The following is a 144,179-nucleotide window of genomic DNA, read 5'->3' on the forward strand; positions in this document are numbered from 1 at the left end:
GCGGCTGCTGACGTGGATGCCACCGCCACCGTGGAGTCCACCTGGCTGCCACGATGGCTACCACATCAGCAGTTGACCATGGCTGACAAAAAAATAAGAAGACGCCAAGTGGCGTCTTCTTATTGGCCCATGCTATTTTTTAGACAAGCATGAAAGTTCATGCTATTTTTTATACTCTTCTCGACTCTCACTACCACTAGCCAGCGTTTTAGAAAGCTCACCTTCAGGCAGGAAGACTCGCGCGTCGTCCCGGACAACCCAGATAAACGGCTGGCCGCAGGCCCGCAACCCCTCGGCCATCTCCACCACCTCCGCGGCAGACAAAATAACAATGCTGCCGAACGCGGCGTAAACCACCGAGCCAGGGTCCCGGCCATCGAGCCAGCTCTCGCAGTCCGCGGCCTTCCACAGGTCCCCCCGCACGGACCCGGTCCGTGCCGGCGGCTCGACCAGCGGCCCAACCGGTATAACCCTTATGTGGCCGGCGATCCCGGCTATGGCCTCACTCTCCATCTCCTCGCAGCTGTTCGCGAACACCCAATCCGCGTCCTCGACGTTGCTGAACTGGGCCAAGATCGCCGTCGTGAGAGAGGGGAATGGGTTGCCCGGCATGAGGAAAGAAGGAACATCTTGCGGGTCCAGAACTGGCACTCCGGGGAGTTCTACGGTGAGGTCTGGCTTGCTCTCGGAGGGAAATTCGACGAGGTTTCGGTGGTAGTGGAAGTAAGCGGAGAAGACGGCCACAGACTGCACCCAGAGGACTGCCCTGGGAATCCCCATCTCGCCCGCGACGTCCATCACCCAAGGGATAAAAGGGTTGCTCACAACGCAGGAAACGGGGCGGCCTAGCTCGGCCTGGCGACGCAATAACGCGGCTATTTCCGCTGAGGCCACTTCCTTCAGCTGAGGCATGTACAAGTCGAGGTCGTAGCGGCGCGGGTCGCCGACCTCCCAGCCGTCCGAGAAGAACTCGAAGCGAATACGACCGCTGCCGATCGCCGTGAAGACGCCGTCGGCGGCGGCGGCCGCGGCGGTGTCGCCCTCGGCGGAGGATCGGATCGCGGCGCGAATCCGGTGGCCAGCGTCGGCGGGGCAAGAGAAGGTCACGTCAGCGCCCTTGGAAGCCACCGTCTTGGCGAAGCGGATGAACGGGTTGAGGTGGCCTTGGCCGGTGAAACTGACGAAGAGGATGTGAGCGGTGGGCTTTTCCATTGCCTCCCAATTTGGAAGAGAGCAATTTTTGTGAAGAGGAAGCGTGGTACGGTGGAAGCGAGTTTTGGGAAGCTTTTAAGGCGATGGAATTGGGACGACGTGGGTGAGTCTTGGCCATTCGGCTAACCAAACTCCGGGGCCAGACGGGGCTTTAGATTTGCTCAGGATGAGACTGGTGGAAGAATGTAAGGACAAAGAGGAGGTGATGGGTCAACGGGCGTTACCGGCCGTCCGTGGGAGAATCTAGGGTTCTGCCTCGTCCACGCTCGCCCCCATGGGCCACAACCGGGTTGCACGTTAGATCTCTTGCGGTACACTCCTCCCTGGTTGAGACTTAAATGTTTTTATCTTTGACTCAGAGAAGAGCGTCTCTCTCCGCGTCGTCTCTGTCAAGGGCTACTTTCCAAGTTGGTCATTTTCAGCACGAAGTTTATCATCTTTTACTCAACGCGCCATAATTGTTTAATGGGTGAACATAAATAATTTCGACCTTGGAATTTTCCAAGTAAAAAATTGTCAGATTTCCTCGGGTGCGTATGTCCTGAGTTGCAGAGCAGACGACGTTGGAGGGGAGCAAAATACCGTGCTGCGCCAGCAAGATCACAAGCATTAGTTACTTGTTTTTATAAGTCCTATGGCTGTTCGGAATAAAAGATGTTTGTCCGGTGTTAGACTCCCATCGACGTCGAAGAATATTTTTATCCTCATTTCTTTCGACGGCTGTGATCGTCGTTAAAAAGCAAGTGTTTGGAAAATTATGCCATGTGTTGTTACGGAACGTTGCTGACCCCAGGTCTGTCTTAGGTTTTCTCATCCTTGCGTTGGCTCCTGATATTGTTGGAATTTTCCCGATACTCTTGGAACTTTTTGTTGCATTGCGCTTTTCTTCCCGCTATTCTTGGAATGTTTTTCCATGCATCCTTGACACCGAAGAATTATGAGAGTAAAATAATTTCAAAAATATCAATAAAGCTCCGAAACTAACACCATTTAGGACCCTTTGGATAGCTGCATGTAAAGGACATATGAGTGAATCCCTCCTAACAAGGATAAAGATTAATGGGAATGAGACGATAGACCTATTTCTCCTTCATTTTGATTCTATGAAGAAACGTGATCTGAGATCTCACTGAGAAATTGGGTCTCAAATCACTGTCCAACAATCCATTCATAAACTCAATAATTAAGGCTTTAATTAATCCACATTCCTTTTGAGCTTAATCGATAAAAATATACACATTAACTCGTATAAATAAATCCAGCTAATTAAGGGTTTAAATAGTGTCTCCCCATGCACACAAATTATCTCCACGTGTGATGGTAATTAAGGGTTTAAATAATAATCAACGAGATGAGAGAAGAAACATATAAAATATAAGATACAAAGGAGAGGAAAATGTGACTCGAGAAGGCGGTAATTCTTAATAATAGTAAGATGCCTAATGCGAATTATAGTAGAGAGGAGGTCGTGAAATGAATGAGATTATAAAAACGAGTGTGACAGAGAAGAGAGTAATAATAGTGAGATCAGAAAGTAAATTGAGTGGTACGGATGTGATAACATAAGGGAGTGTGATCCTGGAGTGATGGTGAGGTGGTGACCACACTATGATATGAAAGTTCTATGATGTAATGGAACGAGGAAAGGTAATGGTCTTCTGATGATATGCAAAATAGTACAGATCAAACGAAGGTGATGAAAAGAGCTAATATGAGGCGAGGACACATAGTCTATATGCCGCCAAGATTATGGCATTTTGTGAGTGCAGGTAAGCTACTACTCTTCTCTGTTGCCTCTAAAACACCTTGGAAAAAAAAGAACTAGATTGATAGATCTTAGTAACTCATTCTCTTTCAAGTAGCCCACAAATGAAGAAAGCAAGTTTAAGGATGTTTGTTTGCACAGTTCCTCACCTTAATTTATAGATCCAAGGACATGGATGCAAGGAGCGGAAAAAGATGAAGGTAACTGGAAATTGCCTTTTAATTAGCCTTCTGGATCTTTCGACCAGATTCCAACATTTGAAGTTTGAGAAATCCTAGGCTCCATTAGATTAAATACTTTTTCTCACTGACACCTTTGACGTCAATTCATTCTTTTTTGTTTACAGTCTTCAAATATCACCAAATTTCCTTTATTAATAATGGGCGTATTATCTTCACCGTTTTCAATTACCAGCCTCGAGATAGACATGTACCCTACACAGAAAAAGGAGAGAAAGTTGTAAAAGGGATATGATTACTAAATGTGTGATGTAGTGAGATTTTGTGGCATTCCACATCAGTGAATTTTTTCTTTTTATAATTGACACACTAACCCCTGTCAATTACAATGAAGTGCCTGCGCGAAGTGTACCCCCCACATCATTGCTTCTAATTCATTTTCCATCAAGAAAATCATGCCATGCATGAGGACAACTGTTTTTAACTTTTCATCTTCAAGAAAATAGATAAAATGATGACTTGTTTTCTTCGCCTCTGGATACATTTATTATGATTTGAGTTTCTTGTTTTTTTCTATTGGTCTGCATCACTCTGCAATTAAAAAAAATTGCATCAGTTAACCATTGACCATTTTGGCATGACATTTGTGACACCAAAAAAGTACCTTTCATAATGATTAGCTTCTCTAACCGCTACCAAAATTTCTGAGTTGCTGCCATTTAATCGAGTCAAATGGTGTCCACTGGCAAGGGGATACATGACTGAAAAATCGAAAATAAATTACATAAAAAAATTATATGTCATAAAACCATAAAAAACATATTAACAACTTAGAAATTAATACTTTCATAACATTATCTTAAAATAAAAAGTATATTCAAAGTCAAAAAATTAATTTTTTAAAGAATACAATGTCCAGAAAATCTTTCAAATACCAATAAATCCAAAAAAATACAAGTATCACTCAAGAAATATATGTAATAATTTTACCCAAGATAATACACATATATTGCCATGTCAATGCATAAAAGCATGTAAATTTCATGATTTTAATCTATTAATTTGTGCTTTCAATATTGATTTGTGCTTTCTTCAGAATAAGACCTCTTCTAATATGACATCTTTGGAATAAAACATGTTCCAATATTGGAATCCCTCCCAAGGGTCAATAATTATGATAAGGCATCTTCTGAATCTTTCCTTTTAGACGAGAGAAGGGGATATGCATACTTCTCCTCCAATGTAAACACAAAATCCCAAAAGAATAAACAATGTGGGCAATGACTTTTCCCATCTACTATTAATGTGAATAGAAAACATAAAGGATGGTTACTCAAAAAGGAAGGGCTAACGGTGGTTGTAGATCATGGTATACATGTATACATATGACATAAAGACCATACTCACAGTAGGTTAGAACAAATGTGGAAGAAAAAGAAGGAAAAACGGATGGTCCTCAAACAACTTCTCCTGCAGATTGGACACACCAGGGTAACCATAAAAATCAAGTGTTTCTTAGTTGATAAACTCAAGAATTTTTTTAATTTTTATGCCCTCGTAGAGTCATGTGTTAGGCAACAAAAAACAGATAGATCAATCATAATTTTCCAAAAATCAAAGGAATTTGAATATTTTGAGGACCCATTATATGCTCATGATTTGCGAAGTAGATTGACAGAAGATATATAGAATATACACCTGTAACCATCTAATTTAAAAACACAGTAAATAACCTTGAAAGAGTTTTGGGCTGCAAACACGAGGGCAACTTTTGCTCTGCCTCTTAACCTAAATAAATAGCTAAATAAAAGTTTAAAATATGATATATAATAAAATTATGTACACTATAATAATTATTACATTAATAATCAAATAATTTTTACTCTATGGAATTCCTAATATACATTATAATAATGGGGAATGATGGGAATCGAATCTGCGCTTGCTGCATTCACACTTCACTGCCTTGATCCACTTGGCTACATCCCCCCAGTATTAACTATTGACAGAGTATTTGAACTTTTATTTATTTCATCACTAAAATGACAAATATAAAAATAAATCTGTTTAAAAACTTCATCCTAATCAACTAACTCACAAAAAAATTGAAAATTAAGTATTCTTTGATGTGTTTTGTTGAATTTTCAAAAAGTGCATGCCTTTATAGAAGATATGAATAAGTAAAATAGGTCTTCAGTCAACTAGTTAACTAATTGTAAGTGAAGAATCAAATAGTGTCAATCTATTGAAAAGCTACTTAGTTTGACCATATGGTGAACAACTCAAATCCCTAATTTAGGACTTAAATTTTGTATGTCATGAATAGAAACATATTCTCTAACACTTTTCAAATATTTATCCAGATTTGATGTCATTTGAATGGTTTAACAACCTTTTCATATTTCCAATCACTACCTTTAGGAATTTGACTTTGAGGATATCGATGATTTAATGAAGATTAATTACATGAATATATTGCTATCCCTACTTGAATGTTTCAGATTATTTTAAAGCTGAAATCCTTGGCATAATGGCTAGTTTTTGCTCTTGGCACTTTAGAGTTATTTTGAACTTATAGAAAGATAATAAATATAAAATTTTAAAGTTTTGACATCACTGTTTCATATTGTCTAATAATAATCAATAAATATGACTTTAAACTCTTTATAAATTACCATTATGCCCTTTTATTTCTAAGTCCATATATACAGTTTTGAGACCTAATTTTTAAACTTGCCTTCTCCTTGCTCTCAAAAAGTAGAAGTCTAAAGCTACAGAATTGATTCACTTCCAGAATCAAGTCTCAAGCAGTTTTATACGTATTTTCTTCAAGAGAATAGTTCATGCTAGCCATAATATGAATCCATAGAACTTAAAATCATGTTTTTTTGTTGTAGTGTGATTCAAGATTCAAAGGAAAGAAGGCTGGCGTTAAAACTTCACTCATCATCGACCCATGATTCAAGACCTTTTAGATTTCTTTGAGATTTTTGTCCAACTTATGACAAGTTTTTCTGTCATAAAATTCATAAAACTTGGGAATCACATATTTTGGTTGATTTTGAAAGAGTTACAAGGATTTGAACTCGGGCTCAGAGGAATCCAATGGTTGACTAAGAATGTTGAAAGATCTACCTTTGTAGATTGATTTGATTAAAATTTTTAATATTCTTCCTGAGAAAAAAATCCTTCATAGTCATAGTAAAGAACTGTATGATATATCTCATTTGGTGCAGAAATGAATAAGATACTTTAGTTTTTAGAACGAAAATCTCAAACACAAATCAACAAATTTCATCCAAAGAGAAATGTGGTGGTGAAGAGGACTAGAGGAAAGAGCAACTACAAACAGGGCGGTACTGCAGCAAGGAAGTCATAGTAAATTGTTATCTCAGAAATAATATATTCATTTTCTAAAACTATTGTGCTGAAATACATGAAATAAGGCCTCGTCTCAAATACCACTATAAGAGTGATTATGTAGTAAGTGTTGCTCAATAATTGGTTGTGCTTGTTAGATCTTTATGGTCATTCTTTGAAGGCTTTTGGGGCAAAATAGAGAAAAATTTAGGGGCCAAGTTGAAGTAGGTCAAGCACCGAAGCTCAATGGAAAACTTTGAGGGGTCCAGGAAACAGACTTAGAGGAATATCAATACCAAACACAAGTACAATAGCAAGAAGAGTATGAATAAGAAGATAAATATCAATAACACAAAGAAAAAAACAATAAAAAGAATAAAAATATGAAAACAATTTATGGTATAAAAAGCGGAATATTAAGAAGAGGAGAAATCCAAACATAAATCAAATAACTCTAGGTAAAATAAAAAGATCAGTTAAAATGCAAGTAATATGTAGAAGATGAAGAGATGATGAATGCGTGAAAAAGAAAAAAACAGTAAAATAGGAATACAAAGAACAATATAGAAAGAATACCAAGATGAAAAGGAATATGGAGAAAGAATGAAAAGAAAAAATATGAAGAAAAAAGAAAAAGATGAGACACAACATGAAGAGATAAATTTAATAAAGACAATAAGTGTGGTTGCTATAAGTGCTCTTAACGATACCCATCTTTTACCATTCAGTGTTGAATTAATAGTGGGTGTCGGAAAGCACGTAGGAGGTATATTCACATGGAAAAGCAGGAGCTGGGGAGGGACAGGGCATGAACCATTTATCGTGGGACTTTATGTATAGAGCCATCAATTTGGGGGACCTCGGAGTATTGAAAAAAATTTGATCATATCATTACTCGCAAAATGGGAGAAGTGACATTAGAGAGTAAATACAGATATGGTATGCAGGTTATGAAGGATTTGGATATCTAACTTGGATTCGGAGAGTTGAACGGCATCCATCAGCGCGTCTATTGCATGATGGTAAGGGGTGAGGCAAGTGCTTCTGCAAGTTTGTGAACTCTTCCTAGTCTAGGTGAGAATGTCACAGTGTTCCAATTATGTCTAGATGCATGGATGGTTCTATATACTCTTCAGTCAGAATTTCAACGCATGGTGGATGAAAAAATAGCCATTGAACTACTGAAAAAATCAAACAATAAAAAGAATAAAACATGTAGAATCTTAACAGCCAAAACAATACAAAACAAACAAAAAAAACTATATAAAATATCCACAATAACAGAAAGAGAAATACCAAGGAAAGAAAAATTAATATCAAAAAAATGAATAAGAAGAAGAAAAGAAGAAAAAAAACAATATAAACACACAACGGATACAATGACAAAGTCCAGTAGGAATATGAACATGAAGAAGCATAGGTTTAACAAAAATAATTCCAAAAAATTTAAAAGATAAAATACAACAAGAAGAATATTTGGAAGATGAAAGGATCACAGATGCAGCGAAAATAGAAGTTATAGAAAAGGAGTTCCATGAAGAAGGAAAACATATGAAAAAATCAAAACAAAATAACAAGAACATGCATAATTAAAAGAAAACGAATACCAATAAAGCAAAACCATGTGTTTGGTAAACATTAAAATTTAAAATAAAATCAAGCAGATGAACAAGGTTAATATTTATAATAAACAAGATAACAAACATAAAAAATAATAGAAAGTAAACTATAGGATGAAAAATATTAATGAAAAAAATAACAAGAAGAATAGAAATAAAGAGACGAAAAAAAAACAAATAATACAAACACACAAGGAATATGAAGGAGAAGGAAATAATTAATATGAAGAATAAAATGAAACTAAAAAGACAAAAAATTAAATCAAGCAGATGAACAAGGTTAATATTTATAATAAACAAGATAACAAACATAAAAAATAATAGAAAGTAAACTATAGGATGAAAAATATTAATGAAAAAAATAACAAGAAGAATAGAAATAAAGAGACGAAAAAAAAACAAATAATACAAACACACAAGGAATATGAAGGAGAAGGAAATAATTAATATGAAGAATAAAATGAAACTAAAAAAGACAAAAAATGATACCATGAAAATGATAAGATGAATATGCAAGAGATGAAAAGGTCATGAGTTCTGAAAAGAGAAGCAGTAGGGTATGAATCTTATAAAGAAGATATAAGAAAGAATAAAATAGAAGAAAACCATTAAAATATGTAGAATTAAAAGAAAAATTAGTACCAAAAAAAATGAAGAAGTGGATAACAATAACAATATAAATAATAAAGAAAGGATGTCAATAATAAGGAACAATTAATTCAACCAGAGAAAGAATCAAAAGAACATCAATTATAAATAATAAAAGGCAGACTTAGAGGAAGTCCAAAATGAAAGAGTAGAATTGTATGAAAAATAAGAATATAAGAAATGACTGGACATAAAATGAATACAAACTCGAACAGGAATGCAGAGGAAAAAGAAAAGGATAATATAAAGAAGAAGAATCCAAAATCAATAAAACTATTTCCAACATAAATAATGAGATGAAGAACAACACTAATACAAAAAATGAAAAGATCACCAATACACAAAAAAGAGAAGATACCGAAAAAGAATTCAAAGAAAAAGACAAATATAATGAATTAGAAGAAGATAACAAGAAGACTATACAAAATCAAAGGAAGAAGAAGACAAACAAGTAAAACCAACTTGATATGAATAAAAATATAAATAAAAACAGAAAAGATCAAACGTGATAAATAAATAATTCAATAAGAAAATGAAATTAAATAAAATAACTAAAGGCAGACTAAGAGAAGAAGCAATTTTTTATGAATAAGAAAAAAAAATGAATAAGAAGAAAAAACAAGTTAAATGAATTACAAATATGAATAGGAACATAAAGGAAAAGGACAATAATAAAATAAAGAAGAAGCTAAAGGTGTATGATGCACCGATATATCTTCAATTAGGTCTTGCAAACTCTAATCAGACAACAGACCTACCACAATTGGATTTCACATATCATCCCAACAGTTTAGCTTCAATGCTTAACAATTCTACTCAACACAAAGAGTTATGTGAAAAGCCTCTTGCTTCTTACCTCTGACCAACCAATCATCTGTAGAACATCAAAGTATGGCTCTGTCCCCCAATTTGGATTCAAAAATCCTCTGGATTCATAGAAAAGTGTCACATGCCCTTGCAAACAATGGGCGCCCCTGAAATTGGTTTGACTATTGTTTCCAGCTCATCCTCATACCATACATGTTTCTCAAGAGCTTTGTAGCTATCCCTTCCTTCGATCCCATAATCTAGCCCACTCATTTTGTCAGTAATATTGTGCTATTCCTTCAATGTGTAGTACTATCTCCTACCATAGAAGATCCGCTACCATTCCCCAGCACTGTCCTAAGGGGGTTTCTGAAAGTCCACAAGTAATCTTAGCACATATTATTCAGTTTCTTCATCTTGCGAAAGGCCAAACCCCAGAAAAGTAGTCTTTGTTTAACTTATATGCAATCATGATAAGTCTAAAAAGAGGTATTATAGTGTTGAAAATTTATGGGCCTCCTCTTCTAAACCTTCCATGAAGAAGGTGGTGTAATCAACATACTGAAGTAGTTGAATACCCGTCGAAAAATTCTTTGATTTAAAACCCTTTAACATGCCTTCACTGCGTACTTTGACAGTACATGTGACCCTCCAGTGTCTGTCACACAATTGGGGAGTGATTGGACAAGGGCCTCAAGAGTGAGTACACATCTGCCATGGGGAATCGTACCTTACGTCACGGTTGTGTAAGTAGTCCTAAGATCTAAGACACTAAAGATGTCTTATTAAGGGACAGTTGTACTTTGACTATGACCTACGAGCCTCTAATTATGGGGTTCTAAACAGTCTTAGTTCAGGTGCATCAAGAAGTCCACAAATATAATTAAGTATTCAAAATGGGATCCTCCACCCTCGGTATAAGAGGAGACAACTCAAGGAAGAGCAGTCAATGAAGTCCTTGGCCAATGAAGTGAAATATCAGAGAAGAGTTCTCTCATGATTTATGAACGCATCAGTATTAACTTGGATGGCCAATAATGTTTGATAGTTGACCATACCCTTAGTCATTCTAGGAGTGTCACGTGGATAAGGGACTGTACATACACGATAACTGATGATGAAAAATTTCCATGAGTGAGTTGATGCACACTCCTTTGTAGCTTTTAGAGCACGCGGTGTAACTTGGCACCCCACGGGTTGGAGACTCAACCTATCTATTGGATTAAATTGATGTGGCATTAATTAATCTGTAGGATGATATAGCTAATTAATTTATAAAGCCAATAAATGTTATTGGGTTGTTAGAGTAAGTAACTAGACATATACATTGACCTAGAGGGTCACACGCGAATGGTCTTTTGGATGTCAAAAGATATGTTCAGGGGGGAGGTTTATAAAAATTACCCATTTAGTATAAATTGGGGAAAGCCCTGAACGAAATTCACCCAATCCAGATATGTTTAGGGGCCTCCCTCTTCTTTTCACTTCTCCCCATGGCTTCTCTCCATTCCTAACGTGATTGGGATGGCGTAATGATGACGACAGAGGTTGTACGGTACTCGCTGAGGAAGAGGAGGAGATTCAATGTGCCAAGGATCGTGTGGATATGTCTAGAGGCTGCACACATGAGAAGCTTCACTTGTTTATGTGACTTGTGCAGAGGTGCTTTGCTTCATTTTTTGTTGATGCCATGATAATTCCATTATAAGCATTCTATTTCATGGAATCATCATGCTCATCTAGATCAAGGCTCTTGAACTCGACAAATATTCCAATAAGACTCATTTGGCTTATGTTATGACTTCTCATGCCACCATGGTTACCCGAGGTTCCGTTATCAACAACCTTTACTATTGTATGTTTGACTTCTTATCATGCTTTGTAAAGTTTCTGATTGATACTCTGAGATTCTCATCACCCTACCATGTGGATACGGGTCTTCGTGACCGCTAAAGCGTATCTAGTCCATGAAATCCTAATTTATACCAGTCCTGCTCACATTTCCCTTGTCTCCATTGTGGCTCTACTAGATTTGTCTCCATTGTGACTGCATAGAATGGTTTCCACCCATGGCCTGTGTGGTATTCTGTCTGTCTGTGAAACATCCCACCCTCATGCTTGCTCTCTGATAAGTTCAAATTTAGAGGTTTTATGTCATTGTTTTTATTCAGATTTAACCAACAAATTTTATGAAACTTTTCCACATAAATACTCTATAATTAATATAGGGCAAGTGAGGGGTCGATCCACAAAGAGCCAGAAATTTAATTTCAGATTTTTTCTCAAGCTTGGAATGAAGGAAATGAGTTTAAAAGCGAGATATATAAATATATAAATAAGAAAAATACCTTTTCTGGTTATCACCAGTGGCGGAGATGGTGGAGCCGGAGCGGAGTAGCTTCGACGGCGACGCCGGCAGACCAAACGAGCTGGCAGTCCTTGTGTAGCGCGTATGGGGCTGGCCTAAGCGGGTCAGCCCACTAAGGTTCAGCCCAATTTGGCTAAGTCAAGACTTAGCCAAATGGGCTAAGCCCTATTGAGCTTGACCCAATATGTTTAGGACTTAGTCAATTTACTTAGTCCTCCACTCTCCACTTTTTTGCCCTAAATGATGGAATTCAAACGCGATTTTTTTTTTGAAATTTGAAAGGAAGAAGGAAGGATGATCTAAAGAGAGACTGGATTGGATTTTAGAGAGAGAAAGAAAAGGTTTTAGGGAGAGAAAATGATTGAAATGAAGAGATAGAGAGAGAAAATTAAGAGAGAGTGTAGAAGAAGTTTGAGATGGAATTTGAAGGATACTTTTTATGAAATTTTGAGGATTAACTAGCGATATGTATGAAGATCTAGAGAGAGAATTAAAAAATTATAGAGAGATAAAGTAGGGAAAATTGAATGTTTAGAGTGAGAAAATGATGTATTTTAAGGGTAAATGGATGGATGATGAAGTCAAAATGGCAACCTAGGTTCCTAAAACCTCAATGCAAGCCTGCTGAGCCCTCAATGCTTCTTCTCAATTCTGGATCCTTAAATTTTGCCAGGATCAGGTGTTTTTCAATTCAAGCAAGAGATGAGATTGAATGAAAACTTCAACAAACTTGTATTAAGCAGGTTGAACAACCTAGATCCTGAAATATGCCTTGTCCTGGTAGCCAGCCACTTGTTAGAGCACATCCAGAATGATGGAAAATGAGGGAGAAAAGAGTATTAATAGATTGAAAGGATTACTAAAATACCCCTTCGGGTATTTTTTATTTTATTTTCTTGCCATTTTTGTCTCTTTTTCTCCATGGGTTGAGAGTTTCCCCTTGTATGTGTTAACTTTTTTCTTTGGAAGGCTTTTTAGAGCCCAATGGACAGGTCAGGTAGTGGCCCATCTTCGTACGATTTCTCATTTGAAGGCCCAAAACACCATTTTTCTCCTTTCAAGCCCCCTTTTGAGAGTCACTAAACTCTCAAAAGGTCTCCAACTCTTGAAGAATTGTGTCTTCTCATTCTTGTGAATTTCTGCACATGTGAAACTATAGAATACTCATCAGTACTAAAACTTCTTGACTTCAAAGAAGTTAAGGAGTTTATTAGAAAATAACCATATGGTGAAAAAATTAGAATTTATAGCTCATGCATAAATATTTAGTTGATTCAAATAATAACATGATAAATTCTGAATTAATAATATCATAATCATTTACAATGTATCTAAATATCCATTCATTTACTATGTTATCAATACCCCCCACCTGATTCATTGCTAGTCCCTTAGCAATGTGCCTTGGGTTCTCCTTTGAGAAGTCCATCCATCCCTTGAAACAAAAGACACATGTATGAAGTGTTATGCGTATCAATCACATCTATAAGTATAAATATCCCATAAAATACTAAAGCACTAGGTATGGTACTATCACTATGAAAAGAGCTAGTGGTCATGAGGAGTGAAGCTTACTACTCTCTAGGTATGGTACTATCACTATGAAAAGCTCTCACCCTCTCAAGAAAGGTGGCCCTCATCACTCAAGAGAAGTGGCGCTCATCTCACCCTCACCATACCTATCTTCTACCTGAAATTACTTCTTATCTAAGTTCTAGCACAGAATATCAAGTGTACCAAAGAAATAAGCTGTGGTGAGGTTAAATTCAAATGTAGCTACGTATAGGTTGGGAAGATAAGAGAAAGGTGAGTGGCATCTAATGAGTTGGGTGAAGGAAAAATGATGGATGAAAGATGGGTAAATATCACTCCCAGTGAAAGACGAATGAACAGAATACACAAGAGGAATGTGAACAAAAATAAGGATGCGGAGGCTCATCAAGGGTGTGGATGAGATAAGCATGCATCCACATAATCAAGGATAATAACAATGACCAACAAATCATGGGAAAAGATAAATCTTAATGAAGAAGTAAACAAACAAAACCCCATAACAGGTTTTTTTGTTTTGTTTATTTTTCCTTTTTTTCATTTTGTTATTTTTATTTGTTCTTTTCTTCTCTTTTTTTTCTTTCCTTCCTCTTTTTTTCCTTCTTCTTCTTGTTGTTGTTCTTCTTCTTTTAAAGGGGTGAACGACCAATAACAATACATATGAGATCATATTTTCCAAGAGAAGAAGTGAAATGTTGATCTAGCTAAATGCTCTTGATATGTAGGGGGCATGTGCAATAATTGTATAGAATTTGGACCATTAAATTACTCTTTCCTTGCTAATTTGGTTCCCCACAGTAGAAAGGAAGTGAAACAACTCAAACCCACAGGATGAACTTATTGCGATTGAAAGTAAAGCAAGTCATCCCATGATAGTGAGACTGAGACGAAATAAGATGAGAAGCTGTAGATGAAACAAAGAGGAAGATAACAATGAAAATATATCATCAACAGATGATATCACAAAGGGGAAGACGAGAATAAAAATTTGGGAGTTGGGCATCTTCTTAGTAACATGGAAAATAGCTAAAAGGGTAAAATCTAAGTTCACAAATATATAGGTGGGGAAAGATGGGTGGTGGCTGATGAAGTAAGGTAGTACACTTGATTTCAAATTGGCTTTAGGTGGTTCAAGGGCAGGTGATTCTGTGCTTAAGACTTGAAGAAATGACTATCTCTCCTTCCAAATGAAATTCTTTATGATGAATAACCTTGACCAAAGAGTGGGATCAAATTAATTCACTCATCACTCCTTTCCACAATGATAGTACTTCTACCCTTTGATTTTCATGTCTACTCCTCACCCTACTACATATCCTAATCACTTAGGAACTAACCAAGAGTGTCTAGATTCATGTGTTATACCATCAAGAGTTTCTTTTGATCCGGTACGAGAGCCTAACTTCTCTACTCATGGCTTTTGGATCATGGTTTGGACAACTTCTCAAGGTGGGTTTGATTATATGGGATGTATGCACTCAAGAATAATGACATAAAAAATATTCAAAAAAAGATTGAAAAACATGATCCATTCATGCATAAAGACCTATTGCATTTCCAATTGCACACCTAAATTACCCCTCCCCCCCAACTGCTATATGCATTGACCCAACGCAAATAATAGTAAAATAAGGAAAGGAAAATGAAAATATGCAAACCAAAAATGGAGTAGGTGCGGATCATCCCATTGTAGTTGGCTGCAATCGGGCTAGTTGTCTTCCTACTTAATGGACAAACTAAAAAGGAAAATAACAAAACAAGAAGAGAAAAAAATTGGCCCACAATGGCCTTCATTGTTCAAGAAAAATGAGCAAAGTAAAAAATGCATGAGTTGAAATTAAGCTGAGAGGAGAGCTATGAAAAGTTCAACACTAAAAGATGGAGTATATGCATTGCCCCGTGTCCAAAAGTGACCTACTAGATACCATTTCCCCAATCCCGCAATTAATGAATGGAGCTCCTGGGTCTCATTTCTTCCTAAGAAATAGGCTTTAATACAATAGAACTTATACTTTCAGATATTTGAATCCTCTTTTGCTTCGTAGCTGGAGTGCAAAGATTTTTCAAAAACTTTGAGTATGAAGGAATATTCTGAATTGCATCTACCAAAGGAATAGTTATAGTGGATTCCTCAACAAAATTAAGCGAGTGACTATCACTAAGGGATGCTTTGGAAGGTTTATAAAACTGTAGAAATAGAATGGGAGGTACATAACCTTTTGGATTAGGTTATAGTGTTGCCATTTTCTCTAGAGGTTCCTCAGGAACTTCTCTCACATCATCAACACATCTATCTTCTTTTGCTAAATCAGGTTTATCACAAGATTTTCTCTCAAATGGATCAGCTAATTCCTTCCCATTACTTATTCTTGAAATTCCACTTAGATGCACATGTTCATGATAGGATACATGAGATTCAAAATTTTCACTAAATGAAGCATATTCTGAATCATCAAAATCATGATCAATGCAAGAAATATTTTTAATATTAGGATTGTGTTGGGTTGGAAGTTGGCTAGTGGTGCCAAAGCCATCTATTTTACCTTTGTTCTTGTCACCTCTGAAGTTTCCATGAGAATTTTGACCTCCTTGTCCAACATTCTCCCTCTCTAGATTCTCCGTTCTAGCATCCATTATTTTCTGATTCTCCAGTAATTCTTCTTGCTTCAGCATCATCTGCTTCAACATATTGATGATGGAGTTAGAAGATGAATATTAAGAATTTGAAATAAAATTGGGACAAGGGATAGAAGCAAAATTCTGACAATTTGGTTGTTCTGCTGATGATATGGACATGGCTGGAAGCTATTTTTCTCTTCTCTGCTCCATCCTTGATTCCCATGATTTCCCCTCTGATTCCAAGCTCCTTCCATGAGGTTATTTCCCTCATAAGCATTCACCTGTTCAAGAGTAGGACAACTGTTATTAGTATGATCAAAACTCTACAGCCTCACCCACTTTGCCTAAGTCCCTCTCTACCTAATCTTTCCACAAATCAGGTTCTATCACACTAACATCAATCAGCCTTCCACATTTTGGCCCTGAAATTCTCCCATTTTGCCTAAGTTCTGTCACTCAAGTAGAATACCCACGATGATAAGAAACAATGACGCTGAAAAAAACAAAGAATTAAATCAGAATTTAAATCAAAATAAGAAAATAAAATACATCAAAAAAGAAAAGATAAATAATACAACAATAGAAATAATACAAAATAGAAGATAAATAATAAAACAATAAATGATACATATTGGATCTTTATTTGCACTAAATGATTATAATTGCATGTTATTATATTAAAATGAAACAAATTGTGTATAGTATATTCTCTTGGATTTTCATGATTCTTACAGAACTTTATGTATTTTTATAGATATAATTTAGTGGAGAACATGAAGAAAATGTTGAGTTCTGTGATTTGGTTCATCTATGGAAAAATACCTTCCATGGATGCGGAAGCGTGGTCGATTGATTCTCAATTGATCTATAAAACAAAACATTTGTAGTACCTTTTGGGGAACTCGTTCCACCCTTGACATTGTTGCTCCGAGATTGTTCTGAGGCCGTTCACGCATCCGGCCTCTAGAAGTGTCCATGCGATCACTCGGTGCTTGGATCTCCACGTCTTCTTCTTCACTTCTTCTTAAGAATCTAGAAGATATCCTCACCATGAAGACACTCTTCCTTGGATGAGTGTAGAAGAGAGTGGAGAGGGGGGGGGCTCTCAAATGAGGCTTGCATGGGTGCTTAAAATGAGACCTCCAAAGAAAAATATACCCACCAATGCCCTTATGACCTTGTGCATGTGACCCTCTAGGCCCATGTATCGTTCTAGTTAATAACTTTAATGGCTCAATAACATTTATTGACCAACCTTATTAATTAACTATATCAACACATAGATTAATTAAATAAGGATCGATTTAACCCAATCGACAAGTTAAGTTTCCAGCCTGTGGGGTGCCAAGCTACACCTCGTGCTTTAGAAGATACCGAGTAGTCTCGAACTCTCTCATGGAACCTTTATTGTCATTGGTTACCGTATATGTATAATCCAGCATCCGCGTGAGACCCGTGAATGACTTAGAGCATGGTTTATCGTCAAACTCTAATCCATGATTCGATTAGTACTGATGCGTAACGAGGATCATTGGAGAACTCCTTTTCCAATATCCTCACTACCCTGGCAAAGGATTTTCCTGCATCGTCTTCCTCGAGTCAATCTCCTCTTATACTGAGGGGCAGATGATCCCATCTTGACCACTCAATCATCTCCGCAAGCTTCTTACTACATCTAATCTATAACTTATTTGAATCCCATGATTAGAGGCTCGTAAGTCATAGTCAAAATGTAGTCGTCCACTCAGGAGATGTCCTTGGTGTCTCAAGTCAGTGGATCACTTATACAACCGTGACTTGAATCAACATGATTGACGTTTAGGTATAATACCATTCAAGGATTCATATGGATCAATTCAGTGAACTCTTTCTCCAAAGAGCACCCACTATATGTCCTTAGTTTCGCCACACTAATAGCCACAGGATCAGCTATACTTATCAAATAAGTAGGATCACCTAGTGCTATTCTATCTAGATAATTCAATGTCCATCTCGACTATCATTGAATAGGAATATTTAGAATACATGTTTAAAAACTAGTGATCACTGTATTATGATCTCATCATAATTCACTAAGTCATTGCACATATTCATGAACTTCATTATAAACATCACATCAAATAATAATAAACGTAAATATTTTATTCAATCGACTTAAATAAACATGGTAGTGTGATTGGTTTGACGGTCACATATATCCATCAGAAAAAGGGGTCTAAAACTTCTATGTGTAGTTTTTGCAGGAGTAAATCTCCAATTTTATTAAAGGTCTGGCATTTAAACTTGTTTTGGAAGAACATGGGTTTTTTTGGAATTTTCCTAGTGAGATAGGAATAGACGAGCATACATCCAAATATCTCTAGGATGGCTTCAAAATAAAGTTTTATAAATGTGGAGGGGTTTTTTGCAAATTTTTTGGAGAGAGAGATGGCCAAAAGGATCAAACACATTAGATTACCTTAGATTCAAACCTTAATAGCTGAAGATCCAACCATCGGATTGAGCTCAAATTTTGAGGGCTGCTTAGTCATTATATCCTTTTTCCATCAGTACAAATAGATCGATGAGAGGAGCCCCAAAAAAACAATATTAAGGAATACTTAGGGGCAAAAGTGAAATAGTCTCACCCCTATACTCTAGGTTTAAATCCCTAATATTCTCTCTCTTTTTCGTTCTTGGATGCTAACCAGAGTCTGTAGTCAAAGGGGAGTTTTCCTTGGATCAACTTTTGTCCTGTTACTTTATTTGATTTTTAGTTTCTATCTTTATTGATCTTGATTTGTGTTTTCCTAAATTCCCTAGACTAGGGCGAAATATACTAGCCCCTGTCTTGATTTAAGAAGGAAGTTGCTAATGATCCAATTATGTTATCTGATCAAAAATTACAATATAAATTATATGGATTAACTATTCCTTCCTTTTCAGTAAATCCCCACATTCTTCACCAATCATTATTGTTTAAAAACCATATACTTTGTAGCCCCCTTATCTCGTTACACTCCTGATTGTGTATCTTCTTTTGAGGATCAGATGAATAAAGTGAAGACCTATATTCTCTTAATATTCTCTCACCTCTCCTGCCTCCCTCTTCTCAATTTTTTCCGCTAATGATCTCAAAGGATCTATCCTTAATTTAAAATTAAAATTAGATGAGATCATCCCCATGCAACTTTGGAAATATGATCTGCAATGAAGATCATATACAATCAGGATTAAATCTACTAAAACTACATTCTAGATAGCTTGAATTAAATCCCTGAACTCTGCCTCCCTGTGGAAGACCCCTCCATTCATCATGTACATGTTAAGATAAAAGGTTCATTATAAATATTTATATAATTTTATTACAAACAAGTAATTAAATAAGTTAATTACAGTAAAATTCAGCTTATCAATACAAAGCAAAATAATAATAAGAATACTTGATGTAAGATAAAGAAGAGAAAGAAGGGAAGAATCAGAACAAAGGAGAAAGAGATGTATCATACCAAGAAGAGAAAGAGGAATACAACAACGACGAAGAAAAAAATGAAGAATGCAAATAATAAAAATAATATGATGAAGTATATTGATATGAAGGAGAATAAAATAAAGAATTAGAAGAGGATTAAGGAGAAAAAAAAGACAGAATACAATACCAAGAGTATGGAGAAGAATAATGATAAAATACCAACAAGATCAAGAAAAAGACGATGAAGACAATAAAAATATGATGAAGAAGAAGAAATGGAAAAATAAGAATAAGAATCAGAAAGAAAAAGGACAAGAAAAGTCTGAAGAACAAGTAGATGAATAAGACGAAAAGGGATAAAAGATACAAGCAAGAAGGATAACACAAATAAAATTACAAAAACAAATTCCAAAAAAAAAAAAGAAACAGCACATTATAACAGAATAATTTTATGTATAAATATAAAAAAAATAAGACAAAAATGCATATAAAGAAGGGAAAAAAGATCAAGAACAAGATTATACAAAAAAATAAATGGAAAATGAATATGGAGAAGAAGAAATATAATAAATTACAAAAGAAGAAAACTGGATAAATAAGAAAAAAAAGATGCCCATACAGAATAAGAAGAAGAATATGAAAAGACAGAGATGTGTTGGATTAATATCCTACGAATGGTCTAAGAGGGGGGGGTGAATTAGACCACTCCCTTTTTCTTTTCTTTTTTTTTATTTTTTATTATTATTTTCCTGATATCTCTACCTTTTACCTAATTATAAAGAGAGAAGAAGTGGACACCCAGAATTTTTATACAGGTTAGGGCTAATCCCTTAATCCTGTCAAGGGGTATCCAGCCGGAGTTTTAATATGTCCCTAACCAAGTTTATAGCCCCCCAAGCTAAAACAGCCGGGTAATAGGGATACACAGATACCTCCTATCTAGAAATTGAAAAACAAGAATGACCTTGAGCCCCCTCAGCCTTTTTTGACAGTATCCTTGCTTTCACTTCTACTGCCAATGGACCACTCAAGTCCTTCTCAGCTTCCAAAACTCCTTTACTCAAAATATTGTCTCTATTCTCACAAGTGTTGAAAGACCTTGTGAAAATATTGAAAAACTTGTATTCGATTTACCTGAAAGGTTAGCTCAAGAGCAAAAATATTCCAATGTAATTAATTTTTTTTATATATGAATATTTTTCAAGTCCTTATTATTAAAAAAAACTTAAAGAATAAGATTGATACTGTGATAATACTACTTTCTTAAGATATCAGGACTCTGAAAAGAAGAGATTTGAAAATCTGATCCCTTTTTCAGATTTGAAATTCAACAGTAAAAAAAAATAGAAATCCAATTCTCTTTTCCTTTCAAATAATGGTTTCAGCAGGTAATTCTAATTCGATCAGAGTGTTAAAATCAGCAAATGGAAAGACAGATTAATCTTGATCTCTTTCTATCTTAATCAACAATTTCAGAAGGTAATTCTAGGTTGTTCAGAGTTTAAATTCTGCAGATGTAAAGAGAAACTAATATTGATCTGTTTCTATCTTAATCAACGATTTCAACAGGTAATTCGAAATTGTTCAGAGTTTAAATTCTGCAGATGAAAAGAGAAACTAATATTGATTTCAGCAGGTAATTCTAAATTGTTCAGAGTTTAAATTCTGCAGATGAAAGGAGAAACTAATATTGATTTCAGCAGGAATGAAAATTTGTTCAAAATTTTTTTATTCTGCAAATGAGAAAGAAGATTAATCTCGATTTCAGTAGTAATGAAAATTCGTTCAGAATGCAAGCTTAATTGTTATTTTCCGAATTTCAAACATTCAATTTCGCCAAAGAAACTCAAAATGTCAATGAATTTAATGTTCTGTTCTTACCAGGAATGCTGAGGTCGTAGAATCTGTTACTCTTACTAATGATGCCAATGCCGTTTAGAACCTTCACCCAAGATCTTCAGGTTTGACAATTTTGATCAACGTCAAAGATCACAAGAATGATCTGAGTCGCCGCACAAGGTCTTCCACATTTCCCTGAAATCTGAGTTGTTTTTCCAGGAGCTCAAGATCGCCAAGGTTTTTCCCAGGAGCTGAAGATCACCAAACTTTTTCTCCCAGGAGCACAAGATCACCAAGCTTTTTCTGTTTTCCCGCTTCTTAAAAAATCCCGCTAATTTTCTCTATTTCATTCTTTTTTTTTTCACCACTCACGACCAACTACCTTTCTTATCATTATTATTATTATTATTTTAATTTTCTTTATTTCGTGCCTACTTCTTTCTTTTTCTAAAATATTCCTGCAACTCTAACCATAACAACATTTTTATTTTATCTATGATAAACTAGGCACACAAAATCGAAACTTATGCATTTTGAAAAACTAAACTATATTTTTATTTCTCTTTTACCCAAAACCTAAATCTTGATTATTCTCTATGTTTTGAAATTCATAAAAATTCATAATCAACAATTTTCAAGATGAAGATAAGTAATACAAATAGGATTAATAAAATAGGAAGGATAAGGAAAAGAAGAAGAATCAAAACAAGAAAAAAAAATTATCATAAGTAGAAGAAGGATGAAAATAAGAATAAAAAGTGAAAAAGAGGAGGCAGAATACAAAGAATATAAAGAAGTAGAAAAAAAATATAAAGAAGAAAGGTAAGAATACGGAAAAAGAAGAAAAACCTAAGAAGAGTGAAGGGAAAAAGAAGAACCTGAAGAATAATTCAAAGCATTGGAAGAACTAGTAAAATAACAAAATAAGAAAACCGAAAAGCAAAAAAAGAGACTATAAAGAAGAATAAAATGATGAATAAGGATGGGAAAAAGAACTATGGAATAAAGCAAAAGAAAGATGAACAAGAAAAAGGATGTGCAGAAGAAAAAGGATATGCAGAAAAATGTAAATAAGAACAATGTAAAGTCATACACAAAGATCACATAAGAGAACCAGAATAAGATGAAAAACAATCGAGAGTAAACATGCACAAGCAGGAGAAGAAGAAAGGTCCGATCAAGTAAACCAATAGGAGGAAGAAGAGGGAGAACAAGAAAAATACAAAAAAGATAAGAATATAAAGAAGAATATTAATTACAAAGAAAACATAAAAACAATTAGGAACAAAATGTAGGAGAAAAAGAGGCAAAAATGATACCAGAAAGAGCAAGAACAGATGAATATGCACAACAATAATAACATGAAGTAAATTCAGAAGAAGAAGCATGAAAAAGAATAGTGTGATTAAAATTGAAAATAAACAATTTGATGAAGAAGTAAAACCATAAGAAGAACGTGAAGAAAAGGAGAAGAAGAATATGAATGAAAAGAAAAAAGAATAACATAAAGAAAATGTAGAAGCCAATAAGAAGACCATGGAGCATGCAAAAAACAAGAAGAACAACAAGAAGAGTATGAAGCAAAAAACTGAACAAATGAGGAAGAATATGAACAAGAGGAAAAGGCATCTGCAGAGGGAGAACAAGAAATAATAAAACAAATAAACAACAACAATAAAAAGAATGCAAAGAATAGGAAATCAAGAAAACTAATATGATGAAAAAGAGAAAATGATAACAATTCAAAAGAAGAACACTAAGAAGAAAAAACAGACGAAGAGGCAAAAATTTGAAAAAAAACAAAGGTGCAGTTAAAGAACAAAAAGCATATGCAAAAAATGAAGGGAAGAAGAATATAAAGAAGAAACATCACTTGACTAGGAATATACAGAAGAAGATGTGGAATATCAAGGATACGAAAATGAAGAAGAAGAACACAAAGAATTACAAGATTATAAAGTAGATTCACACAGAGTAGAACGTAAAAGAGAAATGATAAAGAAGATAAAAACCAATGAGAAACTGAAGAGGAAGAACAAGAATTTAAAAAGAGTAAGAATATCAAAAAGAAGAAGGCAAGGAAAAATAAGAAGAAAAGATAGAAGAAGAACAAAAAGGCAAAAAAAAACAAAAGGAACAGAAAAAATAAGAAGAATATGAGCAGAAAGGAGAATAAAAAGAAGAAGAAGGAGGACAAGACAAAAATAATAACAATAAAAAGAATAAGAAGAAGATCAAGGAAAAACAAGATGAATGAGATGATGAAGGTGAATAGGTAGATGGCGAAGAAAAATAAGACAACAAAGTAGATGAAGAATAAAATATTTTTAAAAAGAATAGTTACTGAAAGGAGAAGAAGAATAAGAATAATGAAAAAATAGAGCACACAGAAGAATACGTACCAGAGAAAACAAAACGAAAAGAAGAAATAGAAGACCAAGAAAATCAAAATATGAAGAAGATGGAAAAAAATTAAAAGAAGAAAGACAATTGAGAGAACAAAAAAATTATGACAACAAATTGAAAGAAGAAACAATAAATAAAAGCAGTAACACAAAGAATATATAAAAGAAGAAAACAAAGAAACAGAACACAAAAAGAACAACATGGAAAATAAAATAATACAAAAAATCATAAAAACTAATTGATTATGAAAAGAAGGAGAAGAAAATCACGACTGCAAACAAGAACAATAAAAAAGGTAAAACTGACAGGAAGAGGAAATGGAAAAAATTACAAAAACAAGAACACACATATGAAAAGAAAAAAGGAGCATAGAAAGAAAGAGAAGAAGAATAAGAAGAATAACAAGAGAAACACTATCAAAACAAGAATATTAAGAAGAAGAAAAAGAATAAGATTCGGAACATGAATAGGTAAAATAATAATATCAAGAAAAAGCACATGAATCAGAAACGGTAAATGAAAACAATTGAGAAACACAATTAGAACATCACTAAGAAAAATAGGAATATGAAGAAGATATTGAATTAGGAACTATACACAGAACAAGAGTAGTAGTAGAAATATAAAAATAAATATAAAAAAGGAGAAAAACTGAATCAAAAAGGTTATGAAGTATTAAAAAGAAGTGGAATACTACAAAAATAATAACAACAAAAATGAGATGAAGATTACCTACAATGATGGCGCACGCCATCGAAGATCGTCGACGACGTTTTCCTCGCCGCCCGCCACCATCGTCGAAGATCGTGTGATAATTCTCAAATATCCTATCTTCATTTTTGTCGTTTGTTTCTCGTGTTTTGTGTTTTCTCACCTCGTCTTTACGTCGCGATTGCGACACGTTCCACACGTCCCTCGTCATCGTCACAGGGAGGGGTCCTTTGCCAAGTTGGATCCCCTCCCTTGTGGCCTTCTTCCCATGTTTTCCCTTCTTTTTATGTCTTAATTTCCCCTCCTATGTGTAATGGGGGCCCAGTTTATAAGGGCCTCCAAAGAACCCAATTCTGGTTTATTGACTCACCATGGGGAGGGGCGCCCTAGCCGCTTAGACCTGGAAGAAGCATTTGAGTTGTTTGTTTTGATTTCTGGTCTCCCTTCCTCATTCAGAGAAGAAAACAGAGGAAGGGGGAGAGGATCGACGGAGCATAAGAAAGGAAGAATTGGAGGTGAGAGGGGCAACGAGGAAAAGCATTTTGCCCCTTCCTGAGTCGCCAAAAACGTTCGCCACTCCCTTCCACGACTCCTCTCTTTGCCTTAGAGATGCCCGCCCGCCGTTGGATCGGAGTCGACGGCCGTCGCCAAAATTCGGCGCCGATGCACATTCGCGATGGATTCCGGCTGAATAAGTGACGATTCTGACTGCTAAGGTTCCTCAAATTCGTGATACCTCGCTAGGAATCGATTACGGTGAAGATCCCTTAATGTTGGGCGTCGATCTCGGCAAAATCAGGCGCCCGCGCGGCTCAATTCAGGCGTTGAAGGTTCTCGGGAAATCCCTCCATTCGGGTCCCTTATGCCCCAGATTGCTCTCTCCATGGTCAGTTAGATCGAGTGAAGAGATTTCTTCCTGCTCCAATTCAAAGGTCGACGGGAACAATTTGGCCGACACGGTCAACTCACCTGCTGCGGGACGGGCACCATTTCTCCTACCCCAAGCGACGACGATCGGCCGTAGGATCTGTACAACCCCGGCTGCTACGGGCGATTACGGACCCGCCTTCGTGGGACAAGCTGATCATCTCGAGTTACTCCCGAGGCCCGTCATGAATTGCTGAGCCGCAGCGGACACTTGGCTACCCTGTGCGGGGTGCAAACCTCTGGTGTTACGCTACCTAGGGCTGTCTCCCGGCTACGTGGTCCATGCCCAAAGTGCCGGCGACGACTGGTGCTCGGCGAGATCCTGCATGTCGACCTCTCCTCCGACCTTTATATAGAGCTCCAGCACCAACATTGCTCATTGAGCTGCCGTGATCTCTCTGGCTCCTCTTCATCAAACCGGCTCCGACTGCCGACCGTCAACGACTCCCTGCACCAGGAGCCACGCTGATGAGGTACGCCGTACTCTCCCGTTGCTCGTTTAATTATCGCTTGCAGTATAGTTTCGTCTCGACTCCATTGCTCTCGGGCTGGGTAGGTGAGCGAGGTCTTGAGAGAAAATTACAAAATATTTGAGTGTCTTACCGGTACGAACGAGTATGTCCGTTACATGCGAGCTCTACGAATTGATTCCGTTTGGTCATAGTCGCCTTCGTCGCTTTGACGAGGTTCGAGAGGGCACCTTCGCCTTCTCCGGTGACCCCGTCCAAGCTAGGAGCTCGGCGCCTCCCTCGAGTCAGAGCCTGCATGTACGACACGTAAGATACTCATCTCGCATCGTAGTTACATCGACCTGTTTAGGGTTTTGATCCGTCGGATGATGACACCGCCATAGTCCGATACCATCATCACTAATCGGTACTGAGCCATCATGCTCGGTGCCGACCGGACGACGTCCTAGACGACGTCCGACATCATACAAGTACAACAACAATAAGAAATGGAACAAGAAGAAAAGGGACAAAACAAGTAAAAACAATTGATCGAATACATGGGAAACTTGGAAAACATTAAAATAACTCAAAAAAGAAGGAAAATAAGAATATATAGCAGATATAAAAAACCAGATAAAAAAGGAACACTGAGTACACCACAAACAAGATGAATATCGGAGAGAAAGTATTTAGTTGCTTATTATGCCTGTACTCCACTAATTTATATGACCCCTTAGCTTTCTTGTCACTGACTTCTCGTAGAAGAAGACATCTAGAGACATTAGCACAAACCACTCTAGACGTGTATGAGCATCACGAGCATCAAGATGTTACCTAAAGATCTGATTCCAAGGAATACTTTGAGTGACCCACGGAAATGGGCCCGTCATTCAATAGAATAAGTAATTATGGGAAAGTTGAAGAAAGAATAGGAAAAATAAATAGTTGGCCAGAAATTACTATGAACGTAATCTGATAACATCAAATTAGTTTAATAAAAGTATGCTTTTATACTTCTTTTCTACTACATATTTTTAAATTTGCAATAGTATTATTCACCATTTAAGAATAAAATGAGTAATTATGATTTGTTTTCATAAGCTCTATTTTTATATATTTATTGATTTTTTAGACTAACCCCACTTGACTCCAACGAGTTAAATTCAACGGTTGGGAGAGTTAGGGAGCTTTTATTTAATCTCTTCTCCCCTCTCTTTGTATCTCATCTTAGATTTTTACTTCCAACTTGTTATGAGAGGCCTAGTGCATCACATTTCTTTGATCCATTCATTTTGTATACGAGTGTAGGAGAGATAGTTCAAGGCTGATCAAGATTCTAGGAGAAATAGCACACTTGGCCCTTGGCGGAAGTGACAACAAGATTTGTCTGATCTTGATGTAGGATGATGTCACTGAAGTCGTCCCAAGGGGTACTGAGGTGATGCTCGGTTACCGGGTAATAGCGGATGTCGTCGAAGACATCGTCCATCGAATATGAACCTAAGGAGATGCGACGATGTGATGCAAAGACTCCTTGGCAGAAGTACGTGCAGGCCCCAACTCGTGAGGTTCGCCGAGCTCTGGGCTACGAGACAAGTGACCGATGATGGTGACGGTGACCTCTTGACCTTCGTCGGAGTGACGATGGTGTCTACGGTGCCGCACGGACTGAGTCTGTGGGTGCTCTCACGTAATAGCTCAGCCCGTAACTAGGGAAGACACTTGGTAGTTTCTCTCGTGTCTGTTATACTCTCACATACCTAGCAAGAGCGCATTGGAGTGAAATTGAAAGATATACGACAAAAAATAAATTAACGAGCGAGGGGAGCAAGGTACCTCTGTGGTGACGTTGCTCCGGAGTCGTGGTACTTTGTCAATGCTGGAGCTGGTGGGTGGAGTCGGTGGAGCTGTGCCGGAGATGGGCACAGCGTCGCTCGACTGGCGGCGTGACGCGACTCAGGAGCCATGACACTGGAGTAGAGGAGATGAGGTAGGGTGCAGGTGCGGCGATGGTGGCGGCTCGACAGCGACGCAGGCAGGCTACGAAGAGGCATCGCGGGCGGTGCCGTGAATCGCAGCGATGAAACTAGTGGTGGTGACAGCTTTGTGCATAGCGGCGCGAGAGGTAGTGCGGGCTGCAAAGCGATGACGCAGGCAGTGGTGACGGCTTCACAAGTGGCGATGCCGGTGGCGGTGCAGTCTATAGAGCGGTGGAGCGGGCGGCGGTGTAAGCATCGTGAGTGATGGCACAGGCGGCATGACGGCACAGGCGGTGCACCGGCGTCACAAGTAGTGGCGTGGGCGACAACCTTACGATGGAGGCACGGTGGCGGCGAAGGCGGCGCAGGCAGTGCACGAGGTGCAATGGTGACGGCCCGGCGGCGAGGCAGTGCGGCGGCGACGCGAGCAGCAACACAAAGGCAGAATGGTGGCAGCGTCCAGGAGGCGCGAACGACAGTGTGGCGACGACACGATGGATGTGTCCGATGGTGGCGGCTGCACCACTTGCGGTGCGCGACGGTGCAGCAGGCGTCAGCGGTAGTGGCATGGCGGGCATCTATAGCGGCGGCGGAGTAGCGGGCGCACGGCAGTTTGCAGCTAGCATGCGCGGCGGTTCGGCAATGGACGACAGCACACAAAGACCGATCAGGGGCGGTGCACGGTGGGTCGCATGGCGGTGCGCTGCGAGCACACGGTGGCCATTCACGGGCGGTGTGTAGTGGGCGCACAGTGGCTCGGGGTGGGCGCGTGCTGTGGCTCAGCAGCACATGACGATGCACAGAGGCCGGCCACAAGCAGTGCTTGGCGGGCACACGGTGGCTCACTGCAAGTGCACGGCGGCGCGCTGCGAGTGCAGGACGACCAGTCATGGGTAGTGCGCAGCAGGCTCACGGTGGCACGCGGCAAGCTTGTGCAGCTGTCGGTCACGGGCAGAGTGCGTCGGATGTGCTGCAGCTCATTGACGGACGACGGCGGGCGATCTGGTAGTGCAGGGTGTCAACGTCTGAGCACACGGGGCGCACGGCGTTAGCAATTGGCGGTAGTTCGGCGATAGTGAACACCCCTTCTCTCTCATGAACGTGGAGTGTGGGCCCCTCTTTTCATATAAAACTTTGACTTTTGACCAAGTTGAAAGGGCGTCCACTCCTTCCCTTATCTAGGGATGTTAATGGCCCTTGAAAGAGGTCCAACAAGGGGGGCCCATTAGACATAGGGACCCCCTTAAAAACCCAAAATCACAAGGAAAAAAAAACACAGACAAAAATAGGAAAAGGGGGTTGAAAGGAAGGGCCTTGTGGGTGGATATGGGCTGAAACATGTTGAAACTTACGAGCATGGGTGTGTGTACGCCTTTCCCTTGGGGTGCCGGTCAGGATGGGCTCAAACTGGTCACTATTGATGACAACGGTGTAGGCTACGACGTCATCTTTGATGGAGTGGGACAGCTCGCTCCATCAGATCTCCTGAATATTTCACCATTCCCTCTAGTCAACTCAAGAGATAGCCAAGATTCAAGTTTTATAATGCATCAAATGACACTAAAAAATTCCACATGTAGAAAAGGTTACAATATTTTTCTTTTGCAACTCGATTATGCTGCAATTTCACTATGAGAAGTGTATCCTAAGGTTCTATTTGTCACTAAAGTTTATTTCTTGCCCTAAAATAAATGCCAGATTTTTAAAAATTAAAATATATTAATTAAAATTATGAGAAACAACTTAAATATTAATTTTATTTATTTAAAATAGTTTTCACTAGTTTTCCATCATGTAGTTGATTTGCCGTTTAGACGATACTTAAAAATTCAACAAAAATATAAATCACCAAAAATTATTTTTAAATATATTCAAATTTTAATTTACTCTATAATTACCTGCTCCTTGTAAATTTGACCCTTATCCTATTCCAAGTAGGAAAAAAATTAGAAATGTTGTTGCAAATCAGAGCCTTAAAATGACTTTTTTAAAACAATATCTGAATTATCAATTGGCGCCGTTGACAGAGAGCATGTGACATTAAAGCAGAAATTTTTTTTATATTATTATTCATTCTTACATTTGTTTTATTTACAATGCATGAAAGTAGGATTTTATAGGTATATTTATTTATTGGATCCTTTTCTGTCAAATCTTTTTTATTATATAAATATTGATTATGGATATCATAATCTATGTTTTATTTTTGATGATCCAAAATATGATGCTTATTTTTTTCATGACAACCCATATTATGAAAGAAAAAAAACTTTTTCTAGGAAAAATTATCACGGCCAAACCTATTCTATTCATCACATGCAAAAGGCTTTTTGTGTGATTTGTTGTAGATGTGGGCATGGTAATGGAGCATGTGAGAATATGGAGCCAAATGTAATGCAGTCAGCAGATTACATTTCGTCAAACCTCAATCTCAATCAAACTTTCAGAATGTGCCTTTAAGTAGTCAGAATTCCGAGAATAACATAATGCAGATGATGCAGATGATGAAGATGATGAAGATGATGATAGAGAAGGATGCAAGGATACTAGAGAGGGGGTAGAAAATATTGGACGTGTTACTGGAGGAATGTTACCTTGTTGATCTGGCTAGTACTCATTTGCTTGTCTTAACGATTACACCATGGGCGTGTTAGTACGAACAAACTCAAACTATGAAACTGCAAATGTCTCATTAAGTCAGTAATAATTTTTTGATGGTACCTTATTGATGCAGGACCACGTCAGAGACGAAGTTCCGCCGTCACCGAGGGTTCGTACTTGGTGTCGAAGGTGTGTCGGTGCCCGACGAACGCTCGGGGTGCGTCGAGCACGAGAGTCCTGTAGTGACAACCTACGATGAAATGTTCCGGAAGGGGGTGTAGTGTGTACAGCTGCCGACAAGTAGTAGGGTGCCGACGCCCGGTACCTGACGGAGTCGCCCGGAGACGGATAGGTCAGCCTCCGGACCCTCGTCCGGATGGACAAGGTTGCTACGACGCCGAACGGGATTTCTCCTGCTGAAGGTTACTCGCACGTGACGAGCAAGTCGACTCGTACCCAAACCGGGCAAGACGCACAGATATACGTATTCCTCACTCGTCCTGTCCCGCTCACCTATGTCTAACCCGAGCGCGGTGGAGGCAATTGAAAGGGCACTGTAAGAAATAAAAGACGAGACGTAGAGGGAGTGGCGTACCAGATAGTGGGTCGTAGGAGTTCCGCGTGCTCTCAGTCCGTCTGGTGGGGACTAGTCGATGGCGATCGGTGGTAGCAGGCGTATCCCAGACGGGACAGGAGCTACCACGGGGCGGCGCACTCGAAGGGGTGGCGCGATGTATTGTTGTTGAATGCAGCGCAGCGCGACGTGCGGCCCGGCGCGTGCACTGGGCGCAGCGCGGGCGCCGGCGCAGCGGTTGCGCAAAGCACAGCGCGGGCGCTGGGCATAGCGCGGCAGGTCGTGAGCGGCACGGCGCTGGTGCACCTAGCAGCGTCCCACGGGTCGCAGCAGGTGCGAGCGGCGCGGGAGGGGAGCGGCTCAACGCTGCTCCTGCTGGGCGCGTCGGTGAGATCAGGCCACCCAGCGGCGTCGCGATTTGGGCCGTCAAGTGTTCGAGGCCGAGGTGCAGCCGGCGCTACCGAACTGGCCGGTATCACTTCGCGAGTCCAGGAGAACCGGCGTCCAGGAGCTTGGCACGTCGGTCGTTCGTTACTCGAAACTCACGGCTTCCCGAGCATAGAGCGGCAGACGGGCGAGTTCTGACGGGGCCTGGCGGAGCCGTGAGGCCAGAGGGGCGTTCCCACCATAGGCGAACAGCGCTCACTCGGGGAGGGGGTTCCGGTGCGTGACTGCGAGAGCCGGCAAACCGCACCGTGGTGCAACAGCGGCGACGTCAGCCGCAGGTACTCGACCGCGGGGCCGAGGGCTGGGTCTTGACGGTGTTACAGCGGCGGCAGGGCGTGCCCAGTCGCGTCGTTAGAGTCACTCCCGGGCAGCTGAGGTGCAGGGAAGCGCTCTCGCGCGGCCGTGCAGAATGGCGAGGAGGCAACGACGGCACTCGAGAGCAGCGGCGGCCGGGAAAACGACGAACGACAAAGACTGAAAGCAACGACGCGTGAAAGAAAAGGCGTAAAATATAACGATACGATGTCCATTACCCGGAATACTTGAATCCGGGCATGCGTACCGACGCCTTGGCTTGCCGGGCGGGTTGAACGCGGACGGCCGGCGCTGTCGAGGGCGGGGGTGACGTCTCCGAAGACGTATCCGGTGCTGGAGCAGGTGCTGTCGGAGACGACGGTAACGACTCCGACGGCGTGTCCGGGGCTGCGCCATCACTTATTAGATTGATATCTGTGGTAATTCTAGAGCTAGTACATGCACTAAAGCCCTACTTTTGTCAGGGCCACCATTGTTAAATAAAAGGTCAACAGGGGATTGGCCCATAGATTCAATGATTCATGACAGCTTGATGGATTGCATGCCCTGCTTGCTGGCAACACAACATTCATTTTTTCCCTACTAATTATGGTTGGTAGGACAGGAGCCTACCACGGTGGTAATAGTTGATGGAAAATTAGGGTTTGATTCCAGAGAGGGAGCCAGAGAAATGGCTATCACATCCAAAAAAGGAAGCCTGCATGCAAATTATCCAACCCTTACAGGGAGAGGTGAATATAATAAATAAAAAAGTGGGTTATTTGAGTCTTATAATTGGAATGGGTACAATCCAAATCCATTAATGAGGATCCACTTGAGGGCATGTCCGCTGCCAGCTCTCACTGAAGTTCAAGATCTGGTAGTATTATTCATAAAATAAGGAGTGCAAGATGAATATGAAAAAATAAAATAAGCTCAAAAAGAAGGAGAAGAATATGAAAAAAATAATATGAATGAGAATCAAAGAATAAAAAAAATTAAGAAGAATAATGCAAATAACAAAAACAAGAATAACAATACAATGAATGATAAAAATATTAAGAATAATTCAATGATCCAAGAAGATGGGAAACAAAACAAAGAATATCCAGAATATGAAGAGATGACGAATACAAAAAAAGAGAAGAAATATAATAGGAATTCAAAGAAGAACAAAAATATTAAAACTAACTAAACAAAAAACAAGGATACTGTGCATAAAAAAAATAGTATAAGAACAGCAAGAAAAATGAAGCAACTGAATAAAGAAAAAATACAAGACAGATTGCGAGAAAAATAATCATCCAATGGAAATAAGAATGATAATAATAATAAACTAAAAATAACAACAAGAAGAAAACAATCAAAACCAGACTATAAAAGAAACACATTACAAAGATGAAAGAGGAACAATAAAAAGAATATAAATATGACGAAGAAAACAAATAAAGATGAACTGGATTTATCGGTTCTCAACCACCATCTACTTTATCCTTATTTTCTATACTACATCTATATCCCTTTAGTTTTACATATATTTACTTTTATCACCGTCTTTTCATCTCACCATTGTATTTTTAAATTTCTCTTTTTAAGTAAAATATTCATTCTAATCCCTTAATCACCAAATAAAGGTCAACAATTTCTAATCACCATACCATAAAAGAGACAAAAACTTTCTCACCACAATCAACTAATATAATTTTCATTATTAACTCAATTCTCAATGACAAGTTAAACATAATTTGGGTCCATCACCCATCCAGATTTTAAATTCATATATATTTATGAAACTTTTTTGGAAATTAGAATTCTCACAATTTGTGAAACAATTCAGTATTGGAATACATGCCCTGAATTTATTTTAAATAACATAAACATATGTTTTGAGAATTCAAGTGAATTTTTGAAAATGATTGTATCACAAGATGAAGACCAACATATTATGAATTTTTTTTCGGAATATTTCTGAAAAGGATTTCACAACACCATGGAAACTGATGAGAGAGTTCTAACTGGAAAAGATATATAAATATGTATGGTTATAGATTTCTATAAATCACTATACAGAAATTAAAATTCCTATTTTATATGGACCATGGGTATTTATACTATTGATTAATAAATACCCTAATGGGCCAATCAATCAACTGAGCCTCTACTTAAATAAGTATGCAGAAACAGTAATATTTTGTGCATTTTATCCCATGTTAAAAACAGTAATTCATCAGTACTATGTTTACAGATAGTTCAATCGTTCTTTACCATTCACTTGCACAAAGAAAAATAAACAACACAATATATAAATGAAGAATAGCTAATTATCTCTTCAATGATTTTTTTGACAGAATCACATGAAATCAATTAATTTTATGTTTTCGCATACTTGGGTCATTCTTTACCACTCACTTGCACAAAAAATATATAAATGTAGAATATGTGATTATCTATTGAATGAATTTTTATCAAGGATATAATTAAATATTATGTAACAAGTTCAAGAAATTTATTTATCTATGTCTTGCACTGTTCTCTATCTGAAACATGAAACATGAAACATGAAATAGAAACATACTCATAATATTTTGTGATTAAACAAAGATACCAAGTTGTACTTCATCAAATAAATTATCTTCTAGTCATCAATTCATATATCAACTATTAACAGTATGCCATTTTAATTTCCCAATTCTACAATAAATTTATTAACTTTGTTCAATATCATTATTAAGCCAGAAGAATTACCTATGATCTAACAATTTCAATTGTGAAAAAGGATCAGGTGACGGCTTACTATTCCAGTATACATTTATTCATGCATAGATCTTCCAATAATAGTAATGATTTTTGTACTTTTGGCATTTCGGATGCTTGTGGAAGCAACTAAATGGTATTATTGATATAGCTTGGTACAGACTGAATTAGAAAGGAGTTATATTCACACGATGTAATTATTAATGGAATGCCATGATCAACTTACATTCCAAAAAAAAATACCTGAGAGTGTGATCACTGATGGAGGCAAATTGCGCTGTTAATTTTAATGGTTGTTGTAATTTTAATTTGCCTACAATCAAATAAAATTTTAATATGTAGAAACTTACTCAAAGATATATAAGTGAGAGTAAGGTCGTCTCCACAATGACTAAACTTTAGGTATGTATTCAATAAAGGAGTTATTAGTTAATAAAATGTAGTAATAATACTAAAGATAATGGTAATAAGAAGAGATAACTAATTAATAAGCAGAGGAGATATTAGTTTAATAAGAGTAAAGAGTAAGAATCAGTAGCTATGTATATTCAGATAGAAGAGAAGGGGTAGAGTAGTATTTTTATACGATTTTATATGATATATATGTATATATATTCTTATAGTGAAAGGTTAAGTGTAGAATGGGTTATTTGGTCGAAATAGGAGTTAAGATAGTAATCATATAGTTTATATAGTGTTTATATGTTTCTAGATATTTTTTATATAGTTTTTGCATGGGTCGATTTAGTCGAACACCCAAGAGGTGTTCAACCAAATGGCCGTTAGGGGGTCAAAGAAGAGATATATATATAATATTTACTTAATAGTAAGTTTTTTTATATATGGTATATATATATTATAAGAGGAAATCAAATATTAGAGGATGACTCTGTCGAACGCCCGTCAGATGTTCGATAGAATGCCAAAAGCAAGACGGAAGAGAGGGGAATTTATTTTTTATATTTTTGGAAAGTTAAGTAGGGTAGAACTTAGGTAAATCAAGGAATATTCATTGAACACACTAGTTGTTTGATGAATTGCCAGAAAGAAATCGCGGTAACAATCTTTAGATGAAAGTGGATCAGATCAAGGATAAAACGAACTCGATTCAAAAGTAAACTATAACAATCTTGAAGTTCAACAAAGATAAGCTTAGAGTACCTGATTCTGCCCTGAATATAAGTAAGGGGGTGGCGGCGCCGATCGCTGTCGTCTAGCATCGGTACGCGGTGTGCCCCTTCCTTCTCTCCCTTGCTGGCGCAGAATCGAGCTCTCCTAGCTCTTTCATGAAGCCTCCCGGAGCTTCTCGAATGGTCACGAGGTTGTCACGACCCTCCTGCCGTTCTGGCCACTGCCGGACGGGTCATCTGCCGTCTCCAAGAACTTCGGTCGAAAGATTGGTCGGAAGATAATGGAATTCGGGGCATTCGGCCCCTTTTAACGGCTTGGGAGGGACCCCAGAGGCCGTCCGTTGGAGGGGAACTGCCCTGGTGGCCCTCCCCGGCCGTCAAATCACAGCTGGTCCCCCCTCGCCGGCCGAGAACAGCCTCAGGCCGACAAAGTTGACAGCCAGGGGTGAGAGAGGATGTAAATGCCCCTGGCCGTTAGATCGTTCTTATAAAATGCTAACCGCTGCGATTAAATTGCAGCCATGGACCCTATGATCCGGTGTACCCAGAGCCACGTCAGCATGCGTCGTCACTGCCCCGTCAGTAGTACACATTCCCTTCGCCTCTTTTGATTCGTCCATCGATGGGTCCCACGGCCTCGTCAGCCTAAAAGAAAAGAAATAAAATAGTTAAATTTGGTGAGATAGATCTCCACCATCTGATCTTCTTAAAGAAGATCAGACGGTTGAGATCATATTTGCCTCTTTAAATAAGCCCGAAATGGCATGGGCTTCGGGCCGTATCGGCTCGAAGCCTGGTCTTTTTTTTTCTTCTTATTTCCTTGAGATCGCGGCCCGCTGGGCCACGATCATATTCTCACTCTGTGGTCTGGCCCGATGCGAATAAAATAAACATGGGCTTTACATCCCATATTGGAAACTTTTAAAAAACGACGCTATATATAAATTTTGCGGTTTGTATGAATTGAATCAAAACAAAATTTATTAATCTCGCGTGCAATCCCTGTGCGACTGTGTTGGGTTTAATTAGGTCCTGCGCCTCAGACTCCTTGTGTACGGGCTTTGCTGGAGGCTGCTGGGCCAGCTTTGAGTGCTTTGCACACGCTGGCCTAACTGCTTCTTTCTTGAGGCCTGACGCTTGGTCTACTCCTCAACCAGCCCAATAAGAACCCCTTTTTTATATATTTATTCATCTCTTTCTTTTTCGTTAAATTTTATCTATTTGTTTCTTCAAATTCAATACAGGCTTCACCCCTGTACTTTCATAAACAACATACTAAATAGCACATTAGAGAATTAAACAAGTCTTAAATGTATATTAATAACTAAGAAATATTTAAATTGTATAACATGCATAAAAATGACGTTAAATGCATTTTTTAATCATTTTCTCTATTTAGTGCTTGAAGTGCAATATTTCATAAAATTAGGCAAAATACACATGAAACGACCCCAAAATGCCCTTAAAATATGTATAATTACATCACATATTTTGGGTCTATCAATCACCCTTTGGTCACCCTAAGGTATTACGATGGTGAAAGCCAAGAAAGCATAAAATAAAATTATATTGTACATCCCATCAAGGAGAAGATATAAGACAGTATCTCTATATCAAAATGCATGAATGATCTTGTTTAGTATACTTAAAAGAATCACCAGCATCTTTTTGAGGCTTGTGTAATATGTACATGAATGAACAAAATTGACAGAGACACTACTGATATAGTGTCCATGGTCACCAGAGATGGTAGGCTTGCTTCATGGGCACCGGCCACCATTTCTCACCGAGCCACCAGTGCAACCAGAGGCTCCAGTCGTTCCACCACCATATTTAGGCAGACGCTGAAACAAACTGGAGATGATGTTGCTACTGCCACTACTGCTGCTGCTGTTGCTGCCTGCCGATGACTTGATCCAGTCATTTAGAGGCCTCCCTGCCACCGTCGGTGTGGCAGCACTCATCAACATCACTGCCACCAACAGGCAGATGATGCTTAAGGCCTGTGTAAACTTCTCTCTATCACAACTCCCCATTTGAGAAGTTTATAGAGAGGGATAGCGAATAACAGAGAGAGAGAAGTGTAGCCAACTAGAGAGAGAGAGAGAGAGGTCACATTAAGGGGAAAAAGGGTATATCAGAATGGAAGAGAGACACCAAAAGAGGGTAATGTAGAGAGGGGTGTAGCCAACAAGAAATAGAAAGAGAGAGAGAGAGAGAGAGAGAGAGAGAGAGAGAGAGAGAGAGAGAGAGAGAGAGAGAAAGGGTATATCCGAATGGAAGAGACACCAAAAGAGGGTAATATAGAGAGGGGTGTAGCCAACAAGAAATAGAAAGAGAGAGGGAGGGAGAGAGAGAGGGAGAGAGAGAGAGTGAGGGAGAAACAGAGAAAGAGAAAGAGAAATAGAGAGATTGGCTTAAGGGTGAGAAAAAATATATCAGAATAGGAGAGAGTCGGCAAGGGAGAGAAAGAGAGGTTGTGCAAGAGAGAGAATGCCCGAACGTCTATCTTTTTAATGAGGAGGCAGATGAAAGAAGAAGCTTGTGCATATATACGAAGCAGGAAGAAGAGGTCTCCTGACGACCGAGTTCACCAGACCGCGTCGCCTGGTTCCACGCTCACATTCAACAACCGGCACGGAAAACCTAGCCCATGAATATTATCCAACCACGGCGTGCCACGTGTCTAATTTCTTCCTCCTCAGCACGTTTTCTTTGACGGCACCGTCAAGTCCCGGCCGGCGTACGCGTCCCGCCGCCAAGGAGAGAGAAACAACGACAATGTGTTGACTCGCTCTCCGAAACGATTTCCGTTGTAAGGGAGCTATCTTCCACTATTCGTCTTCAATAGTCCATGATGATGACTGCTAATGTATCGTCTATCGAGAAGCGTTCACTTTCAGTTTTTCGTCTTGCATTCAAACGGAAGTGAGAATGGAGAGATAGATAGAAATACATACATGCATATGCAAATGGCATATTCATTAACGCGTTCATATAAACATCCACCCATGCCTACTTGCGTACACAACATGCACATCTATCTTTTTTTTTCTTTTTTCACAACCGTAACAATATATTATCTTGAAATAATAGTTGTAATATTAAGAGAGTATTTGTGTAAAGAAAAGAATTTAAAACTAAACTAATGTATGAAATTAACGTTAGTGATACTTTTAGATATTATATGATCGTGAAAATTGAATCTCATTAGGACTTTATAATGTTAAAGAGTACAAATAGATGTTGAAAATGATGAAACTATACTATTTAAATTATAATTAAAATGTCTTATATTTTGTACAGTAAACTGTGTATTGGAAATTTGATGTAATGAAAAAATGTATAATCTGTTGCATATGAGTCAAATGAATTCAGGGAAAAGAAATTCTGGTTACTCTATGAACAATAAAATTAAGTATGCTAATAATTTTATTCAAAATAGACATTACTATGTAAAAACTGATATAAATATGTACCTTACTATTTGAAGATACTATCTAGAAATTTTTTGTTAACTGTCAACAGGTTGTTTATTTGATATTAATTTATTAAAGATACACAAAAACCACATGCACTAATTAGGTTGTCCAATAAAAGTTACTGAGACATTACAATTATTAACTAGAGGAATCAATGGTCTAGAGGGTCACACAATATTTTTGGACGTTGGGGGATACACTCTTAAGTTTTGGAACTTTTAAGAAAATTTTCAAGGAGACACTTTTATGAAAACTCTTCAGAAATCTTTACTATTATTATAAATGGAGGGACATCCTATTTTGATAACCTTGTGAATCATTCATGAGTTCCCTTTGATGGATATGTCATGGCCATAAAGCCAATCACAAATTCTGGCAAGGGTAATAGAGATATTGGAGTAGTTCTCTAATTATCTATGTTACGCATAAGCATGCATTGGAATGATGGATTGGAGTTTGATAGTTGACCATATCCTAAGTCATTTGGCAGTCTTTGACCAATAACTGATTACATGCATAAGATAAATGACGAAGGAAAATGTTACATGAGAGAGTTGAATCACTATGTACATTTTAGGCCACAAGGTGCATCTTGGTACCCTACATGGTTACAAAATCAATCTATCAATTGGGTTTAATCAATATTTAATTAATTAATGTATATGTCGATATAATAAATTTGGCCAATAAATATTATTAAGCCACATAAGTTATTAACTAGAATAATACATGGGCCTAGAGGGTCTGACCCATAAGATTTATAGATGTTGGTGAATATACTTAAGTTCTAAGGCCTTTTGTGAAAATTTCATATTAGTTTAAGCAGCCAATGAATAACCTAAGAAGAGAGGTGAATTAAGTTCTATAGCTATATCATTTTTATTTTTTTTAATTAGCCTAGGATTTTTATATGTATGAAATGAGGTAGAGGAAATGGGAGACACAATTATTTCTTTTAAGCATCTTAGGCTAATCCTTAATGTTGTTCGGGGGTATCCGCCCCAAGGTGATGATGCGCCCTAACTGTGTTTGTGTGAATGCTCCCCAAGAAAATCACTTGGGAAAAGGGTTGAAAAAGTATACCAAAACTGGAAAAAGTCAATGAAGCTTTATCATCCTCAACCCCCAAAGTCTTCCACAAAACGACGTCGCTTGACCTACTTCAACTTGGACCCAAAATCTTCTTCTTATGGTCCCCAAGGCCTTAACCTGAGTGACCACAAAGATCTAGTAAGAACAATATATTTCTGAATAATATCTTCTCCATAATAACACTTAGTGTGATAACTCCTTAAGTAGTATTCAAGACAAGGCCTAATTACATATAATTCAATAGGAAGAATTTAGATCAGAATTTATTTAATGCAGAGATAAAAATTCATAAATACAATCCTGAGTTGACTGGAGTAACACCTCCTGTTTGTGGTCGTTCTTTCCTCAAGTCCTCTTCTCCTCCACACTTCTCTTTGGATGAAATTGCTTTGTTCATGTTTGACCTTCGGTGCTTAAAAATCAAATATCTTTTTCATTCTTGCACCAAATGAGACAATTTTACTGGGAATGGTTTTGTAACACAATTTCCCACAATTTTTTATCTCCCACAAAATGTTTAAAATAGAATCATATAAATCTCTAGAGATCAATCATTCCACGTTCTTAGTTGATTGCCTGATTCCTCTACATCCAAGTTCAAACCCCAGTAACTCTTTTAAAAATCAACCAAAAAATGTGATTCCATGTTCTTTGGATTGTGCTGATGTTAGAAACTATTCATATTTGATTAAAATCTTAAAGTCAAGATAAAAATTATGTTAAAGATGTCAAACTATCACAAGGACAAGGATGTGCAAATTTTGGAGGCCAGCTTTCCCTCCTTTGAATCTTGAGTCACCCTGCACCAAAAACCATAATTCAAGTCCTATGGACTTCGAATGATGTTAGCAACAAATGTTATCTTGAAAGAATACTCAAAAACTTCTTGAAAAGTGCTCTGGTGATTGAAAGATCTCTTCAGCCTTTGGACTGCAATTTTCAAAGGGCAAGGAGAAGGGGGTTTGAAAGTAGAGCTTAAAACTGTATAAATGGACTTAGACATATGAAAGCGCATAATGGTAATTTTATAACACTCCAACAGTCATATTTTTTTATTATGATTAGACAATATAAAAAAATAATCATTGTACTTTTGATTTACATATTTACTATTTTACCGTAAGTTCAAAATACCTCTGAAGAGTTAAGAGCAAAAACTAGCCGTTATGCCAAGGATTTAAGGTTTAGAATAATCCCAAACTTTCAGGTGTGTTTCCTACATCATTTAAATCAATATATCAACAATTGATAGTAATATCTTCACGTAATTAATTTTCACTAAATCATTAATACATTCAGCCTTAAAAAAAGTGACTTGAAAAAAGTGAGATAGAAACCAAGCAATAGAGATAGAGACTTAAAAAAAGTGAGTGAGAGAGAGAATGAGAACATGAGAGAGATATAAATAGAGATATGGGAAAGAGTGAGAGCGAGAGGGAGAGAATGAAAACATGAGAGACATAAACATAGAGATATGGCAGAGAGTGAGAGTGAGGGGGAGAGAGAGACATAGATATGTAGAAAGAGAGAAAGGGAGTGGTACAGAGAGAGAGCAAGATTGTAGAGACTTGGATTAAATCTAAGAGAGACAGATAGGAAAGGAGAGAGAGATAGAGTGAGAACAAGAGAGATAGTGACTTCAACATACATAATGAGAGAGCGATAGCAAGAGATACAGAGACATAGCAATATTTGAGAGAAAGAGGGAGAGAAAGAGAGAGATAGATACATAGAAAGAGAGTACGAGTAGGAGAGACAGAAATAGGAATAGAGACCTAAAGAGAGACTTTGAGAGAGAGAGAAGAATAGAGCGAGCGAGAGAGATAACTTAGAGAGAGACAAACAGAGAAAGAGAAAGAGCGAGAGAGTGAGAAAGAGATGTAGACTTCGAGAGGGAGAGAAATAGGGAGGATGCGAGAGCAAGAGAGAGATACTTAGAGACAGATGGGAGATAGTGAGATAAAGATGGTAAAGAGTGTCAGAGAGGCTTAGAGTTAGCAAGGGAGATAGCGAGAGATATTGCGAGTTAGGGAGATCAAGAGAAAGAGATAGAGGCGTAGAGAGAGATAAAGATAGATAAATAACAATAAAGAGAGTGAGAGAATGAGAGAAAGCAAGATATAAACTTAGAGAGAGAGAGACAAGAGATTATAAATAAGAGAGCTAAGAGATTTAAAGAGAGACTTTGAGAGATAGAAAGAGAGGGCGACAGTAGAAAATCTTAAGTATCTCTAGTATCTTTTAATAGCACGAATACATAATTTCACAGAACAAGACATATAAATGAAGTTAAGATAACATACCTGGCTCCATTGAAGTCTTGATCTTGAGTCCATTTTGAGGAAAGTAATCACCTTTTTATGAAGTCATAATTAGGATATTTAATTATCATTGTTATTTGAATTAATCAGTAATTTTTAATAAACCCTGACTTATCAAAGAATTTAACCAGTTAGTGTATAAATTAGGGTCACCATCACAAGGAACACAACTTAAGGTTTACACACCCGTTTTATGTAGTGATTCTGAGATGAGTGGGGATATGTATAAATTAAGAGCATGATGAGGTGAGGAGGATAAGTAAAGATAGTTATATCAATAGAACAAGTGTTTGTGTTGAATGACGATGACGCGCAAAAATATCTAAATGTGATGGATGAGATGGATACCGATGGATGGGGATGGAATGATGTGGATGGATGAACGTAAATGGAGAAAGAGATAGAGATGAGGAGGAGAGAAAGATGGAGATTTAGGGACTGAGAGGGAGAAAGAGAGAGAAAGAGGGAGAGAGAAGGGGGGAAGAGAGGGAGAGAGAAAGATGGAGACTCAAGGAGGGAGATGGAGACTTAAGGAGGGAGATGGAGACTTAAGGAGGGAGATGGAGACTCAAGGAGGGAGATGGAGACTCAAGGAGGGAGCTGGAGACTCAAGGAGGGAGCTGGAGACTAAAGGAGGGAGATGGAGACTCAAGGAGGGAGATGGAGACTCAAGGAGGGAGCTGGAGACTCAAGGAGGGAGATGGAGACTCAAGGAGGGAGATGGAGACTCAAGGAGGGAGATGGAGACTCAAGGAGGGAGATGGAGACTCAAGGAGGGAGATGGAGACTCAAGGAGGGAGATGGTAAGGAGGGAGATGGAGACTCAAGGAGAGAGATGGAGACTTAAGGAGTAAGAGGGATAGAAAGAGAATCTTAGATACTTAGACAGAAAGAGAGAGATATAGAGACTTGGGGAGGAGGGGAAGAGGGAGAGAGACAAAGAAAAGAGTCTTAGATAGAGAGGTAGATACATATAGAGATATAGGGACTTAGAGAGGGAGAGAGAGATAGAGAGAAACTTTAGAGAGAGAGGGACTTTGAAAATTATACGGAGAGTGAGATAGAGACTGACTTAGTGAGAGATAGAGACTTGGAAAGGGACAGGAAGAGGGAGAGACGCAAAGATAAGAGACTTAGATAGAAAGGTAGATAGATATAGAGATATAGTGAGTTAGAGAGGGACAGAGAGATAGAGAGAAACTCTAGAGAGAGAGGGACATAGAATATTATAGGGAGAGTGAGATATAGACTGACTTAGTGAGAGATAGAGACTTGGGAAGGGAGAGGAAGAGGGAGAGACACAAAGATAAGAGACTTAGATAGAGAGGTAGATAGATATAGAGATATAGTGAGTTAGAGAGGGACAGAGAGATAGAGAGAAACTTTAGAGAAAGAGGGATTTAGAAAATTATAGGGAGAGTGAGATAGAGATTGACTTAGTGAGAGATAGAGACTTGGGAAGGGAGAGGAAGAGGGAGAGACACAAAGATAAGAGACTTAGATAGAGAGGTAGATAGATATAGAGATATAGTGAGTTAGAGAGGGACAGAGAGATAGAGAGAAACTTTAGAGAAAGAGGGATTTAGAAAATTATAGGGAGAGTGAGATAGAGACTGACTTAGTGAGAGATAGAGACTTGGGAAGGGAGAGGAAGAGGGAGAGACACAAAGATAAGAGACTTAGATAGAGAGGTAGATAGATATAGAGATATAGTGAGTTAGAGAGGGAGGGAGAGAGAGAGAGAGAAACTTTAGAGAGAGAGGGACTTTGAAAATTATACGGAGAGTGAGATAGAGACTGACTTAGTGAGAGATAGAGACTTGGGAAGGGAGAAGAAGAGGGAGAGACACAAAGATAAGAGACTTAGATAGAGCGGTAGATAGGTATTGAGATATAGGGACTTAGAGAGGGAGAGAGAGATAGATAGAAACTTCAGAGAGAGAAGGTCTTAGAAAATTATAGGGAGAGTGAGATAGAGACTGACTTAGTGAGAGATAGAGACTTGGGAAGGGAGAGGAAGAGGGAGAGACACAAAGATAAGAGACTTAGATAGAGAGGTAGATAGATATAGAGATGTAGTGAGTTAGAGAGGGAGAGAGAGATAGAGAGAAACTTTAGAGAGAGAGGGACTTTGAAAATTATACGGAGAGTGAGATAGAGACTGACTTAGTGAGAGATAGAGACTTGGAAAGGGACAGGAAGAGGGAGAGACGCAAAGATAAGAGACTTAGATAGAGAGGTAGATGGATATAGAGATGTAGTGAGTTAGAGAGGGAGAGAGAGATAGAGAGAAACTTTAGAGAGAGAGGGACTTTGAAAATTATACGGAGAGTGAGATAGAGACTGACTTAGTGAGAGATAGAGACTTGGAAAGGGACAGGAAGAGGGAGAGACGCAAAGATAAGAGACTTAGATAGAAAGGTAGATAGATATAGAGATATAGTGAGTTAGAGAGGGACAGAGAGATAGAGAGAAACTCTAGAGAGAGAGGGACTTTGAAAATTATACGGAGAGTGAGATAGAGACTGACTTAGTGAGAGATAGAGACTTGGAAAGGGACAGGAAGAGGGAGAGACGCAAAGATAAGAGACTTAGATAGAGAGGTAGATGGATATAGAGATGTAGTGAGTTAGAGAGGGAGAGAGAGATAGAGAGAAACTTTAGAGAGAGAGGGACTTTGAAAATTATACGGAGAGTGAGATAGAGACTGACTTAGTGAGAGATAGAGACTTGGAAAGGGACAGGAAGAGGGAGAGACGCAAAGATAAGAGACTTAGATAGAAAGGTAGATAGATATAGAGATATAGTGAGTTAGAGAGGGACAGAGAGATAGAGAGAAACTCTAGAGAGAGAGGGACATAGAATATTATAGGGAGAGTGAGATATAGACTGACTTAGTGAGAGATAGAGACTTGGGAAGGGAGAGGAAGAGGGAGAGACACAAAGATAAGAGACTTAGATAGAGAGGTAGATAGATATAGAGATATAGTGAGTTAGAGAGGGACAGAGAGATAGAGAGAAACTTTAGAGAAAGAGGGATTTAGAAAATTATAGGGAGAGTGAGATAGAGATTGACTTAGTGAGAGATAGAGACTTGGGAAGGGAGAGGAAGAGGGAGAGACACAAAGATAAGAGACTTAGATAGAGAGGTAGATAGATATAGAGATATAGTGAGTTAGAGAGGGAGAGAGAGAGAGAGAGAGAAACTTTAGAGAGAGAGGGACTTTGAAAATTATACGGAGAGTGAGATAGAGACTGACTTAGTGAGAGATAGAGACTTGGGAAGGGAGAAGAAGAGGGAGAGACACAAAGATAAGAGACTTAGATAGAGCGGTAGATAGGTATTGAGATATAGGGACTTAGAGAGGGAGAGAGAGATAGATAGAAACTTCAGAGAGAGAAGGTCTTAGAAAATAATAGGGAGAGTGAAATAGAGACTGACTTAGTGAGAGATAGAGACTTGGGAAGGGAGAGGAAGAGAGAGAGACACAAAGATAAGAGACTTAGATAGAGAGGTAGATAGATGTAGAGATATAGTGAGTTAGAGAGGGAGAGAGAGATAGAGAGAAACTTTAGAGAGAGAGGGACTTAGAAAATAATAGGGAGAGTGAGATAGAGACTTGTAGAGGAAGAGGAAGAGGGAGAGACACAAAGATAAGAGACTTAGTGAGGTAGATGCATATTTAGATATAGTGAGTTAGGGAGGGATTTAGAGATAGGTAGAAACTTTAGAGAGAGAGGTACTTAGAAAATAAGAGGGAAAGTGAGATAGAGACTGAGTTAGTGAGAGATTTGAAGTTCTGTTTTATTTTTTTTCCAAAACGATCATAGTCGATCGACTCGATGAAAAGCTCGATCGATCGCCGAACCCCCCCGATGGCTCTCCAAAACCCTTCTCATTCTCCAGCACAGTCTTGATTCAAATCCGACGCACTATTTCGTGACATGGGTCGGTCCCTCCAACACCTTCTTCGTCAACATCGCCTCACTCCTCTTCATCTCTCTTCTTCCCAACTTCGCCAAAACTGCGTCGCCAACTCGTCCAGAATTCCCCAATTTCGCTACTTCCTTCGTTTCCCGCATACCCATTTTGCAGCTCGACGTTTTGCCACGTTTCCAGCGATTTCCGGAGTTGAAGACGGTGCAGAACAGAGAGGAAGATGGCTTACTCTGCCCCCTTATTCCCCTCCAGTGGACGTCGCATCGGCCTCCCCCATCACGGCTCTGAAATGGGTCCGAAGATGCTGTCCGCATCTCCCTGTCAATCTCGTGCATAAGCTTTTCCGTTTGAGGCAGGTTAGATCGTCAGGATTGATTGAAGCTTTGAACACTTTCTTCGTTTTTGTGAGTTTTTAGATTTATTTTCATTATATGTTGTTAGGAATACCTGTGACTGAATAAAAACTAGTGCTAGAGATTTTACGTTTGAGGTAGTTTGTGCTGAGGTGATTGATTGAAGATCTTTCAACTTTTAAAGTTTAATTTGATTGCATATGTTTGTTTGTCAATTATAAACATAGTTATCTTTTTACGTTTCTAAAATCTATCCCGAGATCAGATAGATTTTACCTTAGGCAATTGCGTTTGAGGCTTTGTCATTGAAGAAGCTTTTCCGTTTGATGGAGGTTGGGTTCAAGAGACTGAAACTCTTTTCTCGCTTTCATTTGTTTCCCAATTTTCACGCTTATTATTAATACCAACTGTTCTTCCGAGGTAAGATCAGTTTTTTCTTTGGCATTTGACATTGTGATATGATCCCCATTCTATCTAGGATATGTTCTGTCCTGTTAGCCCACTGGTGGGATTTTGACCATTTGACCTTTATGTATTTCCTTTTAAATACGGTATGCCCTCATTCTAAGTGGACAGCCAAGAAGAGTAAAGTTGAAGTCCCTTATCTCTCTTCCTCTGTATGTCTAGTCCCTGTCCATCCTGATCATCTCTTCTTCACCATCCGGCGACTCGTCCCTGGTCAATCCATGTCCCCTCCACTCTACTTCTCCTCCAATTATTCCTGTTTTACTCTCCAACCCTGGGAACATCTACCCTTCTTGTCAAAATTCCCTCTTCTTCTCAAGGCAGTCATGTTTCAGAAGACCTTTGGTGTAAAACCTTCACTAACATTTTTTTTTTGAAAATTTAAACCTTCTCTAACTTATGGAGCGGCCTCTATTTTTAGGTACGAAGAGAAGCGGGGAACGCCAATTCTCTTGCCTGTACAGGACAAGAAGCTTCCCATCTTTCATTGAAAAGGGTAACAGTTCGAATTTTGTTTGATTTTTGGAATTACGTTTCACGTAATTCCAAAAATCAAAAACTCTTGGTTTTGTATTTCCAAGTTTTCTTCTGGATTTCTGCAAGGTCTCAGAGAAGAAAACTTGAATTTTCTTTAGTTTTTTAGAATTATGTTCACCTGGCTTTCAATTTGTGTTTTATTCGAACGGATTTCTGCAACGTTTCATGAGAGGAAAATTTGGATTTTGTCCATGATATAAGAATTATGTTCTCCTGATTTTTTATTTGTGATTTCTTCACCTGGATTTCTGGAAGGTCTCGGGGAAGGAACCTTCGATTTCGTTTACCTTTCTTGAAATGTGTTCGACTGATTTTGAATTCCGTTTTCTCTTTATTACTTGTTTTAGAAATATCTAATACAGTACGCTTCCTTGTATCAAAAGTAGAACCGGCGTGGTGAGAAAACAAGGATAATACCCACAAGGAAATAGACAACTGCTTCTTCTCAAATAAAAGATCAGTTCGTTAACCCAGAAGGGAGAATGTTGGGAACAGAACAGAGAGGACAGATAACAGAGAAAAACAATTAAAAAAAGACCCTGGACGTGGCTGGATCAGCTGGCCGCCCTCGTGGAGATCAACCGGATCAGTCTCTCCTCAGTCTTAGAGAATCCCCTCGACTGTCAACAGAACTCCAACTTCTCCACTCCCCCCCTCTGTTCTTGAGGGTGCTCCCCCTTATTTAATTCCATCGACCACATCTAAATTTAGTAGTATTGCTAAACGAGCGTTCCCCTCTGCTGTTTCTGTGTATATTTCCTTATGTAGCTTGTTTCAATATTGTCAACAAGAGAGCCTCGTCACGAGCTTTGTTTCTTTTTATGTTCTTTTTTATCTATTGTATTTCTCTTAAGTACATTCTACTTATAAGTGTACACGGCCCATTTGTTCTGGGCCCACTATGTAACCCCATAAGACAATGGGGGCCCAATGGAAAAAAATGTTTTTCCGCTTTTCCAAAACCCTAGCTGATGGAGATCAACGGTGAGAAAGAGAGAGTCCTCATCGTGACATGGTATGAGAGCTTGGAAGATAGGACGCCTAGTGTCCTCCATCCTGGTTCTCTCATCGGTGCAAGAGCTCTACTTTCGGCGGTGGCTTCATCTTCGGTTGACACACCACAGCAAGGGAAGAATCCAGGCTGGGGCTAAGGCTAACAGAAGCCTCATCGAGAACCCGCATTGGGTATCTCTGGACGACTGAATGGTGCCAAGTCGTTCAACGCTTCACAGGTAGACGAACAAGCATCTGACTTGATTCATTACAAGACATTCTCAACACAAGGGACTGTCTCTTCAATATGGCCGCAGAAGCAAACCAGGACTTCATCATTCAGGCTACTGAAGCTGGAAGAGAGACTTTTGAACCAGGTAATCTTTCCTATCATGCCTGAGACAGTCAAGTTTAATGGCTTTAATCTTCTTGATTTGTGCGAGTATGTTAGGATGGTTCTCGAGAGCAGAGAACTCGATGATCACCTTACACATGAGGTTGACCTGTGTAACTCTAGATACAAAGCTTGGAAGCGTGAAGATGCAAATGTCTGTCAGTGGTTGCTGAGCAGTATGGCTGGAGATCGGTTCTGAAAATATCTCTGTCTGACGACGACGAAGACAATTTGGGATCATCTTCAGAAGAGTAATGTGAAGAAGAGTCACACCTAGAGAATATTTGAGCTTGTTAATAAGGCAACCATGCTGGTGCAGGGTGAGATGTTGATACCATCAGGTATATTGGATAGAATATCTCAAGAATTTGCCTTGAATAGTAATTCACTAACATGATGTGTAATTCCAAATGTTGCAAAAGTTGAGATATGTACTGAGTCCAGAATTCAGAAGAAAATGGAGAAGACAGAATGGTGGAAGGAATAATGAAGATCGGGATCAGATCCCTCTCTCCCCCTTTGGTCGCGAAGTGCCACCCGCTCCGGCCTCAGCTCGCGCTGCCAAACAACTGAATCATAATCCTCTCTTGATCCGTGCCTTGCCTTATTTATAGTAGTGTCACACGTGTGACCTTTCTTAATGTTGTCTTGCGCGTCTGGTATGTTCTTGAAAAGAACATATCAGATGTCAGTGGCAGAATATGTAGAAGAGCTTCAAACTCTGAGGCTGGCGATTGATCATTTCAGACCAATAAAAAATCCTGAGGAGTGGCAGTCAACTTTACAAGATCGGATCTTCAGATTCCTAATGGGACTGAACAAGGAATATGAAAATTTACAGAGTCGAATTCTCAACCGTGAACGTGTACCCAACCTGGAAGAAACTATCCAGATTTTACGTGATGAAGAAGGTCGCATCAAGTTAATTCCTGGCAGTGATAAAGATGAAGCTGGGGCAGGGTTCTTGGAAAAAACAAAGCAACAGTAGGGAGTACCATCAGGGAATGAAGGAGCAAGCGGAAAATATGATAAAAAGCCAGGGGAAGATGCTCCAAGTCAGAACGGCCAAAGTGGTAAATATAAGTCTCACATGCAGTGCCCCTATTGAAAGAAGAGAAATCACACAAGGGAACATTGCTGGATTTTAAATCCACATATCAGACCTGTTCAAGTTCATGCTGCTGATGCTAAAGAAGCAGATTCTGGTGCTAGGAAAGGACAAGCAGACGGTGGAAGAACTATTCCTATCGTAGATTATGATAAGTTGACGGAGGAATTTGATAAGCTGAAGACTATGATAAGCTCTACATGTATGGCCCGAGCAGTTGAGACAACTTTTGATTCTTCTAATATCTCTTCCGACTGGATTATTGATACAGGTGCCGCAGATCATATGACTCCCTACTATTTGAAGTTCCATAGTTATGCTCCTTATGAAGGGAGTAGACGAGTGTTTACTGTAGGAAGAGAAATGTTGCTGGTTACTGGTATAGGCAATGTTAAAACTGCTGATCTGGGTATAATTAAACCAGTCCTACATGTTCCAGGCCTTCGGGCACAGCTCATATCACCTTAGAAACTCGTTAACGATTTACATCTCATTTTTACAATGACGTCTGATGGGTGTTTTATTTATGACAAGGCCAAGAACCTGAAGACTTCGCCTTATAAGGAGATGAATGGCCTGGTTTATGTGAGCGATCTTGTTCGGGAAGCTCACATATCCAAGTGTGCTGTTCAGGAGCAGGAGTGTACCAGACAGTTGGAGCAACTTAAGCTGATGCACTATCGTCTGGGACGCCCATCATTTGAACTTTTGAAACTCATGTTTCCTGTGTTCTTTAAGAAAGTCAATTCTTCTCATGTTTCATGTGATACTTGTCAATATGCTAAACATAAGCGTGTATCCTTTGCTGGGAGAGGAGAGCAAAGTACACGTCCTTTTTCTCTCTTTCATGGTGATGTATGGGGTCCATCCTCAACTACAACTTTGACGAGAGCAAAATGGTATCTTATACTGGTTGAAGACTGTACTAGACTAACATGGTTTTATTTATTGAAAATCCAAGTTTGATGTTGCAAATGTAATTGGCAACTTCTTCCGTATGGTGAAGAATCAGTTTGGTATCTCTATTAAACTACAGTCAAACAATGCTAAAGATTTTTTTAACAAGACTCTGTCGCCTTTATTTGCTCAGGAGGGTGTGGTCCATGAGTCATCCTGTGTGTATACCCCACAACAGAACGGGGTAGCAGAAAGGAGGATAGGTCATATAACTATGATGGCTCGATCATTACTCTTACATTATGCAGTGCCCAAGAGATTCTGGGGGGAGGCCGTCTTGACAGCGGTTCATATAATTAATAGATTACAGTCAAAAATGTTGAGCAACGAAGGCCCCGTGGATCCGATGATGAAATTTTATCCACAGGTTTGGCTGAAGACTGATCTGACTCCAATGATATTTGGCTGTACATCATTTGTGCATATCCATTACTCGAGGGATAAATTTAGTAATTGAGCTGTGAAATGTGTGTTTCTGGGTTATTTGCATACCCAAAAGGCGTATAAGTGTTATGATCCGGCTTCAAGGAGAATGCTGATATCAGCTGATGTTACATTCCATGAAAATATAAGTTTCTTTAAATCTCAGGAGAAGGTGAATGAAGATATCTCTCCGTCACCATTGTCTGGAATTCAGAATATAACCATGAATCATGGTCCTTCTATCATCCTGGACAAGGCTAAAATCATATCGGATTCTCGACATGAAAGATTCCCAAGGACTGAATATGATCAGGCTGAATCATCAAGTGAAGCTGGTGAAAATGAAAGTGGTGAAGTTGGAGAGCCGCCAGAGAAAGAAGCAAGTGACACTCCTGATCAATGAGCTGAGATGGAAGAAGATGATAGTAGGTGGCCGATTGCCCTGAGGAAAGGAGAGAGGCAGTGTACCGAGAAGGACAAGTATCCACTCCCCAATGTGGTAAGCTATCAACACTTGGGGAGTTTATACAAGTCCTTTATTACAGCCCTCAATTCTGTGCCTATCCCAAGAACGTATGAGGAAGCAGTCAAAGAGATGAACTGGAAGAAGGATATGGATATTGAGATGGAAGCAATAATAAAAAATAACTCCTGAGAGATTGTCGATGCTCCACTTGGTAAACGTCCCATGGGATGTAGATGGGTATTTACTGTGAAATATCAAGCTGATGGTACTCTAGAAAGATATAAGTCAAGACTTGTAGCCAAAGGATACACACAGGCTTATGGAATCGACTATGGAGAGACCTTTGCCCCAGTAGCTAAACTCAGTACAGTGTGTATTCTAATTGCAGGCAGCTAATTATAATTGGGCATTATTACAGTATGATGTAAAGAATACATTTTTCCATGGTGATTTGAATGAAGAGATCTATATGCAGTTACCACCTGGGTACTATCAAGCAGAGTCTGACCGTAAAGTATGCAAATTGAAGAAAGCATTATATCGACTTAAACAGTCCCCAAGAGCATGGTTTGGCAAATTCTCATGTAGTTTGAATAATATGGGGTACAAGAAGAGCAACGGTGACCACACCCTATTTGTGAAATATTCCAAGTCACAAACAATCTCAATCTTACTGGTCTTATGTGGACAACATTATCATCACAGGAGACGATGAAGTCGAGAATCGAGCCTTAAGCTCCAAATTATCAGAGCTCTTTGAAATAAAAGCACTCGGAAGACTGAGGTACTTTCTGGGAATTGAGGTGTCCTACTCTCCACATGGGATATTTATATCGCAACATAAGTATGTTCTTGATCTTTTAAAAGAGACAATAATGGGTGGTTGCAACGTCTTATGTGCCAATAGATCCCTATGTGAAATTGGGTATTTGTGAAGAAGAACCTCCTGTTGACAAAGGTCAATATCAAAGGCTGATCGGAAAACTGATCTACCTCAATCGTACTCGACGTGATATAGCATTCGCAGTCAGGCTATTGAGCAGATTCATGGACAACCCCAGGAAATCTCACATAGAAGCTGCTCACAAAGTAGTGGCTTATTTAAAGGGGCTTCGCAGCTCATGGAATACTATATCACCGTCATGATGGAGCAGACATTAAAGTATACACAGATGCTGACTGGGGAGGATCACTGATAGACAGGGGATCATCGTCAGGCTATTGCTCATTTCTGGGAGGAAAGTTAATAACCTGGAGTAAGAAGCAATCTGAAATTTCATTGTCTATGCTGAGGCAGAATACAGGGCATTCGTTAAAGGCATTAGTGAGACATTGTGGATCAGAAATATTCTAACCAAACTTGGGCTGGAACAAAAGAAGCCTACGGTCTTATATTGTGACAGTAAAGCAGCAATTGATATTCCCCACAACCTTGTCCTACATGACAGAACAAAGCACATTGAGCTAAACAAGCATTGGATCAGGAAGAAGATTGACCAGGGATGTGTTCTGATTACGCAAGTTAGGTCTGCTAGTCAAATTGCAGATGTCTTTACCAAAGGACTGACGAGGGCATTGTTTGATCGTATACTGAGCAAATTTGGGATCAGAAGCATCTGTCCACCAGCTTGAGAGGGGGTGTCAACAAGAGAGCCTCGTCAAGAGCTTTGTTTCTTTTATGTCCTTTTTTGTCTCTTGTATTTCTCTTAAGTACATTCTACTTATAAGTGTACACGGCCCATTTGTTTTGGGCCCACTATGTAACCCCGTAAGACTATGGGGGGCCAATGGAAAAAGATTTTTTTTCAGTTTTCCAAAACCCTAGCCGACAGAGCTCAACTGTGAGATACAGAGAGTCCTCATCGCAAAAAATATGTACCCGTGAATTTTGAACTGTGATTTTTATCCTATATTTCTATAAACTCGCACCAAAGGAACCTTTGAATCTTGTTTATATAACATTAAATTCACCTGATTTTCAATGCTGACTTTTTTCTTGTGGATTTCTTCAAGGTTTCAGGAAAGGAACCTTTGAATGCGGGGGATCGAATCCATTTGCCTTTCTCAGTAGAAGAGTATCCACAGCAGGAGGAAAATATCTCCTATACAGAAGACGAAATCGACTATATCCGCAGCCTTGAGCTCTACAAGGTTAATTTATTTTCTGATCCATTAAATTTATTTTTTCATTTTTTTTCTAGATTTACTTGACTCTATCACTTTGTGTAAAAGGACAAATCAATCATTGCAGTGAACAAGCCGTACGGCCTTCCAGTTCAGGGTGGAGTTGGTATAAAGTTAAGCATGGACTTACTTGCAGGAGCTTGTTTGAGATATGATTACAAAGAACCTCCTCGGCTGGTAATTCATTCGTTTTTTCCTCTCTGTGACACTTTTATTCCAAAAGTATTATGTATGTTATTACAAGACTGATTTTCTTTAAAAAAATCTTTTATTAAAATACTGATGTATTTCTGAGAATCCCATCATTATCGGGAACGGCTACTGATATAAGAAAAATACATTTGGGCTGAAATTACAGAAATACTTTTGGTTCTTCCAATTAGGACTTAAGCTGCTTTGTTCTGAGAGTAAGTCCATGATTATCCCAAATTTTGATGCTTGCTCTCTTTTATCAAATACTTCAATCATTCGGGTTCTTTTTTTTGGCATAGGCCTTTCAATCCCTTTTTTTTTCAATGACACTGTTTTCAAGTCCTGTCGTTATTCAGTCCAGTTTTTTTTACTGACTCTTTTTAGGTACACCGGTTGGATAGAGAGAGCAGCGGAGTTTTGGTGTTAGGAAGGACCCAAATGAGCACATCCCTTCTCCATACGATTTTCCGAGAGAAAACCCTTCGAGCTGCAGATGTAGGTCTCATTTGAACACCAGTCTCTTTGCCATGGAAATCCGAAATTTTGTGGTATCTTTTTTATCAAGCTCCTTTCTGTTAGGAAATGGAGTGTGATCTGAGAATCTTCAGAAAGAAGTACTGGGCCCTTGTCATTGGACGGCCGAGGCATCCAAGAGGCTTAATCAATGCACCGCTTCGAAAGGTTTGGTGATTCCTCCTGATTTCTCAATATATTAATTATTTTTTAGGGGATTGGGATACTGGATAAGTCTATCGTGAGGATGTTGATGATGATTATGATTTCTATTGGTTTATGTTCTCCTTCATCTGAATGACGATCTTCATCATCATTCTTGATGTTGCCATCTGCTTCTTTGTAATCATTATCATCACTGTCATCACAAGTAGTGGCACTGTTACCATAATCACATTCATCAACATCATTATCACCATATTCACTATCATTATTCTTGCCATCATCATCATCATCATAAACACCGTCACTATCATCCTCATCATCATTGGCGTCATCATCATCATCATAAACACCATCACTATCATCATCATCAGCCTGATCATCATCAATAGCAGCAGCAGCACTTTCACCATCATCATTGCCCAGCATCGTCATTGTAATCATCATCATCATCCTCATGCTCTGCTAATTGATAAATTTACCTTCACAGGTGACCCTGGAAAACAGAAACTACGAGCAAATCACAGTGGCGGAGCATGATGGGCAACATGCAGCGACAGAGTATGAAGTTGTTGAATCTTCCAATGGTGAGATACTTGCAGTGCCATGGATTTCATATACAAATCCTTTTTTTTGATGTGTTCCGAACAAAAGATGAAAAAAAATGTTTTCAGACAACAGCTACTTTTGTCCAGGCATCCAGATGATTTAATCTTTTTTCGTAGTTCTGTGATGAAAGACCTATAATGTTCGTAGACTTTTTCTCATCGTTGCATTCTCTTCAGAGTTCACATGGTTGGCACTCTACCCATTGACTGGCAGGAAGCATCAGGTATGTGCATCACTATCTCAGTGCATTCTCTCTTTTTCTTGCTATCCATCCATTCATTGCTATTTCCATAAAAATCTCTCTTCCTATCTTTACATATCTGTATATCTTATCTCTTTAAAGATCCCTCCATCCACTCAATTTACATGTAGCCATCCATCTATTAATCTATTAATATCTCCATCATTATCTTTCTAAATATCTGTCCGTATCTGTATCTGGACATCTACGTATCTGTGGTACATTAGGATGTCTAAAAATAACACTTTATCTACCTATATACATGTAGCATTCATCCATCCATCAATCTATAAAATCTCTATTGTCATCTCTATAAATATTTATCTGCCTGTCTATCTCTGTATTTTCATATTTACCTGTTTCTCTTTCACTTTCTCTTATGAGTGATCGCCTTTCAGCTGCGGGTGCACTGTGCCGAAACTCTGGGGACACCAATAGTTGGGGACTTGAAGTATGGTTGGTCAAGGCATAGGAAATGGCAGCCATGGATGCGGCCCTCGTCATCGGCAATGTACGGTGACGAGAAGCAGTTCACAGATATAGGTAGTATCGCACTCGCTGGGACAAATATGGTGGGAAACAGCATATTGGGGAAGAGGCCTAGCCTTCACCTTCACTGCCGGGAGATGGTCATCCCCAACATCTCTTGTGCAGTTCCTGCCAACAGTGTGGATCCCATTGATCTGGTTGCGCCTCTGCCGCCACACATGCAGAGAAGCTGGGATGCTCTCAGCTTCTCGTCTCAGCATTGATAGTTCACAGTTTGTAGGATTATTCTTATCTACAATGCTTTTTGCATGCTTCCCTTGTACATAGGAGAAAAAGGGAGAGAGGAACAGAGAGATAGAGAGATTAATTTCATTGTTATGACTCCATTTATTCATTAACATCTTTGTCAGCAATATTTTTTATTTAATTTTGTTTACCCATCACATTTAATGGGCATAGTTTACGCAGGGGCAAAATATTTGGGGTTTGCTTTCTATCTCTGAATTGATGTGATCTACAAATATCTAATGTAAATCATCATAGAATAAATTTTAATTTACATAAAAATGTTTAGCCAAAACACTTAGTAATGGAAGAAAAACTATGGCAAGAAACTTATTTTTAGCAAGCTAAATGAAACGAACCTGGCTGGTTAGTACGGGAAGAAGGCGGGTGGAGGGAGAGTGAAGTCGCCGGGGTGGACGTCGGCGTGCCGGGATGGACTACGGCAGGGCGGGGTCGGCAGAGTGGACGTCGCCGGAGAGCTCGATGGAGTGGCCGTCGTCGAGGGAGAGAGAGAGAAGAAGAGACTACCAAAGGAAATGACTCAATAATTCATGTCCTGCCCTCCAACGAGGAGGGCTACATACTTAAAGGAACGTAAATGGAAATGACTAAAGACGACTATGCCCCTAGTGGGCTTACTGGATCATATCACTAAACTAGTATTTTGAATGTATAATTTTTTGCGTTATTTTATTTCCTGACCTTATCCCATCGCATCTTTTCTAAAATTATGATTTTATGTTATTTTGAAATGTCTACGTGGACCTTTAGTTCCAAGGTTGTCATTGTATTCTCTTATCAGCTTCGAAAATAATTCAGGTAATTGTGAAATATAGCTCTTGTGAAAAATTACAAATCTTTAGAATATACATGATGGATTAACTTTGTAGAATTATACTTGTAATTTCTTAGTTAACCCATGCATTGAATGTATAAACTCAGTTTCACTTATGGTTGACCATAATGAAATTTATACCAAAATTTGGCGATTACACACGGTTTTTTAGAGGATAAGATGATGAAAGGAGTATTGAAGAGGATAAAATAAAAAAATCTCATTGAAACATTATACCAGTGAAATAAGGTTGACCACAATGAGATTTAATCAAAATTTGACAATTATATATGATGTTTTTAGAGGAGAAGATGATGAAAAGAGTATAGAAGTGAATCAAATAAAAAAATCTCATTGAAAAATTATACCAATGAAATAAGGTTGACCACAATGAGATTTAATAAAAAATTGGCAATAATATATATGATTTTTTTAGAGGAGAAAATGATAAAAGAATATAGAATAGAATCAAATAAAAAATCCCATTGAAATGGAAGACCAATTGATTTTAATCATGTAAAATTGGGAAATTTTGAAACAACATAAAAGAAGAAATGAAAGCGTGATCATCATTTAATTTATCATATAGCTATATTAATCCTCAAAATTGATACAATATCAAGGATAAAAAATATGACTCAGTTTCCAGCTGTATTGATCCTACATGCGCCAGATTTGTGGGTTTTTACATTGAACTCTGAATGGAGATCACCTCATTCTGGGAGTGATTTTTCCTTTCATCCTTGATAAAATCACTTCATTTTTCACTAAATAGTTTTATCTGCAGATTATTTTTCCAAAGAGTACAAGAGTACACCCTTGGTTGAAGTAGGTTTTCCACAGACTGAATGCACATGGTCAACCAAAACTTAAGCAGATCATTGAGTATTAGTCTGTGTTAATCGGCCAGGTGACTAGCTTGTGACACACCTGAGGCCCATGTGACTTTTTGTTGTTCATGGGCCAGTGGCCTGCTTCCTTATTCGCCCACCTTTTCTGACCTATTATCTTGCTCCACTAGACTCTCCACGATCCCTTGACCCACTCCACCAGCCCATTCTTCTGAACTGCAAGCCCGTTTCACATCCTCATATGCAGATACAATTTTAACTGAGGAAATTTTCTTCAGTAATCTTGGGCTTCGCTTTCTTGAATAGTTTTCCATTTTATATCTTAACCTAATAAGTACAGTTATCTATGAATAATGATTATCTGTATTAAATAGAATAAGTATGACATAATTTATTTCACTGATGAAATTAAAAATATTTAGGTCCATTCATACCTTAATATTTGTTTAAATTTATTCCCATTAAAAATATTTCTTACTTCCATGAAGTCAGTCTTCCTTTTAGAAGAGGGATATTCAAATAGTCCTATATTTATTAAAGACATAAAATCGTTAGGATATGTTTATACTGGTATTTCCTAAATAATTTTTCGTAAAATATTTCTGATATTAAAGACATAAAATCATTGGCAATTAATATTATATCAATGATATAGTTATTATACTCATAAGAAACATTGAAAAAGAAAATTTTCATTATAAAGATTATTTTCTCTCCCTTGTTCCACTGTTTTCAATGAAGTGCTAAATTACTGTCAAATTAATCTCTCAAAATTCGATATCATACTTTACTACATCATTCAAGTAGTCTCAAATCATATCCACTCATTTTTACGTAGTAATTACATATATACAATAACAATTTGTGGCTTTATTATTTTAACTCTGACTTTATCAGTAGACATAAATACTATGAAATATTATTATATTATTTTTATTCCAAATAAGTTGGGATATATTTCATTATCAATCATATCTTTTCCCTAAGTAATATCTATAACTAATTTTTATCTTATCCTTAACATAGTTACTATTCCAAATAAATCATAATCTAGCATAATTACTCACACTATTACCCATAGAGTTACTCACACTTCTAAAATTTAAAATTTCTTGATTAGATTAAACATAATATAATGATATTAATTTTAGTTTTATAATATATCAATTAAATGAAATTAAATATAGTTTTTAAACAAATATTCGTCCTATTATTTTGACGTCACGCATTTCCTTGTATTATTACGATAAAGTCTTTGAGCTATTATTATGAATTCCCCCATTCTGTTTTTATAATATTTATAATATTACTAATAAATTTGACTATTCTTTCATTGTTATAATATTTCAAGGAAATCCTAGCCACCCTGTAGACTTACCCTATTAATTATTATGTAATAAATTCAAATTTTGATAATAGTAGGTTTAAAGATATAAAATATATAATGATAGACTTTAGAGGATTCAGTTTTCTCCAAAAAATATTAATCCATAGATTTATTAACATCTACCTCAACGAAACATATTTAACAAAACTAAAAATATATTAACTTTACACACAGTCATAGAAAAACTTTATACATAAATCAAGGTAGTTTGAATGATTATTTGAGAGTGTACTCGATGAACAAATTTCTTTAGTGATATCATCCATGGACTTTCAACTTTCTGACTCTGGAATGTCAATTAAAGATATTTATCGAATTGTTAATCGCCAAAGTCACTGTAAACGCCAAAAAATATCATTGAAGTTGGTTCTTTCCATCCTAAAGGCGTTGAATTTGTATCCCCAACCAAGCCTCTTCGAAGTTAATCTGAAATCGTTTATAAGACACGATCAATTTTTATAGTTGAATAAAAATATAATCCAAGGTTGCTTGAGTAATTGTATTTTCATATTTGGTTGTTTCCATTCAGAGATTTATGACTTAGAAGACATAGTTTATTCTTGAATGTTAAAAGTTTCGGCATGTATATCAGTTATAGCTTAAATGACCACATTGAAATATTATTCAAATATAATAATTATCAATGTAACTTACAAATTACATATTTCAGCTCTGGTAAGTTATACGGGGTTTCGTCTATCTCCAATAAATAATTTATATCGTCATTATCCTATATAATGCTCCGGGATTCCTGATCTATGATATTATTTTTAAGATCGGTCTTTTCGGATTTCCGTTTCATAAATCAAAGCCCATGTTCATCAACATTAATAATTTTCTGATCGTTTTTATAACAGACTACGATCTTTTAAATTTCCTACGAGCCCTCATTCTCATCAAGGATATCTGGATAGTATGTGACATTGATAGATAAAAATGTTTCCACCGCGGGTAGACGACGGAATGAGCAACCACAGAAAATAGATTTTTTTGATTTAGCGATGGAGGAATAGAGATAAAGGTCCATGTTATGTTACATTTCCCAAACTTAGGATTGATAATATTCTACCATACATATTTTCTGCTGCATTATTAACCCTTTTCGAATAGATACTATATAAATTCATCCCATTCCGCTTGCTATTTATTAATATTTCTATACATAGGCGAGGCGTACAGCAATCGGGTGATACTAAAAAATATAGCTATACTTTATTTTACTTAGAAGCGCGAACAAAATTCCAAGAAAAAGGCATCTTATGGAAACGTGGTGTGTTTCAACTTATGTTTTAACGAAATCTCTGTGCGCCCATCCAGATGTTCTGCTTATTGATGCCCATTGTGAGTCTGTGCTCCACTGTCTTCTTGAGACAACAACTCTTGGATAACTTCTCCGGCAATATTTGAGAAGTCATAGAGAAAGCGGTGGTCATATCAGAAGATGATGGACCCGAAACAGCATTGGCTAACGGGAACGAAAGGACGGTTTTTTCTCTTGCGTGCAGATTTATGAACAAGAGAAATGTGACCGGTATTTAAGAAATATAAACAACAAGTGAACCAGTAGTTAAATGCATTAGACGGATGAAAGACTACCAACACTATATAAACAACTCATAATAACTTTAGACAATTGAAGAACGAGAACGAAAACTACGTTTTAAACATTATATAACGTTATAATTAAAAAAAAAAACTGTAAGCCCTTCCCAAAGAAAATGAATCAGAAGATACGGCTACAAGTAGATAGAAAGAGAAGTGTGAAAGCACGAATTTAGTTCTGGTTAGGATCATGGCATTTTGTCAGCAGTCCATTAACTATCCTGTTAAAAATTCAGAAGAGGTAGATGAGCTGTCGACCAACTTCTGCGTCAGCCTCCACCCAGAATTCACAAAGTCAAATTGTGTATGCTTGCTATATAGCTGGACCAAATACTCTCGTAGAATGAAGGAGTTTGTGAAAACGCACGATTGTAGTCAAAAGGCCTTTTGCGACGCTGAATCTGTTGACTGCGTTGCAAGCTCTCCTACGCGTTCCATCTAAACGGTTCCCAAGTTTTCGTTTGATGTTACCCGCGCCGACAACGACACAAGACCCATTCCTTTTTATTAGATCGTAGATTAAAAGGGTTCTTATCCGGACTAAATTTGGTTCTGTATGAACGTTTTAAAAACGAAATTGGACGTTATGTTCTGTTTCTAATATGTGTTTCGTTATTTTAGCCCGACGCGTGCAATCTTTGCAATTAGCGAATCAAAGAGAGTAAGGAAGTTGCTCAGTCTACTCTGCTTCACAGGCTGAAATCGACGAAGGAAGATCAGGCTGACACATCTCTAACCAACCGAGGAACGTGTTAGAGCCAAGGTGAAAATCTGAATTATTTAACACCCAAATGATCCATTTTCCTTATCTTTTTTCAAAGCTTAGAAAGTTAACACAAGTCATGAAAGTAACACTCCCAGTCACATCCATCCTCCCTGTATTCCACTTGCAATATTCGCAAACTGAAATCATGTTTTATACAGACACAACCTGCTACGGGAAAACTTAAATGATATGGCTCAAACTCGGGTAGAAAACTGTTTATTACTAAATGACAGGAATTCTTCTTCATGCCAACAGAGCTCCGAGGGCTCTATTGTATTGTACAGTCTCAAGCTATCAAGTCCAAGGAAAAATGAAAAGAATCACCGCCTAGCTCCTGTCCCACTCAAAACCTAACACCTCTGCAGTGGCAAACGCTTTCAGACGGCAAGAGAGGCCAAATTTGGCTAGGCCAGATGGCAACGTTGAAATAGAGGGCCTTAGGGGAGGTTATTTCTCTCCTACTTCTCATGGCTTTGCCTATAAAGAGGGGAGGGCAGAGCCCCAATAAGAGCAACGAGCTCTGAACAAGGAGCTCGCAAGCAGAGGTCCGAGCATGTCTAGCCCAGCCATGGCAGTGCAGTTGCACCGCCTCCTCTTTGTCTTAGCGACCCTCTGCCTTTCCGTTTCTGCTGTTTCTGCTAACGACAAGCCTTACAGTTACACGTCGCCTCCCCCACCGTATAAGTATAAGTCTCCGCCTCCTCCTCCTCCATCTCCCCCTCCACCATACAAGTACAAGTCCCCCCCACCACCATCTCCATCTCCTCCCCCGCCAACCTACAAGTCCCCGCCTCCGCCTCCTCCATCTCCCCCTCCACCATACAAGTACAAGTCCCCCCCACCACCATCTCCATCTCCTCCCCCGCCAACCTACAAGTCCCCGCCTCCGCCTTCTCCATCTCCTCCTCCCCCTTACAAGTACAAGTCCCCACCACCACCATCTCCATCCCCTCCTCCGCCCCACAAGTACAAGCCCCCCCCACCGCCATCGCCACCTCCCCCTCCTCCTCACACGTACAACTCCCCCCCCCCGCCATCGCCATCTCCTCCTCCCCCTCACAACTACAAGTCCCCCCCTCCGCCGTCTCCATCTCCTCCTCCCCCTTACAAGTACAAGTCCCCGCCTCCGCCGTCTCCATCTCCCCCCCCCCCGTACAAGTACAAGTCCCCCCCACCACCATCTCCTTCTCCTCCTCCTCCTTACAGGTACAAGTCCCCACCTCCTCCTTCCCCTTCGCCACCACCGCCGTATAAGTACGCGTCCCCTCCGCCACCATCTCCATCTCCTCCGCCTCCTTACAAGTACAAGTCCCCACCGCCGCCATCACCACGGCCGCCACCCGTCTACTACTACAACTCCCCGCCGCCACCTTACAAGAAGTGGTGATTTGGAAGCATTTGATGGGTCCTTGTGTATGTTTGTGAGGAATCATGCTACAAATAAATGACTCTTGGGCATGCATTGCCAGGAAATTTAAGTCGTTTTTCTCTTTTGAGTGATTTGTGTACGTGTTTATGGAGCAATGAAACAAGTGTTTTGTTCTTTTTTTTATTTTGCTTCTTGTTTCACACTCTCCCCAGCTCTTTCATTCTACATCTATCACTCTCACAATCTCTTCCCGTCTTCCCATCTTCCTCCTGCACCCCTGTTCCTTATCATCGTTATGCTCTTCTTAGGATTGATAAAGTGCCCTATGTATGCGAAGCACGAGTTCACATCGGGTCTTTCATTCTACATCTATCACTCTCACAATCTCTTCCCGTCTTCCCATCTTCCTCCTGTACCCCTGTTCCTTATCATCGTTATGCTCTTCTTAGGATTGATAAAGTGCCCTATGTGTGCGAAGCACGAGTTCACATCGGTTGACGCACTCGAGATCCACCATTTGGAAATAGCATAATAAGGAACCAGTCAGAAACAACTTAAATAAAGCAATACTTAACTGACATGGAACGTACTCACACCATTCATCCAGTACTGAAGAAAAAAAACTGAAAACAGAAGCACATGTCCCACTGTTTATTTCTCAGTTACCATTAAACAGGATATTTTTTGATAACGACTTGTCCAAGGTCTCTCCCAAAAAATATTCTAAATACCATCATAATGCAATATGATATTATGGATTTTCACCCTGAATCATGAAACCAATACGAGATATAAAGAAAATATCAACTTATTTAGGTCCAGGAAAACCTAAGCTACAAACAGGTGTGCATGCACTCAATTGAACATGAGCGACTGTGTTACAAAAAATATAATTGCATATTATATGCGAATGCCAAATTTATGTTTAAAAACATAATAAAACAATATGTTTCTAAAAATTTAATACTACCAACATCAACATGATGAAAATATATGATCAGCTATCTAAAGTGGTTTAAGATTATTTTTGTCCACTAGGCTTAAACATGTTTCCATATATTTTTAGACTACCTACCATAGAAGAAAACATGTTTAATTTTTTTTTTAATTAAAAACATTTCATAAAAAATTCGTGAAATTTTCGTGTATCACTAGCAAAATCGGAAATTTTTAGCTTTTATTATCATTAGGTTTATTATTAATGTTTAATGGAATGTAATACTATGACATCTCCGATATTATGTTTTAAATAAAGTTATAAGTTATCTTATGCAAAGAAAATGACAACACAAAAGCCTCCTCAGCATTATTTTGATATTCCAATTTTTCTATACATATTTAGATATTATTTCAAAAATGTATTGAAAAAATATGAATCGTGTCTTTATGGCACAAGCATACCATTGCGCATTCAGTAATTAATTGAATTCAAATTTTTTATCTGAAAAAGAATTCTATGGGCTTAAATATGAGATATATCAGTAAATAATTTTTGATATATTTGCTATTCAGATATGGAGCTCAAAGCCTAATAAATATGGACATTCATTAGATATTTTTGGGCCTAATAGACTCATGTATTAAATTAATTTTAAAATATATTGGTAATTGAGTGATTGATGCTTTACCAAACCGGGGAAGGGGAGGGGCTGGGCATGAATGAGTGTCTTTGAGTCTTATTTGTTGTAAGCTATAGAATTTGTCTATAGCTTACAACAAGTTTATCTATCAATGTGAGATACAATTTATCTATCAACGAAATGAGATAAGGGATACATCAGGTTCTATGGCCTTAACTTGGATGAAACATAAGTGAGTCGTGCAACAAAAGACTTTTAATGGAATCAAAACAATTTTCAAAACCTAATGATGATATCACTTGAGGTCTAATCAAATCTGTAAATTCTTGGATCCTCGAGTGAGATATGTTGGGCTGCTCAAATGTCTAGCTCCTATGGATCCTGGCATGCCAAAAAAATATATTATGGTGAAATGTTTATCAAACTTGACCCCCAAAGTCTTCCATAGTAATGTGATGCTTGACCTCCTTTAACACAGCCCCAAAAGCCTGTTGGGTTCTACATGCCTTGATATGGAAGAAGAAATCATAACTACTCACAGAGGAAGACTTTAGCAAAATCGTAACGGCACTGATAAAACATTGAAATGAATTACCTCGGAATAGATCACATCTGTGATTCCTTTCATTATCGAACAAGTCTCATGGAGCTGCTCACGTGTGCAGCCTCTAGAAGTATTTATGTGGTCCTCAACACGTCAAATCTACTCCTCGTTGACGAGCACGGTTCAGTCTCTATCACCATCATTACGCCGTCCAGGGCCTTCCCTTATTTAAACTAAGTGGATATTTTTCATCAAAAGTGGATACCTTAACTATGTCTTGATGTCGGACGTCGTCGATGGCGTCGTCTGATGGGTAAAACCACTAAGTGAATGTAACTACGCGATGCGATGTAACCTAGGAGAATGTATGTGCAGGGCCCGACTCGTGATGATTCGCCGAACTCCAAGCTCCGAAGTAGACAATCGGTGATGATAATGGGGACCTTCTGACCCACGTCGGAGCGACAATGGCGATTACGGCGCCGAACGGAACAAGTCCGTAGGGCTCGCACGTAACGGCCGGGCTTGGCCCCGTGCCTAGGAGACGCTCAACTTCGTAGTTTTCTCGATAAATATCTCTCGCCTATTCTAACCCGAGCGCGATGGAGTGCGGCCGAAAATATACTGTAGAAAGTAATTTAATGGGGCGAGCGAGGGGAACGACATACCTTATCGGTGATGACGTTCGGCGTCGATGTTTGTTCGACAATGTATATGCCAGTTTGAGCTGAACATGTGAGGGACGTGCCGAGGAAAGGTACGGTTGACTCAAAGGCGGCGATGAAGCGGCGCGAGAGGATGTTGTCAGAGATCGTAGCGAGGAGTAGCACGATGACGTGTGTGTGCGCGGGTGGCGGCAAGCGACAGGCGCTGCAGGCGTGTGGACTCTGATTGGTAGCTGGCTTGCGGGTGCGTCAGGCTCGGGGATTCACTGGCAGGGGCCGATGGCGGGCGCACTGGTGCAACCGGTGGAAGACGCACGGGCGATGGTCGGCCGTGGGTGCGCAAGTGGCGGCTGAAGGCAAGCAATCGGCCAGCAGTAGGAGGTGGGCGAGTGGCCCAGGCTGACAATGGACTCATGGGCGAGCACGCGCGCGGTCGGCGACCGACAGAGGGAACGCGGGCGCACAGGTGCAACAGTAGAGGACTCACGTGCGTCGGCCGGTTGTGGGCGTGCGAGGGGCGGCCGAATGCGAGCAAACGGGCAATAATTGGAGATGGGCGAGTGGCTGAGGCTGGCGATGGACTCGCAAGTGAGCAAGTGCGCGGTCGGTGGCCGTCTGAGGAAACGCGGGCGCGTGGGTGCAACCAGCAGAGGGCGCGCGGGCGTCTACCGGCTGTGGGGGTGCAAGTGGCAGCCGTAGGTGAGCAAGCGGGCAGCAGATGGGCGATTGGTGGGCGTGCGAGTGCGAGGATAGCGGTCGTCGGTAGGCACGAGGGCACCTCGGCGGCAGCCAGTGATACTCGCATAGCGAAATCCGTCGTGGGCACGCAGGCGACGTCTGAGCGCGGGCAAGCGGGCAGAGGCTGGGCGGATCTTCGGGCGTGCGGACGGCCAATCGGTGGCATGTGTTGGGCACGAGGGTGCGCGAGCAGCAAATGATGAAGGGTGGTCGCACGATCCGACGGCCGGTGACATTTGCGTGGAGCGCGGGTATTGGCTGGCGAAATTTTGCGGATGGCAGAGGTCGACGGGGGGGAGATGGGAAGAAGGAAGGTCCCTTTTCTCCTCCTTCTACTTCCTCTTTGCCTCCTTCCTGTCCTTCTTCCTCCGATTCTTCTCCTTTCCTCTCTCCTCATGGTGAGACCTGGACGATAACTGACAACTACAATTCCAGATCTAAACCAGAACGTGGGGGGCATCATGGCCTTATATAGGCCATGATGGGCCCTTTACGAAGGGTCCAACAAGGGGAGCCCAATAAGGAACCCCCTTTTTAGAACACAACTAACGACATAGATATGAAATGACGTGAAAGACAAAAATGACGACGAAAACTGATACGGACGAAGACGAAAACATAACGATGCGCCGGCAGACATGCCCTACCTGGGGTATTTAAACCCGAGCATTTTCACGGATGCTTTGGCGTGCCGGTCGGGCTGGACTGAGACCGATGGCGATGCTGATGACAGCAATGACGGCTCCGCTGATGGTTCGCTGGCATCTTCTTGATGCTCTCCATCATATATTTAATGTCGAAATGACCATTTGAGTGTGACCCTCTAAGCCCATGTATCAGTCTAGTTAATGACACGAGTGGCTCAATAATCTTTATTGGCCTTCCAACTCAATTAATTATTTCATCATATAGATTAATTAACATTTGATCGATTTAACCCAATTGATAGGTTGAGTCTCCAACATGAGGGGCGCAAAGCTACACCTTGTGCTCTAAAAAATACAAAGGAGTTTGTATCAAAGCACTCATGGAACATGTTCATCATCGGTTACCGTGTATGTCTTATCCCTCACTCACCTGATGCTTTGAGGATGACTTAGGGTATAATCAACTGTCAAACCTAGTTGGTCATCCAAGTTAGTACTGATGCGTTCAAAAATCATCGGAGAACTCTTCTCTGATATTTCACTGCCTTGACTAAGGACTTCATCGCATCGTCTTCCTTGAGCTGTCACCTTTTATACTAAGGGTGCACGATCCCAGCTTGACCACTCAATCGTCTTCGTGAACTTCTTGATACACCCGAACAAAGACTATTTAGAATCCCATGGTTAGGAACACGTACGACATAGTCAAAGTACAACTGATAACATGCATGTTCAGTGCTTTATGATCATATTTTACATGTATATTTGCATTAAATCACTCATATTTATAGAACGATTAGCACCCTTTGATTCGTCGAACAGCGATAAATCATAGGGATAGTGATGATTGGTGACAGCCAATCATTAGCAAAGCTAATGATTGGCGTCGGCCAATCATTAGCCAGGCAATCATTGCTTCACAATTTGCAAAGCGATGATTGCATTTATGACTAACACGCCGATGTTCATTTTTTCTCTGTGCAGGATGATGTGGACAAGTTAAAAAGAAACGCCCTTTTGTTAGTAATAAATGCTACGTGGATTGAGGCACAAAAGACAAAAAATCATTTTTTAGCTTTCTCTCTTTTGATTCTGACGGAGGCGATGTGGGCTCGTTACAGGGCGCCACTTGTAAATGTGGCTCGCGCATGTACACGTGGTGCACTCGCATCCTTTGTTAAAGAGATAAAAAAATAAAAAATACACAGAGAAAGAGGCAACGTGGTGCGCACTGGCATGCCGCCACGTCAGCCTTGAGAAAGAGTTTTTTAATTATTTTTTCTTTTTTCCTTTTTACAGGTACACATGGAGTCCAAACATTACGCGTGCTGAAGACAAAATGGCGCTGAATCTCAAGAGATTGGACTATTTAATGGAAATGGAAAACGAGGACAACGATGAGGAGAGAGAAGGAAATCGACGACTAAGAGTGCTTCAGCTTCAAATGGACATAACTTTTGATCTACAACTCCAATTTAGCCGAACTTTTCAGCACTACTTTGTCTTCCCCTCCTCTTTCCATCCTTCCTCTGATCTATAAATAGAGGCCTAGATCATTGTGAAATTTATCTTGAACTTGCTTCCTACTTGTGTAGGCTGATTGAAAGACAGTGAGGTTTGAGATCCATCAAATGTGTTCTTGGTGTGTGGGGAGAAACATTGGACAAGAGGGGGAGCTTACCAAAACTCGTAAATCGCCGTGATCCTGGCGGAACGTAAGGATCAAAGGTAAATGTCTTCGCCTTACGTTGTTTCTTTCCAGACATCATAATTCGTATAACTAGCGTGTCTCATTGTATTTTCACTCACATTTTACTCATTTATACTTTCTTACCTTGTCTCTCTATCCTCTCCATCGTACTATTCGACATCTGATAAACTGAATTTTGAGTGATTAAGATACCTTAATTACTTTCATTGTGAAATTCAGATTATGCAATTCAATTTATAAATTTACCCAATACTTATATGTATAGTGTGAATATCGGGGATCATCCAAGAGAGGCTTAGTAGGTAATGAGATGTTCAATCTGATTAGTGGATTTTGAGCTAAAGTTGGGATAGGAATATATAGGAGATAATAGGAGATAGTAGGATTTCTTGATCTTGACAAGAAGATCAAGAACCTCAGGATGGGTAAAAAGAAATTAGGATTGTATTTATGATAAATCTATTTAGGCTTCTTGATCTTGAAATCAAGATCAAGAAGTCAGAAATAGAATAGGGACTAAGATAATGTAAGTGGGAAGGATAATCTATATAGGAGCTGATTCAATTTTCTCAAGAGTTTTTAGGAGGTGTCTAATTTTTAAACTAGAAGGAAATGAAATCTATCTAATTTTTAGTTCATTTTTGTTTTCAGGGCTTAATATTCATCTCAATCAAAATCAGGTTTGATTCCTAGAAAGGGCCAGAACATTTTGCCCAAGCCAAGGCGATTTAGAAGAATACAATCTAGAAATCAAGACCAGAAAATGCAATGAAATAAACTCAGAACCTTGTTTAATCCAAGAACTTACTCCTCTGTCTGCTCAGCTGTGGATGGAAGACTCCAGAATTGGGAGAGAAAACAAAAAAAAGGGTTTAAGTACCTTGGGTGAAAGGGTAAAGTCCTTTCCCATTTTCCCTTGGTCGTCCCTTCATTACAAGAGTTTTAGCAATTTTCTGGAAATTTCCACCGTTGGATTGAAAGTATATAAAGTGAAAAACCCACGATCAAAATTTGAGCATGATCCAACGGTGGAGTTGCGAGATATGAGGGTTCGAAGTGGGCTATCTCCCCACTTTACTATTTTCTCTCTCCTCCGCCTCCTCGTGTTCTGTGCTCGTTTTGGCTCTTCTTTCTCCAAATTTTTCCCTCCAAATTCCTCCAATCTCCTGCTGAAACCCATCATCTAAATTTTTTTGACTCAAATAAGCCTTTTGTCAAATGTATAAATATATTCTGATATCAAAATGTCCTGGAAGAATACCCAAAGAAAATCAGAAAAATCATATAATCACCAAATTAACTTCATTTTGATTTAGTGCTCAATAAGTGGTTCTAATGCAGATAAATGATAATTTCATATGAGAATATGCATTTAAATCACTTTAATACCCCCAGATAACACACATTTATATCATTTTACAACTGAATTTGTGTGTTATCATACCCCCACGCTTGAATCATTGCTAGTCCCTAGCAATGGCATACATGAAGTCCTTACCATACCCTTTGATAGCCTTTCATTTTTACACCATGCATCTTCGGGAGATGGGACTTAGAGTTCTAAGGCCAAGAAACTCATCCTCGGTCTCACATACCAACCTTTAATGATAGCCCCCTTAACCATTAGAGTATTCACTCCTCAACAAGTCTTCCAACCCCACCATGACAATGTACTTCCTCTCTCCTCTCCAACCGCAATCACCATCGTTCAGTACCTCTGTTTGGCCTTGAGATACTCATGCCTTGATCATTGTTCATGCTTAATCTCTCTCAATAAGCTTCCTTTTATCTGAAATAGTAGGGTGCCATTCTCCTCCTCCTGTTGAGTACCCGTGCATGGTGAAGCAATAGAGATTAGGTGGGTGAAATTGCTATGGGTATAGTGGAGAAATGGCAGTAGTGAGAAAGACAAGAGGATGTGGCTGATTGATATGGTGGTAAAGCTACTTTGGATAGACAACTCCCGAGATTTTAAAAGAAATGGGGAAGGTAGAAAGGGAAAAGATGATCCTCCCAACTTATCGTCCAATGTGTGAGAGAGAGTTTTTCCCACGACTCAATGACTCAACTTATCGTCCAATGTATGCTTTGAATCTAAAAGGTTGTGCGCCGAGAGAAATGAGAAGGGAAATGAAGAAGATGAGACACAAGGATCATAACCCCAGATTTTTATTTTTTTTTATAATACATACTTTTTCCTTTTTTTTTTTTGTAATTTCCTTTTTTCTTTTCTTTTCTTTTCTTTTTTTTTCAAGAGGGCGTATATACATGTGGAAAGAGAGGGTATGGACTAAGACAGAGAGTAGTGGACATCCCTGAAGTCTTCAAAAGCAAATGAGGAGATCGAGCACTTGTAATTGTCATGATCGTCAATGCTCAATGACCTAGAGTCGCCTTCTCTAATGCAGAGAAAGATGTGCCTTCAACCATATACACTAACATATTGAGTTCCAATGCTTCTCTTTGAGAGAAAATAATGGTCGATAAGGAGGATCAGACAGAGAATAAGGTTGAGAAGATGTAGATTGAAGGTTGGAAATAGGGTTAAAAGAAGAGAAGAAGAGAGTATCATTGTGATACCATTTTTTTTTGAAATTAGAGAGATAGACGGACTTGAAAGATGAATGTCCTCTGTAACTTAGGATAAAGGTACCTAGAGGTTAAGCGATGTAGAAGTGAAATGGTGTAGGATATGGATGGGTGGTTGTATGGTGTGGGTAATAATGGTTAGTTAAGTAATTAAAGATCATGTGATAGCATAAGGTACATGTACTTGGAGAGATGGCTCTTTCTACCAAGAGAGTAAGCTCCCTTTTGCAACTCACCGGGGCTTACCGCTATATACCTCAGGGTTACTTTAGAGAGTCCTAAGGGTGCGAGAGAGCGGCTGGGGAATTGAGAAAGAAGTACCCATCTCCCATCTGAAATGAATAAAAGTTTAGGGTTATGGCTCTAAGAGGGTTTTGGGTATTCACTCCTAAAGGCTACCTGTGGGCTTTTGGAGATTTATATGGTCCAAACTCACATAGACCCTTCACGTCCAGAATAATGGCAAAGGGAAATAGTGAAAGGTATCCCAAGGTATGATAAGTTGTGTAATTAAATGAATGATATGGATGAACCATGTAAATAATGATGCATGAAGGCTAGAATTCAGAATAATATGCTGAAGAGTATTCATTAGTGCAAGAAATTTTCCACAAAATTAATCAATATGTTATCATGAAATGATTCCCCCCCTACTATCACATGCATGGTCCACAATGCTTAATGTGGAAAGATAATATCAAAGTTAAGGGAGAGAATGCCAAACAGTGGGGGGCCGATAATTTTGGAGGCACATATTTTGAATGATAATTGTGTACTGACGATGAGGGTGAGGCACGATTTTCAGTCACCTAGGCGACCATCAAAACTCCGGAGTACCTTCATTTCATGTTACCAAATTTTGGTTTGTTCTTGGATCTTAACCTGCATTTCACAAAAAAACAAAGCAAGCCCCCACAATAAAAGAAACAAAAACTAAAATCAGAAAAACAGATCCTACTGCCTAAATGCCTTAAGAATGAGATGGATCAGGTCTCCAGATCTAGCTCCTCATTCAGAGGTGCTTTCTCGTGTTCTAGATATGGCTTCACTCTCTGTCCATTCACTTTAAATTCGGCACCTGTCTCGACATTTTTTAATAATAATCTACCACTATCAAAACATTTAATTACAGTGAATGGACTGTCCCATCTAGATCTAAGTTTTCTAGGAAACAGTTTTAGCCTTGAGTTGTACAACCAAACTTTTTGGGAGGGGTAAAAGTTCTTCTACAAATATATTGATCATGAAATGCCTTCATTTTGGCTTTGTATATTCTGGAGTTCTCATAGGCTTCATTTTTAATCTCTTCCAATTCATGCAGTTCGAGGAGCCTCCCTTTTCCTGCCTCTTCCAGAGAGAGATTAAGTTTTCTGATAGCCCAGAGAGCTCTATGTTCAACTTCTAGGGGTAGGTGGCAGGCCTTACCGTAGACCAGTCTATAAGGTGACATTTCCAAAGGGCTCTTATAGGCGGTTCTGTATGCCCAAAGGGCGTCTGTAAGCTTTGTGGCCTAGTCTTTCCCATCAGGTTTAACAATCTTCATTAAGATTTTATTAATCTCTCTATTGGATACCTCCACTTGCCCCTTGGATTGAGGGTGATAAGGGGTAGTGAGCCTATGTTGGACTCCGTACCTCTTTAATAATCTTTTGAAGTGCTGATTATTAAAGTGGGTTCCTCCATCACTTATGATGGCTTGTGGACATCCAAACCTTGAGAAAATATGTTCTTAGACGAATTTTAAAACTATTTTGTGGTCATTTGATCTAGTAGGGATGGCCTCTACCTACCTAGAGACTTAGTCCACCCCAACTAATATGTACTTATAACCATATGAAGCAGGGAAAGGTCCTAAGAAGTCAATTCCCCATAGATCGAAAATTTCCACCTCTATAATGGGCTTTAGCGGCATATGATCTTTTCTCTTAATATTGACTACAGCTTGGCATATTAAACATCTTCTACAATATTCATAAGCATCTCTATGCAGTTGTGGCCAATAAAATCCGCATTGTAAAACTTTAAATGCAGTTATTTTGGAAGAATAATGTCCACCACAAAGTGATGAATGGCATGCTTCTAAAACACTCCACTGTTCTTCTTCTGGTATGCATCTTCTATAGATTTGGTCAATACCTAACCTAAATAGTTCAGGCTCGTTCCAATAATAATACCGGATGTCTTTATAAAATTTCTTTCTATCCTCGTAAGTCCAGTCATCAGGAATTTTACCAGTCACCAAATAGTTCACTATGTGTGCATACCACGGTAATTTTTGGCCCTCTACTACCAGGGTATGCTCATCAGGAAATTCCTCAATAATAGCATTAGGTGAAGGAATGGATAGGCGAGATAAGTGATCAGCAGCACCATTATCAACACCTCTCCTATCCTTTATTTCTACATCAAATTCCTGCATAAGCATGATCCACCTCATTAATCTAGGTTTTGTTTCCTTTTTACTCAACAAAAATTTAAGGGCAGCGTGATCAGAAAAAATAGTAACTAAACTACCTATTAAGTAACATCTAAACTTATTCAAAGCAAAGATAATCGCAAGCAAGTTCAAGATAAATTTCACAATGATCTAGGCCTCTATTTATAGATCAGAGGAAGGATGGAAAGAGGAGGGGAAGACAAAGTAGTGCTGAAAAGTTCGGCTAAATTGGAGTTGTAGATCAAAAGTTATGTCCATTTGAAGCTGAAGCACTCTTAGTCGTCGATTTCCTTCTCTCTCCTCATCGTTGTCCTCGTTTTCCATTTCCATTAAATAGTCCAATCTCTTGAGATTCAGCGCCATTTTGTCTTCAGCACGCGTAATGTTTGGACTCCATGTGTACCTGTAAAAAGGAAAAAAGAAAAAATAATTAAAAAACTCTTTCTCAAGGCTGACGTGGCGGCATGCCAGTGCGCACCACGTTGCCTCTTTCTCTGTGTATTTTTTATTTTTTTATCTCTTTAACAAAGGATGCGAGTGCACCACGTGTACATGCGCGAGCCACATTTACAAGTGGCGCCCTGTAACGAGCCCACATCGCCTCCGTCAGAATCAAAAGAGAGAAAGCTAAAAAATGATTTTTTGTCTTTTGTGCCTCAATCCACGTAGCATTTATTACTAACAAAAGGGCGTTTCTTTTTAACTTGTCCACATCATCCTGCACAGAGAAAAAATGAACATCGGCGTGTTAGTCATAAATGCAATCATCGCTTTGCAAATTGTGAAGCAATGATTGCCTGGCTAATGATTGGCCGACGCCAATCATTAGCTTTGCTAATGATTGGCTGTCACCAATCATCACTATCCCTATGATTTATCGCTGTTCGACGAATCAAAGGGTGCTAATCGTTCTATAAATATGAGTGATTTAATGCAAATATACATGTAAAATATGATCATAAAGCACTGAACATGCATGTTATCAGTTGTACTTTGACTATGTCGTACGTGTTCCTAACCATGGGATTCTAAATAGTCTTTGTTCGGGTGTATCAAGAAGTTCACGAAGACGATTGAGTGGTCAAGCTGGGATCGTGCACCCTTAGTATAAAAGGTGACAGCTCAAGGAAGACGATGCGATGAAGTCCTTAGTCAAGGCAGTGAAATATCAGAGAAGAGTTCTCCGATGATTTTTGAACGCATCAGTACTAACTTGGATGACCAACTAGGTTTGACAGTTGATTATACCCTAAGTCATCCTCAAAGCATCAGGTGAGTGAGGGATAAGACATACACGGTAACCGATGATGAACATGTTCCATGAGTGCTTTGATACAAACTCCTTTGTATTTTTAGAGCACAAGGTGTAGCTTTGCGCCCCTCATGTTGGAGACTCAACCTATCAATTGGGTTAAATCGATCAAATGTTAATTAATCTATATGATGAAATAATTAATTGAGTTGGAAGGCCAATAAAGATTATTGAGCCACTCGTGTCATTAACTAGACTGATACATGGGCTTAGAGGGTCACACTCAAATGGTCATTTCGACATTAAATATATGATGGAGAGCATCAAGAAGATGCCAGCGAACCATCAGCGGAGCCGTCATTGCTGTCATCAGCATCGCCATCGGTCTCAGTCCAGCCCGACCGGCACGCCAAAGCATCCGTGAAAATGCTCGGGTTTAAATACCCCAGGTAGGGCATGTCTGCCGGCGCATCGTTATGTTTTCGTCTTCGTCCGTATCAGTTTTCGTCGTCATTTTTGTCTTTCACGTCATTTCATATCTATGTCGTTAGTTGTGTTCTAAAAAGGGGGTTCCTTATTGGGCTCCCCTTGTTGGACCCTTCGTAAAGGGCCCATCATGGCCTATATAAGGCCATGATGCCCCCCACGTTCTGGTTTAGATCTGGAATTGTAGTTGTCAGTTATCGTCCAGGTCTCACCATGAGGAGAGAGGAAAGGAGAAGAATCGGAGGAAGAAGGACAGGAAGGAGGCAAAGAGGAAGTAGAAGGAGGAGAAAAGGGACCTTCCTTCTTCCCATCTCCCCCCCGTCGACCTCTGCCATCCGCAAAATTTCGCCAGCCAATACCCGCGCTCCACGCAAATGTCACCGGCCGTCGGATCGTGCGACCACCCTTCATCATTTGCTGCTCGCGCACCCTCGTGCCCAACACATGCCACCGATTGGCCGTCCGCACGCCCGAAGATCCGCCCAGCCTCTGCCCGCTTGCCCGCGCTCAGACGTCGCCTGCGTGCCCACGCCGGACTTCGCGTCGCGAGTATCACTGCTGCCGCCGAGGTGCCTCGTGCCTACCGACGACCGCTATCCTCGCACTCGCACGCCCACCAATCGCCCATCTGCTGCCCGCTTGCTCACCTACGGCTGCCACTTGCACCCCCACAGCCGGTAGACGCCCGCGCGCCCTCTGCTGGTTGCACCCACGCGCCCGCGTTTCCTCAGACGGCCACCGACCGCGCACTTGCTCACTTGCGAGTCCATCGCCAGCCTCAGCCACTCGCCCATCTCCAATTATTGCCCGTTTGCTCGCATTCGGCCGCCCCTCGCACGCCCCCACCCGGCCGACGCACGTGAGTCCTCTACTGTTGCACCTGTGCGCCCGCGTTCCCTGCCGTCGGCCGACGCGCGTGCTCGCCCATGAGTCCATTGTCAGCCTGGGCCACTCGCCCACCTCCTACTGCTGGCCGATTGCTTGCCTTCAGCCGCCACTTGCGCACCCACGGCCGACCATCGCCCGTGCGTCTTCCACCGGTTGCACCAGTTCGCCCGCCATCGCCCCTGCCAGTGAATCCCGAGCCTGACGCACTCCGCAAGCCAGCTACCAATCAGAGTCCACACGCCTGCAGCGCCTGTCGCTTGCCGCCACCCGCGCACACACACGTCATCGTGCTACTCCTCGCTACGATCTCTGACAACATCCTCTCGCGCCGCTTCATCGCCGCCTTTGAGTCAACCGTACCTTTCCTCGGCACGTCCCTCACATGTTCAGCTCAAACTGGCATATACATTGTCGAACAAACATCGACGCCGAACGTCATCACCGATAAGGTATGTCGTTCCCCTCGCTCGCCCCATTAAATTACTTTCTACAGTATATTTTCGGCCGCACTCCATCGCGCTCGGGTTAGAATAGGCGAGAGATATTTATCGAGAAAACTACGAAGTTGAGCGTCTCCTAGGCACGGGGCCAAGCCCGGCCGTTACGTGCGAGCCCTACGGACTTGTTCCGTTCGGCGCCGTAATCGCCATTGTCGCTCCGACGTGGGTCAGAAGGTCCCCATTATCATCACCGATTGTCTGCTTCGGAGCTTGGAGTTCGGCGAATCATCACGAGTCGGGCCCTGCACATACATTCTCCTAGGTTACATCGCATCGCGTAGTTACATTCACTTAGTGGTTTTACCCATCAGACGACGCCATCGACGACGTCCGACATCAAGACATAGTTAAGGTATCCACTTTTGATGAAAAATATCCACTTAGTTTAAATAAGGGAAGGCCCTGGACGGCGTAATGATGGTGATAGAGACTGAACCGTGCTCGTCAACGAGGAGTAGATTTGACATGTTGAGGACCACATAAATACTTCTAGAGGCTGCACACGTGAGCAGCTCCATGAGACTTGTTCGATAATGAAAGGAATCACAGATGTGATCTATTCCGAGGTAATTCATTTCAATGTTTTATCAGTGCCGTTACGATTTTGCTAAAGTCTTCCTCTGTGAGTAGTTATGATTTCTTCTTCCATATCAAGGCATGTAGAACCCAACAGGCTTTTGGGGCTGTGTTAAAGGAGGTCAAGCATCACATTACTATGGAAGACTTTGGGGGTCAAGTTTGATAAACATTTCACCATAATATATTTTTTTGGCATGCCAGGATCCATAGGAGCTAGACATTTGAGCAGCCCAACATATCTCACTCGAGGATCCAAGAATTTACAGATTTGATTAGACCTCAAGTGATATCATCATTAGGTTTTGAAAATTGTTTTGATTCCATTAAAAGTCTTTTGTTGCACGACTCACTTATGTTTCATCCAAGTTAAGGCCATAGAACCTGATGTATCCCTTATCTCATTTCGTTGATAGATAAATTGTATCTCACATTGATAGATAAACTTGTTGTAAGCTATAGACAAATTCTATAGCTTACAACAAATAAGACTCAAAGACACTCATTCATGCCCAGCCCCTCCCCTTCCCCGGTTTGGTAAAGCATCAATCACTCAATTACCAATATATTTTAAAATTAATTTAATACATGAGTCTATTAGGCCCAAAAATATCTAATGAATGTCCATATTTATTAGGCTTTGAGCTCCATATCTGAATAGCAAATATATCAAAAATTATTTACTGATATATCTCATATTTAAGCCCATAGAATTCTTTTTCAGATAAAAAATTTGAATTCAATTAATTACTGAATGCGCAATGGTATGCTTGTGCCATAAAGACACGATTCATATTTTTTCAATACATTTTTGAAATAATATCTAAATATGTATAGAAAAATTGGAATATCAAAATAATGCTGAGGAGGCTTTTGTGTTGTCATTTTCTTTGCATAAGATAACTTATAACTTTATTTAAAACATAATATCGGAGATGTCATAGTATTACATTCCATTAAACATTAATAATAAACCTAATGATAATAAAAGCTAAAAATTTCCGATTTTGCTAGTGATACACGAAAATTTCACGAATTTTTTATGAAATGTTTTTAATTAAAAAAAAAATTAAACATGTTTTCTTCTATGGTAGGTAGTCTAAAAATATATGGAAACATGTTTAAGCCTAGTGGACAAAAATAATCTTAAACCACTTTAGATAGCTGATCATATATTTTCATCATGTTGATGTTGGTAGTATTAAATTTTTAGAAACATATTGTTTTATTATGTTTTTAAACATAAATTTGGCATTCGCATATAATATGCAATTATATTTTTTGTAACACAGTCGCTCATGTTCAATTGAGTGCATGCACACCTGTTTGTAGCTTAGGTTTTCCTGGACCTAAATAAGTTGATATTTTCTTTATATCTCGTATTGGTTTCATGATTCAGGGTGAAAATCCATAATATCATATTGCATTATGATGGTATTTAGAATATTTTTTGGGAGAGACCTTGGACAAGTCGTTATCAAAAAATATCCTGTTTAATGGTAACTGAGAAATAAACAGTGGGACATGTGCTTCTGTTTTCAGTTTTTTTTCTTCAGTACTGGATGAATGGTGTGAGTACGTTCCATGTCAGTTAAGTATTGCTTTATTTAAGTTGTTTCTGACTGGTTCCTTATTATGCTATTTCCAAATGGTGGATCTCGAGTGCGTCAACCGATGTGAACTCGTGCTTCGCACACATAGGGCACTTTATCAATCCTAAGAAGAGCATAACGATGATAAGGAACAGGGGTACAGGAGGAAGATGGGAAGACGGGAAGAGATTGTGAGAGTGATAGATGTAGAATGAAAGACCCGATGTGAACTCGTGCTTCGCATACATAGGGCACTTTATCAATCCTAAGAAGAGCATAACGATGATAAGGAACAGGGGTGCAGGAGGAAGATGGGAAGACGGGAAGAGATTGTGAGAGTGATAGATGTAGAATGAAAGAGCTGGGGAGAGTGTGAAACAAGAAGCAAAATAAAAAAAAGAACAAAACACTTGTTTCATTGCTCCATAAACACGTACACAAATCACTCAAAAGAGAAAAACGACTTAAATTTCCTGGCAATGCATGCCCAAGAGTCATTTATTTGTAGCATGATTCCTCACAAACATACACAAGGACCCATCAAATGCTTCCAAATCACCACTTCTTGTAAGGTGGCGGCGGGGAGTTGTAGTAGTAGACGGGTGGCGGCCGTGGTGATGGCGGCGGTGGGGACTTGTACTTGTAAGGAGGCGGAGGAGATGGAGATGGTGGCGGAGGGGACGCGTACTTATACGGCGGTGGTGGCGAAGGGGAAGGAGGAGGTGGGGACTTGTACCTGTAAGGAGGAGGAGGAGAAGGAGATGGTGGTGGGGGGGACTTGTACTTGTACGGTGGAGGGGGAGATGGGGACGGCGGAGGCGGGGACTTGTACAGGTAGGGGGGAGGAGGAGATGGAGACGGCGGAGGGGGGGACTTGTACTTGTAAGGGGGAGGAGGAGATGGCGATGGCGGGGGTGGGGACTTGTACCTGTAAGGAGGAGGAGGAGATGGCGATGGCGGTGGGGGGGACTTGTACTTGTAAGGCGGAGGAGGAGATGGAGATGGTGGTGGCGGGGACTTGTACTTGTAAGGGGGAGGAGGAGATGGAGAAGGCGGAGGCGGGGACTTGTAGGTTGGCGGGGGAGGAGATGGAGATGGTGGTGGGGGGGACTTGTACTTGTATGGTGGAGGGGGAGATGGAGAAGGCGGAGGCGGGGACTTGTAGGTTGGCGGGGGAGGAGATGGAGATGGTGGTGGGGGGGACTTGTACTTGTATGGTGGAGGGGGAGATGGAGGAGGAGGAGGCGGAGACTTATACTTATACGGTGGGGGAGGCGACGTGTAACTGTAAGGCTTGTCGTTAGCAGAAACAGCAGAAACGGAAAGGCAGAGGGTCGCTAAGACAAAGAGGAGGCGGTGCAACTGCACTGCCATGGCTGGGCTAGACATGCTCGGACCTCTGCTTGCGAGCTCCTTGTTCAGAGCTCGTTGCTCTTATTGGGGCTCTGCCCTCCCCTCTTTATAGGCAAAGCCATGAGAAGTAGGAGAGAAATAACCTCCCCTAAGGCCCTCTATTTCAACGTTGCCATCTGGCCTAGCCAAATTTGGCCTCTCTTGCCGTCTGAAAGCGTTTGCCACTGCAGAGGTGTTAGGTTTTGAGTGGGACAGGAGCTAGGCGGTGATTCTTTTCATTTTTCCTTGGACTTGATAGCTTGAGACTGTACAATACACTAGAGCCCTCGGAGCTCTGTTGGCATGAAGAAGAATTCCTGTCATTTAGTAATAAACAGTTTTCTACCCGAGTTTGAGCCATATCATTTAAGTTTTCCCGTAGCAGGTTGTGTCTGTATAAAACATGATTTCAGTTTGCGAATATTGCAAGTGGAATACAGGGAGGATGGATGTGACTGGGAGTGTTACTTTCATGACTTGTGTTAACTTTCTAAGCTTTGAAAAAAGATAAGGAAAATGGATCATTTGGGTGTTAAATAATTCAGATTTTCACCTTGGCTCTAACACGTTCCTCGGTTGGTTAGAGATGTGTCAGCCTGATCTTCCTTCGTCGATTTCAGCCTGTGAAGCAGAGTAGACTGAGCAACTTCCTTACTCTCTTTGATTCGCTAATTGCAAAGATTGCACGCGTCGGGCTAAAATAACGAAACACATATTAGAAACAGAACATAACGTCCAATTTCGTTTTTAAAACGTTCATACAGAACCAAATTTAGTCCGGATAAGAACCCTTTTAATCTACGATCTAATAAAAGGAATGGGTCTTGTGTCGTTGTCGGCGCGGGTAACATCAAACGAAAACTTGGGAACCGTTTAGATGGAACGCGTAGGAGAGCTTGCAACGCAGTCAACAGATTCAGCGTCGCAAAAGGCCTTTTGACTACAATCGTGCGTTTTCACAAACTCCTTCATTCTACGAGAGTATTTGGTCCAGCTATATAGCAAGCATACACAATTTGACTTTGTGAATTCTGGGTGGAGGCTGACGCAGAAGTTGGTCGACAGCTCATCTACCTCTTCTGAATTTTTAACAGGATAGTTAATGGACTGCTGACAAAATGCCATGATCCTAACCAGAACTAAATTCGTGCTTTCACACTTCTCTTTCTATCTACTTGTAGCCGTATCTTCTGATTCATTTTCTTTGGGAAGGGCTTACAGTTTTTTTTTTTTAATTATAACGTTATATAATGTTTAAAACGTAGTTTTCGTTCTCGTTCTTCAATTGTCTAAAGTTATTATGAGTTGTTTATATAGTGTTGGTAGTCTTTCATCCGTCTAATGCATTTAACTACTGGTTCACTTGTTGTTTATATTTCTTAAATACCGGTCACATTTCTCTTGTTCATAAATCTGCACGCAAGAGAAAAAACCGTCCTTTCGTTCCCGTTAGCCAATGCTGTTTCGGGTCCATCATCTTCTGATATGACCACCGCTTTCTCTATGACTTCTCAAATATTGCCGGAGAAGTTATCCAAGAGTTGTTGTCTCAAGAAGACAGTGGAACACAGACTCACAATGGGCATCAATAAGCAGAACATCTGGATGGGCGCACAGAGATTTCGTTAAAACATAAGTTGAAATACACCACGTTTCCATAAGATGCCTTTTTCTTGGAATTTTGTTCGCGCTTCTAAGTAAAATAAAGTATAGCTATATTTTTTAGTATCACCCGATTGCTGTACGCCTCGCCTATGTATAGAAATATTAATAAATAGCAAGCGGAATGGGATGAATTTATATAGTATCTATTCGAAAAGGGTTAATAATGCAGCAGAAAATATGTATGGTAGAATATTATCAATCCTAAGTTTGGGAAATGTAACATAACATGGACCTTTATCTCTATTCCTCCATCGCTAAATCAAAAAAATCTATTTTCTGTGGTTGCTCATTCCGTCGTCTACCCGCGGTGGAAACATTTTTATCTATCAATGTCACATACTATCCAGATATCCTTGATGAGAATGAGGGCTCGTAGGAAATTTAAAAGATCGTAGTCTGTTATAAAAACGATCAGAAAATTATTAATGTTGATGAACATGGGCTTTGATTTATGAAACGGAAATCCGAAAAGACCGATCTTAAAAATAATATCATAGATCAGGAATCCCGGAGCATTATATAGGATAATGACGATATAAATTATTTATTGGAGATAGACGAAACCCCGTATAACTTACAGAGCTGAAATATGTAATTTGTAAGTTACATTGATAATTATTATATTTGAATAATATTTCAATGTGGTCATTTAAGCTATAACTGATATACATGCCGAAACTTTTAACATTCAAGAATAAACTATGTCTTCTAAGTCATAAATCTCTGAATGGAAACAACCAAATATGAAAATACAATTACTCAAGCAACCTTGGATTATATTTTTATTCAACTATAAAAATTGATCGTGTCTTATAAACGATTTCAGATTAACTTCGAAGAGGTTTGGTTGGGGATACAAATTCAACGCCTTTAGGATGGAAAGAACCAACTTCAATGATATTTTTTGGCGTTTACAGTGACTTTGGCGATTAACAATTCGATAAATATCTTTAATTGACATTCCAGAGTCAGAAAGTTGAAAGTCCATGGATGATATCACTAAAGAAATTTGTTCATCGAGTACACTCTCAAATAATCATTCAAACTACCTTGATTTATGTATAAAGTTTTCTATGACTGTGTGTAAAGTTAATATATTTTTAGTTTTGTTAAATATGTTTCGTTGAGGTAGATGTTAATAAATCTATGGATTAATATTTTTTGGAGAAAACTGAATCCTCTAAAGTCTATCATTATATATTTTATATCTTTAAACCTACTATTATCAAAATTTGAATTTATTACATAATAATTAATAGGGTAAGTCTACAGGGTGGCTAGGATTTCCTTGAAATATTATAACAATGAAAGAATAGTCAAATTTATTAGTAATATTATAAATATTATAAAAACAGAATGGGGGAATTCATAATAATAGCTCAAAGACTTTATCGTAATAATACAAGGAAATGCGTGACGTCAAAATAATAGGACGAATATTTGTTTAAAAACTATATTTAATTTCATTTAATTGATATATTATAAAACTAAAATTAATATCATTATATTATGTTTAATCTAATCAAGAAATTTTAAATTTTAGAAGTGTGAGTAACTCTATGGGTAATAGTGTGAGTAATTATGCTAGATTATGATTTATTTGGAATAGTAACTATGTTAAGGATAAGATAAAAATTAGTTATAGATATTACTTAGGGAAAAGATATGATTGATAATGAAATATATCCCAACTTATTTGGAATAAAAATAATATAATAATATTTCATAGTATTTATGTCTACTGATAAAGTCAGAGTTAAAATAATAAAGCCACAAATTGTTATTGTATATATGTAATTACTACGTAAAAATGAGTGGATATGATTTGAGACTACTTGAATGATGTAGTAAAGTATGATATCGAATTTGAGAGATTAATTTGACAGTAATTTAGCACTTCATTGAAAACAGTGGAACAAGGAGAGAAAATAATCTTTATAATGAAAATTTTCTTTTCAATGTTTCTTATGAGTATAATAACTATATCATTGATATAATATTAATTGCCAATGATTTTATGTCTTTAATATCAGAAATATTTTACGAAAAATTATTTAGGAAATACCAGTATAAACATATCCTAACAGTCATGTAACTATTTACAACCTTTTCACCAAAATAAATATAGGACTATTTGAATATCCCTCTTCTAAAAGGGAGACTGACTTCATGGAAGTAAGAAATATTTTTAACGGGAATAAATTCAAACAAATATTAAGGTATGAATGGACCTAAATATTTTTAATTTCATCACCAATAATTTTTTCTTCTTTTTATAAATACTCACAAGGGTGATTATGAATACATCAAATTTAATTAAGTACTTTAGGTATCATAATTCAATTAAAACTTATAAACGATAAAAAAAATTAGAACTAAAATTAAATTATCATGCACCTTCAATAAAATCCTTATATGATAGTAAAACTTTGATCAAACAAGATCAGATTGAAGATCAACTTGGTTTAATAATTTTAAAGTGCAGTAGAAGATTCTGTTAAAAGAGATACTGGTCAAACATGAGTGGCTGAAGAGTTAGAACTAAGTTATGGATATTTTAACTCTAAGAAGGTGATATAGGGCCTTTTTAAGTATGTTTTGTTTTGACATTCTTCTATTTATTCATTAGACGACAATCTAACACACTCTCTCTTTAAACCAGATATTATTTACCATGGTTGGGAATGCAACATCTTATAATCCATCAACTTATGAGTTCAATCAGTTTTGTACTTCATTTCCAAATGTTACTCAATTGATTATGAGAATTTCACTTGCTCAATTCTCATGGGTACTTGATGCCTACCTTGATGATAAACCACATTTCAGGAAAAACAAGTTCTCAAAGACTCTGATTTATTCAACAATGTTTGAAGGGCCAAAGACAAGGAGAAGGGGAAACGAAATAGGAAATTCAGGGATAAAAATATTATAATTTATAATATGATTATTGTATTTTATATTTAACTTAATATGGGAAAACTAAAAAATATCAAAATATGTTTAAGGAAATATTTATTACATTTTCAGATATTTGAATAATTATTTTGAACTATTCTGTATTTTTATGAATACAAAACACGGAAATTCGAACCTCTATGGATGTGTTGGCAGCGGCAGGCCATAACTTGTGAGGCTTTGTGGAAGTTGGTGCTGACCAACTGTAGTAAGCATGTGGGATGGCAGGAAAAGTTGCATGTGTTATAGGGTCACGACTTTAAAATACAATATAATAGTTTTGTTTCAATATTTTAGCTGATATGACCAAAAATAATGAAAACTATTACATTATTTCTCCATCATTTCTTGACAATGGAATCTACAAGATTACCTAAATTTTCAAAAGATGAGATAAACTAGAACTTCAGAAAACCATATCCTGTAGGTTAAACCTGATTTCAAGGTTTTAATTTTTCTCTTCAGATAAGGATAAATGTAGCAGTAAATTTGTTTTATTTGTCTTTGAATGCTAAAGCAGTACTATAGAAGCTAATCATGATTTCATGGTTTTCCTTGTATTTCCTGCTTAAACTTCTCAATATTAACAAATTATTTAAATTTGATAAAATCATGTTATGTTGTTGAAACCTGATTTCAAATTTTAATCTTTTTCCTTAAGATGATAATAGATGTTGCGATAATTTTTGGTACAGGTATTTATTTTCTTTGTCACTCACCTTTTGTGCTAATTTTACTTCTATTTCACGTAGGCATACCATGATTTACTTTAAATTTTCTATAATATTTTTTATCATTTACTTCAGAAAAGAGAATAACGCTTTATGATTTATCTGTCAATGTTTTATGAAGAAAATTTTAGTGAAATTTACATGATGTTTAGATCACATGGGAATATAAAATCTTTCAATTTTCAATTTATATTTATACAAACTTAGTCTTAAATTTAGTTCAGCACTGTCATTGGAGAAATGGTAAGAACTATGATAAAAATTTTGATTTCTAAAAAATACTGCACAGCGCATATCCTAAAAATAAACCCACCTTGGATTGTTCTAAGATTCTTTAGCGCATCTTGATTTCATCATAGATGGTTATTCCTCATTAATTTAGTCTTTTTTTTTGTTTTCACATTATTCAATGTTCTTTTTATGAGTTATAAACTTAATATTCTAGTTCCATAATCTATGATTAACATTTTATAATCGACTATTTATGAAATTATCACCAGAGATAGGACATGATATTCTTATGTTTTAGACAAGTATTATTTCATAGTATTTGTTTTAGCATCAGTAATTTCGTGCATATAAATTTTTTCCGATATCACTCTCCTAATACATTTGAAAGTTTTATTTATAATTAATAAAGTCTCAAAGTGGTCCAACAATCCACTAGTCCTAATATGTGCTGGATAATTTTCCTTCATCTCTGTTGTCTCTCTTTCTGATAGCTTTAATGTTGGGTTATAGAGGCCTAGATCCGGATGAAGAAATCAAAACGATACGCAGCGGAATACATTTGCGGGATCAAACAGCATCATTAAAACTATGAACGAAGTACCTTCGTACGGATCGACTTAGGGTATAGTCCCTCATCCACTTGACGCTCCTTAGATGACTTAGGGTATGGTCAGCTGTCTAACTCTAATCGGTCATTCGAGTTAGTACTGATGCGTTCGGAAATCATCGGAGAACTCTTCTTGATATTTCACTGCCTTGGCCAAGGACTTCATCGTATTGTCTTCCTTGAGATATCACCTCTTATACCGAGGGTGGATGATCCCATCTTAACCACTCAATCGCCTTCGTGAACTTCTTGATGCACCCGAACTAAGACCATTTAGAATCCCATGATTAGAGACTCGTTGGCCATAGTCGAAGTACAATTGTCCGTCCACATTATGTCTTTAGTGTCTTAGGTCTAAGGACCACTTACACAACGTTGACGTGAATCAACCTGATTGATAGTTTAGTATAACAACATTCACGGATTCGTACGAATCGATTTAGTGAACTCTTTCCACTAAAGAGCACCCACTATCTATCCTTAGTGTCTCCACACTAATGACTATGGGAACAGCCATACTCATCATATGAGTGAGGCTCAATAGTCTTTTCTATCCAGATACTTTTATGTCCTTCTCATGTATCCTTCAAATAGAAATATTTAGAACCCATGTTAAAAGCCTACTGATCTTTGTGTTACGATCTCATCATAATTCACTAAGTTCGATCATGTATTCATGGACTTCACTATAAGTATAACACGTGCACTATAATGAATATGTCATGTTAATGAACATGGAATAAGATATGGGATATGTGATTGGCATGCCGGCCACATATATTTCCATCTCATGAGACGTCCAACTGGTTACAATTTTTATCTTGATTTGGTCCCCAATACTCATGTCGCCTAAAGTATGCCCACCAACCGCTGAGTTTAGTCAAAGTTATACCCTCGTTACTTGATGAGAATAGATTTACATGTAACTCTAGAGTATGCTCCATCAAACTAAACTAATCCTCTAGCCTGGCCTTGGGTCACACACTAGTTCCTTACCCCCTCGTAAATAAAAGAGCCTGGAGTACGCTCCACAACCCGACTTACAAGAACTTGAGTTGTAAGACTAATGAGGGAAGATCAGGCACGAGTTTGGCACCTTCACATTTTGACTCAGAGTTTAAGACAGAGGGAGTACAATAGGTCTCATTGATGAAACTTGCACTGTGTAATATTTGATAATTACACATGCTTTCACTCATGCCTCATACTTAAATCTTTAGGTTGAGTATGTTACATAGTGAATTTTACAAATTAATCATCTTAACTTAAGGTTTCCTTTGTTAGATCCATCTATAATTTTCACATGTTTTATATATTCTACCACATAATCATAACATAATAGGAAATATTTTTGAATATACAATAAAAATTTAAATTCTCAAAACTCTGGTAAATCAACATGACATTTATGCTTAAAATTCGAGAAATAATCATTCAAACAATTTAAAATTCTTTAGAGAATTTCATTGAACCTTGAAATAATTATTCTTAATTTATTCAATTCAATAAATCCAAAAATACATACTTCATAATTTCATCAACCTCAAATAACTTTAATTTTCATTCATTTGAATCAAAAAATTATTATATATTTTCCCCAATGCATGAGAATTTTCTGTAATTTATTTCACCTGCAAACAATTTACATCTGAAGTATTTAATTAAATAATTCACTTAAAAAGTATTTAAGTAGAATATATATGTATATATATATATATATATATAATATCAATAACATAAGGGTGGCATAGTGTTAGGTCCATAACTAGGCGACATTCCCTGCCTAGGGGCCCGCGTGCTAATTAGGAGGGTGTATTCGCGTGTCACTCACGATACTTAACGACTGAGTCCTATTCAGTGCAATTCTGCAATGCACTAAGGGCGGTGACGCCCAACCCTGATATTTCAGGTAATCATCCCTGTAATGGTAACACACTACGAATGCTAAGCATGCTCATCAGTGCACTACAAGGTGGATCAGGGTGACCCGCGTATTGGAGTGCGCACAATAGCAAGAGCACACGTGGGGGCATGCCAAGCGTCGAGCGCTCGCACGAGACGTGCAGGCCGGGTGATAGTGCTGCAATGTGGTGCGTTGAGCTGTGCGGGGAACTGCGCGGCAGCGTGTGGTCATTACGATTATCGTGTGTGTGGGGCGCGAGGCGGGAGACATCTCGCTAGGAGGCTAAGGCAATCGGCGCACAATGAGGTCCGAGATGGCTCGGGGCATGTGTCACCCCCCGGGTAGCGCTTGTCATGTGGCGTACAGCTTGGGGAGCCGAGCACAACGGCGTTCAAGTGGACCAAGTGAAAGGTTTCAGCGCGAGTACAGTGGAATGTGTGGTTGCCATGCCCACGAGAGCGCAACATCCGGCCTGGGGGCACGCGTGTAGCGGCACTACCAACGCGCGCCCACATGGGGCTGCGGGTCTCAAGGCGCAGAAGCGCCCCTACCAAGGCGTGTGACGCCTCGTCTCGTTACTTCGGTATCAACCCTAGTCTTCCCCCATGTAATGCTTGTGAGGATTATGTAACCCTTTTATGATATTAACACAATGACCCTATTCCTCGATTGTGTCCCTACCCTCTCCTCTAACCCCTTCTATGCGATCTTAAGCTGCAAGAGATCAAGGCTGCTTAGTGTTCTGTTCCAAGCATTGAGGCCGGCACGCGCTAGTTACAAGCAATTATCCTAGATTGGAATTTGACCACATGACAAATGATATCAGAGCCAGGTTGGGCCTCATCAGCCTGTTTTCCTAAACCCAATTGGAGGAGAGATGGAGTTAGCAAGGCACTCAGTTACTGGAGGAGAAATGACGCAAGGAGAAACATCATAGGCAGGAGTTTTGCCTATTGCGAAAGGATGTCGTAGGTTTGAAGACCCAAGTGGACACCAACAACTAGGAAGCGGATTTGAACTTTGAAGACCTGAGTACTAAGTTCGGGCAAAGAGAAGAGTACCTAGAAGGTATGGTACGTGAGCTGACGGACATGGTGATATCCTTAAAGCTTAAAGTGGCAGAATTACGACGAGCCGAGAGTAGTCCATAACCCTAAACCTATGGAGGGGGAAAAAGATTGTTATGCCACAACCAAAGTTCAATGGTGCACGTAGAGAGGTAGATGTGGCAGACTTCTTGTATGACTACAAGAGATACTTTGAGATCCATGAAACTCTGGAGGAAAAGAAAGTCCTCCAGGCCAGTATTTTCTTCTCAAAGGATGCCAAGCTATGGTGGTGCCAACATTCGGAGGTCGGAGATTGGCCACGGACACATTTGAGGAACTAGCGCAGTAGATCAAAGACAACTGTATGCCACACAACACAGCGTGGATAGTGAGGGAAGAGCTCAACAACCTTCGGATGTCTGGTACTCCAAGAGAATATGTAAACCAATTTGAGTCCATAGTTAGGAGGATTACTAACATGTCCGAGGGAGACAAGCTCTACCGCTTAGCTAAGGGACTCCCCCATTGGGCACAAACAGAGCTTGAAAGAAGGCACTATCAAGACCTTAAAGATACTTATCAAATCGTAGAGGGTAAGGTCAACCTCCGTGCCAACAAAGCTGCAAAACCAAAATAGAAATCTGGGAAGTGGACAAAACCACGCCAGGAAGGCACTTAGGCTCCGACAACCACAGCCTGTCAAGACCTAAAGAAGAAGTTGAAACCAGGCTCCAACAACGGACGTGATAAGGGCGAGAGCATAAGATTGGGGAAGGCGACTCCAGGTGGTGGGGGCAACAAGTTGACCTGCTTTGCATGTGGAGGCCCCCGCTTCATGAGGGATTGCTCGAGGAGCATAGGGGTGGCCACCAACATAAACTCAATACTCGTGCCCCCCGCCCAACTAGATGTTCGCGGGGGTAGCATTATAATAACACTAAATCCCCCCTATTGTCTGGCGACATTGCATGGGGGTGCCCTGGTTCAGTATGAAGGTCTAAACCTCTTGCACGTCCCAGTACTAATCAACAGGTAAACCCCCCATGGCCATGGTCGACACGAGGGCGATGCACAAGATCCTTGCCAAGAAGAAGGCGAAAAAGCTCAGCTTGAAACTTTCCCCTAGCTCTGGAAATATCAAGGCCGTCAATTCGGAGGCGTGAGATATTGTAGGCCTGGCCAAGGGGTTGTTACTACAGGTAGGAATGTGGGAGAGTCGGACTAACTTCATGGTGTTCCCCATGGATGACTTTATGGTCTTGTCGGGTCTCGACCTCTTGATGGGACCTTCGAAGTTGTGTTCCCTCAATACCGCGTCATACTATTCCCGAAAGGATCTCACCCTAGTTTCATGAGAGACCAACGGGTCATACTATTCCCGAAAGGATCACCCATGTTTTGTGAGAGACCAAGGGGTCTAGCAACCGCAGAACAACGCCTTGCTATCTGCAATGCAAATTAAGGACTACTTGAGGAAAAGGGAAGAGACCTTCCTCATCACCATATGAGGGCCAGCACCCTAGAAAAAGGGTGGAAGGTAGGGGTGTACACCAGTTAGTTGGACTTAGTTGGGGTGACGACGACGACAATAACCCTAGTTCCACCGGGGGTGGACTATTGGGGCCTGTAGTCGACATGATGCGGGAGTTTGTTGGGGTGATGCCCCCGCAAATCCCAACAAAGTTGTCGCCCAGGCGGGACGTGGACTATGAGATAGAATTACTACCTGGTACCCACCCACTTGCACAAGCACCCTACAAGATGTCGCACGCCAACTTGGAGGAACTACGGAAGCAACTGCAGGAATTGTTGGAGAGCAAGCTGATCCGGCCGTCCAAGGCACCCTTTGGCGTACCAATCCTATTCCACAAGAAGGATGCGTCGCTCCGACTTTGCATGGATTACCAAGCACTGAACAAGGTAACCGTGAAAAATAAATATGTTGTACGGAATGACGAAAAGTTGTTTGACAGGCTTGGGGATGCTCGCTTCTTCTCACAGATGGACTTGAAGAGTGGGTACACCAAGTATGGATCAAGGAGGGGGATGAACCAAAGACGGCGTGCTTGATGCGCTACAGATCTTTTGAATTTTGTATGATGCCTTTCGGGCTCATGAACGCTCCTGCAACATTTTGTTGCATAATGAACACTATTTTTTGGGATTATATCGACGATTGTGTAGTCGTATCCTTGAATGATATTTTCGTATATAGCCAAATCTTGGATGACCATGTGAGGCACATTCGGAAGGTGATGGCCAAGCTGAAGGAGCATGAGCTCTACCTCAACCCGAAGAAGTGCGAGTTTGCCTTGCACGAGGTTAAATTTCTCGGCACCTAATCGGGAAGGGAAGTGTGCGCATGGATCCCTCTAAGGCGAAGGCCATCCGGAATTGTACAGCACCAAAGGGATTACTCCAGTTGAAATCTTTTTTCGAGCTAGCCAATTATTACCAGAAATTTATCTAAGGCTTTTCCCGACTAGCTGCTATGTTGACGGATTTGTTGAAGAGAGATTCAAAGTGGCAATAGACAAATCATTGCCAGAGAGTATTTGATGAGTTGAAAAATGCAGCCTCCACTGAGTCAATACTTCAATTGCCCAGATTCGATAAGCCATACGAGGTACACACCAATGCTTTTGACTTCGCACTAGGGTCGTCTTGATGCAGGAAGGCCATCTCCTGGCTTATGAGAGCCAAAAGCTGAACGACGTGGAGAGAAGGTACTTGGTACCCAAGAAGAAGATGACAGATGTGGTACATTGCCTAAGAGTATGGCGCTATAATCTCCTTAGAGGTAAATTTGTGATCTACACTCATAATGTGGCTACCAGTTGCTTCGAGTCTCAAATGAAGTTGACCTCGAAGCCAGCCAAATGGCAAGACTTCATGGCAGAGTTCGACTTCAACTTGAAGTACAAACCAGGGCATGCTAATCAAGTTGCCGACACCCTAAGCCGCAAAGAACCAGAGATTTTTGTGGTAGCACTTTCAACAATCTATGGGAATGGGAATTGGCCCTATGTGCCGCGCCAAAAGCTCCTCTACGAAGCATAAGACACACCCCATGTCGGACACCCAGGACAAGCGCCCATGCTTGCACTCCTCTCCAGTAGCTATCACTGGCTGAGAATGGAACGGGATGTGGAGGAATACGTCCTTTCGTGCCTAGTGTGTCAACAAGATAAAACTGGGAGGGCTAAGGCTATAGGAACGCTGGAACCTCTCCCAAGGGCGAGTTGACAGTGGGAGTCCATCTCAGTAGATTTTATCACGTGTCTTCCATGCGTGGGTGAGCACGATGCTACCTTGGTGGTCGTGGACCATTTTTCCAAGTATGCAACATTCATCCCTACCACATTGGAAGTGCATGCAGATGGTGTGGCTTGACTCTTTATGTCCCATGTGACGAAGTAATGGGATCTTCCATTGGACATCATTAGCGACCATGACACAAGATTCACAAGATGTTTTTGGGAGTCACTGTTCAAATACATGGGCTCCAAGCACAAGTTTCCAACAAGCTTCCCCCCCAAACCGATGGCTAGACAGAAAATGTAAATGCTACGCTTGAAGAGTATCTAAGGCACCACGTCTCAGTCAATCAAGAGAATGGGGTGGAGCTGTTAGATGCAGCATAATTTGCACACAATATCGGTTGGAGCTCGGCCATAGGGCATTCGTCGTTCTAGATTGTGACGGGAAGGCAGCCGCTAACCCTTCGAAAGTGGTGAAGAGAAAAGGGAACAGTCACTTCTCCCCGTCCTTTTGCTTTGCACGTGATTATCATGCTCGCATTGAGGAAGCTCGCAAGGCACTAGAACGTGCTGCTCAGAGGATGAAGAATTATGTAGATCAACGCCAAAGGGGTGTGGAGTTCCAAGTGGGTGATCTGTTCTTGTTTAAGATGAATGCCCAAATGTTAAAGACAAACCAGGCAAAGCAAAGGCATAAGGGTATGCTACCACATTACGATGGGCCTTTCGAGGCGGTAGCTAAGATCGAACGAGTTGCCTTCCATGTTTTGGTACTGAAAAAGTACATATCATACCCTAAAGACACAGTGAGGAATCAACTCCATCTAGCGCCGCTGAATGTGTGGGTGCATTTTGACCAGGACGTAGGGGCAGTCCCAGCAAATAGGGAGATTGATCGGGGAGGATATCACAGTTGCTATCACAAGATTGAGTACCTCATCAAGTGGAAGAACAGACCTGCCAAATCAGCGATTTGTGACAATTTGAGAACCTATTGCGGGTGTATGAAGCGACGCACCGGGCATCCACGAGAGAGTCAATAAGTTCAGGCGGTGGGGGCATGTTAGGCCCCTAACTAGGCAACACTCCCTGCCAAGAGGCATGCATGCTTATTGGGAGGGTGTGTTCGCGTGTGACTCACGATACTTAATGACTAACTCCTGTTTACTGTGATTCTACAACACACAAAGGGTGGTGACGCCCAACCCTGATCTTTCATGTCATTGCCCCTATAGTGGTAACACACTACGGATGGTGTGCGTGCCCGTCAATGCTCTGCACGGTGGATCCAGGTGACCCACGCGCATTGTAGCGCGCGCGCTAGCAGGAACTCACATCCAGGTGCGCTGAACGTGAGCACAGGACACGTAGGCCGAGCGATAGTGTCGTTGTGTGACGCGCAGAGCTGTGCAGGGAACCGCGCGGCTACAACGCGCATTACATGTGTGGGGTGCGGGGCAGGAGACATCTGACGAAGGCAACTTGTGGTGCTAATTTTAAATGACGTTGTAAGATAAATTTGCCTACAATAAAATAAAATTGTAAAATATAGAAGCTTACTCAGGTGTGAGTAAGGTCTTCTCCATAGGGACTGTCCTTTGGGAATATAATCGATAATTGAGTTGATAATTATGACGATATAGTAATAATACTAAAGATAATAAGAATAAGAAGAGATAGCTAATAAGAAAGTAGAGAGAATATTATTTTAATAAGATAATTAGAGAAGAGAAAATGTCTAAGATTATATTTTGTACTAGAGATACTAAGAAAGATAAAGAATTGAAGATGTTAGATACTATATTCAAAAAGGATAATAAGATAGATAAGAATTTAATAATAATAAGTAGTTTAATAAGAATAAAGAAAGAATAAGTAGAAGAAGCTAGGTAAATATATTAAGAAAGAATGAAAGGGTTAGAGTAGTATTTATACATACTAAGAAGATAGGTAAAGAAAGAGTATTAAGTAATTATATAACTAGAGTATACTAAGCAGTTAGATTGGTATAGAGATATTAGAAGGGGATAGATAGAATAGTACTAGTAACTAAGAAGCATTTATATTAGTACAGGTTCTTTTATAGTGTAATGTGTTTATATGAGTATAATATTATTCTATAGTTAGTATATCTCGTCTAGTAGTTTTATATTTTTATATATATTTTTAGTTAATTTTAGGGTGTAGAATGGGTTATTAAGTCGAACACCTTGAAGGTGTTTGACCGAATGCTCGATAGAATAACGAGACGTAAGAGAGATATGTATTATTTAATTAATAGTATGCTTTTTATACTTTTTATATTAATTTTATAAGAGGGAAACGAATATAAAAGGGTGCTTCTGTCAAACGCCTGTGAGGTGTTCGATAGGATGCCAGATAGAAGAAGAACTAGATAGACGGAATATGATTTTGAATTATTATAATGTTGAGATAGTCAAACTTAGATAAATTGAGGAAATCATCATCGAACACGTGAAATGTTTGATGAAAAGCCACAAAGAGTTTGCGATAAAAAATTTCAATCAAAAACTCCTATCTAACTAAATTTAACTAAACCTACTACATCCAGAGTATGAATCAACAGTAGAGCTTCATCAGTGTACCTGAATCACCCTGATTCAAAAAGAAGGGGTGGTTGTGCTGATCGCCAACGCCAAGCTTCGGTTTAGGGGTCCCCCTTCTCTTCTCCTCCGTCCTGGTGTGCATCCAGGTGCATTGTGACTGCTCCCAACACCTCTCGGAGCTTCTCAAATCATTAGGAGGTTTTCACGATCCTCTTGCGCTCTCGATGCTGCCAGACAGGTCTCCCGCCGCTCTCGGATATCAGTTGGGAGATAATAAAATGAGGGGCTCTCGGCCCCTTTTAACGGCCTAGGAGAGATCCCATAGGCCGTCCGATGGAGGGGGACAGCCTTGGTGGTCCTCCCTGGCCATTGGATAACCGCTGATCCCCCCTCGCCTGTCAAAAATGGCCTCCAACCGGCGGCGTCGACGGCTGGGGGTGAAGATGGACACGATTGCCCCCCGACCGTCTGATCCCCCATTCAAATGGGTTCAACGGCTGTGATTAAATTGCAACTGTGGACCCCCTACGGTGCACCCCTGTCCTGCCCCGTCAATGCCCCGTCAGCATCTGCGCAGGCAGCCCACATCACCTCCGCCTTCTTTGATTTGTCCATCAACGGGTCCCCCGGCCGTGTCAGCCACTGCAGACCAATTAGAGGCCTGGAAAAATATGAGAAAAAATATTTAGACAAAAAGAGATTAATCTCGCCGTCCGATCTTCCTTAAGAAGATCGGATGGCTAAGATCTGGTCCTCTTAAAATACCCAAAATGACGCGGGCTTTGGGCTGGGTTGGCTTGAAGCCCGATCTCTCTTTTTTTACTTAGTTTTCTTCAAGATTGTGGCCAATTAGGCTGCGATCAATAGGTTATCAACACCCGGCCCACTGCAATTAGGAAGATATGGGGCTTCCTATCCCATATCGATAATACTAAAAAGACAAAGCACTATATAAATTTTGGCATTTTCTAAAGTACTGAATTCAAATGACATACATCTCATGCACGTGACCTTGACTTCTCTGTCGGCCTCTATGGGCCTCTGTGCTCCATGTGGCTGGTTTGGGCTGGCCTACCGGGTGTGCTGCCCCTTGTCCACCACAGGCGGGCTTGAGTGCCCTGCGCTCTCTCCTGCTTTGGCTGACTCCCTAGCCGGCCCAGCAATATTTTTCACTGTATTTATATGTGTATTTTATTTGTTTTCTCCTTTTTTATTTATTTCTTCAACTTGTACGTTGACTTCACCCCTGCAATAGCATAGACTCATACTAAATAGAGCATTGGAAAATTAAAAAGATCTTAAAAATATTTTTACTACCAAATATTTAAAATTGTAAAACATGCATAAAAAATGACATTAAAAATACACTATTTTATAACTTGCTCTATTAAGTGTATGTGATGCAATATCTTATAAAATTGGATCAAATACACATGAAATTATCCAAAAATGACTTTTAAATATCTATAATTACATGACACATTTTGGGTTTATCAATATCTCGCCAGGGGACTAAGGCAATTGGCGCGCAATGAGCGCTGAGATGGCTCGGGGCATGGCGCCCCCAAGGGTAGCACTTGGCATGTGGCGTCCAGCTTGGGGAGCCGAGCACGGCGGCGTTCAAGTGGACCAAGCGAAAGGTTTCAGTGGGGGTATTGTGGCATGTATGATCGCCAGAAGGCTGGGGTGGCATGTGTGATCGCCACGCCCACGAGCACACAACATTTGGCCTGAGGAAACGCGTGTAGCCGCGGTGTCGGTGGGCGCACGCGCATGGCTGTGGGCCTCAATGTGCAGAAGCACCCCTACCAAGATGCGTAGCGCCTCATCTCGTTACTTCAGTATCAACCCTTGTCTTCCAAAATGTAATGCTTGTGAGGATTATGTAACCCTTTTATGATATTAATGCAATGACCCTATACCTCAACGGGGCTGCGTTCTCATCATCCCCTATAACCCCTTCTATGCAGTCTTAAGCCATTGCAAAAGCCTTCCGCTACAAGAGATCGAGGCTGCTAATATTCTGCTCCAAGCAGTGAGGCCGGAACGCGCCAGATTCGAGCAATTGTTCTAGCTCGGAATTTGACCGCATGACACATAGTGGTAGCCCCCCCCCCTTTGTCACCAGAAGTGTGGGTGTTGGGTTCCACATTAAATTTGAAATAAACCTTTTGCGGATCCGATCCGATCCAATGGGATCAATTATAACCTATCCATTTGACCTGATTTATCAATCGGATCGAAACGAGTTCAACCCGATCAACCCAATTTATCGGAGACAACTTGATCGTGAGTCCACTAGGCTGGATCTAATCAAGCTGGATCCATTGGTGCCAATTAGTGGCCGCCAAAATTGGATCAAGTCTGACCCAATCCTAAGCTACCTGGAAATCGTTCTGTGCATGGTTCCCCATCCCCCATGGGCAACCACACTTGGTTGCTGGCAGTTGCGAGTCATTGCATGACGAGTACTAGGGGTCACTGGTGGAGGCTGCCATTACACACGTTTGCACGCGGTTGTCACCATTGAGCCTAAGTCACAAAATTCCTAAAACTACGTAAAAATGCACAGAATTCAGAATATTATTCCAAAAATAGATTTAATCATTTAAGCCTGGTAAGGTGTACATATAATTGATTTAATGCAAATAAACATGTAAATGTGGTCAGATTAACCTACTAAGACCATGTGTTATCAGGTCCTTGGACCAAATATACCAAAAGCATATAGTAAATGGACATATGTGTTTTGAATGTGATCTAGATATCTTATATTATGGTAGGATCCACTGTCTGCACTTAGTGGACAAAAGTAGAGGGCCACCAAGTCTCTATAATAGAATTTTTGCAAGACATTTTGAAAAAAAGGAATTTTAGGTTTTTTTATGGATCGTGTGAAGGCTTCTGTTCTGAACGCCTCCTATCCTCTAAGTATGTCAGCTTCCGCCTTCTTACATTACTAGTGGGGCCCGCTCACAATGCTCGCTTAGGATGGAGAGAGAGGTGATAGAAAGCGAGGCTGTTCTCATTCTTGGAGATAAAAAATTCAATATTTAGCTTTGCAGACGAACCACACAGATCTCAAGATTGTACACAATGACAGAGAAGAAAAGTATAGAGGACGACGAGTGGCTAAGCAGACCTCACCTGGTCCCTATGTGACCATTTGCACATTCCATCTCCGCCGTCGTGGCTTATCGCCTCCGCCATCGCCAACGATATTCTGTAATTCATATCCTTCTAGATTATTATCCGACTGCTATGATAAGAAAGCACTTCGAAATAAAGTATAGTATAATATTATGTTATGTATCTTATGTACTTAGCGTCTTGATATAGGGAATGTTTCTCACTCGTGGTCGAGGGGTTTCCTTTGCTGCAGGTGGAGGTAAGAGGTGCGAGAGAGGATCTTGGTACTTAAATATCAAGATGCATGTCTGTTTTGTGGGGCCCGCTCACAATGCTCGCTTGGGGTGGAGAGAGAGGTGATAGAAAGCAGGGCCGTTCTCATTCTTGGAGATAAAAAAATTCCATGTTTAGGTTCTCAGACGAACCACAAAGATCTCAAGATTGTAGACGGTGACAAAGAAGAAAAGTATAGACGACGACTGGTGGCTGAGCAGAAGTGTATAGCGCGGATGGTAGAATGGCTTCCTAGACGCTGAAATTAAAGGGATGTTAGATTTTTGGAATTTTTGCGATGAGAAGAAAGAAAGAGAGATTTGGTGTACCGTAGACGGTAGGCGTAAATATCTAGATGCAGGTAGCGTCTTGGGGGTGACGTATTTTCACGACCAATCCTCTCCTACGACCCCATCGGACGACAGATGGCATTGGACGAAGCAGAGGCTCTTAGTCTGAAGAAAGAAGCTAACTGAGATGCGCCTTGGTACGGAAGTATGAGATATTATATATATAGAGAGAGAGAGAGGAGGAGGAGGGGGAAAATGTAAGGTAGAACTTGCATGTCTTGTTGCCCAGGAAGCCCATGGTGCTGCATTGCGACACCGGAGAAGCTCAGATGGCCAAGATTCATTCTCATGTTGTCTCTCAGCCACATGATCAAAAGGATTCCAACTTTGTGTTGCCTTGTCACGGTAAAGAACTCCTCGGCCTAGCCCTCTTTCACGCGATGGATCTTCTGCCATGACGATGATGATGATGATGATGTCGACGATGATGTCTACGTTGATGATGATGGTGATCATCATTTTAGTGGAGCGCGGAAGAGGGAACGGCTTCCTGTAAGCTGAAATTAAGATGGATCTTAGTTTTGGAAGATTATAGTGATGAGAAGGTGGAGAGAGAGTTTGATGATATACCTGAGAACGTTGAAGCTCATTTCTACGATCTTCGAATCAACATCTCCTAATGGAAAACCTCTGTGTAAACAATGTTAGTCACATGCAAGCGGTTTGTACTGCCATCGCAGAACACGATTCCTGCTAGACCAATCCATGTCCTTGAGAGAGCAACGTAGAGCTGGCCGTAAGTGAAAAGTGGGTTTGGTAGATATAACCCCACCGTGTTGAGAGTCTGTCCTTGGGATTTGTTAATCGTCATTGCGAAGGCCAGTCTGATTGGCAGCTGAAGGTGCTTGAATCAAAACGGAAGCCTTGATTGAGATGGGTAAAGCGCAATCCGTGGTAGGAGATGGACTTCACCGTAGAAATTCCCTTGGATGATGATTGTGGCTTGTAGCATTGTTGGGAAAAAGCCATCCACTCAAAGCCTAGTCCCGTTACGTAGACCTTGCAATGTGTTCAAGTTTCGGAGAAGGATCACGATGCAGCCGATCTTGAGTCGGAGCTTGTGGAGCGGCATTGTCGCATCATCAATTGTGTCTAGGAACTCGATTGGGTAGAGGGATTTGTTGTTGACTTCTCCAGGAGGGATTGCATCAAAGCTGATGTACTCCGTTGCTTCACCTGGAAAGTCATCGAGCACCATGTTGTTGACCTTTACCACATCATCGTTCAGCGGTGTCAAAAATGTCTTCGCTAATAACTGATTTGCGCCATCTTTAAAGGTTCCATAAACTTGGGCAATAAGTCAGACAGATAAAAGACGCGCCGAATCTCAGCTAGAAGATAAACATCAAGGCCAACATATCCTTCTCCGACGGCAAGTAAGAACTCGCGCCACACTTGTTGGTCGGGTGAAATGCGGACATTGGTTCTGAGCCGAAAAACATAGCAATTGCGCCATACATCGCTTCGGTTAAGGGATGAATTGATGATCATTGAGCGCGAGCCTTTCTGTATGACTGGAAGCATTTGTCTGAAGTCGCCTCCCATCACAACAACCTTGCCGCCAAAAGGAACATTTTCCTAACTTGCATATGTAGTCTTCATCACATCTCAAATAGATCGATCGAGCGTCTCGTAAATGTGGTGGTGCATCATTAGAGCTTCGTCTACAATTATAATACTTGCTGAATGAATTTGGTGGCTGATCATAGAGTTAGGTGAGAATCCACACGTTGAGATGTGAGTGACAGAAATAGGAATCTTGAATGCGGAGTGCAATGTTCGCCCTCCTTCCAGAAGAAGCGTCGCTATACCACTTGTCGCAGTCGATATGGCGGTGAGGCGAGAGGCCTTCATCTTTGCAAGAATAGCTGAGTAGAGAAATGTCTTACCAAATCCACAAGTCCCGTCAACAAAGAAGACTTTGGCCTCCTTAGCACGTTCCGCCGATTCTATGGCTTCCAATACTGTGTCATAAAGTTGTCTTTGTTCTTGATTTAGCATGCCTTGTAGGTGTTCTACAGCGAGGATTGCATTCAGGATGTTGTTTTCATGGCTTGGCCTGCATATTGTTTCTATCGGTTGAAGTTCGACGCTTTGGGGCAACCCTAGGAATGCTTCGAGCGAAGATCCATTGTGGTAGAGGATTGACTCGAGTGCGCTCAACACTTTTCGTTGTATCTGGTTAGTCACTTCTAAGGCGTTGTTCTCGAAACAGATGTCCTCCGACATGGCTTCAAGGTATTTTTCGAGATGCACGACTGGTTGGGAGATTTCACAGTAGAGTAGCATCATCGCAAAGAGCTCGCGACCTTGACGGGGAGAAGCAACGCCTGATGCCAATGCAAGATCGTTGTCGAACTCTGCGTCGGAGTGGAGTAGGCCACACGCAGCAGCAGCTCTTTGATACGTGTCGTAGACAACAACATCAATGGTGCGCAAATCTTCATAACACGTTGCTCTTGTAACATGGTGAAGCATCAATCGGAGGTAGTATCGCGTACTGTTGAGAGGGCACACAAAGTTAACCCTTCTGATACATTGTAGTCACTGACGTCGTGACCAACGCCGAGTGGAATCGTTCCACGTGTAATAAGACGAGAAGTCACAGTACAGTGTTTGTTTGGCTAGTTCATCTTGCGGATGCTCCCTACTGTACCACATCCACTCTATGAGGGGCCTTGCGCTCCGACCTGTCCATGACTTCACTGACCGGTTCACCTTCTGCGTACACCACGGATTGCATATTCTCGTCGTGAACTTGGAGGGCATACACAATTGGGTACAGTTTTTGCATGCTGAATTTGCAGATACGCCAAAAAGATTTTGATGCAGATACGTATCGGGCGTCGAGATATTGTTGGGCTTCATCATGTGACGAAGAGTTTGGAGCTGTACCGGCGATGGCAAAGTCTATAGGAGCATACATTGAAGAAACTCTTGCTTGAATGCGATCGTGGCCCTTGTAGATATACTTGTACAGGTACTTCACCGACTGGATGGAAGAGCCGATTTCCACGTTGATATGGCATTTGAACACTTTGCACAAATACTTGTTGTATGGAACAACCCAACGATTATCAATGAGATGTGAACCCTTCTGGATGAAGCGGCCATTATTGCGACGTAGGTAGAGAGGGTACCTATCATTGTTTACTTGTGTTGAGCCGATGAACTCCTTGGGGAACTTATTGGAGCACTTTCCTTCCTTCATACACGGGCATCTTGGGTTCGTAGAACCGCAAGGGCCATGAATCATATGTGATGCCACACAATCAAACAACTCCATGTCGTTGGGATCTGGTAGTTCAGCACACACTATCTTATCTATGTCTTTTGGGGTCTTTGGCTTGTACGGAGCATCTAGTACCCATAGCATGTGTGCTTGTGGGAGACCACGCTTCTGAAACTTGACAACGTACACACGACCATTTACTTTGGCAAATATTTCCTTGTCGATTATCAAATGGAGGAGCTCCTTCAGTTTCAACCGGAAAATGCGACAGCAGAGGTTGAATCGATCTTGCGACTTCTTGCCAGGTAGTAGAGCTTCCATCTGGTTTTCCCATCTTTCGTACGATGGCCGTAGCATCCTGGCACAACCCTTGCATGTAGCGTGGGCCGCCAGAGAAGGAAGGTGGGAGAATGATCATCCTCCCTGCATGCACATCAACATTGTCAGTGGCAACTTGATCAATCAACCCTCCGTAGAGGTCTGCACACAACGTCGCCTAGTTGCATCGAATCCAATAAATGCAAGATTCTTCAAACTTAGCGTAAGCATCCACAACATATTCTTGAAAAAGCCAGCCAAAAAGATGAAGCAGTCTTGATGAGTTTCAAACCATGAAGTGGTAGGCATAAAATTGATTCATCGTCACTTGGCTTCTTTCCTTTAGCTGTCGGCTCCACCCTGGACTACCATAAGGAAATAGCAGCACGAAGTGGAGTGGATCATAACTTCCATTGAGCTGATTCACGAACTATAGCCCCCTACCACGCTTCCGAAGAACAATGTTGCGCCTTCCATCTCCTTCCTTTCCATGGCCAGGCATAAGAACATCGATTTCAGAGCCTGTGGGTTGTTCATAATGGTCGTCGGGGACAGAAGGCTCACCAACTCATAGCTTGAATTCTTGGGTGGATACGGTGAGAAGTGCGTCTTCGTTGTTTGCTTGAAATTGACGAACAAACGGATTGGCCACAGTCAGATAGTATTGGATCTTTTCAAGGATGGTGCGATGCAAATCAGGGAAGATTGAGCTTCGGCGTTCGATCTGGTAGTCTGTGTCGTAGATGTAGATTTGAGCAAAGAAGGGACCTTGTCCAACAGGGGGCAACAGAGCATTTGAGATCTCATGATAGACAGCGCCTTGGATTCGATACGTGTACACACCGGCTTGGTTGTCGGCGATGGAACAGTCAAAATTTGCACTGCTCGATGTGAAATCGAAAGCTGAATTGTAAGCTCGAATAAAATTGCGGTAGTGCTTTGCCTCCTCCGTCATACCCTCAAGAAGATCAAGAAGCAGTGCCGGCGTGTTGGGAAACACTGTCAATGCGACTTCGCCATCCTTGCATCATAAGTGGAACACTGGGTTTCGTTGGCTGGAGCTAGGTTTGCGTTCTTGTATCCACAACTTTGTGTGGCACAAAGCACATGATGCATTCATGCCTCCAAGAGAATGTGGTTGAACATTTGCCACATTGCGTGTAGCTGCGAGGAGTGTCCTCACATTCGCTGATCCCGTCGATCGACAGTATGCGATTCTTTCGGCCCGACGGTTGCCCTCAATAACGTTGCAATCATAGTTCAGATGGGTATATCAACCTATTAATGGCAGTATAGATTAGCTATAAGAAAAAAGTATTCAATGAAATACCAAAATAATTCATGAGACATAATATTTCATTACTCGTACAATAGAGGTGAAGAAGTGCACTAAAATAATATTTCTCATTTTTTATGCCAATTGACTATATTTATTCAGGAAAATGTAACTATACCTTCCCTTAGTAGTCTCTCTTTTTTAAGACCTCACGAGCGATATAATAATGTGTGCCAACCATTGACTTCAGGTGTGAAGGAACAACGAAGTCTAAATGAGAAATAGCGAGGTGAAGAGACGATTGTAAAATTATATCTACAATGTGAATGACGTCAAACATTGGAATTTCAGTAATTGGGTAGCTTCAATCTCTGATCCAATGACGTTGAAAAATATGGATATCAATTGCTCAATCTGAAATGAGGGATTTAAGGATCACAATCAGAATTAGGATGCACAGTCACAAAGTAGGGATCCCTAAATCAAAATATCTAAATCACAATCAGAATTTCCAAGTACGATTTAGGGATAGCAATCAGAATTTCTGAAAGCCAATCAAAATTTCTCATCGATGGAGATTGAAGTTCTCAATGGAACATAATCTTTTCATTAAATCTAAATCCCAATCGAAATTGATCAGAATTGAGATCAGAATTTTCGAGATCTCAATTTTCCTATCGTTTCATCGATTTCAGTCAATTTCGACATAGACATTCTGATATTAGTCAATTTAGATCTCATTGATTAAGAAGGCTAAAGAGATTGAGATTATTTCTCATTGATGGACATCAAAGTTCTCAATCGATCAGATTCTTTTCATCAAATATAAATTCTGATTAGGAGACTGAGATCTCAGTCACCCATCTCAGTCAAGTTTACAATTTTCTCAAATTCGATCTCTTCAACGATCAATATAAATCTCCTTATCAAGCAGTTTAAAGCTCTTCGTCAATCAATTTGGATCGATCGGGAGACCGATCTCAAAGGTGACTCACAATATCAACGAATCAATGTCTTCCTCTCTTCCTCTGCAACGAATCAATGTAGAGAGAGAGGTGATAGATGATCTTCCTCTCTTCCTCTCTTTCTCTTGCTCTATTCCTCTCTTCCTCTCTTTATCTCTTCCGTTGAACAAATGATTCTACACTTTGCACGACGCCACGACGTAACCTCCCAAACAAACGGTTACAGATTTTATCTCTCTCTTCTCCCTCACTCTCTCTCTCTCTTCTCTCTCAGCCAATCAGAGGCCAGAAGGGTACACCACTTTGCTTTATAGTACTACTAGTAGGGCCCGCTCGTAATGCTCGCTTCAGGTGGTGAGATAAGAGAGATAGCAGGGCTGTACTCGTTCTAGGTGATAACTAAAAAATCCCATCTTCAGCCACTCAGACGAACCACACAGATCTGAAACTTGTAGACAGATGACAGAGAAGGAAAAAAACGAAGGCTCTTTCGTTTGGATTACATGCCGGGGGTAGCATAGAAGACGGGCGGCGGAGCAGACCTCACTTGGTCCCTATGCAACAATTTTGCCCATTCATTCTTTGCATCAAAGCTTCTCGCCTCCGCCGCCACCAACGAAATTCTGCAATTCAGATCTGCCAAGAGAATTATCCGGCTGCTACATTAAGAAGAATTATTTGGAATAAAGTATAGTATAATTAAGTAGAGTATAAGACTTTATAAGGACAATAGCAATCGATTTAAGTTTGGTAGCAGGCAAGGATGAAAGGGCACCTAAAAAACATCCGATCGGCGTAGGTGCAACACCAACAATGCAGACATCTATTCATATACAATCATTCTAGAACGTATTTTACAGGTGTGAATAATCAACCGATGAATTAGATCAAGAGATAGTTTAATATTTGAGAACTAAATAAATTATTACCTATTGTACATATGGGGTGATTAATTGACCCATGAATTAGATTCAAGAGATAGTTTAATCTACTTGAAAACTTAATAAATTCATAATTGGACAGATGGTGCGCCTAATGTACACATGAGTTAGATTGAGAGATTGTTTAATCAATTTGAAAATTCAAATAAATTAACGATTATTGGACATATTGTGACCAATCGACCCGCGAATTTCATCAGAAACTGTGAGAGAGATAGTTTACTCGATTTGAAAAACAACGTGAAAAATATCAGACTTGATCGGATACTGCGTGAGGGAAAAAAATCTTGATTGCAGATATGGATAATAACGATGAAAATGGAATTTATTTCCCACTTACAAACAACAACAAAAAAATCTAGAACATCGTTCCAAAACGAATCATTAATACACAAATCAACAATGCAGACATCCGTCCCTAGAACCTTCAGACATCGAAAATCTGACGGTAAGGTAAGAGAGAGTAATAGAGAGAGAGAGTGAGAGAGTGAGAGAGTGAGAGAGAGAGTAAGAGTGAGTGAGAGAGAGGTAAGGTAAGAGAGAGAGTGAGAGAGAGGGAGAAGACTGCACGTAGGCCTGAGGTTGTTGTCTTTCAGGAGAGAATTTTGGGGTTTTGTACAAATAGAGAGAAACGGATAGTAAGAAGCCTGTAAGTAGACTTGAATGATTCCGTCAATTTCTAGGAGAGAGAAAAAGTGTTTCGAGAGAAGCAGAGTGAGAGAGAGATAGGGATTGAAGTAGAAACCTGGGGACAGAGAGCGAGAGAAAAAACACATAAACAAAGAGAGAGAGAGAGAAGAGAGATAGGGAGATAGAGCGAGGTAGATAGATAAAGATAGAGAGAGAAAGATTGATAGAGATAGAAAGAGGTAGAGAGAGATAGAGCGAGATAGAGTGAGATAGATAGATAGAGATAGAGAGAGATAGAGAGAGATAGATAGATAGAGATCGAGAGAGAGAGCAAAAAAGGTAGATGGATAGAGATAGGGAGAGATAGAGCGAAAGAGATAGATAGAGAGAGATATAGCAAAAAAGATAGATGGATAGAGATAGGGAGAGATAGAGCGAAAAAGATAGATAGATAGAGATAGAGAGAGATAGAGTGAGATTGAGAGAGATAGAGAGATATAGCGACATAGATACAGAAAGAGCGAGACAGAGGGAGCTATATCTGATTTGATAGAGATTCAGTGAGATTGATACAAATAAAGAGAGATCGAGAGAGATAGAGAGAGAAGCCTGTACGTAGACCTGAATGTTTCCGTCAATTTGTTGGAGAGAGAAAAAAGGGTATCGAGAGAAGCAGAGAGAGAAAGAGATAGAAGATGAAGTAGAAACCTGGGGATAGAAAGAGCGAGAGATAAAACACATAACAAAGAGAGAGATAGAGAGAGAAAGAAAAGAGAGATAGGGAGATAGATCGAGATATAGAGAGAGAGATAGATAGAGATAGAGAGAGATAGAGCGAGATAGATAGATAGAGATAGAGAGAGATAGAGCGAGATAGATAGATCGATAGGGAGAGATAGAGTGAGATAGATAGATGAATAGAGATAGAGAGAGATAAAGTGATATAGATAGATAGAGATAGAGAGAGATAGAGCGAGATAGATACAGATAGAGCTAGATAGAGCGAGACAGATACAGAAAGAGGGAGATAGATACGATTTGAGAGAGATTGATAGAGATCTATACAACAGAGAGAGACAGAGAGAGATAGATAGCGATAGAGGGATATAGGTGAAGAGAGAGCGAACCAGAGAGATGGAGACAGAGATAGAGATTGAGAGAGAGAGAACAGAGGAGAAAGAGAAGAAATCCAGTGGGGCTTCGAGGACGTTGCAGACGGCGTGGATGACACTGGAGAACATCGGACTCCCTGCAATTGAACCCCGTTTTCTGATGAACGTGCGTTCCAGCTGACCCCGCTGTCCTCCGTTTCTGGAACTGTTTTCTGTAAAAGAGCATTTCTGATGGGAAACCCATGAACGAAATGATAACTTTCCTTCTCTTTCACCGCTGAAGGAAGGTACAGCCAATCAGAGGCCAGGATGAACATCATACGTCTGTTTTCTTCAATCAAATTGGTAAATACACATCCCTCTCTCTCCTACTTTCTCTCTCTCCCTCCCTCTCTCTCTGTCCACTCTCCTTCTCCCTCTCTCCTCTCTCCTCTCCTTCTCTCCCTCTCTCCCTCTCTCCCTCTCCCTCTCCCTCTCTCCCTCTCTCTCTCTCTCTCTCTCTCTCTCTCTCTCTCTCTCTCTCTCTCTCTCTCTCTCTCTCTCTCTCTCTCTCTCTCTCTCTCTCTCCCTCTCTCTCTCTCTCTCCCTCTCCCTCTCTCCCTCTCGCTTTCTCACTATCACTCTCTCCCTCTCTCCCTCTCCCTCTCCCTCTCTCTCTCTCCCTCTCTTCCTCTCACTTTCTCACTATCGCTCTCTCACTCTCTCCTTCTCCCTCCCCCTCTCTCTCTCCCTCTTCCTCTCACTCTCACTCTCTCCCTCTCTCCCTCGCCCTCTCGCTCTCTCTCTGTCCCGACAAGGGAGAGGCAAAATGCGAGAGGGAGAGAGAGAAAGAAAGAGGGGCGAAGAGAGAGAGAGAGAGAGAGAGAGAGCAAGAGGAGAGAGATAAAGAGAAAGAGAGGGGGGGAGAGAGAGAAAGACCCAGAGAGGGAGAGAGCAAGGGAGAGGGAGATGGAGAGAGAAAGCAATAGCGTAAGGGAGAGAGTGAGACAAAAAGAATGAGAGGGAAGGCGAGAGCGACAGCACAATAGAGAGAGTGAGACAGAAATAGGGAGAGGGGGGAGAGAGCGATAGCGCAAGAGAGAGAGTGAGACAGAAAGAGGGAGAGCGGGAGAGAGAGTGAGAGAAGAGGGAGAGGACAGAGAGAAAGAGAGAGGATGAGCAACAGCAAGAGAGAGACAGATAGAGACAGAGCGAGATAGAGAGTGAGAGGGAAAGAGAGAGAGGGGGAGAGAGAGAAAGAGAAGAGAAGGAGAAAAAAAGAGGAGAAACGAAGGGAGAGAGAGAGATAGAAGGGGGGAGCGACTAAGGAAGAGAGAGAGCACGAGAGGGACAGCGAGAAAGAGAGTGAGAGAGAGGAAGAGCAAGAGAAAGAAAAAGGCAGATAGAGACAGAATGAGAAAGAGAGAGTGAGAGAGAAAGAGATAGAGGGGGAGAGAAAGCGAGAGAAAGAGAAGGAGAGAAAAAGAGGGAGAGATGAAGGGAGAGAGAGATAGAAAGAGGGAGCGACAAAGGGAGAGAGAGAACGCGAGAGGGAGATGTTAGATTAATTTCTTAATCTACGGACAATTATATATGTATGTATATAATTGCATATTGTTAAGCCATCAGTTATAAATCCCACTTCATATTTGATTCGCTTAATAACGGGATTAAGACATTTATAACAATAAGTGTGGTAATTAATTGTGTAGAGGCTAAGCTTATCTTAATTATAATGATGGGATAAATTAAGATAGGCTTAAGAGGCTTAAGTATCTCCTCTTCCTATAAATAGAGGCCAGGTCCTTGGGTCATAAGGTGATTGGCTTTTCTCCTAAGCATCCCATTACTCAGAGAGACTTCAGGAAGTCACCCGGTATTGATCCAAAAGGCCTCCCCTGAAGATTGTTCGATTCAACTAAGCGAAGACGCGATGGATCGAGGTATGTTTTACATTGATTTACATTCACGTACGATCTTCATCATTCTTGAGAATCGATGCAAGACTCCTGCAGATCTAGCAGGAGAGAGATAGAGCAAGAGGGACAGAAAGAGAGAGCAAGAGCAAGAGAGAGAAAGACACAGATAGAGACGGCGCGAGAGAGAGAGTGAGAGAAAAAGAGAGAGGGGGAGAGAGAGCGAGAGAAAGAGAAGGAGAGAAAAAGAAGGAGAGACGAAGGGAGAGAGAGAGCAAAAAAGAGGGAGCGACGAAAGGATGGATAAACTTTCTCCGCTGTTGTAACTGTTTTTTTGTAACTGCTTATCTCTCTTTTCTCTTTCGTAACAGGAGGTCAGCCTCTTAATTTTATTCATTTCCTTCTCCAATTTCGAGTTCTGTCTCTCTCTCACTTTCTGTCCGTCTTGCACACCCACCCTCTCTCCGTCTTGCTATCTCTCTCTTTCTCTCTCCCACTTTCTCACACTTTCGCTGTTTCGTTCTTCATCCCCTTTTCCGAATTTCTTCCTCTATTTCACAAAAAAACAACGCCATCACGTCTTACTGTTGCTCATGCTGTCTATTTCTCTCTGTTCCTCTCCCTCTTTTTCTCACTCTCTCTCCCCCTCTCCCTCTTTCTGTCATACTCTCTCTCTTGCATTATCATTCTCTCCCCCCTCTCCCTCTTTCAGTCTCACTCTCTCTTTTGCGCTATCACTCTGGCGACCCCTCTCCCTCTTTCTGTCTCACTCTCTCCCTTATGCTATCGCTTTCTCTCTTCATCTCCCTCTCCCTTTCTCTCTCGCTCTCTAGCTCTTTCTCTCTCTCCTCCCCTCCATTTCTCTTTATCTCTCTCTCCTCATGCTCTCTCCCTCTTCACCCATCTTGCTTTCTCTCTCTCCCTCTCGCGTTTATCCTCTCCCTTCGTCGCGCGAGAATGAGAGCGAGAGGGAGAGAGAGAGAGGGAGAGAGGGAGAGGGAGAGAGCAACAGTGAGAAAGCAAGAGTGAGAGAGAGAGAGAGAGGTAGAGGGAGAAGGAGAGAGGGAGAGAGCGATAGTGAGAAGGCGAGAGGGAGAGAGGGAGAGAGAGGGAGAGGTAAAGGGAGAGAGGGAGAGGTAAAGGGAGAGAGGGAGAGAGTGATAGTGAGAAAGCCAGGTGGACAGAGGGAGAGAGAGAGGGAGAGGGAGAGGGAGAGAGGGAGAGAGCGATATTGTGAAAGCGAGAGGGAGAGAGGGAGCGAGAGAGAGAGAGAGGGAGAAAGAGAGGAAAAGGAGAGGGAGAGAGAGAAAGTGGGAAAGAGAGGGACGTATATTTACCAATTTGATTGAAGAAAACAGACGTATGATGAACGCGGCGGGGAGGCCTGGCCTTTCTCTCTCCTACAAAGGAAGAGAGAGAATGCGAGAGGGAGAGAGATAGAGGGGGAGGGACAGAAAGAGAGAGCAAGAGCAAGAGAGAGAAAGACACAGATAGAGACAATGCGAGAGAGAGAGAGAGAGAGAGTGATAGAAAAAGAGAGAGAGGGGGAGAGAGAGCGAGAGAAAGAGAAGGAGAAAAAAAGGAGAGAGGAAGGGAGAGAGAGAGAAAAAGAGGGAACGACGAAGGGACGGATAAACTTTCTCCGCTGCTGTAACTGTTTTTTTGTAACCGCTTATCTCTCTCTCTTTTCTCTCTTACTCTCTCTCTTCTCTCTCACTCTCTTTTCAGCCAATCAGAGTCCAGAAGGGTACACCAATTCCTATTATAGTAGTATAGATAGATAGATTCTCTCTCTCTGTCTGTCTGTCTGTCTCTCTCTCTCTCTCTCTCTCTCTCTCTCTCTCTCTATCTATCTCCCTCTCTCTCTCTGTCTCTCTCTGTCTCTCTCTATCTCCCTCTATCTCCCTCTCTCTCTCTATCTATCTACCTATCTACCTCTCTCTCTATCTATCTATCTATCTATCTCTCTATCTATCTCTATCTATCTATCTCTATCTCTCCATCTCTCCCTCTCTCCCTCTCTCCCTCTCCCTCTCTCTCTCCCTCACTCTCCTCCTCACTCCCTCTATAAGTCTCTATCGGTCTCAATCTCTCTCACCCCTCTCCTCTCTACCCTTTCCCTCTCCATCTCTCTCTCCCCTTTTCCTCTCTATCTCCTCTCCCCCTCTCCCTCTCTCTATCCCCTTTCCCTCTCTCTCTCTCTCTTCTTTCCCTCTCTCTCTCTCTCTCCCCCTCTCCCTCTTACCCTTTCCCTCCCTCTTCCTCTCTCCGTCTCCCTCTCCCTTCCCCTCTCTCCCTCTCTCTCGCTCCCTCTCTCCCTCTCTCTCCCTCATTCTTTCTCTCTCTCTCTCTCTCAGCTACATGACAAACGGAGAATGGAAAAGGATAAGCGAGCGAAAACACTCCAAGAATTAAAATAGATTAAAGTGTTCTGACACTCACGACTTTAGCCCCTCTCGCTCGGAACCGCTCTCACAATGGAGCCACTGACTAGAACAAAGAATTTAGAACTACATTCCCAATGCGCCTGAGTGCTCTTCGCGTACGACTCTCACTATGCTAAATAATCTGGTCAGAAATCCCATGCGGATCATACTACAAGCAAAGCGCGCATGCCGCCTCATGCCCGCCACAGAGCTATACCGGACGCGCATGTTGTGATGCCCACTGCCTCCTTGTTTTGAGGACGATAGCTCTACGGGGAGAGAGGTCCCAAGTTGTCTCAACTTTTTCCTACGAGAGCGACCCTTCAATTCCAAGTTGTTTTTTTTATTAGTTTTTGTATTTTTTGTTTTTGTTATCTTGTGGGCAACTCAGTTTCAAAATCTACCGGCATTAACTGGGGCAAAGGGAATCCGGTCGTCTCGTTTATTCTTGTTCGCTTTTTCTCGTTTGTTTTTCTCAGTAATTAAAAATATCCTCTTATGAGTACTAAGGTTCTCCTCCGGCTGTATTACTGGCACTATCACCATCGACGTAGGTCTTGTTGGATAATGAACATAAACCGACATGGTTGTCTCGACTTTTTCCTACGAGAGCGACGCATCGGTTCCATGTTGGCTTTTCATTTAAAATTGTTTTTTGTTATCTTGTGGAAGACCCAGTTTCAAAATCTACCATATTTTCTGGGGCCAAAGGGCATCAAATCCTAGACCACTTTATTGGCACTCATCATCATTAACAAAAACTCTTGTTCGCTTCTTCTCGTTCATTTTTCAGTAATTAACACTATCCTCTGATGGTTACTGACGCAATTCCCGGCCGCCTTACTGGCACTCATTCTGAAGGCAAGTTATGAATCTACTGGCGTAAAGCGAGAGTAACTCAAGACCAATCCTTGAAAGAATCGCCCAATCCTGATCGACATAACTGAAGACCAATCACCAAAGACCACGACACAGAAAGATAACAAGACACAACCAGTGTCATTTGACACGTCGCTAAGATCAAATCAAACATTAAACCGAAACACATTAACATGACTAATCCAACGGGTCGAAACATCCAAAGAACATAAAGATAATCACGATATGAACTTGGGTTTTGGGGGATTTCACGATCTAGTACAAACCATATTCTTGATCTTTTGTTTGTCTCTTCTTCTCTCTATCTTCGCACATCACTATGAGCATAAAGTCTTGTTCTGTTCTTCTCACATATTTCCTCCGTGGCAATCATTGCCCGCATCGCCTTGTTTGTCGTCCTGTTCTTTTCATTAAGCTAAAGATTCCAACTTTGGCAGAAGGCCTTACGTTTAATATTTTTTTAGCTGATTCTCCAGCCAGCGCTTGCCATTGTTAGTTGTTACCTTCCGGAAGCGTTTGTTCATGGGTTAAAAAAACAGTGACGTGGCTATGCCCTAAAAGTCAGGCTTTATTTCTGTCTCCTCTATCCACGCAAGATTCCCAGAAACACCGTCGCCTACCCAACAGCTACGACCAAGGTTTTAATGAACTCACTGTGGCTTATTCATCCCTGCATTAGACAGAACATAAAATAAGTCTGTCTTAAATTCCAACTCGTTTTCTTCCCATTGGTCAGCCCAGTGAGCGAGGCAAGGGAAGAGTCGTGGCTTCTGAAAGACGGAAGCATTTTGAATGGAGACAAGCCCACAAGTAGGGTGAAGTTGTACCATGTTCACATGTTCATGTAGCTTTTGAAGAGCCTCTAATTTTTTAATTAAAAGGAACGGTAGACAGCTCAACTGTCGTGTGGGTTCTCCGTCGCCTTTCGGCCGGTTTTGTGACCTTTACGGCGAGGTAAACCAAGGAATCTACTGATGTGGTTGAAATACCTTAATATAAGTCTCGTGCTGGTTTGATTAAGATAAATTTAAATAATGAAAGTTAAAGATATGTTAAACCATCATCGGATCTTTGAAGTTGGAGGAAAAGCCTTTAATCTGAGAGAACTCGATGATATCCGGAGTAAAATGATCTGAGAGGGGTTCAAACTCCTATTTATACCCAGGGAATGTCTTAATCCCGTTGAGAAACTTTTAATTAATCCCATCATTAATTCAGCATTGACTGTGTCTTGACACATAATTATAAATCGTATGCTCAATGAAGTACCTTAATTCCATTAAGTAATTTAATTGACTCACTGATATAGGACAACGGATAGAGTCATGATAAACACGAACAGTCATGAGACACCCAATTAGTAGAATTTTGTAGGATTTGACATTAATGTAATATTTTATTAAATTTCTTCAGGGATTTCAATTTCGTTTTAGTTCTTTCCGCACATGTGTTGTGGGGGATTTTAGAGTGTTGCGACATAAGTTCACGAGCGTTCTGATGAAACTTTAAAGAGAACATGGGAATCAATACGAGGTTTGTGGAGTCGACAATTATTGCATTGATTTTTGTCATACTAAAAATATGTCACAAGACAACGGTAATCATTTGTGATGATCACTTTCAACATTAGTTTCATGGGGAAGCAAACATGGTGGGTCATTTATTAAAGGTAGGTATCACACGTTGATTACCTATGTGTATAAATGGCGTTTCAATGATCATGATTAGTTAATGTTGTATTATAGAATACATCCAAACATAGAATACATCCAAACATAATAAGTTAATGCTGCATCATAGAATACATCCAAACAGAGGCTTTTTCACATTTTCCGAAATTTTTTTTGAGATTAATTATCTAGTCTCTAATCAACTTTGGCCAAAAGTACACCATACGTAAGTATTGATTTGTCACCTTATGAACACATTAGACTAGACAAGCCAACATAAAGGGTGTTTTATGTCAACATCTTAGGGATTGTACACGCTTTGAGAATAAAATCTTTAAAATATTCTTAAAATCTACAAGAGAGTACAATCGACTTTAAGGGGACTATAAACACTTTTTATGGATTTTAATTGTGTCCCATATTTTCTCCTATGCTTCAACACTTTTCATCACCTTCTCAGTATGTCACTGGACATTCAGTCATTACGAACTTTACTGAGTTGTTTGGTTCATTAAAATTTGTTTGTTATCCTAAAGAAGTTGATTTTCTGTAGATCCCTAACATATTATTACACTAATAGAGAGAGAGAGAGAGAAAGAAAGAAAGAGGGAGAGAGAAAAAGAAAGAAAGAGAATAAGAGAGAGGAGGGAGAGAAACAGAGAGAGAAAGAGAGAAACCGAGAGAGAGAGAGAGAGACAGACAGACAGACAGACAGATAGAGAGACAGAGTGAGAGATTGAGAGAGAGAAAGAGAACGAGAGATGAATACAGGAGCGGGAGAGAGAGATCGAGATACAGAGAGGGGGGAGGGGGAGAAAAAAATGGGCGAAGGAAAGAAAAGAGAGAAAGAGAGAAAGACAGAGAGAGAGGAGGGAGAGAGAAGGTGAGATTAAAGACACAGAGAGAGAGAGAGGAGGGATAGAGAATGTGAGATTAAAGTCAATGAGAAATCCACGTGGATTGAGCAAATCCCGAGGAAGTCGCCTTAAATTCATCTGTCATCAGTTTCGCCGCCGGTTAACTCCGATCTCCACGGTGGGTAAAGACGACAAAAAGAACTCCACCCATGAATATTTCACTTACACCCTTCCTTGAGATAATGTTTTCATGATGTAACCAGTAGGCTCAAAATGCCGCAACTCCGTAAGCAGCTGCTGTCAAAAACTCGCAAGCAGCTGATAACATTGTTTGGTTATTGTTTTGTACGCTTTTTTGAGAAACATGAGTATTTCTTGTAAATTGAGCATCTAGTAACTGAGGTAGCTGACGACGTAAAGAGAAAATTAAGTTTACACTTGCCATTAGGCCTCAAACGCACGTGTAATATTGTTATCGAAGTCATCGACTGATTTTAACTCTCAGAATCAAATAGAAAGTCTTAGATAGAGACAGATAATCACATAACGTAACTGATGTGACATTGGGAGTGACAGATTAAAGAGGTAGACAAAGAAATAAACAGGAGAGATTGGCGCTCCATCAGAGATTCGAAATGGTCTGCTTCATTTAAGGTAGAGAGAGATAAAACAAGACGCCCGTCGATAGGAAGCAAGCAAAGGAACCGCGCATGACATCACCTGCATAGCCCGATGAGTTTGTACACGAGGTAGAGAGAGAAAGAGAGGAACATAGAAGGGAGAAGCAGCAGAACCCATCATCTGGATGTTCTTAGAAACTGATGAGAGAGAGATACATAAACTACGCGCCTGATATCACCGACGGAATGAAAGACATACAGAAGTAGAAAAAGAGATATAACCAATCCCACAACGAGGAAAGAGAAATCAAGCGATAGATGAAGAGAAACAGCCAAACAAGAGAAATCAGTGATGAGAGAGAGATTGATAAAAAAAACAGGGAGAAAGAGGGAGAACTAGAGAGATAAACAAATACAAGAGAGAGAAAGGACTATTTATTTCCCGCATGGGCCGTGACCCGCTCGGTGATCTCAGCCAGTTCTGCAGGTTCCCCAGCTGCTCCACCTCTCTCTTTCTCTATCCCTCTCTCTTACCTCCTCTGACATTATTTATCGCAAGATAGATAGAGAGAGAGAGAGATAGAGAGAGAGAAACCGAAGTCGACAATCAGAAGATGCAGTAGAGAAAGAGGCATCGAAGATGGCGGTCCGAAGAGGCGATTTTCCCTGCAGAATGGGACTTTCTTCTGGGCTTTACTCGGCGGCGGTGCTGCTTCTTCTTCTCGCGGCGCCACCGCAGACGGCGGCGCTGACCTCCGACGGCCATCTTCTCCTCAGTTTCAAACACGGAATAACCGACGACCCTCTCAACGTTCTCTCTTCTTGGAACTTCAAAGACGAGACTCCCTGTAACTGGAACGGCATCTCCTGCTCTATCTTCTCCTCTCAGAACAACACCCTTCGCGTCGTGAGCCTCGTCCTCGCGAATTCTCGCCTAGCCGGCACAATCAACGGCGATCTGAGCCTCATCGAGCATCTTCGACGGCTGGATCTCTCCGGCAACTTCATCTCCGGCGAGCTCCCCGCCGTCGGATTCCCAGCGGCGGAGCGAGTCGACCTCAGCTGCAATCTCCTCAGCGGCTCTATTCCCTCGACCTTCCTCCTATCCGTTAGTCTCCGAAGCTTGAATCTCTCCAGAAACAGAATCTCCGGCAAGATTCCGGACGAGTTCGCGGGTAAGATTTCCTCCGAGGCTGCCATAGACCTCTCCTTTAACAATCTCTCCGGCGAAATCCCCTGTTCCAAGTCTCTTCTAGCGCAACGGGCTGCGGCTTTCAAAGGCGATACGGGGCTTTGTGGGGCGCCTTTGAAGGACCCCTGCGCAGACTCTCCCCCCGCCTTCGCCGCCATGCCCAAGCCCACGCCGACCCGCGCTGAAAGATCTCTCAAACCTGCCACCATCGCAGCCATTGTCGCCGCCGATGTCGCCGGCGTCTCCCTTCTCCTTCTAGCGTCCATCTACGCTTACAAAATCAAGAACAAGAAGAAGAGGAGTAGCTGTAGCGGGTCTTCTGGTTCAGGATCCGAGACCGATACCGACTTCTCTGAGCCGAGGAAGCGTTCTACGGCGGCTTCGGTGGTGGAGAAGAAGGCCGTGCTTGTCACTGTGGCCGGAGATGAACTGGAGTTAGAGACGCTGCTGAAGGCTTCGGCCTACATTCTTGGGTCGAGAGGCTCGAGCATACTCTACAAGGCTGTCCTCTCCGACGGCGCCGCGTTGGCGGTGAGGAGAATCGGAGAAGACGGAGGCGCTGCAGGCAAGCTAAAAGATTTCGAGGCTCAGGTAAAGGGAATCGCCAAGCTCCGCCACCCGAACTTGCTCGGGATTCGCGGTTTCTACTGGGGCGCTGACGAGAAGCTCTTGATTTACGATTATCACCCCAACGGCAGCCTCGCCAACGTCGCTTACAGTACGCTTCTCTTCATACGCACCGTTATTTCAATTAGTGTTCTTGGAGATGGAGCCTAAATCTAGACTCGAAACAGAGGAGCGATGGGGAGAAGAAGATGGGAAAAACGTAGGATAATACAACAGTGGACAGTTTTATTGTAGACCATCGGGTTTTTGGAGACGGAGATGAAAGCTTCCTCGATCTCTTCTTCCCGTCGCTCGTCTGTTTTAAGTTTAGAGTTGTGATTTCACTCTTCGGAGGAAAGAAGAAGATTTGATTAACGACAGTTTAATTGTAGACCGTAGGAGGTTTTTGGAGATGGAGTCGAAAGCTTCCTTGATCCCTTCTCCACATCGCTCGTCTGTTTTAAGTTTAGAGTTGGGATTTCACTCTTCGGAGGAAACAAGAAGATGGGATTAACGTAGGATAATGCAACTGTAGACAGCTAAAATTAGGATTAAGGTTTGAATTTTGAAGAGTTTGACGTTCTTTTCAGGGAAGACGGGGGCTTCGCCGTTTCATCTATCGTGGGAGAACCGGCTGAGGATAGCGAGAGGGGTGGCAAGGGCGCTGGCCTTCTTGCATGAGAATAAGTACGTGCATGGCAACCTCAAGCCGAGCAACGTCCTCCTCCGCTACGATTTTGAGCCATTGGTCGCAGACTTCGCCGTTGATCGACTTCTTGCCGGGGGTGGAAGCCTCGCCACGGGCCCTCGCTTCGGTAGCATGCGCTCTAACTTCTCTCAGAACAGCCAGCCTGAGACGGCGGCGCCGGCGACCTCCGCCGCCAGCCCTTGCGCGGCCGAGTGCTCTGGTTTATCGCCTTACCAAGCCCCGGAAGCGTTGAAGAATCTCAAGCCCAACGCTAAGTGGGACGCTTACTCGTTCGGGGTGGTGCTCTTGGAGCTGCTCGCTGGGCGGGTCATCTCCGCCGTTAATTCCGGTGCCGACGGCGGCGATGTTCTGAGGATTGTTGACCCGGCGATTCGGGGTGATGTGGCGGGGGGGGAGGAGACGTTCCTGAGCTGTTTTGAGTTGGCGTTTTCTTGCACGGCGGCGGCCCCGCAGAAGAGGCCGTCTTTGAAGGAGGCCGCCCAGCTGCTCGATAGATATCTTCCCCTCTCTCTGTCTACTGCTTGATTTTCTTTCTTCTTTCTCTGCCGCCATGAATGCTTCAGTCTGAACGCAGCGCCCCACTTGGAGCAAGTGCTCTCTCTCCCTCTCTCCCTCTCTCCCTTTCTCTCTCCTTCTCTCCCTCTCTTTCTCTCTCTCTCTCTCTCCCTCTCTCTCCTTCTCTCTCTCCCTCTCTCTCCTTCTCTCTCTCCCTCTCTCTCCTTCTCCCTCTCTTTCTCTCTCTCTCTCTCCCTCTCTTTCCTTCTCTCTCTCCCTCTCTCTCCTTCTCTCTCTCCCTCTCTCTCCTTCTCTCTCTCCTTCTCTCCCTCTCTCTCTCCCTCTCTCCCTCTCTTCCTCCCTCTCTCTCTCCCTCTCTCTCCCTCTCTCTCTCCCTCTCTCTCCTTCTCTCCCTCTCTCTCTCCCTCTCTCTCCTTCTCTCTCTCCCTCTCTCTCCTTCTCTCTCTCCCTCTCTCTCCTTCTATCTCTCCCTCTCTCTCCTTCTCTCTCTCCTTCTCTCCCTCTCTCTCTCTCCCTCTCCCTCTCTCTCTCTCTCTCTCTCTCTCTCTCTCTCCCTCTCTCTCTCTCTCTCTCTCCTTCTCTCTCTCTCTCTCTCCTCTCTCTCCTATCTCTCCCTCTCTCTCCTTCTCTCCCCCTCTCTCTCCTTCTATCTCTCCCTCTCTCTCCTTCTCTCTCCCCTTCTCTCCCTCTCTCTCTCCTTCTCTCCCTCTCTTCCTCCCTCTCTCTCTCCCTCACTCTCCTTCTCTCTCTCCCTCTCTCTCCTTCTCTCTCTCCTTCTCTCCCTCTCTCTCTCCTTATCTCTCTCCTTCTCTCCCTCTCTCTCTCCCACTCTCTCCTTCTCTGTCTCCCTCTCTCTCCTTCTCTGTCTCCCTCTCTCTCCTTCTCTCTCGCCTTCTCTCCCTCTCTCTCTCTCCCTCTCCTCCTCTCTCTTTCACTCCCTCTCTCTCTCTCTGTCGCTCTCTCGCTCTTTCTCCCTCTCTCTTTCTTTATCCCCGTCTAAAACGTCATTTCGATCTGATCTCAATAACTTCCTCTCTTTCTCACTCATCTCTGTAACTTTTTCTCTCCGTCTATTTAATTTTCTCACTATCTCATCCCAAGAACTTCCTTTCCTCTATCTTCCTCTCTGTTTCATCTTGATCATTTTTTCCCTCTCCAGAACTTCCCGTTTTACTCTCCTTCCGGTGCAGCCATCTATCTCATATTAATCACATTTTCTTTCTCCTCTCTGTAAAGGCTATATAACTTACTCTCTTACTTTCCCTCGGTCTCTATCATTTTCTCTCTCATCTCAATAAATTCCGTTCTTTATCTCTCTATGTGTCTTCTACTGAAGATTAGTATATTACGGACGCCCTCGGGGGGGTCGCCCTGAAAGACTCTCTACGGAGTCTCCCCATTAATGGGTTGTAACGGTCGACAAGGAATTAAATGATGAGCCAAACGTCGTCTGTCACATTTACGTTCTAAACCAGAAAAGTACCTCTTTCTGTCTCTCTCTCTGTCTTTCTCTCTCTCTTTCTCATTGACTATCGTGGATTAGATAAGCTTATCCCGACCCGAATCTTCCAAAACGTCCCAATCAAACATTGTCAACGTGGGAAAGTATTTTCTTACCCAATAGGGAAGTATACAGTTACATAGGGGTGAGGAATCGACAGATATTTCAGAGTTTCTATCAATCATTATCCGTCGGGAAGATGGATCTTGATCGATGTGATGGATCTTGAACACATATCTAATGCTCTCGTCCTCTCTCAGCCTTTCTTCCAGGACCGATCATAATCGACCAGAAAAATGGAGTTGATCCCAGATCAAATCGGGCCCGTCGCGGTTCACTGAAGACCCGCAGCAAAACAAAAAACAGATCTGGTTATTTAGATCCTGAGTGGGCCACGTGGACCTAAGAGTGGTTAATTCTGTTACCTTTCTTTTCTTTCCCCCTTTGAAAACTCGGGCTGTATAAAAGGCCCCAAAATTGTCACGGTTTACAATTCGATTGCAATTCAAGATTCGGTTTTTTCCTCCTTATTTTTTGAAAGTTTCGAGCTAGAGTGATCCATAGAGAGGTCTAAGTTTGATCTAAGGGTTTCAGATCGATTCTTCAGCCAACAATTAGTATCAGAGTGTTCTGAATCCACCGGACCTGCGAAGATGCCAAAGAAGGGAGAAGTTTCGTCATTGTCTGAGAAGATCAGCACTGGAGAAGCTGATGCTGCTCAGAGTTTGCCGTCAGGTCATTTCCCGTCCCTCCTGTTGTCGAAGACGAACTATCACCTTGACGCTAGCGTATTGTGGGAGGTTTATCTCCGGCGAGGAGATGAATTGGAAGAAGGATCGACAAGCTTTGTCAGTCATCCTGTCCGCAATCCTAGAAGACGTGATGGACCAGCTCGATTCCAAGAAATCAGCCAAGGAGAATTGGGAAGTCCTGCGTGTTTTGAATCTTGGATTGGATCGTGTCATCCAGTCAAGAATTCAAGGGCTGCAGCGCCCGTTTGAGCTCCTGACAATGAAAAAGAATGAAGCTATAAGTGAATTCACTCAACGTTTCTCTCAGATTGTTGGTGAATTGAGGAGCCTCGATGAGAGACTCCCCAAATGAGAAGTTGTTAGTAAACTTCTCAGGTCGACATTGTCAAAGTATGACGCGTTGACACTATCGCTCGAGCAGTTCAGTGAAATGAGCTAGATGACGATGGAGGAGGTAATTGGTTCTCTAAAGGTTCATGAGTTGCGGCTGAGTGAACGAGAACAGAGAGAGGATGAGCAAGCTCTGCTAATGCGAGCTCAGTCTAAGTTCAGGAGAGAAGAAACTGAACTGAGTCCGCAGGTAGAGGAAAAAGGAGTGCAAGTAGCAAAGGAAGAGGGAGAGGTCGTGGAAGGTTCTCTAAAGAATCTTATGATGGCAGTGAGAAGCGTATCTTCGACAAGTCAAAGGTGCGGTGCTACAGATGCTAGAGACTTGGTCACTACAAGTCTGAGTGCAGATATGACAAGAAGAAAGAAGAGAATGCAAACCTAGTTGAATCTGGTGGAGATGAAGTCTCGGCACTACTAATGACAGTTGAAGAAGAAACCTCAGATATGCTTTTTCAGAGCTCCAATGGGGATTCTTCAGCCTCAAATGTCTAGTTCCTTGACAGTGGAGCTACATCGCACATGACAGGTATTAAAATTTATTTCAATTACCTGGATTTATCACTGACAGCCATAGTGAAATTTGACGATGGATCAAGAATCACATATGTTGGAAAAGGGACTGTCAATGCAAGGAGCAAGGATGGAAGTGTATTGAAGCTGGAGAAGGTGCTTTATGCACCAACTCTAAAGGTCAATATTCTCAGCTTAGGTGTTCTTTATGATTTAGGGTATCCTATCAATCTCAGGAAGGGTACTCTTTTCATCTATGACACTGATGCGAAGCTGCTAGCAAGGGTGATGAAATCAGATGGTCTCTACAAGCTAGAGTTTGACATTGTGGAGTCCTTTCATCTCTTTGAAGAAAGCAGCAGGAAGTCCATGTTGTGGCATTGCAGATTCTGTCACCAAAGTCTGCACACCTTGAATCAAATGGCAAGAGATGCAGTAGTCAGAGGTCTACCAATGATTGGAATTTTGGAAGATCGATGTGCACCTTGCATCATTGGCAAGCACACTCAGGCACCATTTCCAAAGTACAAGGATAAATTGTCTCTAAAGCCCTTGGATTTGGTTTATGCAGATATTTGTGGACCCATTTCACCTACATCACTTGGGGGCAGTCGTTATTTCCTTTTGGTAGTGGATGATCACTCAAGACTGAGGTGGGTGGCCATGCTGAAGCAAAAGTCATATGCTTTAGCAATCTTCAAGAAATTTAAAGCACTTGTAAAGACAGAGAAGGGTAAACATATCAAGTGCCTCCGGACCGATAGATGTGGTGAATTTCGGTCAGAGGAGTTTAATACCTTTTGTGATTCTCATGGAATCAAAAGGCTATTGACGGCGCCCTACACTCCTCAGCAGAATGGAGTGGTAGAGAGGCATAACAGGACAGTGATGTCCTTGGTGAGAGTGATGTTAAAAGAGAAGAATGTACCTATGCAGTTGTGGGCAGAGGCAGTGAACACTGTTGTCTATGTGCTGAATAGATCAGCAACAAAAATTCTTGCTGGGAAGACACCATATGAGGCATGGTCAGGTCAGAAACCAAGCATTAATCATCTGAGGCATGGTCAGGTCACTGATTTTTGTCAAGAAAGTCAGTGGACACCTGAAGAAACTGGAAGACAGAAGTCAACCAAGAGTGTTCGTTGGCTATGAGACTGGATCCAAGGCATATTTATGTTTCTTTCCACAGAACTCGATAATACAAATCAGTAGAGATGTAATTTTCGAAGAAGGGAAAGAATGGATTGGAAGACCAGTCCATGGGCCGACATAGACACTAAACTGGTGGTCGCCAATCTTCCATCTATTGAATCTGATCAGATTGAGGGAGAAGAAGTATCTCTTGCAGCTGATGATGTTGAGGAGGAGCCATCTTTTTTAAGTCAAAATCAAATGGCTGAAAGCTCCACCTCAAAGACTCTAGTGAGGATGAGATCACTGGAAGAAATCTATGAAGCCAATTCACCAGTAGCATCATCTATTTTTTATGACAATTGTCCGACGACCAGCGAAGAACCATCAAACTATAGAGAAGCAGCTGGAGATGTGAACTGGAAACGTGCCATGGAGGAGGAAATCTGGTCAATTGAGAGACATTTGACCTGGGAAGTGGTGTCTCTACCAAAAGACTACAAACCCATTGGCCTTAAGTGGGTTTACAAAGTTAAATGTGATCATAATGGCATAATTATACGGCACAAAGCTCGACTTGCGCCAACGGGGTACTCGCAAAGACCTGGAATTGATTATGATGAAGTTTTTGCTCCTGTTGCCCAATTTGAGACAATCAGGATGATCATTGGGCTGGCTGCACTCAATGGTTGGCACATCTATCAATTAGATGTAAAGTAAGCTTTCCTGAATGGAGAAATTCAGGAGGAGATATATGTAAAACAACCTGAGGGTTTTACCATAGAAGGGAGAGAAGGTGATGTCTTGAAGTTGAGGAAAGCTTTGTGTGGGCTGAAGAAAGCTCCAAGAGCCTGGTATCACAAGTTGGATGGTGTGTTGAACTCTCTAGGCTTCTACAGACAAACTTGAACATGCTCTGTATGTGAAGAAGAAGGCCCAACATAATTTGATTGCGGGTGTATATGTTGATGACCTGATTTTCACAAGCTCTGAGGAAGAAGAAGTGCAGGTGTTCAAGCAGCAGATGAAGGAAGAATTTGATATGTCTGATCTGGGTCTGCTCTCCTCTTACCTAGGAATTGAAGTGAAGCAGTCATCAACTACAGTCACTTTGATGCAGAGCAGGTATGCTGCTAAACTGCTGAATTATTTCAAGATGGAGGAATGCAATTCTTCCTTGACACCTATGGAAGTTCAACCTAACTTTAAGGATGAAGAAGAGAGTGAAGCTAATGCAACTCTCTTCTTCACTTTCACACGGCCAGACCTTGTCTACAGTGTGGGTGTTCTCAGCAGGTTTATGCAGAAACCCACTACAGTTCATATGAAGGCAGAAAAAAGATTACTCAGATATGTTAAAGGTACCCAAAATTTTGGTCTTCTATATAAAAGAAGCCAATGAGCTGCTGAGTTGATGGGCTACAGTGACAGTGATTTTTGTGGAGATACAATTGACAAGAAGAGTACCTCTGGCCAGATCTTCTTCTTGTGTTCAATGACACTAAGCTGGTGTAGCCTGGAGCAAAAAGCGGTAGCTCTTTCATCATGTGAAGCTGAGTATATAGCTCTCTCAATTGCAGCTTGCCAGGGAATTTGGTTGAGCAGACTGTTAGGAGAGCTGAGAGGGAAATCACAGAATGCTGTCAAGATCATGGTTGACAACAACTCAGCAATACAGCTGAGTAGAAATCCTGTGCATCACAGTCGGAGCAAGCACGTTGACACAAGATTCCACTTCATTAGAGACTGTGTGGAAGCAGGAAAGATTGAAGTAAAATTCGTGAGGACTGATGAACAGATTGCAGATGTTCTCACCAAATCTTTGTGAAAGATCCAGTTTCAGGTATTTCGAGACAGAATGGGGATTCAAAAGATCTATCCAAACATCCAAGATCAAGGAGGAGATTGAAGGAGTTGATCTCGGATCAAATCGGGTCCCGTCGCGGTTCACTGAAGACTCGCGGCAAAACAAAAAACAGATCTGGTTATTTAGATCCTGATTAGGCCACGTGGACCTAAGAGTGGTTAATTCTGTTACCTTTCTTTCTTTGCCCCTTTGGAAACTCGGGCTGTATAAAAGGCCCCAAAATTGTCACCGTTTACAATTCGATTTCAATTCAAGATTCGGTTTTTTCCTCCTTATTTTTTGAAAGTTTCGAGCTAGAGTGATCCATAGAGAGGTCTAAGTTTGATATAAGGGTTTTAGATCGATTCTTCAGCCAACAAAAAAAGCCAAAAATACAGCACATTTCTAACACTCACTCATTCCCATGCCCTCTCATTCTGTCTAAACAAATTGAAAGCTCCTTTTCATTACTAGGCTTGTTGGACAAAAGACGGATGACGCTTTCAGACAGACCAAATGGAAATGAACTAACATTTTCTTTCGTTTGACTGAACCTCGCTTTAACTTTCTCCCAATTTTGTTCCATGAACTCTATCAATCCCATCTCTCCTCTAATACCAATTGATAGAAAATTAATCAGCGGAAGGATACCGGTGTCCATCTTCTTGGATGGCTTGGAGTGAATCTTCTGGACCAATTTTGGGGAGACTTAATCCTCTTTTGCAAATGGGGGCTCGACAGTCTCATGTCCGTACACGATCCATGGACCACAACCATTCATTTATAAACCATTCATGTCGGTTTACAAAACCACCCATTACGGTTATGTAACTGGCCTGGTTTCTACACATATGTGCAACCATAGCAACATGATCATATTATGCCTTAATCCCGTCCTTATAAAACCACATTAAATGGTATTAATATTTGTAATAATAACCATGATATATGGCACAATTTGTGTATCCCTATATTAAGATCCAACACCACTTTCTCTTTAACCATCTATCCCTATATACGCTTATTTTCTTTTCCTTTAAAAGGGCTATGAGCCAATCTACAATAGCACTTCTTCTTGAGTTTATTGTGAAGTTTTTTATTGGAGACGAGTGATTCACTACTGATAACAGCAGCAGAAACAATTATTACAGTATCTTGTCTTAAACATGGAACAACTTCTCATGGGTTCCCACCTCGATTCTTTGATACCTCATCATCCTCCATCATCCGCTTTAACATCTAACCCTTTGCATCATTCACCAGAAACCCTCGTCTCACCCCCATAGTCTCCATCTCGCCTCTCATTTTCTCCCTTCTTCATGTTGGGTTCTAGAGGCCTGGATCTGGATGAACAATACAAAACGATGCGCAGCGGAAGACTTATTGCGAATCGAACGGCATCAACAAAAATATTAAAACGAAGTACCTTTGCACGAATCTCATTCATGATTCCTTCGATCCCGGAGCGAGACGAATCGAGCTGATCAAGTGTGCAGCCTCTAGATGTATCCACGCGGTCCTCGGCTCGTCGGATCTCCTCCTTCGCGTTGACGAGCCCCGTTCTTTCTCCCTTGGTGTCGTTACGTCGTCCCGATCACATCAGGGATGGAGAGGGGGTGTGGGGAGAGTGGAGAAGAAGGGGAAAGGCCCTAAACAATTCTGGCCTGGGTGAATTTCGTTCAGGGCCTTCCCAAATTTATACTAAGTGGGTATTTTTCATAAAAAACCCCTAAAAGTTAAGTATATCTTCCAACGCCCAAAAGACCATTTGCGTGTGACCCTCTAGGCCCATGTATCAGTCTAGCTAACGACTCCAGTGGCCCAATAACCTTTATTGGCCTTCCACATTAATTAACTATATCATGATATAGATTAATTAGTGTCGGATCGATTTAACCCAATCGATAGGTCGAGTCTCCGACACGTGGGGTGCCAAGCTACACCTCGTGTCCTAGAAGATACAAAGGAGTGTGTATCAACTCACTCATGGAACTTGTTCGTCATCGGTTACCGTGTATGTATAATCCCTCATCCACTTGACGCTCCTTGGACGACTTAGGGTATGGTCAACTGTCAAACCCTAATCGATCATCCGAGTTAGTACTGATGCATTCGGAAATCATTGAAGAACTCTTCTCCGATATTTCACTACCTTGGCCAAGGACTTCATCGCATCATCTTCCTTGAGCTGTCACCTCTTATACCGAGGGTGGACGATCCCATCTTGACCACTCAATCGCCTTCGTGTACTTCTTGATTCACCAGAACTAAGACCGTTTAGAATCCCATGGTTAGAGACTCGTTGGCCATAGCCAAAGTACATCCGTCCGTCCACAAGACGTCATTGGTGTCTCAGGTCTAAGGACCACTTACACAACCGTGACGTGAATCAACCTGATTGACATCTCGGTATAATACCATTCAGGGATTCGTACGGATCAATTCAGTGAACTCTTTCCACTAAAGAGCACCCACTATCTATCCTTAGTGTCGCCACGCTAATGGCTACGGGACCGGCCATACTCATCATATGAGTGATGCTAGATAGTGTTATTCTATCCGGATACTTCGATGTCCTTCTCGTGTATCCTTTGAATAGGAATGTTTAAAGACTTCATAAACACATGCTTAAAGACTAGTGATCTCCGTATTACGATCTCATCATAATTCACTAAGTCCGGTCATGTATTCATGGACTTCATTATACGCATCATATGTGCACTATAATGAATATGTTCTATTAATGAATATGGAACGAGATGTGTAATGTGTGATTGACTTTTTGGCCACATATATTTCCATCACCTCATACCTTCATCCCTTCTCATGTCGTATCCAACATATCTTGTGAGTTCACTTTCAGCACTCCACTTCCACCCTTCTTGCACTACACATGAATCTTCTCTCTCCAACCAATTCTTTCAATCCCACTGTATTTGTTTCCTGCACCTTCTCCTGATCTCCTTCATACCCATCCGTTGAGCTCCAAATCAACGTCAATCAAGGTCATTAAACATCAGAATCACCAAGCTATTGGCTACCTTCTCCAAGTTACCTTGTGATCCCTTAATTATGACATAATTGTTAGTTCATGATAATCGTTGATTTTATCAGAGTGCCTGTTGACCTTATGAATCCCTTTGTGTTAAATTTTGATTGGGTATTTTGAATCTTATATTTACTTTAAGTTAGGGATATGATAATCATTCCTTGGCTTTTAATTGTTAAGCCCCTATTCAGGGATCCAGTCCCCTTCAACAAAATTAAACCTATTCGGATCACCCTCAAGTAATATTTTATTTCCATCATTTGGTATGGATTTGAAAATTGCATGAGATCCATTATACTGTCCCACATCAGAAGAGGAGAGAGAGAGAGGGAGAGAGAGAGAGAGAAAGAGAAAGAGTGCGAGCAAAAGAGAAGGAGAGATGTAGATAGATAAAGAGAAAGAGAGAGAGAAAGTGACAAATTGCAGATTTCCATGCATGTTACCATATATTTTTATCATTTTAGTATTCATTGCATTTCATCAAATGTTTGTTCTTTTTCATGAATTTAGGGTTATGATGATGTAATTTGTAGGCTTTGCCTTCCTCAAGATCATACCATGGTGAACTTATCTTTCCTTATAAGTTCTGCGATTGGCAGAAGCCAGGTTAAGAGAATTCAGGCCTAAACGGATGTTGCTCGCTAAGTGGGGGCAGCATTTCAGGACCAGGGCCGCTACTTTGGGACCGATGTGGGTATGCGTAGCACCAGCATGGTGCACATGTGGCGTGAGAGAGTGTCATTTGGTGAATGTTGAAGAACCCAAGTATTCAAGTCTTATATAGATGATTTTTTATCTGATTTTTATTATGGGACTAATGTCCCATCCTATCATTTTCAAGCGAAGTGGCCCTATCTTGGACATCCATCGTGTGAAAGGACTATCGACATGCGGCATGGCATGCTGTGATTGAACAGTATTTTGGAGGCGTCCGAGGTGTAGCGCGCAGTCTGCGAGGAGTATATGTGGTGCTGTTTGATATTTGCAGAGATGATCAGATGGTAGTGAGGAGTTGCACATAGTGTCCATGCGCAGCTACACACACGCACTCATAAGGGTCATTTTTGCCTTTGTTACGTCCCTCTCAATATCTCTCCATCCGTGAGAGATCTTGATCATTCCTCAAATGCACCGCGCTCTTCGGATGTCCACTGCATGGCCGATCTGATGGGCTGCATTTTCTCTCTCTTCTCTCTTTTGGATGGGGAGACCTAGCCCCATCGAGGGTGATCGCCCCACTTAAGGATGATCGATGGTCAGGAGAGGCATCAATGTCCTTATCTGTTCCTCAGAAAACCTTTATCGAGATTCCCAATTTTTTAGTAAAAATCTGTTTTTGCAAGGTTTTATCTGGTTATTGAGGCTTGAGAGTGGATTGGGGGTGGCTTCTACTATGTTCTTGGTGACATCTACTGTTGGGGAGATATGGAAGCATGTCGTGGGAAATGTATTTGAAGAAATGAGAGGGGCTTGAACTGAGGGCTTTGTAAGGAGGATACTTCTGATCTAAGACCATTTGGATTGACCAAATAGTGCACCAAGTTTAGTATTCTGACTCTACATCAAATGGCTGGCTTAATTAGGTTTAATTTATTTTGATTTAGAATTATGTTTCAATTTAGTAAAATTACCCCAAATTCAAGTCCAAATTGATAAATTCTCACCTTCACATTCAATTCAGATTTGATTCACATAATTTCATATCTGTAAGAGAGTGATCGTCTCTTCATGTTTTCACCGTCAATCTGTTCTCTCAACACTATTCATTGTTCAATTTCCTCAAATTATCTCTCGTACAAGTGGATTTAACCCAAAAATTCTGCTGTCCCTTTGGATTCAACCTCAACTCCTTGTTTTATTCCTTTTAATCATTAATTTGATTCATTCGTGTTTTATTTTTATTGACACGCAAATTCATGTTTAGACCACCATGAATTTGTGCCCCTCAACTGTTGTCATCCTCATCCACGAGGATCTACATCCTGGTCAAACAAAGTATCTGGCTCATCCACAACGGTCTCGCCTCTATTCAGGAGGTTGTCAAAGACAATTCTCATTTCGTTTGGCGTTGATCATCATCCCAGTCATCCATGGTAGTGTTCTCATCATCAACGGTTGCCGCCCATTATTAGCAATGATTGTATGGTCATCTTTGGTGTCTTCGCTGGTCTTTGTACTTGTCATTGTTGTGGCTGCCATCTCCGTTGTCCTCGATGGTCACCCCCTTCATCGTTTATCATCCCAATTATCAGTACTCTCAATCCCGTTGTTTGACGGTTGTCATCTCCACCACCCTCAATGGTTTTCCCCTTCATCATCAGTCATCCCAATTGTCATTGTTGCCATCCACATCATCATAAATCTCCATCCCTGTCATTAACACAACTCCATTATTATAACTGATAGTCATCATGCATATCATCCAAATCATCATCGCAATCAACTACACTTGTCATTTGTGTCTTCAATGGTCATAGTCTACATTGGTAATGGTCAGCATCCCCATCGTCCATGTTAGTTGCTCGTCATCGATGGTCATTGTCTGCCACATTTTTAGTCATCCTCCTCATCATTCATACTACCATCCCTATGAGCAACGATCATCAAATGTGTCTTTGATGGCCATCCCCATCATTTGAGGTCATCCTCCACATCGCCAGCGATCATCAATTCCATCGTCAACAGTTGTCTTAATGTCCTGATCGGCCGTCATCATTGACGTTGTCGAGGATCCTCATCCCCATCACTCTCAATGGTCATCCACATCGTTGATGATCATCTTCCCGTTTGTCCATAGTCATCATCTGTGTCATTAATGCTCGTCATTCCCATCTTCTCCATTTGCCAAGGTACTTTCACATATATTTTTAAAACATTCTTTCAAATTTACATCATCGATTTTTTAAGTATTCTCTCCAGGCATCATCTATAACAGATGATTGATGACTGAATTCAGTTTTTTCAGTCATCCATTCATCACTCTAGACAATGATGAACGACAAACATAAAAGTAATGGATGACATACCTTCAAGTGTCCTGCAAGCCTACTCATGATAGATCTTACGAATAATTATATATGCATTTTACTTCTCATTAACAAAAAGGGTGAATCTATCACTTTAATTTATGCTAAAAAAACAGGAAAAGACGAGAAATATAAAAACACATTATATCTATTGAGAGAATTTTTCAGGGAGATCTAAAAAACAACAAGAAGAAGAAAGAGAAGGGAGAGAGAGATGGGGGAGGCAAGAAGTTGGTCATTAGATCATATCCCACAAATTATATGTTTACACTTCAGTAAGTCTTTATAATAATAAGTATAGTTTATCACAAATGAACTGTGCTATGTTTGATCATGATCGTCTATCTCTAATCTTAACTCTAGTTGAACCTAAGTTGAATTCTACCGGCCAATTCTTATAACATGTATAGGTTACTAGTTGAAATTCTACACAATAACCTTAAAATGAAGTCCTATTGGCTGAGGGCAATGCAGATGTGGCTTCTTCCCAAGTAGAATTCACATGCAAGTTATATCAAACTTTCTCTCATTCTCACTAAATATTTGAAATATTGTTGTTTCCCACATATGATTAATCATCATGGCTCATGAGACAGAACCCATACTTTTGCTCTTGAGATATAGCATAAGTGGGATATATTGGTATATATTTTTTATGATCAAGGCACTGATGCATATTATTCTTCTGATAAGGGACTCTTCGATGGGCTACTTGCAACCATGCAAAGAAACCAAAATAATTGGTTCCTTAAGATGGGGCCCTTAAAATAATTATTTTATGAAAACAAAATTAAAATGCCTAGAAAGGTTTGGGTCATCAAGTCAATTACACAAGATTCTATAGGAAGGAGACAAAAAGCTGAGAATAGCAGCTGATGATGTCCATCAAATTGGCCTACAGACTTCAGATAAATAGATTTTTCAGGCATCATCTGAATTTACATCCACATTTTGTCAATTTTACTTTTTTCATTCAATGATTTTAAGGACAGATTCAATTCAAACAGAATCAGCCAAATACGCATTTCCCTTGTTGGGTTAGGTCAAATGATGATACAATTAAGAGTGGAGAGAGATAAATGGGGAGGAAGTATTCATGGGAGTGTAGGGTGGGCGAGGTGAAAGGACACTGACAAAGAAACAGGTATGAAGGGAGAGAGGAGGGATTGCTACAGAGAATGGTGGGGAAGGGCGAGAGTAGAGATCTATAGAGAGTTAGAGTTGCTTCAACATTCAAAAAATGCCTCTTTCCTCTCCATTTCTGATAGTGAACATAATATTATAAAATAAAGAGATAGGAACACCATAGACCTGGTAGGGTCTGTTTAACTACTCTCATGGAAATTTTACTGCAGGCCCCTTATCTGTACCATGTCAACTCCCAAGAGGCATCAATAATTGGACTTTGTCATAGAAGATGTTGACTAACTAGTTGTAGAGACTACAGAAAGAACTGGTCATAAGATCTTGACCACCATGACGTGGACCGACGCAATCATGGTGGGGAAAAAGTCTTGGTAGCACTATAATAGACAGTCAGTAAGGCCAATTTTGATAGGGATGGGCAGGTTGGCAACATACTGAAATTGTGGCAGTTGAACACAAGTGAGTAAGTTTTCCATGCTCATTTGGATAAATGTATGTTGTGAGCATGTAAAAGTAGGTGTGATCTAAGGCCTCCAAGTTCAGGCTGTTGTCATCTTCTAGCATTTTTATAGTGCAGTATGAGGCACAATCAGAGTCTATTCTGAAGTGATGATCATCAGACTAGAGTTTTGAAGTTGTGAAGTCAGATGTTATAGGAGAAGTTGTATGCTTAGGGGGGGTAATATGGCGACTACGTTGAGGGGTGTCAAACTCTTCATTGTTGGGGTGAATGTGTTGATGCCGGACATCGTCAAGGATGTCGTCCAGTCTGTACCGAGGGCGATGGCTCGGTACCTATATAGTAGTGTCAGTCATTGACGGTGTTGTCGTCCGACGGATAGATAAATCCTAATGGGTATATGTAACTACAATGCAATGTGAGTGCGTCCTACATAACGTACTTGCAGGCCTCGACTCGAGGGAGGTGCCGAGCTCCGAGCTTTGACAGGGTCACTGGGTGACGACAACGGTGACCTCTCGAGCCTCGTCAGAGGGGACGAAGGCGACTACGGCGGCGAATGAAATCAATCCTTAGGGGCCCGCACTTGACGGGCAGGCTCGGCTCGTACTGGTAAGATGCTCAAAATGTTTGTAGTTTACACTCAACCTTCCTCTCTCACCTATATCTAACCCGAGCGTGGTAGAGACAATCAAAGTTACACTCTAGAAAATAATGTAACGGGCAAGCGGGGAGATGACGTACCTCATCAGCTAATGAGCACCAGTGAATCTCTGCGCTGAATGCGTCCGGTGCGATTGCGGGCAGTGTCGGATAGTGAGAGGTGCCAGAGAAGGGGCCGGCATGGTTCGACAGCACTCGGGCAGGAGGCAGCTGAAGAGGGGCATCGTCGTGCGGTGATCAACGGGCCAAAACCAGTATTGCTAACAGACCATCAGGCTCTGCTACTCTAGGATAGGGGTGCCGGCTAGACGGTGTGGCAAATCGGTTGGGGGGGGAGGGAGCGTAATTCTCAAATTGGCTGCAAGGCTGCCACCAGCGAGGTATTCTGCGTCGCCACTGACTGGTCACCCCACACTACCTGTTAGGCATTAAATCGTGTGAGGAAGGAGACCTGGTCGTCGTTGGAGCCCGATGGAGGGGCCCAAGGGTGGAGCTGGGAATGATCGGGCTCATCCACGCTGGTCATTGTTGACTCGGCGTGGCGCAGAACTGTCACTGCAATGTGGCCTTCAAACCGACGCCCGTCGGTCAGACGCATCCACATCCTAACGGCCAGTCAAGGCATTGAACTCCCGAGGGGAAATCGACGGTGCCGTAGGGAGGGGCGGTCTTAATTTCCTTGGCGCAAGCAGAGACCAAGGGCGGAGCCGGGGAGCACTCTAACTCGTCCTCACTGGTCGTAGTTGACCCGGCGTGGCACGGAACTGTCGCTTCTATGCGGCGGTCAGAGTGGCACCCGTCGCTCAGTCATGCCCACATCCTAATGACCGACCAGGCGTAGAGAGATCGTTGGTCCAGTTGCAAGCCGATTGCACTGCGGGTAGAGCGTTTGTCAGCGACCGGCGCCAATCGGTTGCACCACGATGAAGGGGAAACGGGATCGATGATGTCAATGTTGCAAAGTTGGGTTGGAGGACCCAATCAACCTCATCTTGGGCAACCCAGTTCCTCCCACACTACCCTTCAACCCCCTCCCTCCTCTTCTTCTAAGGACGGGGTGAGACATGCGCCTTCTCAAACAACGATTCAATAAAAAAACGCAAGTCTGCCATATAGGGTGCCATTCTTTCCCTTATAACGGGGAAGTAAATGGGCCCTAGCTGGATCATAAAAGAGAGAGGGGGATGAGGAGAGAGAGATCCATTAAGGGGACCCTTATAGGATGGCCCCCCCATTACAACATAATGAAATAAAAGGAAGAAAGACATGAAGGGCTGGGAGGGTTCCAATTGGCAAGGTTACCTCCCCATCAAAAAGGGAATTAAACAAAAAAGTGTCACATTCACGAGAAAACGCGGACAAAAACATGAACACGAGAAACCCAAATGATACGAAGAGAACTCAAACAGATACGACATGCTTTCACCTGGAATACTTAAACCCGGACGCCTTCACGATCACCTTGGCATGCCGGTCTGGTTGACCGCGAACCGGCGGTTGTGCTGATAGCAATGACAGCATCTCCGAAGACATCTCTGGGGACTCTGGCTGCTGTGCGCCATCATGTGTGTTGTGGTGGCATAATTTTGCCTTGTGGGGTTAGGGTGATGACATCAACATGTGAGAGAGGAACATCAAGATAAACATCTGGGTATTATATTACCCATACAATATAGTTGTGTCACATATGTGGTGTAAGAAATGAAAACATTGGTTAGTGAAACCAGGTGGTATCAATCTAGGTCTCTACGTCCATTTAGCAAGGACACTCATAGATGATGGATCTTGTGGTGGGAAAAGAAGCAATTATTTTCTTGACACTTTCGAAAGATGAAGAATGATTTGAAACAACATCTAGAAAGTCATGGAAGGTTTTGAAGAAGGAACCTTTATCCAACAAACCTTCAATAAATTGTGGGTTCTCTCTAATAACATAAGACCTCTGATATTCCAATGTTTATCTAAGTCCCTAGTTTGTTAACATGTTGATCACATAAGAATTTGGTCCCAATTTCTTGAGGACCATAAAGACTTTGATTATTAAGGTTTATGTGATAACTTGGGACACAATACTATAGAATGAATATTACCAAGTCACCCTCCTAAAACGTAGAGGGTGAGAGGTTTGCATAAGTGGTAAAGCAGAATCAGGGTTAAATAAGTCATTTTAAGGCTCTAATTTATGCGTCAACACTTATAATTTTTTCCCTTTCTTAGAATAGGATAAATTAGGATTGGATCCATGAGGAGCAGATAAAAAAGAGTAATTTGCAATTAAATATATGTTTAAATCATTTTTATGTAATTTTTTTAATTATTAAATATTTTTGAAAGAGGAAAATCAATTAAATAAGGGAAGCTAGTTAAAACTATTTAAATAATTAATTATTTTGTATTAAATAAGTTTTAGTACTGTTATCTGATTTTAAAAACATATTTTGGATTTTAGGGCAAGAAATAAAATTTAAGGTTAAAGAGTACCTTTTGCCGCCCTTCCCGCAAAAAAATCTATGGGCAGTTGTGATGGTGAGTGTGCAATTTGGAAATGGTGGCGCAGCTCCGGGTGACAGAATCAGGCACCAAAGGGCAGTTGATAAAAATGATGTAACTTTTGATATAGGAGGAATATTTGATTTTCGTTTGATGTTATGGAAAGCTTAAAAACTAGGCTATCCTTGGAATTTTTACCTATAAAAAAATTTCAGAAATTTTAGATTAAATATTCAGGAGATATTATGAATCTTATTGCTGCTTCCTCCAAGTGCCAAATGGTGCTTTTTCTCCAAGAATCTTGATCACCCTATAATTCTCTCTCCCACACTCTTGTCGAAAAAGAATGGACCACAGAAATCTGATGCACTAGGCTTCCAACAATAAATTGGAGACATAAATCCAATAAGAGAGATGGAGGGGAGAAGAGATAAAGTAGAAGTGCCCTAACTTTCCCAAACATTGGATTTAACTACAAGGGTTTCCAAGCCTAGGAATACTTGATTTCAAGCTTGGATCCACTTTCCCTCCTTGGACTTAACTACAAGGGTTTTCAAGCCCAGACATTGGATTTAACTACAAGGGTTTGAAAATAGGCATTTTGTTAGTTTAGTAGGCCAAGAAATAACCTATGAGGGTGGGTGAATTAGGTTCTCTATCTACATTATCTTTTTATTTTTAATTAGGCTAGGATTTTCTATCTTAGAAATGAGTTAGAGGTAATGGGGACACAATTATTTTTTCAGACAACTTAGGCTAATCCTTAATGTTATTTGGGGGTATCTGTCCCAAGGTGATGATATGCCCTAACCGTGTTTGTGTGAATGCCCCCAAACAAATCACTTGGATAAAGAGCTGAACAAGGATACCAAGATTAAGAAAAAGTTGTTGAAGCTTTGTCGTCCTCAAACCCAAAGACTTCCATGGAATAATGTCGCTTGATCTACTTCAACTTGGTCCCTCAAAGACTTCTTTTTATGGTCCCCAAAGCTTGAACCTGACTGATCACAAAGATCTAGCAATAATAATATATTTTTGAACAATGTCTTCTCCTCAACATCACTTAGTATGAAAACAACTTAAATAGTATTCAAGACCAAGACCTATTTTATGAATTTCAACTAGAATACTTTTAAATCAGAAATTTATTCATTCAAAGATAAGGATTCATAAATGTAACTATGACTTCCCTTAAGTAATACCTCCTTGTTTGTGGTTGTTCTTTCTTCAGTCCTCGTCTTCTCCATGTTTTTCCTTGAATGAAATTCTTGATTCGTGTTTGACCTTTGGTGCTTATAACTCAAATATCTTTTTTATTCCTACATCTAATGTGATGATTCTACTTGGAACGGTTCTGTAACACAATTTCACACAATTGTTATCTCCCACAAATTGTCCAAAATCAAATGAAATAATCAAATCAAATCAAATCAAATCAGATCAATCTTTCTTTGTTCTTAGTTTACCACCTGATTCTTTCATGTCCAACTTCAAACCCCTGTAACTCTTTCATAACTCAACCAAATGATGCAATTTCAAGTTCTTTGGTTTTTTATAGATTTTATCTACGATTCAAATAAAATCTCAAAATCAGTATAAAAGTTATGCTAAAGATTATAAACTAATCATGTAAATTTGGAGGCCAGCCTTCTTTCTTTTGAATCTTGAAGCACCCTGCACCAAAAATCACGATTCGAAGTTCCTTGGACTTGGGTTGATGTTAGCAACAAATGATCTCTTCAAAGAAACTGCTTGAAACTTGCTCTAGGGATTGAGAGATCTCTCTAGCTTGTGGACTGTGATTTTCAAAGGGCAAGGAGAAGGAAGTTTGAAATTAGGGCCCAAAACTGTATATATGAATGTAGAAATCAGAAAAGATTGATGGTAATTTTTCAAACTCTAATATTCATATGTATTGATTATGACTAAACAGTATAAAACAAAACCATTTCAATTTTGAATTTTTGTATTTACAATTTTGCCATAGGTTTAAAATACCTTTCAAGAGTTAAGAGCAAAAACTAGCTGTTATGACAAGAATTTAAGCTTTAAAGTGATATTAAACGTTTAGGTATGTTTACCACATCATTATAATATAGATATCAACATTTAATTGTAATATATTCATGTAAATTTTTTTTATTAAACCATCAATAAATTTAGCCTTAAATACTTGAAGGTAGTAATTAGGAATTTAAATAAGTTATTAAACAAATCAAATGGATTCAAATTCATAAAAATATTTTAAGAATGTTACAAAATATTTTTATCTTCATGTCATAGAAAATACAAGCCCAAAATACATGATTTGGCTTGTTTGCCGTATGTCAAACTAAGAAGCCTTTAATATAACTAAGGCTGATATTTTATCTTCACTTATAATGAGTCAACTAGTTGACTGCGGACCTATTATTCTTTATCAAAACTCTTATTGAGGCATCCATTACTTTGAACATTCATCAAAACACACATTAAAGCATTGTGATAAAATGCCATTAAAGCTTAATCTTCACCTTTCAAATTCAAATTATGGGTTAGTTCCAGAATTATTGCCTTTGGCTGACCCAGTTGTTAATGGGGTTTGAATGGACTTCTAGAGTTGGCTTCTTCCATAATGGGCCGCTTCTTATTATCTAGGAGATGGCTTGGGTTTCTTATTTCCTCTCATTTGCATCCCAAATTCAACGTTTTATTTACCTAAGTCCTGTATTTCAAACAAAACTCCAAGAAGATTATAGAAATCAACTTTACTCTAAGTATTCAATTTCTGTTAGAGATTCTCATTTTATCCTGAAATAAATCATAAATTTCTCATTTTATCCTTAAATAATGAATAATGGAAGTGAAAAACTAAAAATAAGTGGTAAAAAAAGTGTAAAAGCATAATTTCATTTATCTTATTTGATGTTATCAATCAGCCAAAGCTTTCTACATCCGGTTAGAGAATTTCATCTTGCTCACAAGCTCTGCAAGGATACGGATTTCAAGGGTCTCTATAAAAAGATAAGAACGATTGGGGACTTTAATTGGTGAAAGATAAATAGGTTTGAGTGGTTTGTGGCAATAAATGATTAAGAATTGAGTTTTCTCATCAAGCGGCTGTGTATATAATTGAAGGAAATTTCTGTGGTGTACCAATAGATCTCAAGGTGCATAAGTATTATTTATGAGATAACCTTTGATCAGTTTTTTGGTTAAAATAAGCACTATGAACTATTGGCTTCAGAAAAGGATTTTTGATAAAAAAACTCTGCTAATTATATATTCAGCACACTACATTTAAAGGATAAGGTCAAGAAGGAAGATGTTTCAAAGGCAAGAGAACACTACTGAAGGCCTGAACTTGGGAGTATAGAAGCAACGGTATGACGAGTGAAGAACTCCAATTTATGGTTACTGCTACTACAACTCACATCAGAAGAATCAAATTTGATTAGATGGTTACCATTCTAATAAAGCAACAAAGTGAGCCATCTTTGGAGAACGTGTTGAATGAAGATGGAGGATGACTTTTAGGTGGCGGTGGGAAGTTAAAGAACAAATTCCATAGAGTTATCCTTGCATGGGAAATCGTAAAATGTTAACATCTGGTTTAAAACTATTAGCAGTAAAGGGAGCCATCAACAAAAGTCATTATCAACCATTTGTATACCTCTTTTTTTTTAAGGTAGCCTTCGCTTGTTTGAAAGGTAGCCTTCCACTTTGTAACTCTAACTTGGAAAATATCTGCACCCCTACCATCATGTAAATATTTCATCCAACTGAGGTATAGGAAATCTATATGTCATATTCATTTTGTTGATGGCATGATAATCAATACATATGTTATGCATTCAATCCTCTTGGGCACCTCAAGGATTAAGCCTCTCCCAAATCAAGTGTCATATATTTAATGCTCCAGAGAGGTTGGAGAGCAGAACGTTGTTCAACATAAATTATTTTGGTAATTCAGCTTAGAGACCTGACAGTTTTCACTAGTGTAGGATCTATCAAAAAATGGGGAATAGATTCAGTTCTGATATATTTTAGTACAGCGTGCATGGGAAAGATTCAAGTTGATATCCTAAAACTTGGAAAAGCATGTGGACATGTTGGCCGGACCAAAATGGCTTGAAAATAACTTATTATTTTGCCATTCACAAATGTACATTTGTTGCTTTGGTCATTGAGGTGATATCTGTATCATAAAGCCACATGTATTGCAACAGTAGGTTGATAACCTTCATTGAGAGGATGTTGTGCTGTATATCATATTTTCAAGATAAAATTTTCTAGTTGAACAATATATATATATATATATGTAGAGGGAATGAATTGAGAAATTGATCCATGCTACCTGGTAAGGAGTGGGGAATTTTTGAAGCAGAATTTCCATCTTCTTGACTTATGGAAGATTGTTTCCACACTGCTAAAATTGTTAATAATGACCTTGTAATGGCTTGGACCTAAAAATACGTACATCTATAGAATGGTTCATTGTCTACATCATATTCTTATTTTACATATTTTTTAATCTCCTCTAGACTAGAAATCCCTATGGTCTCTTCTTGGGTAATGATTAGATATTTTATTGGAAAATTGACAACTAAGTGACCGTAACCGCCAAACTTATTGCACCTCATGGTCAAAACCTGGAGTCTCTGGTGTGATTGGTTGGGAATTCTCTGGTGTTTATTGTGAATCAAAACCTGGATTGCTAGTGGTGAGTGTCGTTGCAATTAAGACAGTCTGGCCTCGTGAAGACATGACAGATTGTTGATTGATTCATTTTCAAGGAATCCTCTATCAGGCCCTGCTCGGTAAGTGACAAAGGAATTTTAGGGGTTCAAATTTATTTTTTGTCAGAATTTTCTATAAAATATTTGTTCTATTTTTTTTTCCTCTAGTGTATGTATATTTACCCCTTTTACATTTGGGGGTAAAGTCATATCCAAAGGGAGTGGCTCTCAGAGTAGGTTTTTTTAGAATAAAAAATAGAAATTAGAAAGAATAAGTGGAGGGAAAGAAAAGGAATCAACTGAATTTCCCCCTTTTTTAGGGTCACCAAACATACAGAATGCATCAGAGAGGGGAATAGAGGACAATAAGAAAAAAAGATGAGAACAGACAAAACAAAAAAATAGATCAATCATTCTACTTAAGAACAACGATACAATCTAGATTTATAGGATGAGAACCTCACCTGACATTTGTTGTCAACTTCCTTGAATCTTTAGATTTCACTTGATGCCTTGCTTATGCTCCGCTGCCACCAGCAATCATTGTGCAGTCAACTGAATAAAAGGCTTTTCATAAGGTTGAAGAACATCCTTTGGGCTTCTTGATTTTCCTCAAGAGGATTCAACATCAATGATCAAATCACGTATCCCCCTTAACATACCATGGGTCTGCGATCCTCATCAACTTTGCTTCTCTACCTGTTGCCTTCATATTTCTTCATGTGATCTGTCCATATCAATGTGACCATTGTTGATTTTTTTGAGTGAGAAAAAAGGGGGAAAAAATATAAGACACAGGCATGTATCTTAGCTATCTGACCCTCTTTAGAAAAGACAGGAGATCAGGATTTAGCAAAATTAGATATGTTAATATGTCTTTGATGTTAATTTCACTTCGATAAAATGATAATTAATATTTTTTTACCTTAAGGTGTATAGCTGAGCTCAAGGTTGTCTTCATAGGGATTGGTTCTTAGAGTTGGAGTTAGTTAAGGAGTAAGTAGGGATGTAAGAGATATTGGAAAGTGCTACTAATATAACATTTTATGATTATTATAAATTTTTATTTAAATGAAAAGATAAAGGAAATACAGAAGGATGTATCTAATGATGGGTAAGTATAATGTAAGGAAATTAGAGAGATGAATAGTTATAGAAAGGAGAGAAAATATTTAGTAATTAATAGGGAGTTGAAGTTGTTTGCTAAAATGCTCAAGACAGACAGAGTAGTTAACTAGTATTTTTTTTATGAAGAACTAAAATTATATATGTATTTTTTGATTTTATTATTTGCATTAAAATAGTAGACTAAAAGGAGTAATGATTTTAAGGATCCCATTTGCAGATATATTTTTGCATAAAATGCAAAAATGCAAATAAATCAACTTATATAATTGAATGATTTCAAGGTGTTCTATATAACGCATATACGAGAACCTAAAGCTTTTATGTGATATCCTTTCTTGTCCTTAATTTTCAAGTTTAGTTTTCTATAAATAAAGCTTATATCAGTTATTCAATATAAAACTAACCAGATTTTGTTTTCATTTGTTGTTCATAGTTTGGCTATCATCGTCGACTTCAAACTATCAACTTGGTGGTGTTTCCTTAAGGTTGCCTCTTCACTCTTTGTTTCTCATTCATCACCCGTCCTTCTAGGTCCCAAAAATATCACCTCCCCAAAGTGAAAGGATCAAAGATTCAATTGAACTCGGATGAGGATCTTCCCCACTTCAAAGTGTAAACTCACATTCTAAATCAGTGAAAAACATGAGTTAACAATGATGAAATTCAAGTTTAAAGGCACAGGAGTGCGGTAGGAGTCTAGATGGTCACTGTGGGATCATTTCGACAGTTCTCCGACATAAAGGTGGCAGTTTCTTTCCATCTCCATTGTTAGAAATTGCTCACTGGCAACAGAGATGAATGCCACAGGCTGAAATGGATAATATCGCCCTTGGTCATTTGATCCATGGTCTAGAGGGTTCGCCGACAGTGATTAAATTGCAGTTGTGGACCCTCATAGTTTTGGCGGTCCTCAACGCCTTCATCTACTTCTCCCAGTTGGCATGTTCCTCTTTGTGCATGTCAGTGGTTGATGTCTCTGGTTCGTCACCTACAAGAAGAAAGGAACAAGAAGAAATGAGAGTGGGTCTTGACCATTCATTCTTCTTAAGGAAGATCAATGGTTAGGAGTACATTGCATTATTTTAAAGAAAGCCTTTTTTGAGAGGGGCTTCAAATGGGTTCTCCACAAACCCATTCTTTTCTTATGTCTTTCTTTCTTCATGATACAGCCCGCAAGCTGTATTCCCTCGGCCCTAGGCCTGATGCGAACCTCTCAAAAAGGGCAAGGGCGACTAGAGTTATCCCCTATGGAAGAAAATTAAAAATCAAAGACCTGTGTAAATTCAGACGAGAAATAAAATCAAAATTAAAATAACCTAGCATGCGCATGGAACAAGTTCAATGTTATGTTCTCCTTGGGTGGCCTGCCACTTCAGCTATTACCTTCAGGTTTATGGATGTGCTTGGATGCAGCGATATTTCACCCTTGCGATTGCTCGCAACTATGGCTGACTTGGTGCTTACGGCCATCTGATGTTGCTTATTAGACCCATTTT

The 144,179-nt window shown here is 40.5% G+C and overlaps 6 protein-coding genes and 1 long non-coding RNA gene across 7 annotated transcripts in view; 4 read left to right on the top strand and 3 right to left on the bottom strand.

Annotated features, from left to right (window-relative positions):
• LOC144713092 (gallate 1-beta-glucosyltransferase-like) overlaps positions 1–1,274 on the bottom strand; it is a 2,633-nt gene extending 1,359 nt beyond the window's left edge. Inside the window, exon 1 of the mRNA XM_078587581.1 lies at positions 222–1,274. Coding sequence (XP_078443707.1) covers positions 222–1,212 — 991 coding nt within the window. The 5' untranslated portion in view covers positions 1,213–1,274. The remainder of the gene's footprint in view (positions 1–221) is intronic.
• A 23,639-nt stretch (positions 1,275–24,913) lies between these two features.
• Positions 24,914–30,765, top strand: LOC144712924 (uncharacterized). Its single transcript, XR_013583908.1, has 4 exons — positions 24,914–25,935; positions 30,242–30,284; positions 30,395–30,542; positions 30,628–30,765. It is a non-coding gene; the product is annotated as an uncharacterized LOC144712924 (long non-coding RNA).
• Positions 30,766–46,302: 15,537 nt separating this feature from the next.
• LOC144713065 (Pseudouridine synthase family protein) lies at positions 46,303–57,027 on the top strand. The gene is made up of 9 exons (XM_078587547.1): positions 46,303–46,884; positions 47,768–47,842; positions 54,238–54,375; positions 54,457–54,585; positions 54,985–55,095; positions 55,180–55,281; positions 55,766–55,862; positions 56,061–56,107; positions 56,524–57,027. Exons 1-9 carry the CDS (start codon positions 46,534–46,536, stop codon positions 56,875–56,877), a joined length of 1,404 nt encoding a protein of 467 aa, XP_078443673.1. The 5' UTR covers positions 46,303–46,533; the 3' UTR covers positions 56,878–57,027.
• A 5,806-nt stretch (positions 57,028–62,833) lies between these two features.
• On the top strand, positions 62,834–63,892 carry LOC144713034 (uncharacterized). Its single transcript, XM_078587516.1, has one exon. The coding sequence runs from the start codon at positions 62,894–62,896 to the stop codon at positions 63,725–63,727; it is 834 nt and encodes a 277-aa protein (XP_078443642.1). The 5' UTR covers positions 62,834–62,893; the 3' UTR covers positions 63,728–63,892.
• A 16,412-nt stretch (positions 63,893–80,304) lies between these two features.
• On the bottom strand, positions 80,305–81,359 carry LOC144712900 (uncharacterized). The gene has a single exon (XM_078587288.1). The coding sequence runs from the start codon at positions 81,301–81,303 to the stop codon at positions 80,470–80,472; it is 834 nt and encodes a 277-aa protein (XP_078443414.1). The 5' UTR covers positions 81,304–81,359; the 3' UTR covers positions 80,305–80,469.
• Positions 81,360–99,813: 18,454 nt separating this feature from the next.
• Positions 99,814–103,582, bottom strand: LOC144712627 (uncharacterized). Its single transcript, XM_078586901.1, has 4 exons — positions 102,720–103,582; positions 101,841–102,529; positions 101,029–101,298; positions 99,814–99,938 (listed from the first exon to the last, which is right to left on the bottom strand). The coding sequence occupies exons 1-4, from the start codon at positions 103,580–103,582 to the stop codon at positions 99,814–99,816; spliced, it is 1,947 nt and encodes a 648-aa protein (XP_078443027.1).
• A 13,762-nt stretch (positions 103,583–117,344) lies between these two features.
• LOC144713240 (putative LRR receptor-like serine/threonine-protein kinase At4g37250) lies at positions 117,345–119,948 on the top strand. The gene is made up of 2 exons (XM_078587770.1): positions 117,345–118,760; positions 119,239–119,948. Exons 1-2 carry the CDS (start codon positions 117,491–117,493, stop codon positions 119,880–119,882), a joined length of 1,914 nt encoding a protein of 637 aa, XP_078443896.1. The 5' UTR covers positions 117,345–117,490; the 3' UTR covers positions 119,883–119,948.
• Positions 119,949–144,179: the final 24,231 nt, after the last annotated feature.

This window comes from Wolffia australiana, chromosome 15, assembly GCF_029677425.1.
Source record: "Wolffia australiana isolate 7733 chromosome 15, ASM2967742v1".
Classification (NCBI taxonomy): Eukaryota; Viridiplantae; Streptophyta; class Magnoliopsida; order Alismatales; family Araceae; genus Wolffia; species Wolffia australiana.

Excerpts from the sequence above, each read along its gene's own strand:
- LOC144713065 (XM_078587547.1), top strand. The coding sequence starts at position 46,534 with ATGGGTCGGTCCCTCCAACACCTTCTTCGTCAACATCGCCTCACTCCT. Across the intron at positions 55,096-55,179 it reads AAACCCTTCGAGCTGCAGAT|GAAATGGAGTGTGATCTGAG; the intron begins GTAGGTCTCATT and ends CCTTTCTGTTAG. Across the intron at positions 56,108-56,523 it reads TGACTGGCAGGAAGCATCAG|CTGCGGGTGCACTGTGCCGA; the intron begins GTATGTGCATCA and ends ATCGCCTTTCAG.
- LOC144713034 (XM_078587516.1), top strand. The coding sequence starts at position 62,894 with ATGTCTAGCCCAGCCATGGCAGTGCAGTTGCACCGCCTCCTCTTTGTC.
- LOC144712900 (XM_078587288.1), bottom strand. The coding sequence starts at position 81,303 with ATGTCTAGCCCAGCCATGGCAGTGCAGTTGCACCGCCTCCTCTTTGTC.
- LOC144712627 (XM_078586901.1), bottom strand. The coding sequence starts at position 103,582 with ATGGAAGCTCTACTACCTGGCAAGAAGTCGCAAGATCGATTCAACCTC. Across the intron at positions 102,530-102,719 it reads GTCAGTGAAGTCATGGACAG|TACGCGATACTACCTCCGAT; the intron begins GTCGGAGCGCAA and ends CCCTCTCAACAG. Across the intron at positions 101,299-101,840 it reads CATATCGACTGCGACAAGTG|ATGGCGCAAATCAGTTATTA; the intron begins GTATAGCGACGC and ends GAACCTTTAAAG.
- LOC144713240 (XM_078587770.1), top strand. The coding sequence starts at position 117,491 with ATGGCGGTCCGAAGAGGCGATTTTCCCTGCAGAATGGGACTTTCTTCT. Across the intron at positions 118,761-119,238 it reads CCTCGCCAACGTCGCTTACA|GGAAGACGGGGGCTTCGCCG; the intron begins GTACGCTTCTCT and ends CGTTCTTTTCAG.